This window comes from Lissotriton vulgaris, unplaced genomic scaffold, assembly GCF_964263255.1.
Source record: "Lissotriton vulgaris unplaced genomic scaffold, aLisVul1.2 SCAFFOLD_1160, whole genome shotgun sequence".
Classification (NCBI taxonomy): Eukaryota; Metazoa; Chordata; class Amphibia; order Caudata; family Salamandridae; genus Lissotriton; species Lissotriton vulgaris.
In genome coordinates, this window is record NW_028254497.1 from 6,514 (window position 1) to 150,692 (window position 144,179).

A 144,179-nucleotide genomic window follows, 5' to 3' on the forward strand; every position below is an offset into this window, starting at 1 on the left:
TTTTTGTTTTTCAAAAGCAAACTCCTAAAGGTAAAGTTTGTTATTAAAAAACAAAAAAATAATGACTCCCTACACCCAGCCATTGATTTTATCCTGGAAGCCAGGGTCCTTATGTGCCTTTTTCTGTCCCTCACAGCCAGATTGTGCCTCGTGGTGACTGACATCAGATCATCCACTCTTATTAAATTCTTTAATTAATTAATGCAGAATAGACGCACAGGCGCCATTGTTAAAGTTAAAGCACTGCATGGAGCAGTGTTGAAAAAATAAAAAATGTTTTAGATGAGCTGCCCAGCACAAAAGAAAGGCTCACGGATGCCATATTAAATGTGAAACAGGTGTGCTGGGGACGCCTTGCTTTTCTGCGGCTGCTGTGGACTACCTGTCCCAGAATCCTGTGCCTTCCTGTGCCCTCCCTGGAGGGAGGAGCATTGCCAGCTCAAACGCGCTAAAAAGTGCGGGTCACCACCGCGGCGTGGGACGTGCATGGGCTGTGAAGCCCGGGCCAAGGGCAGGCTCGTCCTTGCCCGTCACTGCCAGGAAGAGGCCGGGCAGGGCCACCCCCCTAACGTCGGCTGCAGACTTGGGCCGACCCGAAGGTACTGTTATTTGCTCTTCAGACACCTAAGGATTGCTGCCCATGTGATCTTTAAGAACCATTGTAGTATTTCCTCATAAAGTCTGCACAGGTTGTTATAAGTTTTCTCAAGTGTGTTTCTCCGGGTATATTGTGTATAGAAAAGTATGAGGACATAACAGGCTGGGAACTGAAGTTTTCAGTAGTGTACCGTAGTCGTTGTTAGTATATTTATTGGTACCTTTTGTCAACAATTGTGTATTTTAGCTTCTAGTATGGGTAAAAGAAAGGTGGTGGAGGCTACGGGGCGAGGAACAGCGGGGAAGGGCAGGAAACCAAACAGGATGGATAAACACCCCACGCGCTTGAATAGTAATTGTGTTATGTCACACATTGATAATATTATTAGCAACTGCGAGGAGATTTTATCTACCCCTGTGGGTACTAATTGTGGGTCATTGGTAGTCCACCCTGCTAGGCTCCCCCAATCCTCTGAGTCGGCTAAATCTATCCCAGAAATGTTTAAAAAGGTAATTCAGAAAGAAACCTCCCTACAAACCCAGGCAATGGAATCTTTGACAGAGCAGATAGCCTTATCACCATTACCATTACTACCTGTCAATTTCAATACTATTGATAACAACGTGGAATTTGTGATCAAGTGTAGTAATTGATTTGTGCCTTTGATGGGCGCAGTTGAGGCCACTCGGTCCACTGAACCTATAGTCCAAATTGACCATGCAGGTGTAGTTGAGGTTACCAAAATGGCGGCCTCAGCCAAAGGATGTAGCTGCTCACTTACAGACCAATCTTTAACATAGTCTGAGGGTTCATATAAACTTGCTTATGGAACTTGGTTGTTAGGCTAACTGATAAATTACAAACAACAGTGCACAATGCTGCTAACAAACCTATTACATTAGCCCAGTCTAGACGACATCCTGATAGAGCATCACCTTTGGTCCCCCCTGGCAGCATGGGTACAAAGAATGTTGTACCTGCAGCTTCTTCAGCAGGTATAAAATCAACTACTAACAAAATGTCCCAGCTTAATATAGATAGATTGCATTCTGAAAATCGATCAGAATTCCAGTCGCCCAGTTGAAGCCAGAATAGTCTTCAGCAGCATTTTCTACCCCTTAGCACACTAAGGAGCACAGATACTCCGTTGCACAAGGAACAGGGTTTTTTAAACTCACATTTGAGCCAATCCCCTAAAGCACAGATCTTCCTAATTAACGTTCCCAAAATAACATCGAACTATACACCCGAAAGTGAACATGAACTGGTTAATAAAAGCATCCATTGGTTACCGTATGTGAGGAAATGTAGATCAGTCATAAGAGAAGACAAATACTCAGCGAGAAGGTATGCCATCCACAGCGCTACCACAGATTATGTGTGTCTTAGGCTAAAAACCGTGGATCTCGCAGACAACTTAGTATCTTTTGACCTTAGAACATCTCACTTGGTCTCATCTAATATAAGAATAAAATATAGTCCTCCAGCACCACATAGTAGAATCAACCCTCAGGAAGTAGTTTCTACAACCAACGAGGGCTCCCCTTTGGACAAGGTAGATTGATGCTTAAAGAATGGCCCAACTACATTGCAGCATAGAGTAATGTCAGTTATAGGGAGTGAACCCAATGACCAGCTAAATGCTCAGGGTAATACCATAGAGGTTGACAGGATCATTAATTCCAAACCTATCAACCCGACGCTAGTAATAGCTTCCTGGAATATAGCTGGATTGAAATTTCAGATAATGTCAGTCAACTGACATTTGGACTTTTCATGAAACCTGGTCAACAAGTCTGATCTTTCGTCAGGGGTATTTCCTCTTTCATTTATTTATTTATTTATACCATTTATAGAGCGCACTAATACCAGCCGGTGTCCTGGCGCTAAAGTGGTAACTCCCTGGGTTTCTAATCTCTGATCTAAGTCGAGAATAGCCAAGTTTTCAGTTTTTTTCGAAATGCCAAAAGGTTGGCACTTTGCTTTAGGGCTAAAGGAAGGGTATTCCAGGCCATCGCTCACGAAGCTTCGCCCCCCCCCCCAGCGCGCCTTCCTAGTATGAACAGTCTTGATCAGCCCCAAGTTAGCCGACCTTAGTTGTCTTTCCGGCGTGTACCATTGGAAGAGCTGCTGGAGGAACTTTGGACCTATTCCGTGGAGCGCCTTGTAAACAATGCATAGGGACTTGAACCTGATCCGTTTCCGCACCGGGAGCCAATGCAACTTATCTTTCGGCAGGCCGACAATAAGACTGGCCGCCGCATTTTGTAATACCTGCAGCTTGTTAAGCAGCCCCTGTTGAGCTTCAAGTAATAGACTGTTACAGTAATCGAGACGGGAGAGCACAAGGGCTGACACCACCGTCTTTCTACTCCCTGCTGGTAGAAAAGGAAGGATTTTCCTGATAATTTTCAAGGTCCAATGGATGGATGATGAGAGCGCCATTACTTGGGGTTTATAGGACAGTTGGTCGTCAATAATCACTCCTAAATTCTTCACCTTTGTAGCAGGTGAGGGAGGGGGTCCCATGTCTTCCGGCCACCATTCAGGGCTCCAGAGATTGGTGTTATTCCCAAAAAGTAGCACCTCCGTTTTAGAGGAGTTCAACTTTAAGCAGCTTTTTTCCATCCAGATGCAACCCTGAAACCTGGCAGCAACGCCTAGATTTTTTCCCGAAAGCAATGATACCACGATCTGGGTATCATCGGCATAGGATGTTAACTCGAACCCGTTCATAAACCAGTTATCGATGGCCAAAAGGGTAGGCCTTCAGGTGGGCTTACCTTATGGGTTAGACAACATCCAGGTTACAGGGCCGAGGAGATCTTAACTGATAGCCCTGATATTTTGGCCATTATCATACATCCAAAGCAAGAACCTGGCCTACTAGTTATCAATATATATTCCAGAGGGATGGTCGGAGGGAAACTCTCTAGTACAGTTTCTCTTCTAGATGCCTTTATAGAAGAACAAAGAGGTGGTAACAATATGGTGATAGCGGGAGACTTTAACTGTACCTTTGAGCCCCTAGTCCATGAAGATGTTGGTCATGGTAATGATGAGGACTTACAGTGGGGCATTCCATCCTTAACCCTGCCGCCAATAAGGAAGTGGACTGAGGCAGTCCTCCAATTAAATAGTTTGTGTCTGGAGAGGGGCATCAGGCCACTAAACGGGAGGACATTATCTGATAGCAAGGGTTTTACATACATATTGCAATGGGTCAAGAAGCAGTCGGATTGACTATTTTTTTAACAACATGGAGATATGGTCATGTAAATGTAAATGTATGTAAATGTATAGGCATTTATATAGCGCACTACTTACCCGTAGGGTCCCAAGGCGCTTCGACCGCTGCGAAACCCTTCCTGGCTTCCCTGAGAGATGGTCCCTTAATGGGTATCTCCAGGGTGAGACCAGGCATCCCCGGCGGTCTGGTGGGGTCGTTAGTGAAGATGAGGCAAGCTAATGCCCAGAGTTGCCGAGTGTGATCGCTGATCAGAGTGGGCACCGAGGCGAGAGAATTATCGAGTTCGCTGACCCTGGTCCAGAAACCTGCCGCGCCGGGAATCGAACCCTGGTCCCGGGCCGTCCTCTGGTCTCGGGTCTGCCGCCTCTAGACATGAAGGTCCAAGACAGAAGTGAGAGTGAACATAATCATCTTTTGTTAAATCTACAGGTACAGGGGATAGGCCCACAGCCCTGGACGATCGAGAGGGTGACTGCAGATGTTCTCCACTCAAATGACATGAGAAGCGTTAAGTGGGCAACATTATTGGAGAACGACAAATCTCTAGAGCATATGAAGCAAACAGTGGAGAACACACTCATGACCCTTTCCGCATTTTATAACCACGCCGACATCAATGCAGCGATTACGTAGGCTCATGAAGATTTGTTTACAAAGCTCAAGAGCTTTTTTATCAAGACCTATAAACCCGGCAATAGAGATATTATTAAATCAGGCAATTGGTACAACAAGGATTGCAGAGTAGCATACATGACATTGTCCCAAGCTATAAAAACCAAATCGATGGAGGTTAAATATGTTCAGGAAAAGTATAAGAAAATTCAACTCACAGCTAAAACGGAGTCAGATGAAAAACGTTGGAAACAACTTCTGCATGCAAGTAGAGAAAAAAGCATGCAGAATTTTTGGCAGATAGTGAAATGGGGAAGTAGTGAGCCAAGACAAGTTCCTGTTAACTATGTAGCGCCAGATCAGTGGGTTTCTCACTACCAGGCCCAATTTGCTGCCGAAATTGTTAGTACTATCCAATGACCAATACTAAAGCATAGTAAAAGTGGGGGGTCGAAACAGCCCGGGATGCGATACCCAAAGGTAGAGCACCTGGCCTAGACTGCATTCCGGCCGATTTATTTTGGCATGATAGTGACAACTGGCTAAAAACATTCATATACTTGCTAATGCAATTGCCAGTGGGGCTTTCATCCCAGAATCCTGGCGAGGTGCGGAAATTTTACCAATTTATAAAAAAGGGGATTGCACGTGCCCAAGTAACTATAGGCCAATAAGTCTAATAGATTCAATGCAAAAGATCATGGCCAGGCTCGTGCTGAGTAGGATCCAATCTTGGATTAGTGAAAATGATGTTCTATCCCCACTACAGGCTGGCTTCCACGAAAAAGTCAGTACCATAGATCAGGTTTTTAGGTTTATGATGATCTATTGGCGTTATGTAGTTATTGTGGGGGGCACCATTTATGCGGCCTTTGTAGATCTCAAATCCGCGTTTGATCTGGTGCCGCGCTACAAACTATGGGAAGTATCAAAAGATCTTGGGATGCCAGTAGAACTCCTTGCATTAATTGTTAAACTTCATGAGTCCAACTTTGCGCATGTCATTGAGGGTAGCAGGGCAAGTTTACAGACAGGTTTGATATATCAAAAGGTGTCCGGCAAGGGTGTGTCCTGGCCCCTACACTTTTTTCATTGTTTATAAACAGGGCTGTACATTATTTTTCCTCATATCCAACGGATGCTCCCTCACTCGCCGGTGCAAAGGTACAGTTAATAATGTTTGCTGATTATACCCTTATCCTATCTAAGACACAGCAAGGGCTGCAGTGCGCTTTGAATAGATGTTAGACCTTTTGTAGTGACCATGAGTTGGTAGTAAATGTTGATAAAAACAAATTTATGGTTCTACATAAACATAAAATGGTGCAGGGGAGAGTATTCATGAACAATGTTCAATTGGAACAAACTGATGTTTTTACATACCTGGGAGTGACTCTGGGCAAGAAGATAAACTGGGAACCACAGATAAATGTAATGACCCTTAAGCACGTTCAACTTGCAGGTGCTTTATTAAAAGAACATAGGTTGTCCCAAACGAAGCCGATAGGCCTGGCTCTAACAATTTACAATGCCAAGGGAAGGGCCTCTATCCTTTATGGAGCCGAGCTCTGGGGCTACGAAAATGTATTATCATTAACTGTAGCCCAGAATATATTTTTCAGAACTCTAACAGGTCTTCCACAATCCACCCCACTCAAACCCATTTATTTAGACTTAGGTTGTTGCACTCTAGAGGAGTTAGCCCGGTTTAGACCAATAGCATACTGGAGAAGGCTCTGGACTATGTTAATGCACTGAAAGATATAAGAGAAGCTGACTCATCAAGTAGTGTTGTAGGGCTACAAAAAATCAAGCGCACACTGTTGGATATGGGGTATAGCCACTTGTGGGAGAATCCAGTAAGTAAATCATTTCCATCTAAAAAAGTTCTTAAAGAAGCCTATTGGAATATGGTTAAAATAAAGTGCATGTCACACATCAAGAATTCTTCTCTCTCTGGCATTTTTATGGAACATAAACAAGACATCCGGTTTGAGGCCTATTGGGATCTTATATTAAAACCCTTAGATAGAAAATTCTTTAATCAATTTAGGGTTGGCTTCCTCCCGATAAAATCATTTATGTTAAAATGGCAAAGCTCAATGGCCACCAGATGCGAATCTTGCCAAATGCATGATGAGACAATTCCCCCCATTTGTTTCGTGTGTCCAGCATACCAGCGCCCTAGGGGCAAATGGCTTAAGCCAATGTGTGCCAATATGGGCACAAGATCAAGCAATATTTCACTCCGTACACTGAAAACTAACACACACGAACCTATAGTAGTGGCAACTGCAACATTTTTAGTTGGATGAGGGGTGTCCAAGCAAACTGCCTGAAGAGGCAAGGAACATTGAGTGGCACACTAGGTGCTAAAGAGACGACAAGTATATAACAACGTTTGTATATTGGTACCCTTGCCTAACAGTATCTGCAGATTGCTATAACACTGTATGGACTAGAAAAGGATTTTCTGGCCAGGCGCCCTTGAGATAGTTAGAACATTTGATTCTGAGAAATCGATTGTTGTACACAATCGTTTTATTGCTTTTATGCTTATTTCATATTTTTAAAGGGATTATTTAATGGTTTATAGCTTTTATGAAATTGTAGGAATTCTGTATGAAGTTTTATTACTGTGCTGTGTTGTCATTTTTGTGTATTTATTGATTGAAAGAATCGAAATAAAGACTAAGGGGCAGATGTAGGTGACCAAATACCGAGCGGTAACGCAGAAATTCGCAGAATTTCTGCGTTACCGACTGTTATTTGGCTGAGAACAATGTAGGTGAGTTTAAACCTACTTGCAAAATAAGGAATCACAAAATTGCGATTCCTTATTTTGCTCTTGCATTTAAGGAATCGGAAATTGCGATTCCTTAAATGCAATGTAAATAGCACAAAAAAAGTGCACTTCAGCCTTAAGGAATCGCTAATTACCACCAACTTCAAATTGGTGGAAATTAGCGATTTCCTTTAAAAAAGTACTATTTTGCTTTTTTATAAGTGGCATGTGGCATGTGGCACACATCCATGCCCTTAGGGCATGTATGTGCACACATGCACATTTCAGGGGTGCAACAGGGTGTCCTTTTGACACTCTGTGGCACAAAAGGGGGTGGTGATGGACGGAGCATCTGAACCAATCAAACACTCACACCCAGTCAACAGATCTGGGTTTAATCCATCTCCGTTCTTTAGCCCACTCTGCCACTCCAGTTCAGAGATGGCCATATGCAAATCAGTCTGACCCTGTGCCTCATGGGAACAGTCCAGGCCGAACTGCCAAGCCATGCCTTCCCTGGACCGGAAACAAGCTTCAGAGGAACGGTTTCTGGCATTTCAGCCGTCTTCAGCCTGGCTTGCGTGAATACGGTGGCAAAGTGAGCAAGGGGCTCACGTCTGAGCATACCCTGCCAACTTATGGCGGACAAAGTGGTACAAAAGGGGGTGATGACGGACGGAGCATCTGAACCAATCAAACACTCACACCCAGTCAACAGATCTGGGTTTAATCCATCACCGTTCTTTAGCCCACTCTGACCAGTTTCTGGCATTTCAGCCATCTTCAGCCCGGCTTGCTTGAATCCAGTGGCAAAGTGAGCAAGGGACTTGGCTTGGCAGTTCGGGCTGGACTGTTCCCATGGGGCACAGGGTCAAGACTGATTTGCATATGGCTGGGTTCAAACTGGAATGGCATGGTGAGCAAAAAAACGATGGATTTAGGCCCAGATCTCTGTACTGGGGTGAATGTATGACATTGTTCTGCATTCTGTCCATCACCTGTTGTTTTTTGCATTTGTCACCCCGAGTGAGACGGGTATGCTCAGACGTGAGTCCCGTGCTCTCCATGCCACTGGAATCAAGGTATCCAGGCTGATGAGGGCTGAAAGCCCGAAACCGGTCCTTGGATGCTTGTTTCCAGTCCAGGGAGGACCTGGCTTGGCAGTTCGGGCTGGACTGTCCCCATGGGGCACAGGGTCAAGACTGATTTGCATATGGCTGGGTTCAAACTGGAATGGCACGGTGAGCAAAAAAACGATGGATTTAGGCCCAGATCTCTGTACTGGGGTGAATGTATGACATTGTTCTGCATTCTGTGCATTCCCTGTTATTTTTTGCATTTGTCACCCCCAGTGAGACGGGTATGCTCAGAAGTGAGTCCTGTGCTCTCCATACCACTGGAATCAAGCTATCCAGGCTGATGAGGGCTGAAAGCCCGAAACCGGTGCTTGGATGCTTGTTTCCAGTCCAGGGAGGACCTGGCTTGGCAGTTCGGGCTGGACTGTTCCCATGGGGCACAGGGTCAAGACTGATTTGCATATGGCTGGGTTCAAACTGGAATGGCATGGTGAGCAACAAAACGATGGATTTAGGCCCAGATCTCTGTACTGGGGTGCATGTATGACATTGTTCTGCATTCTGTCCATCACCTGTTGTTTTTTGCATTTGTCACCCCGAGTGAGACGGGTATGCTCAGACGTGAGTCCCGTGCTCTCCATGCCACTGGAATCAATGTATCCAGGCTGATGAGGGCTGAAAGCCCAAACCGGTCCTTGGATGCTTGTTTCCAGTCCAGGGAGGACCTGGCTTGGCATTTCGGGCTGGACTGTTCCCATGGGGCACAGGGTCAAGACTGATTTGCATATGGCTGGGTTCAAACTGGAATGGCATGGTGAGCAAAAAAACGATGGATTTAGGCCCAGATCTCTGTACTGGGGTGAATGTATGACATTGTTCTGCATTCTGTCCATCACCTGTTGTTTTTTGCATTTATCACCACGAGTGAGACGGGTATGCTCAGACGTGAGTCCCGTGCTCTCCATGCCACTGGAATCAAGCTATCCAGGCTGATGAGGGCTGAAAGCCCGAAACCGGTCCTTGGATGCTTGTTTCCAGTCCAGGGAGGACCTGGCTTGGCAGTTCGGGCTGGATTGTTCCCATGGGGCACAGGGTCAAGACTGATTTGCATATGGCTGGGTTCAAACTGGAATGGCATGGTGAGCAAAAAAACGATGGATTTAGGCCCAGATCTCTGTACTGGGGTGGCTGTATGACATTGTTTTGCATTCTGTCCATCACCTGTTATTTTTTGCATTTGACACCCTGGCACCCTTGAAATAGCTTCTGCTATTTGCGATTCTTTAATACCGAATCGCAAATAGTGAATATCTTCCCATTCATTCCTATGTGCTTCCTAGCCCATAGGAATGAATGGCTAGGTATTTCTTATTAACGAATCTCATTTAGTGATTCGTTATTAAGGAATATTAAGGAATCGCTAATATTTTAGCGATTCCTACCTATATTCAATTTAGCGAGTCCTTATTAGCGATTCGGTAAAAATCGCTATTAAGGACTCACAAAATTTAATTTACCTACATCTGCCCCTTAGTTTTTGCTGTTGAAACATGTGTGGCACTTTTAAAAAAACACAATTTCAGTTAAAATGTGATATCCCGGTGGGCCTGGGGTGCTTTTTGTAAATATAAAGCTGCCACAAAGGAGGTGCTGCCGCCATATTTTAAGTTAAAGCGTGGTGTTGCGGCATGAGGCAAGTGCTTTTTGTAAATATAAAGCATCAAATAAAATGTGACCACCAAAGCAGCTGTAGCCAAGGTGGGGGGGGGTGAACGTCAAACAAAAAAAAGCGCTCAGACACTAATAAATAACATGACAATTAACATCACATGCAAGAGGGCCAGTCGTCATGGGAGATTACAAACGTAAAAAAGGAGGACCTAGTGACCATATTAACCAATGAAATTTACAAAGGACAGTAAAATGAGCCAATTAGAAAGATGGGTGTTGTTTAATACCTATATCCTGAATACAGCATGTCTCGTAGAGACAGCGCAAACGCTGCGTAGGCCAGACATAAACAGTGGGATTAGATTCTGGGAAAGGAAATTTCAGTGTGTTAATGGCAGAAGCTTTGGAAAGGTATCCCTAACTGGATATGAAATATACAGAACAGCACCTAGAAACCATGTATGAACAAATGACCCTGTGGTATATGAAGTAAGGGTGGGCAGAGAACTCTGCTCATCCAGCAGAGTGTCAGGAGTATTGCCTACTCCGTGTTTCACTGAGAATGCTGAGTTTAGTCAAAACTCCAACTTTGCAGTGGAGCAGATTTAGCCAGCCCCCTTTGCTAAAATAGGCTCCCTGCCTCCAAACCCCTTAATAAAAAATATATAAAATGAATTTAAAAAGAAAAAAACACACTTACCGGTACTGTGGCGGATGAGAGCTGCGTTCCTCCTCCTCTTCCTCCTCCTCCTCCTCCTCAGGGTAGAGGCGGGGAGCGAAGCGGAGCGGAGTTTTTTCCCAACTACGTGAAACTCAGCATAGTGGCACTACACAAGCTCCGCCTGGGTTAATATAAAGTAAATAAACCCTAAGACCATTTACAATGGGAGGGATGGGCAAAGCTAGCAGGGATGTGTACTGGATGGGAATGAACTAAATATGTGGTGGTCTTGCCCAGTGCTAACTGTCTTCGGCAATGAGATACTCAGTCATAGAAAGTAGTCCCGGAATACCCTTTCCTTCCAGACTTGGCAGCACTGATTTTGGGAATAAGCTGGGGACATTGAAATAAATGTGTACTCCACACTGGTCAGCGGTAATGGATTGTCATTAGTAGCAAAGAAACTAATTACCTTGAAATGGAATGCAAAAACTTCAGCCAACATTCATGGGGCACCTGATTGCTATTGAAAGACTATCATGGGACCTGAGGGATCTGACGCACTGTGAAAAGCACAAAGTAAGGAGAGATCACCAACCTTGTGTCATCAGAGATTGCTTTGCTCTCTGAGTCTAGGAAGAGGATGATGGATGAAACTGAGGGAATGCTGAATCATAAGATATATGTTTGGGCCCAAATGGATGCAATGGGTTGTCCTCAATTATGCACGATTGTTCTCTCTGATTAATCTCATAAAGTATTTTTTAATCCATGAGGGGAAAGGGTTTAGTCCCTGTATGTAAATATCTTTCTTCTTTAGCCATCATACCACACACTGAAGTTACCATTTAAAGAGTTTTTCCTTTGCAATGACAGTAACTCAACTTGTTAAAATACTTTCCAAATCAATATGGCAGCTAGCATCATAATGAAGGAATAGCATGCATCTGAATTAGTCGACATGTTTCAGCCCTCTTTAATGCCTCTCCTTTACTTACACAGTGATCATCCCAAAACATCACATCAAGGACACATGATTAGGTAAATAACTTTTTTTCAAGTGCCATGGAGTGGATAAACCGCAATTAACCTCTTAGGTAGGCTTTGCTAAATGGCATACACTGCAATTACCGCTAGGGAATTGTCATTGTAGTGCTGGAAGACTCCAGAATGAGGTGTCTGTGTCATTGGTCTAGTGTGCACAAATAGGCCCCTTTGATAGGCACCCTTTTTATAGGCGAAATGAGCTCTTCAAATCTGAGAAATTCTGATGTTAAAATATGCCAGTGTTTATTGATAATTTTCTTTAAGGGGTTAATGTTGTGTTGTTGGTTGTGATGCAAACAGCCTGTACTGTTTATACCTGTGGTAAGTTTCTAGAAGAGCCTCTCTATTGTTATTATGGGATGTTGTCTTAGCTTTGTTAATAATACTTTACGGGTACTGCCAGTCCTACAATTTAGTGGACAGTATATCTGTTTGCTTTTAAAAATCCTGAATCGAGAACTAATTCCAGAGGAGTGACAGGAACCACAGGGTAGGTTTTCCATAAGAGAACGAGGGTGAAAACTATCAAATAGTAGGAGCCTGTTCTTGACTATTTCCTTGTGATGTTATCTGTCTAAAGGTGACCATTCATAGGAAAGATATGAAGGTTAAAAAAGACCAGTTATTTGTTGGAAAAATGTGTGTCAATTTTAGATAAGGATTCTGGTTGTTAATCCATTTGAAAAAAATACTCAGCCCTTTTTAAATTCCCTTGCCAAATCCAAAATATAGTTGATATATCAACTACAGACTTTTATGTTGTATTTAATGAGTTTATTGTCTGAGTAGAAAAACCTAAGATCAAATTTCTGGACATATACACATGCCAAACTGGGAGCAAGGGGCTCCCAATAAATAATACATCTATTTCCCTTCAAAATCAAATAGTTTTTCTGTTACTGTAATACTGAGTCGAAAACAAATTGTCTCAGTGTAGCAGAATCCCATTCAGTTTCACACACCACGTTCTTATTTCGGACAGCTAGAAGCATAAAGAAGGGGGCAGAAAAAAAATCAAAAAGTACAGTGGGAAGATGTGACTAAATGCATGTCACGGGAGAAACCAGCAGGGAAAAGCAATCAGACAATCTAGTCGTTAGTTTAACCCCAAACACATTCACACTGAGACAAATAAGATTACTTATCACAGGCATCAGTTATGACACCCCTACTATACTGGGCTAATGAACATTGAGATGTGAGATAGCTTAATTCTTTAGAAGGATCAAAGTAAAAGTGTTTTTGTCAATAGTGAGCTGGGAGCCTCAGAATTGAATATTGCTTGTTTAAAAAACAAATAATGCTTCTGACCACTTCAGAGCAGATGTTTTAGCCTATGAAAACAGGCAGTAGTAGACAAAGTTGAGCAATAGGACAATGACAATGATCCATCTTTCTCCAACCTTGTGAGAAGAGAAGAACAGGTTTTAAAAGAATTGAAATTTAACCAAGATATTATCATAATACCTACCGACAAGAGGGATGCAATATTGACTCAAACAAAGGATGCAAACACACAGGAATGCCTCAGACTGCTAAGAGATTTAGGAAACAATAATTTTTTAAAACAGGATCCAGCAACAAAACTGAAACCTGAAATGAAGAAGGAAGTACAGGTAAATTGTCAGTTGATCCTGTGTCGCACCATAGTGAGTGTCACAAACTGAAGAACAACCCCCTCTGGAGGCTGGAGCTGGTCCTGGGACTGGTCACATGTCAATCACTTCAGCAGCAATACTGTAACCTTCTCCCTCATGCCTTTCGCAGAACCTGCAACCAAGCCTTCCTGCCATGGAATGCAACTGACCATACTGCCTGCTTGTATGTGCTGTCGGCATGGCGCTCAGGACCAGTGGTGGAAGCAAGACAGTAAATTGTCCTTGCCCCTGTAATGGTATCCAAACAGGTTCTGCAGGAGCGTCAGGAATCCGATGAATATTCCTCAGCCTTCCCCTACGGCCTTCCGACTCTATCAAACTCTAGAGTACCGAGAGGCTCGCCAGGGGAAAACAGGGAGACAAAACAAGGAAAGGCGGGGAAGAACAAAAGAAGACTTGACTGTGAGCTTCTGTGACGATGGAACACCTTGTTGTACTGGATTCAGGAGGACATCGTGCTGAAAGACAGATATATATATTTCTAACAACAATTGTCCATTAGACATAAACCTCTATATTCAATATAGCAATCAAACATACCCCCAATGTTTTGTCTGATGCTCAGGAGTGATGTATAGGCTGTTGAGGTTTTTCGTCTTGAGCTACAACTAAGTAATGGAACAGGATTAAATGATACCACTCTGGTCTACCAGGAACAAACACTGAACACTCCAAAAAACACAAGGCTCTCTCACTTATTCTGAAGCACAAGGTTGTCCAACGTGAGTGGTGTTCCAAAATACCCTTGACGCACGTTCAATGTCAACACCAACACTTGGGCAATGAATATCTAAATAACAAAGAACACATATATGAGAACCAAAGCATTGCAAAAAAATCTGGAATAAATAAGTAGGCAGCGCACAGCGCTGTTACCGTGAGTCTTGGAGGGTTATGTTCTAACTTGCACCTCTACTGAAATCCACGCAAGTGTCCCCAAGCACGGAGGGTAGTTGACCCAGATAATGGTGGATGAGGGGCCAACGATACTGCAGTCAAGTGGAGGAATGGAAGGGGCAAAATGAAAGTGGGTTTTGCCAATGACCGAAATGAATACCTGGCCAAGGGGCGTACAAGGGGAAAATATAACCTAAATACCTAAATGAGGCTACTCTCTGACCACCCGGCCGGAAGGGGGGGAACAAACCCGGCTGCCAGGCGGAGTAGTCTATGCTTGGGTTAAGGAATGGGGTTGTATGAGGGCTGGTATGTAGCCCGGCCGGACGGCGGAGTACAAACCCGGCAGTCGGGCGGAGCAGTGCGGGAGGGAAGGCTGAAATGTAGCCCGGCCGGACGGCGGAGTACAAACCCGGCCGTCGGGCGGAGCAGTGCGGAGGAGAAGGCTGAAATGTAGCCCGGCCGGACGGCGGAGTACAAACCCGGCCGTCGGGCGGAGCAGTGCAGAAGAGGAAGCCGAACGCACAAGGGCCCGGCCGGACGGCGGAGTAAAAACCCGGCCGTCGGGCAGAGCAGTGTAGGCGGCTGACAGAATATGCGGCTTTCAGAAAGGGGTGAAAGCGGGAGCCGCTACAATTACAAAATCAAAAACGAGGGAAGACTATCTCGATAGATCTCCAAACGCTACGCAAGGAGAAACAGGAAGTCAGGCAACGGGAAAACAGGACAATCAGGAAACCGGAACAGGGAAAATCGGAGCTTCGACGCAAGAACGTAAAGTGTCGCTCCCTGGGCTCGTTTCAGATTTATAGGGCTTAACAGTTAAAGGGGCAGTACGTGTGGTTTACAGACCACGATTCTCGGGGCATGACAGCCCCCTCCTCCATGTTGCATTGCTGCCAGCATTAGGCAAAGAAACAGCAACTTGCCAATTGGCGCTACCCTCCCTGTAGCTCTGATGACCATGTTCGGGGGACTAACAATGTGCCAGGGTCCCCACAAGCCTTACCGTCTGCCTGTAGAGTTGTCTCACGAGGATGAGATGAATAACCTCCTCTGTCTCTTACCCACTCCCTTGTCCGACCTTATTAGTACCGGACCGGGGCGTGGTAACAGTCGGGGGAAGGAATCCTGGTAAGGAGGTGCCCGATGGGAAGGTAAGTTCTAAAGGGCCCTCCTGGGTGGATACGTCTTTCTGCCTCAGAACCTAAGGGAAGGACAACCCACAATGATTACTCTCTGTGATAATAGTATGCATATTATTTCTTAGACATACATTACAGCGGAAGATATATTGGGACCATAGTCACCTGAGGGGTGGAAAGAATTAGGTGGAGCACTTCTGATCCACACCAGGATATATGTCTAGGGCGAATGATGGTAACACACTCCTGTGCTACCGAAGGAACAGGATACGGAGTTGTGCTTCCTGCTTTCACCGTGGTGACATGTTGTAGAAAAAAGACAAAGTAACGGTAATGCGCCCCAGCGCTTACCGTGCTGTGATCCAAACAAGGGCAAGGTAAAAGGAACGCACTCCAGCGCTCACCGTGCCAGAATGCAAACGAGGGCAAGGTGATTGAAACGCGCTCCAGCGCTCACCGTGCCAGAAAGCAACCAAGGGCAAGGTGATTGAACCGCGCTCAAGCGCTCACAGTGCCAGAATGCAACCAAGGGCAAGGTGATTGAACACGCTCCAGCGCTCACCGTACAAAACTGCAGATGGAAGACAAGGTGATGAAACGCGCTCCAGCGCTCACCGTTCCATATATTGCAGTCAAGGAACAGTTGACCCGCTCCTGCGTTCGTCGAGGGAGTACACGACAAGGTAACGGTGACGCGCACCAGCGCTCACCGTGCCGAGGGAAAAAACAAGGAAATGAAGACACACCTCAGCGCTCCAGCGCAAGCCATGCCGGTGTAGAGAATCAGGAAACGATGACGCTCACCAGCGCTCACCACAAGTCTTGCAAGGACAAAGAACAGAGGTATGGTAAAACACTCCTATGCTTACTGTCAAGGAAGAGCACCTAGCTCAGTGCTACCCTCGGCATCCGAAAGGAATCAGAAGTGCCGGTAAATGCGTCCATGGGGTACTTGATGGCGCCACCCGGAAGTGGTTCCGTGGTGAACTGCGGTACTGCGCTGTAGCCTAGCGCTAGACTGCTAACTTGCCTGATGCTGCCTTCCTCATACTATCGGGGTCATGACACAATGGGAGTCCCAAAGACTTTTGGACCTGTTATTTAGACGTATTCACAAATAATATTACTCCAGCTGTGAGGAGGGACTGCCACGCCTCTTCGTAAACACATACTAAAATAGTACAATCGACAAATTAATCTCTCCCACACTGGAGATGTTGCATCTTCGCCAAACCACTCTTCCTCAGGGCCTGCAGGCACTGACTCCATCCTTCAAGTAATACAGCCATCCTGGTTTGCTGTTGAGACTAAAATCGAAGAAGTGGACCTGGATGTCGCTCTGCTACAGCAGGACCTGCGCAATATGGTAAACCAGGTCTCCAAGACAGTAGGCCGTATTGCAGCGCTAGATGATGAAGTTGTGGAGCTAAAGTCTACTGTCACTCAACTTACTGCGTCATCTAAAATGATAGCAGACTGTGCTGAAGATATGGAAAACAGAACACAGTGTAAAACCTGAGATGTTCTGGGTTCTCAGCAGGGGTGGAAAGATCCTTGAAAAGTTGCTTGAATCCTGGATTACAATCTGGCTGTCGGCTGACTAACCGACAACCTGCTTTGTTCTAGAACTGGGCCCTAAGGGCACTGACACAGCATCCAACATCAGGAACTCCCTCTCATCTCGCATCGCTAGGGTCTTGAAATATAAAGAAAGAGATGCCATCCCCACCAGCACAAGGGCACAGGGCAGCCTTCCCTTCCAGTCCACCCGCATCCTCATATTTCCTGAGTATACTTGTCTCCTCAAGAAGCAGAGGAAATCCTCTGAGGCAGTCAAGCAGATGCTATGAGCAATGAAATCACATACTTGCTGAAGTAGCGGGTTTTTAAGAACCCAGCGGTGCCAGGGAGAACACCCAAAGACTTCGAGTCCTTCCTGTTTCAGACTACAGAAACACAGAGTCTTCTTGGTGAAGTCAAAGATCGTATTTATTGGCTGCAGCCTTTTATCGACCAGTCCGCTCCTTGCGCTCGGAATCCCTTTACAAAGCGGTGGTCCCTCGGGTGAGGACGGCCCGCACGGGAGGGCGCTCTTTCAGCTGCAAAGCTCCACAGCTGTGGAACTCGCTTCCTCTTTCGCTGCGCAGCACTGCCAATTTGTTCCAGTTCAGGAAGAGCCTGAAGACCTGGCTTTTTAATCTTTAGGCTGTTCTTATTGTTTCAGTTTCAGTTCTTTTTCTCATTCTTTTTGCTGTGTTGTGTTATTTTTATTCTGAGCTGCAGGTGGAAAGCGCCGGGACACTCTTTTCGAGTAGCCGTGCGCTATACAAGAACGCTGTAACATAACATAACATAACATAACATAACATAACATAACAGGTATCCTAGAAGTACAACAGCATGAAGCGCATGTATGTTCTCAGGAGACTGCTCAAAATTACAAAGCCAGTCTTTTCCTTATATACAAAATAATATGCTTCAGGCAAACATTCCTTGTTTTACGGTAAACCATTCACATATTTTTGCTACAAAGGAAAAGCAGAGTCATGATGACAAGCCCACATTTCAGTTTGTCCAGTCCATAATCAATTACCCAGCAAGGCTCAGAACTTTCATCAGATATTGGCGGACCCCTAATAAAAACGCGCACCTCCTCCTCGTAAAACAGGTCATAAAGAAGAAACAGGGACAGGTGTTTGTGAGATTAGGCATGGGTTGGGTGCGGTGATCGGTTTATGATATGTTGTGCCTTGATTCTGATCTCGCTCGGCCACTGGGAAAGGAACTGCCGAACAGGTTTGGCTTCAGGCAGTGGAGTTAGCTTGCCCAGGTCACAGCGGAGTCAGCAAAGGTGTACGTGTCCTTCAGGTTGGTTTCGGCCTTAGTCATTGCCTTATGTGAGGGCAATCACAAAATGGCTGCCGAATCACAAAATGGAACCCGTGGGTTCCGGACGAAAAATCCGATTTCAGGGTGATTCCGTCACTCGAACATGACGGAAATGCTTGTGCATACTATTCAAACCATTACCGGTCTGCTGATACCAAAATCGTCATGATACGACGATGTTTTTGACACGGGTCCAGAATTTTCAGTACCACAGACCCTCCTTTTGCCCTTACATAGGCAATAACCTATACTCACGCTAATCTGAGTCCAGGTCTATATTCATAAAGTCATTGAGATGTTGCTGTAGCATCATCCTATTACTTAGCTCATTTCTTGATACAGGTTTCCTTACACACGATGTAACACAGAGGCCACATATTGCAGGAGCACATTGTATAAATAGACAGAGCAGGAAAAGAATGGCTAAGATCATCCCAATGACTATCAGAATATTCCATCCCCAGGCAGATATCAGTTCCCAGAACCACCCCATCTAAGACCAGTCTCCTTTATCCACGTGAATGGATTCGGAGATCTTCTGCAGTTTGGAAATGGCCTGGTATACTGTCGGAGCGTTGTCGGGGATGAAAATGCCGCAACTTGATTGGATCACTTTACATACCCCACCTCGGTCTGCAAGTATGACGTCTAATGCGACCCTGTTCTGAAGAGTCATAAGGCGATCCGACTGGAGCTCAGCAGTCAAATTACTAAGGGCACCGGCTGTTTCGATGACAGTGGATTCAACCACTCTTGTCAATTGCCTTATGTTCCTGCTGTTCACCATAGGCCCCCAAAACGGCAGAAAAGCTTTTACAAAATCACCAAATTCTTGTCCGACAGTGTCATCTTTACTGATGACACCTCTAACTATCCTTGTCCTATGGTAATCCGCCGTAGCCGTGTAGGTGGAGGGGCACCAAGAACGAGACCAAACATGTGCCCGAGAAGTCAGGGGTCAACCATGTATAGGCTCTATCATGGCAGATGAAATAGGTACCCTTAGCTGCTAGGAACGAAGGGGAATTTCAAAATGCAAAAACATATGTTTCAGTGCAGACGCTCTTCCCCAACTGAGCTCGTGGATTTTTGCCATTACCTTGCAGACACAGGTGACCCTGATGGGGTACAATCCAAATCGAGGAGGATCTCTTTGCTCGCTGGTTCTCACTCAAAGCAACTCCATATTTTGTTATGTTCCATCTAACATACGCTTGCAACTCATCCCTAGGAATCGTTCTGTACGAGTCAATTGTTCTGCTCATATTTGCAATTCCTACTACCAAAGCTTTGTTGCTTGAGTTACTCTTCATGGAACGTGGGGGGTATGGTTCGATGGCGAATATGAACATTGTCTGAAATGCCCATAAAGAACCATTGTAACTGAATGGTAAGACCAAGTATGGGATACCATTATCTGTCGTATGCGGCATGAGACCACACACCCAGCAGTTAGTTGTGTTTACTACTAATTGGTGTTGGTGTAACAGTTGAACGAAAGAGTTATTTAAAAACTCTAATCTTCTAGAGGACTCATGTTCAGGCAGAGGGTGAAAAGAATGTGAGGAAACAGTAGGAGGAGGTGCGGGCTGTGTAGTGGGTACAAATGTCACATGAAAAGTGAATAGAGCATATCCTATTAAAAACATCATGACACCAAGCAACATGAAAGTACAAATTATCAAAGATCCTTTCTTCGTCATATATATACACAATTCGTCTTTAAAGTTCGTTTGTTTGGCAGGTCTCTCCATCTTGAAAAACTCCATCCTCTCTAATTTGCTGCCCGCGGCGGTAGGGTGTTCTATGCTAAAGAGTGCTTCTGTCAGTCCAGGGCAACTCCCTTAGGCTGACCAGAACTGTCGACCTAACGTCTTCAGCTGCACTCCAAAGACTTGGGCAACCGCGACCCTAGCAGCAGAACCGGATGACGGTTCGAAAAACAAAAATAAGCACGTTTCTCAGACGAGAGAGCTGCACAATCAAAAAGTAAAAAGAATTTTTTTATTTGTCCATAGTCATAGTTCTCGGCCTCAAATTGTACTGGTTTCTTCCAGGTGCTGTCTGGTTTTGGAATAAGAGTTCAGGCTCTGTAGTGTTCAATCGAATTGAGGGAGGCACGGCTTCTTGCAAAATATTGTCGCTTTCCTGTTCAGAAATTGTTCCTTTTACACGTGCATCGCTAAAAGGTAGAAAGCGCGGCACAGTCTCAGTTTCAGAGTCAGCGATGCCCTCCTGGACCCTACGGTCGTACAGAAGAGGTAGTGGGACCCTCTTACAATGAATGCCGTGTATCCAATGTTTCTTTCCTTCCACTCGAACAGCTGATCTTGTCGAGAGAAGGACTAGATGAGGGCCGGTCCACCGGGGCTGGTCGTTCTTTGTTCGCTGAAAATTTTTCACCAGCACCCAGGATCCAGGATCGATCGGATGCCCTGGAGCTTCAGTGGCCTAAGGTAGAGTGTTGTGGACCTGTTGGTGTAAAACACGCAATTTAGCCGTCAATTCATACAGATAATCAAGCAACACGGGGTATTCAAGTTCGCTAAACTTTGTTGGTCTTGGCACGCCCCAAATATTCGCCGGGCGGCCAAACACAACCTCATACGGACTCAAACCCATTCGGGAATGTACAGTCATTCTTGTGGACAGGAGAGCTAGGGGCAAGGCATCTGGCCATTGTAAACCAGAGCTAGCTTGGATTTTGGCCAATTTCAATTTAAGGGTGCAGTTATAGCATTCTACTAAACCAGCTGATTGGGGGTGATTTGTAGCGTGGAACTTTTGTTGAATGCCTAGCCCTTCACACACTTTCTTCATCACTCGACCCACAAATTCACTCCCATTATCACTCCAGACCATTCTCGGCATTCCAAATCTGGGGAAGAATTCCTTGACAAGGGCTTTAGCTATGGATAATGCAGTATTATCCTTTAAGGGATATGCTTCCACCCATCTTGAAAAGGCACAAACAACAACGAGTACGTATTTCAAATTGTTGCACCTCTCCATGTGGATGAAATCTAGCTGCAAAACCTCGAACAGATACGTTGGAGGCGCAAAATGACCAGCTGGAGTTGGGGTTCCCTTACCAGGATTGTATCTCAGACAAACCATACAATTCTTGACCACATTCTCTGCACACTTGGGTATTCCAGCATTTTGCCATACCGGGGCCAACAACTTACAGATCCCTTTCACACTGATATAGGCCATTCCATGAGCCATTGTCACCACTGCAAGCACATACGCATCAGGTAGCAACCATCGCTGATGCTCTGACAATTCAACCCAACATCCATTTGCATCTAATTTACCCGTACTTTCTCTCCACACACTCAATTCTTTCTCTGTAGCTTCAGCTTGAATGGACTTCACACTCTCAATCGTATCTTCACACATACCAACGTCACCAACCCATCGTGCAGGGCCTGCAACATACATTCGACTCATTACGTCCCTTGCAGTTTCTTTCGCGACTTCATCCGCAAACGCATTTCCGCGACCAACATCATCAGTAACCTTGTTGTGAGCACTGCATTTCACAATCGCAACTTGTAGCGGCAAGGTCAGTGACTCGAGAAGCTCATTCACCAACTGACCATGCTGGATCTTAGCACCATGCGAAGTCAGGAACCCACGTTCTTTCCACAATCATCCAAAACTGTGAGCCACACCAAATGCATACTGGCTGTCCGTGTACACATTCACTCATTTTCCTTTCGCCAACACACACGCTCTTGTAAGTGCAATCAACTCTGCTGCTTGCGCTGAATTGTGTGGGATGCGTGCAGCTTCAACAATCGTATGCAAAGTCGTCACAGCGTATGCTGCAGTCGTATCACCATTCGGCAACTTGAAACACGAACCATCAACCCACAAAGTACCATTACATTCTGGAAGAGGAGTATCTCTAAGGTCTATCCTCCCTTTTGTTTCTTCTTCTGTCCTGAGACAGCAATCATGCTTTTCAACCTCATCTGTCTCTACTGGAATCGGCAATAACGTGGCTGGATTCAGGGTATTGCACCTCTTAATGTGCACATGACTCGCTAACAGTGTCAGCTCATAACCCGACAGTCGAGCACTAGTTAAGTGCTATGTCTTTGTTCTGTTTAACAGAGTGTCCACTGCATTCTGGACCACCACAATTAGCATGTTATTCATCACTAACCCAGCAGACTTTCGAATAGAAACAGCTGCTGCCGCAGTGGCTCTCAAGCAACTCGGCAACACCTTAGCAACCGGATCTAAAGTCGACGAAAAATACGCGCATGGACGTTGCTTGTCCCCAAAAGACTGTGTCAACACTGACAATGCACAACCTTCCTTCTCATGGACATACAAAGTAAAGGGCTTACTGTAGTCGGGGGTACCCAACACAGGAGCCGAACACAATGCATTACGCAATTCGGAAAAACTTTTCTGACACTCTTCAGACCATGGAATGGGATTAGGTGTATCTTTACAAGTTATTGCCACCAAAGGTTTGGCCAATAAGGAAAATTTCGGTATCCATTGCCTACAATATGATGAAATGCCCAAGAAAGCACGTACTTCTCTCTGTGTCCTTGGCGCACTCAATTTTGCAATTGCCTGAATTCTTTCTGGGGTCAGTTTCCTTCCCTCCTTCGATAAGAGGTGACCTAAATAGGTCACTTCTTGTCGACAATATTGCAACTTTGATAGAGACACTTTGTGATGTAGATCACACAAATGACGCAACAATGACAATGTGGCTTCCTTACAAATCTCCTCACTATCTGCAGCGATTAGCAAATCGTCGACGTACTGAATAAGAGTAGCGCCGTCAGGTAAAACAATCGTGTCAAGCTGTGTTTTCAATGCCTGACTGTATATCGATGGACTTTCACAGTAGCCTTGAGCGCGTTTGAAGCGGAAGCTTCGGCCTCCTAGACTGAAACCAAAAATATCCCTGCTCTCCTCGGCAATCGGGATGCTGAAGAAAGCATTCTTCAAGTCAATCACCGAGAACCAAGTCGCGGAAGCTGGAATCATAGTCAATAGGGCAGTGATATCAGGGACAACTGGAAATTGTGGCACGACTATTTTATTGACCTCCCTAAGATCAATCACAAACCTGTAAACAGGTGGCTGGGAAGGATCAGTACGCTTCAAAATAGGCAGAACAGGACTATTACAAACATTGCCCCTTGTCTCTTCAATTTCATCCTTTTCAATCAGATCGTAAATGATCGCTAACAACGCCTTTTCTCCTTCACTAGAGATCTTGTATTGGGGAATGCGCGGCATTCTAACATTGGCTTTCAATGTCACAACATATGGTGGTATTTCCAAGAGACCTACACCATTAGGACCAGTAGCTCAAAGAATATCCGGGAGAGAAGACAATTCTGTCGGAAGTTTATCTTTCGACAAATACATCGGAGAAACCACTTTCTTACCCAGTGTAAGTTGCACTCCCGAAGGAGAACAGTACAAAGTCGCATACAATCTTTTCAACAGATCCAATCCCAACAAGTTTTCACCACAACCTGATGTAAGAATAAGGGGTGCTTCGAATTCACAAGGTCCAACAGAAAGAGACATAGGACAAGAAATCGGGTTCCTAACCGGGGCGCCAGAAAAACCTACTGAAACATTCATTTCGCCAGACAAAGGTGCGCCAGGGAGTTTTGAGTGCATTATAGAACTCTTTGTAGCACCAGTATCCAACAGAAAAGGTTCTGACACACCTGATGTAATCACCTCAACATAAGGTCCACTCTGATCTACTGGAACTGAAACAACTCCCTCTCTTTGTCCAAGGCTGTCCTAGCAATCATTACCTCCCATATTGTCATCTTCAGCATAGTAGTCATCAGCATAGTACTGAGCCGTTCTACCAGACGCGGTATTCTGCTGGTCAAAACTATTCATTGAATTCTGAGGCTGGAAGGAACGTGTGTTCTGGGGGAAATTTCCACGCCCCCTACCTCTAGGAGCTTGTTGAACACCTCGACCTCTCGCACCAGAAGTACCATTCGTGCGCTGTAACAAAACCGGACAACTACTCTTGAAATGACCCTCTTCTTTACAATACGCACACTGATTGGGTCCATACAGTAAACGTTGTTGAGGAAATTCGTTTCTTTGCGAGTTCCTCGAATACTGCTGAGGTTGCTGATAATCGTGTTGACTATTAGTACGGGGTGGATAAGCTTGCTACAGGAGGACTTTAGTCTTCAATTCCTTATTTTTCTTATCCGCTTTCTCTAACTCATCCTTGCGCCTATTCTCATAGTACTGGGCCGTAGCTAAAATCTGCGCTGACGTGGAAACAGCCCAAGCACTCTCAGAATCCTTCAACTTATTGCACAATTCAGGAAGCAAATTATGCACAAATTTGTCGACAAACAATCTCTGGCCACCCTCGGTAGCCATATCCTGACCACTATGATCTACAAAAGTCTCTTCAAACCGTGTGAAGAAATCGGACACAGTCTCATCTTTCTTCTGCTTACATGCAGACAACTTGTCCCAATTGACACGCAATTCGGGCATCAAAGTCTTCATATACGTAATAATTCTACCAGGGAGTTCAGCAATCAAATCATCAGGCTTAGCACCGCCTACTTGCCCGTTGTCGGCATTTCTAAGATTAACCCATGTTTCACCCAATTCCTGCGCATGATCTGTGTGACGAATCTTACTCCAAATAGGTTGTGGAACAACATTTCCAAACAATATGTCGATGTCCGCCAAATTCATAATACACAAACCCACAGTCTGAGTCAACTCTTTATAGTACCCTGCTGGATTTTTGCGCGGGTCAGGCAAAGACTGCTTAATAGCTAAGACTTCAGCGCGTTTCCAGGGGACATGCACCCATAAACGCTGAAAATGAGCCTGTACAGCTGGCAGAACATTACCTGGACCAGCAGCAACTGCTTCCTTCCACACCGAAGGGACCTCTCTCATTGGATATTGTCGTGCTTTTCTCCTATCTGATGAGTCAGACTCAAACAAATGCTCAGAAGGAGTGTCACTACGGAACGACAAGATAGTCGCAACTGCTCTTCCAACATTCTGGGGACCCACAATGGACCCTTTCGCAAACTCCGAACGCACACGATACAACTCATCGGGAGCTTAACCCACTTCTGCATCCCACTGTTCATGGAGAAACCTACACATCATCTCAAAAACGTACCGTTGCTTCGGTTCTTCCCATTGAAGGAAGACATCCATAACACCCTCCAAATCATACTGAGAAGCATACGTAATCCACTTACGCGCCAAATGATCCAAAACTGTACGTTCATCTGTGTCAGGCAACTGACTACGCGATTGTCTACGCTCACTAACTGGAGACATACTTAAATGTCCCCATAAAGGAGAAAGAAGACCAGACAAGGCAGCAGTCATTTTCCGCCTTACAGAAGGAGAAGGTGAAAGAATAAGGGAAGACGGAACAATAGTAGGGTAGTCCAAGGTCGGAACAGAAGGAGTAGTGTAAATAGGCGTAGGAGTAGCAGACAAAGTAGGAGGCAAAGTTGGCGGCCCTTGAGAAGGCTGCGCCAAAGGAACAGTAGCCAACGGAAAAGGAGCTGGCTGTGGAGGACTCGCAGGTGGCACAACAACTGGATGTTGCGCAGCTAAGGGTGGCGGTGGTGCCGTAGCACTCTGTGCATAAGGGGGTGGCGAATTTAATAGATGTGACATTAAAGGATCTTTTTCAAGATCTTCATTTGCTTCTTGTTCTTTTTGCGGCAAAACTGGGTAGCATTTATCTATCGCTAATTTCCTAATCCTATGCATTTCTTCGCTCTCTTGGTCTTCCTCATTATCCCTAAACGCAACAGCAGCTTGTACCATTGACATACCTCGTTTATTTTTCTTCGCTAATTTCATTTCTTTCTGTTTGGCTTCCTTGCGCCATATGCAAAAAGAGTCAAACATTGCCGGCTGGGCTTTCTTCTTAAAAAGTTTAACCTCAAGATTATCCAAAATCTCTGTGTCAAAACTACCGTATTGGGGCCATTTTAAAACACCATCTTTTCTGGTGTAACGGGTCCATATTTCATTATATGCAATGGGGCCTACGCCGTGTTTCACATATAGTTCGTAGGTTGGAGTTCCAATCGGAGGAACCGGACACAAGTCCTCCAATCGGGAATCCCTATTACAACCAAGACAAAACAAATTTCCAAGTCTGCTAAGGCCAGGCATCTTCGCTCTCTAGTCTAGCTTCAAACTTCAAAGGATTATCGAATATGATAGTCTCGTGAATACACGAGTCCTTTGGTTTTGGCACTTGCAAGTTCCAAACAAAGCGATCCTCGAAGGGATACCAAACAAAACTAAGGACTGGGAGACGCTCAACTTATACTTAACTAAAGTATCGATGACGTCACCAGAAGACTCGTCTATCGTTTCGCTCTACCAATCATCAAGGGTCCAAAACAGGGCGATAGTCAGGGCAGCAGTCCTTCGTAGCCGTCGGGACGCGGGGAACCTCACAGCAAAGACTTTCGGACCACGTCGACATGCAGGGGTCAATGAAGTGGTTGGCCGTCCTCCAGAATTTTCACACAAAGCTCCTCACGAACCTCTGGCTTGGACCGGTACCGCTGATACCACCCAACGTTGGGCGCCAACTGAAGTACCGGGTTTTTAAGAACCCAGCGGTGCCAGGGAGAACACCCAAAGACTTTGAGTCCTTCCTGTTTCAGACTACAGAAACACAGAGTCTTCTTGGTGAAGTCAAAGATCGTATTTATTGGCTGCCGCCAGTAACAGGTATCCTAGAAGTACAACAGCATGAAGCGCATGTATGTTCTCAGGAGACTGCTCAAAATTACAAAGCCAGTCTTCTCCTTATATACAAAATAATATGCTTCAGGCAAACATTCCTTGTTTTACGGTAAACCATTCACATATTTTTGCTACAAAGGAAAAGCAGAGTCATGATGACAAGCCCACATTTCAGTTTGTCCAGTCCATAATCAATTACCCGGCAAGGCCCAGAACTTTCATCAGATATTGGCGGACCCTAATAAAAACGGGCACCTCCTCCTCGTAAAACAGGTCATAAAGAAGAAACAGGGGCAGGTGTGTGTGAGATTAGGCATGGTTTGGGTGCGGTGATCGGTTTATGATATGTTGTGCCTTGATTCTGATCTCGCTCGGCCACTGGGAAAGGAACTGCCCGAACAGGTTTGGCTTCAGGCAGTGGAGTTAGCTTGCCCAGGTCACAGCGGAGTCAGCAAAGGTGTACGTGTCCTTCAGGTTGGTTTTGGCCTTAGTCATTGCCTTATGTGAGGGCAATCACAAAATGGCTGCCGAATCACAAAATGGAACCCGTGGGTTCCGGACGAAAAATCCGATTTCAGGGTGATTCCGTCACTCGAACATGACGGAAATGCTTGTGCATGCTATTCGAACCATTACCGGTCTGCTGATACCAAAATCGTCATGATACGACAATTTTTTTGACACGGGTCCAGAATTTTCAGTACCACATTGCTCATGTTCTCTCTCAGACTTGAGGTGCTCCATAATTCCAGCTCCATCCTCTTAGACACCCCAAAAGCAGCATGAGACTGGGTCACCGAAAAGATAGATTTGAAGTGCAATCTCCTGCCTACATGTGCTAAAGACAATAACACAAAGCCGCAGGAGCTTAAACCCTACTTTGAGATAAACATGGGCTGGGTGACCTCTGCTGGGCATTATTGGCTGCAGGAAAAGCCACATGTGAGGAGACGTCAGAGCTTTTCTAAGGGAAAAACACATTGAGAGAAACCAACAAATGAAAGACCTGGGAGAAAGGATACTTGCCATTGAGCAGGAGTATATTGCTACCAAAGATGAGAAAATGCTGCACCAGCTGGCAGCAGTCAGGACATCTTTCCATCAAATCTGACTGAAAGAAGCTCGACAAGACTGGAATGCCTCCAATAGATGTTTTTATGAATGGGGGGACAAGTCTAGGAAGCTCCTCCACTGGCTGGCAATCATCACGGACGTTGGGCTAGAGTGATCCTGACTAAGAGGCCCGCTAGAGGGCATGTTTGCCAAGGCAATGGAGATTGACTCCAAGTTTGCCAGCTACTACGCCTGGCAGCAAAGGTTAGCTCATGAGTGCCCCATGCCCTTCTTGAAGACCTCGCACTTGAGGCGTTAAGTGAAGCAGACAAGGAGCTCTTGACCAGCCCATCACGGTAAGGGAAATTGAGGTGGCTATAGCTGGGAAAGATGCCGGGGTCATATGGGTTTCTACTGGAATACTACACTAAATGTAAGTTGATCCTTTCATGTTACTTACTAAATATTTGTCAGAAAACTATTAAAAAGGCCTGCTTTCCAACTGAACTTGATTTGGTCACCATCGTGGTCATTCATGAAGACCATTTTGCTCAGTCATAAAGAGGAACACCTCCTGAACTAGAATTCCTTCTATTTTCGATGTCCCCCATAAATGATGAGATTAAACACGAAGATCCTGGCCAACTGGATCTGCCATGGGGTAACCTCGCTGGTCCACCCTGATCTATGTGGCGTCATCCTCAGCCAAAGCACCTGTCACTGTCTCTGCAAGGTTCACATGGCTTTGGAACTGTGTAATAGACTGTTAGGCCCTATAGCCCCCATGAACATTGACTTCAAAAAATCCTTAATTCTCTTGTCTGGCCTTTCATTTTTAAAGTCCTTGGCTGCATTACATTTCGCCCCTGCTTCCTGTCCTTTATAAAAACACTACATGCTCAGCCTCATGACCAGGTAAGACTACATGGCATTACTTCACCCTCATTCCCGATACAAAGTGAAGACAGACGGGTTGTCCCCTATTGCCACTCCTCTTTTCATTGACGATAGAACTTTTGGTGACATGGGTAAGAGGTGACGCCCAGATATGGGGCTACAGATGGAATGATGTCCCAGAAGACCAGATAGTCCTATATGCTGATGAAATCCTCCTTTTCATGTGTTGCCCCCAATAGACAGACCCTCGCCTCATCCTCGTGCTAAAACCATACGGCAAGGCATCTAGCCCAAGAGTTAATTGGTCCAAATCATAACGGTACCCATCAGTGGAGATAGAGAAACGACAGACAGGTATTCCCGTCTTCCTGTTGACTTGGATTGCACATCACTTTAGAACCAGGACTCACATGTAGTCTCAACCTCACCCCGCTGTTATCTCAGACATGGAAAGACCTTTACAAACTGCCCAGTCTAACCCTCACTATACTGGGCAGGGTGGGATTTTAAAATGATCGTTCTCCCGATCTTTTTATATGTTCATCAAAACTTCCCCCTGGTGATACCCCAAAGCTGGCTCGCCACAAGAAGGCAAAGATACACACCTTCCTCTGGGCCAACCAAACTCTCCACATTGTGTTTAATAAGTGCACCCAATCCACTTGTGATGGAGACATGCGTGTGGCAGACTATAATAGTGGGCATCCCAGATTCAGGTGGTGAATGTCCGCCGGTTTGGCGGCTATTATGATCCGGTGTTTCAGGTTGAGTAGTTCTTGCTTCAATGATGCACCCCCCGAAGTCTACTGTCTGGTTATCCTCTCAATACTCTCTTCCAGAAATCATAAAGTTGGTTATCCTTTGTTCGCAATCTTCCCCCTGCAGGCAAGGCAGATGGCTGGAGCATAGTGCTCGCTTGGAGGGATTTGAACCATAGAACCTGATAGGTGTTTAGAAATTGGGGGATGTCTGGCATGGTGCACAGATGAAATCACTCCAGGCTCTTCTGGAAAAATCTCCATATAAGCCAATTCTATAAGTACTTGCAACTTTGCCATGCACTGGCAGCGCACCAGTCCCCCTGAGCGACTTACGGCAATACAGTCCACTAGAAACGGACATTTCAACAGGTCCTCTGGAGAAAGGTGGCATCTGGCACATCTACAAGTTCCTAATCATAAATTCACCAGCACGATTTCAGATGCTCGGGGCGTAATGGGGAGGCGGGCTAGGGTCTCTAGACGAGAGTGACTTGATGGATGCCTAATGGGCCCGGAGAACTGGTCATTCCTCAAACCAACATCTTTTACAATTGAAATATCTGAACATGGTCTACAGCATATGGGCGTAACCTGCATGCCCCAGATGCAATGCTAGCGACTTTGATTTCTTTCACATGACTTGGAGTTGCCCAGATATAGCACAATACTGGTCCGCTTTCCTTCCTACTCTCTTCAAAGTAAATAGGAGACCAGTTGACCACTCCCCCGTATCGCGCTTCTGGGAATCCTAGTGGGCATTGGTGGTTAGAGGGGGTAAACATGTCTTAGTTGGTATTGGGTCGATCATAGCTAAGCAAGACATTGCACAGCACTAGAAATGCCCCATCCTCCTCCATAACCAAATGACAGACAGCAATGGATTGGTTTGCAAAATTGGAGTAACCTATTTATAAGACGGGAGACTTCATGCGTAAGCACTTAAAAACCTGGAGAAAGTGCTGAGATTATTCTAACCTTATTAATGGCTGATGCAATCTCAAGTATATCACTGAACTCTAGGATGAATTAATTACTCTTGTGAATAGATTGTGATTTGTTCATTTGTTATGATTACATTAAAATAATACAAATGTTCTTATAAAAATAGATACGTTTCGCAAAGTGTTGTCAGAGTCAAAATGTATGGGCTATCGACACCTCTAAATTTGGTTACATGCGCAAAAGTTGGTTTTACACTCAAAAAATAATTCATTTGCAGGAAGACTTTTGTATCATAAAATATACTCACAAGTGCAAGTGGTGGTTCCGCAGGTGGATTATGTTTGTGAACAACCACAAACTTTCATGTTTGACAGTAATCAATTAACCCTTTCCAACCCATTCCCCATTAGAAAAGGGTGGAAATATATTCCTGGCAAAGGCAAAATAAAGGGTGGGTAGGACTTCTTAAAAGTAGTGGAGTGGGGAGACAGGGGTTTCTCCATGGGGGAAAAACAGAAAGAAAAGTTTAAAAGTGAATTTGCACTTGCTCATGTGTATATTTACTGCTGTGGAAATGGAATGGAATTCATAAAATGTTGTAAGGAGCATGCCCTGAAACCTGGAACTGTCATAAATTTCCAGGTCTACTTCTGTAAAGATATGTGAATTCCTGAAAGTCTTAGGGCCAGATGTATCAAGGCTTTTGCGACTCGCAAAGGCTGAAAATCGCAGATTTTCAGCCTTTGCGACTCGCAAACGGCCGTTTTGCGATATTTCACATGTATGAAATAATCGCAATTTATTTAATCGCAATTATTTGCGAATCCTTCTTTTGCATAGCATTTAAGGAATCGCAAATTTTGCGATTCCTTAAATGATATGTATGACACATTTTTGGTGTGCGAATTTGTGTAAAAAAATCGCATTTTACCATCAACTTGTAGTTGGTGGTAAATTGCGATTTTTTACAAAAAAGCCCTAATTGGCATTTGTAAGGGTGGCATGTGACACTCATACATGCCCATAGGGCATGTATGTGTGCCACATGCACACACATGTAGATTTGAGGGGTGCAGCAGGGTGTCTTTGAGACACCCCTGCACCCTTGAAATAATTCTCAAATTGCGATTAGCAAATTGCGAATTCGCAATTTGAGAATTACTGCACAATCATTCCTATGGGCCTCCTGGCCCATAGAAATGAATGGGAAAATTATTCCTTAATTGCGATTAGCAATTTGCTAATCGCAATTAAGGAATTTTAAGGAATCGCTAAAAAATAGCAAAATTCTACATACATACCATTTTGCACTTCTCAAATAGCGATTCCTTAACAATCGCTATTAGAGAAGTGCAAAATGGTTTCTTGATACATCTGCCCCTTAATTCTTCATCCATGCAAGTCATAAACCTGCTGGTGCACTTTTTTTGACTTCCTTTGACAATGGGGGTGATTATTATTTTTCAATGTGTTGCTCATATTGGTTTAACCACATCCACGCTCAGGATGGCTTCCAGTAGCTGTGTGCTCATGACGGAACGTTGCCGCTCTACCCACACACGATTAATTCCCCGCCTGTGCGGGAAAATTAATCAGTGGGCGGAGTTCAGACACTTCCCGGCCGTCATGAGCATATGCCCACCGTGATTCATGATGGCTGGGAGCCGTCCGTGTACCCAAGCACCACGCCCAACCCCACCCCCCCTCGCACCTCAGCAGAATTTGCCACGCGGCGAAGGGGTTAACCTGATTCTCCTTTGACGTGTTTTAGATAGTGGCATGCAACATACCCATTCTATTACATTATGCCTTAGAGTAATTGTGTTTCTTGCGGTCCTTAAACATTTAAACAGTAGTTTTGCAAAAATATCAATGGGCTGCCTCCATTTTTAGGTCGAGCCTAGCACAGCGCGCATGTGCTGCTCTAAGGGAAGGCCTCTTGGAATCACTCCAGACTTTCTCGAAACTTGTCCATGTGGTTTTTCAACTTCCACACATTGTATTGGCCTTTGTGTGTGACTTTCAAAAATGAAAGCACACAATTGGCCAAAGGCGGGTGCATGTCCCACCTTTTCTGTAAATGTCTACTCCCACGGCATCCAGCTGTCGGGAGCGAGCAGCGGCACGCAGGGTGCCAGCTGCATTCCTCTTCGTGGATCATTAAACACAGCGCTGTTGCTTTCAGTTTAGCAGCCACACTTGTTTTTTTCACCCCCCACCTCACTCCGACGGCATCCAGCTGTCAGGAACGAGCAGCAGCGCACAGGGTGCCAGCTGCATTCCTCGTCGTGGATCATTAAATACAGCGCAGTCACTTTCAGTTTAGCGGCTGTGCTTGTTCTTTTTACTCCCCACTTCTCCTCTCTGACCGTGCCCCTCTCCTCTCCTTACCCCCCGCAGCCTCTCGACCTTCTCCAGCAGTTTCACATCCGTATTCTCTCACTTCCACCTCTTTTCTCGGTTTGATTTTCCTTTACATCTTCAATTAAAGCCCCCATATGCCTTCCACTAACCCTCATTTCCCCTGCTCACTCATGTTAACTAAGTCTTTACTCCCGCTCACAAATTCCTACCTCGGCTCTGCCTTGCCCTCCTCGGCTTCCCTCTATCCCCCTAAGTTCTCTCTCACCCCCACAGCCATAGATGCCTTCCTTGCCCACTTCACAACCCCTAACTTCCCTTCCCACGTTGCTTCCACAAAACCACTCTGCACTACCCTTTTACCCCTCACCCTGAAAATGTATTCTAGCTCACTTCCACACATTCCCTCCTGCACTCCCTTTCGCGGCCCTCCCTTACTCATTTGCCCCGACACTCCGATTCTTTGCTTGAGTCCTATCTTGCCTCCACAGCTTTCACTGGGTCCCCATCTTATTTCCATGCCGCTCCCCTTGTGCATTTACCCACTCCTTTTACTATCCGCCCCATCCTCACCGCCCTACTTCGCCTCCTTCATTCCTCATCTCTTCCTTTATCACCCCTTATTGCCCACATTCATCCCCAGCTCTCTTCCACTAAGATCCATTCATCCCTTTCTCCCCCATCATACTAACTTACTCCACGCCCACTCATTCCTTCATCCTCGGTGTTGTACGTGTAGCACATGCTCCGCGTTTACCTTGTATTGTGTGCATAACTCTGTGTACTCTCTTTTCCTGGTACTTGATTTACGTGTACTCGGATGTTTCTATATCTTTTCACCCTTTTTAAACGCGCTACCACCACCTGAATGACTTCCATATCAACCTTGCATGCTGTACGTGTACTCTGTGCTGTGTGGCGGTCGTGTGCGCATGCTTTGTGCTAGGCATGTTTTCTGTGCAATATACTACTACCTTGTGTTTTGTGGCATGCCTTGTTCTGTGGTCTTGGTGCCGTACATCTACCACCCTCTTACCTGTCTTTTACATGCACCCTTTCTACCCCATGCTTTGCTTACACTAAGCTCTGAGTATGTATTGCCACAACACGGCACGATGTGAACTCTGATGTGCATATATTTTGAAACATATTGCCATGTGCTCCATGTGTGGTGTAAATTCTGTATTCTACACTTACTCGGTGCTATACACACATGCACTCTGCTCAACTTACACCATGTTTCCGAGGTTTTACATGTATTTGTGCTCTTTGCAGGGGAATGTGTTCGACCTCATGGTCACAGGTCCAAATCCCAGAAAATTCACTCTGCCTTTCATCCTTTCTGAGGTCAAGAACATGAGTACTATTGAGATCGGTAACCATTAGACGTTTGTTATTCAGCGCCAAGATGCCCCTTTGAGGGTGAAAGTGTGTATTACAAATACACGTTACGTTATGTTACTATGATGAACTGCCCCACCTAACAATAAAAAACTATAACAAAAAAGCAATAGAACAGGCAGGGAAAAATTGACAGCGTTGTATAAACAAAAAAACTAGAACACATTTTTGGTGTTAATTCTGGTTTTATTAGGGTCCTTCAGTTGTATATATTATGTTTTCTAGGTTATATATTAGGTGACAAAAATGGTTATAACACTTTTTTTATTATAACTTATAACTTTTAAACATGCTGCACAACATTCACAATGCTCTACAACACATATTAAAAACGTCAACAAAGCCAATAGCTCCGTCTAAACACTTATAAGGCCCCAAAGACGAGACCTATTGGCTATGCCAATGCTTGTTGTTAAAGTTGCAAATTATTTTTGGGGTATGTTTTATTTTGAAAGTAAACAAAGTAAATGATATTTTAGCAAAACTGTCTGCAAGTTTTGTTCATTCGTTGCAACAATTTTTTTAGGAAACCCAAAGTTGGCACATATGGAGTACTCCTGATAGTGGGTAGTGAGAGGGTCTACGTTTGACCTGTAAAGATGTTACCTTTTTTCAGCAGGAAATTAAACTACTGCACTAAACCTCTGTTACTGCCATACACTTTGTAAACACCTCAACTAGTTTTCCAGTTAGTGTTTATTACTTTAAGCACCAAGCTTTGGTAAAGCAAATAAGAGCTCCCATTTAAAAGACAAGTGCTGGCGTAATGGCTTGTTTTGTGCTCCAGTTTATATATCTGTATTTACATTTGCTGTTCTAAAATACTCATCTGACATATTGGAACAGTAAATTAAAAAAGGCAAAATGACCACCTGAATGGTATGACGTGTGCTTAAGCATTTGCAAATGGTAATGTTTTGAGAATGGTCTAAACCCCTTTTCATCATTCTGCGTGGGGTGACAGATGGGAAAGCGAGTGATTCAGCAGCAGTGAGTGAGTGAGTAGCTGGTGAGCTCTTTAACCAGAAGTGGGGGCGGGGCCATTTATATATAAAAAAATATTGAATCATGAGGTGGTTATCAGGGTAAAGGAGAGGAAGAGGGCAAAGTGATGTACTCACATTGAGTGCTTAAACAAAGCTAAAAAAGTACTTTCCTCATGTCAGGAGTGTAAGGATACATGTCTTTCAATTAAAATTGATGAAAAAAAGCTGTTGTACTCCAGGAGGTTATCGGCAAAGGCAACTAATCAGGAGATGTGGTAGACAGGAAAGCCACCTAATGATGAGCAGGAGCTCGACCCAAAACGCACTTTATATATTGCATTTTAAATAATAGGGGCCTCATTTATGAAAAGTGACGCATCGCTGCGTGAAAACAACGATGCGTCACTTTTCACTGCGCTCTCCCTGCAACACTAACGAGGCATCATATTTACAGTATGACGCATCATGTCGCAAGGAGTTACAGATACGTCAGTATTTCTGACGTATCTGTAGGCACAAAAGTGACGCATTGCTGGAGTGTGTCACAAAAGTGACGCAACTCCAGCAATGTGTACTTTCACATGGGCAAGTCCCATGTTGTTAGTGCCTTCGTCAGTCTTACGCCTGCTGTGAGGCAGGCGTGCGATTTTGAGCATTAGCGTCCAAGAAATAGCGCAGTGAAATCTTATAGATTTAACTGCGTCACTGCGTCTTTCTTGCGTCAAAACGCCCCCCTTGCATACATTAAACCTGGGGCAGGTATAATGTGGCGCAGGGGTTTACAAAGTGACGCTTCTACCTAGATGCGTCACTTTGTAAATATGGTGCAACATGGCACATTTTTTACTCCGCTGGTGTGTCACAAAAAGTGAAGCACCGGCGTCGTAAAAGTGACGCAAGGCCTCATAAATGAGACCCTTGGTTTCTGGTAACACACACATGCACCTGTCTGTAGGCAAGACCTAAAAACTGAGCAGTTTACTGAATGGAAGAAACAGCGGGATGCTGAGAGAGGAGGGTCTGAGAGCAGGCCGGGACTTACCGTTTCGGGCAATCCCCCGGTGCGCTGCAAGGGTGGGGGCTGGTTTTGGGGCCACTGGGGGCCGTTTTTGTGAAAGGGCCGTTTATGCAGCATAGCTGCAAAATCGGCCCTGCAACAAAATCAGCCGAAAACCGTCCCGACAAAGAGCACAGACGTCCCCCGGGGGGGCCGGCCGAGCACTTTGCCGGGGCCGGTTTTGGTTCCCAGTCCGGCCTTGTCTGAGAGTCCCGAGAGTTGCTAAGCACATTGACAGAAACAACTGGTGACATAAATTGGCTCCGTCCTCGAGATAAACAACACAAAACAGGTGCGTATGCAATGGCTAGCACCAACCATTTCGCTTGTGTAAATGCGTCTATATCTGGCCTGCTGTTTCTCAATGCACACTAAGAGGAACACCGGCATTCCTAGTTTTAAAACAACAGTACACCGGCTCAAAACATGTTTGTCTCTTCAGTGCTGAGAACCACGGAGCAGGAGGAACAGACATATTTCAAGCAGGAAGGACACGGGAAGCTAAAGAAAGACCACTGATTGGTGAGGACAGGCCTGACTGAGTTTGAAGAGGCGCCCATTTCAGAGCGATTTCTGGGACCCATTATCTGTACTTGTGAGGGGAGACGTGCAGTATGCTAGAGCGTCGACCTCAAAGCTGGGAACCGGATTCGAGTCTCAGCAGGGACACTCAACATCCCGTGATTCTGGGTAAACCACATAATCTTTCTGTTCCTAACAAAAATGAATGTTTCCGTCTGTAACACAACTGGTGCTCATGTAAAGCGCTTTGCTATCTTCGGGTCGAGTTCGCACTACATAAAACTCACAAAACAAATTACCTTACACTGTAAAAAAACAGAAAAACAAACCCTATTTCATACAAAGTGTGAGCACTCGGAGAGAGGGCAAAGCGTCATGTCAGTGGTGTCAGCCTGCTTGTAAATGAAATTATGAGCTCTAAACGATCACCATTGTGGCGTAGGAGGCCTCCAGGAGCTTGCCTCTCTTTCGGCCCTGACGCTAGCATTGGCTTGGACCTGTGAAATAGCTAAGAAGCTTTATTATAATAAAACAATGGCAAAGCCAATAGGACTGGCCTTGGAAAGAGTGTGACGGTTTCAGTATTAAGTTTTTTAAAATATATTCAATTTGCAAAATAAAATAGCTACAATATAATAAGCCTGGTAATAAAGTGTACTCCTTTTGAGGCGACAGTGCACATTTTGATCACTGTCACTCACAGTGCAAAACAGTCAATGGAGGAAGTGGGCTGACCCATTTCTCCATACTGTGGGGTGTAGGGGTGGAAGCATAATGTGAATGACACTTGAATAGACCACTGGATGAAGAGAGCTGGCTAATCAAAAGCACTTTTATGTATGTATGTATGGCTGTATTTTTATTATGAATTGTTTTGTAAAACACTAAGGGTGAGGTAGTTGGCTACACAAAATTCTGCAGACACTCCGCAACTCCATTCCATCTCACCACAATTAAGAAACCAGGAACTTCACATACCCTTGATAAAATGACAAGTATCACTTTTATTACATGCTAAAATGCACATAATCATCTCACAAAAGTGAAAATGAAAATACAGCAAGGAGTTAGAGAGGTGATGATTTTGATGTCCACACTAACCTAGGGAGCGAACCCAGCAGATGCCTCGAACACAATGAGGACATCATGCTGAATGATTGGTGGTGGTCCCATCCTCCGAGCACCACCCCAAGCACAGTTAAGGACAAAAAAAAATACAATCCCAAACAAAGGCCTTGCAAAGCATTATGGGACGATATTCTAGAGTGCAGTGAATATTATAGTATCCAATATCAAAACACTCCTCAAGGGGCAGGCTCTCCGGCTCAGCTGGGAGCTAATACTATAACATTCACAAAAATCTAGAATCTCGCCCTAAAATGCTTTGCTGGGCCTTTCGTTGGCATTGTATTTTTGCCTATAACTTTGCTTGGGGTGGTCCTAGGAGGAAGGGACCCCCACCGAAACGTTCAGCATGATATGCTCTTTGTGTTCAATGCATAAGCTTGCCCTCTCCCTAGGTAAGGGGTGACCCCAAAATCATCACCTCTCTCATTGCCTAATGTTTTTCAAAGTTCACTTTTGTGAAATGGTTATATGCTTTTTAGCATGTAAAAATAAAGTTGATTTACCAAAGGTTTGTGGGTACAGTAGGTAACTCCATTGTGTATGAAATGAGTAGTTACCAAATCTCAGCAACTTCTGCTAGTGGAGTTCATTGCCCGGGAACATGAGGCTTCAGACGCTACCTTTGGTCACGAGCGAGAAGGATTGTTCTTCTGTGGATGCAACTGAACAAGCCCAGAAATGTATTATATGAGAAAACACCTCACATAGTATGTTAAATGTCAAAATGAGAATATAATAAGAACAGTTTTACAGCTTGAGAGTGAGAGAAGCAAAATCACATCTGGCCAAAGGGAGAGAAGCAGTAGACGCCTGAAGCACAAAAGAGTTTGGTAACAGCTCAATTTTTACTTTGTGCTCTGATCTGCCTCAGTCTTTGTAGGGTGAGGAATGCTCAAAGCCCTCTCATGCAAAGGGTATTTTCGCAACAAGTTGCCATCTACCTGCCTCATGAATATTAATGAGAGTGAAATCATATTACGACACCTTTTGAAATGTGATGAATGCTAGATGGGTGCCAACATTCGCATTCGTAAAAGGCCTACATGTGACCACTACCCCTTAAAGAGGCAGAGGCCACCTATGGCATAAACAGTGGCATATAGTGAAGGCGAAACCAGGGAGTGCATGCACTGTCACTTCCCACCAGCCTATGCTAGCGACTGTGAAATGTCAACTTTTGACAGTTTGCACTTTACAAACCACCTTGTGACTGTGACAGAGCATTTGTGCATTAGAGCTTGTGGCAAGGAACACCCCTGGGTTGCCCCCTTTCCCATGCAACTTGCAAGGGGGGCACAATACAGTACTTGTATTCTGATTTGTATTTGCCCACTATGGATGGTAGTGCACTTTTATGATTTGAGAATTGGGACTTTGCTAAGGATGCTGGATGATGTGTCATGCCTGTACAACAAGTAATACATAAGAAACCAGATGGTATGCCTGAGATCAAGGGCCTTATAACAAAACATTCCCCGGGACTCAAATGGCACTTTACACCTGCTTATTGCGTCCCTGGTGCACATTGGTATTATGGAAAGGCCCATAGAAGCTTATGCAGCCTCGTCTATAAAATAAAACTTGCCGGCGCACATTGTGCGATGTTGCAGTGATGAGAGGGGTATTCCCTATTTTCCAGTGGGCATGACCCCATGCAAATGAGGGAACACGTTGTCTCCGCACCAGCACCGTATTACAGACACCTGAGCAACAGGAAAGGAGCTGTCGGAGGTGCACTGAGTGTTTGCCACATAGGCATGGTATGCTGTCAGGCCCCCCCACACCTGAGGGCTCTCCTATGGAGGTGAGCACGAAGGTCTCTGGAATCACCCATAGAGCCCCCTCTATGTGGGTGCAGTTAAGCAATGCACTTGCCTGTGGGGCAATCCCTGCCCACCTTTAACACCTTGGCTGCTAGGCGTTTTCCCCCTCCTGTGCTGGGAATTACCATTCAGCTCGTCATCAGCACATGACACCCGTGGGTGATGACGAGCTGAGCTCGTCATCAGCATCGAAAGGGTTAAACAGACACCCGCGCTCAGATTCGCAAAGGTTTAGCGTCAGGTGATCGTTCATTTTATTATGAAAACCTGATGCTCAACCTTTTTGGGATTAATAAAGCAACGCCAATTGGTATTAGCATTTTTTGGATAGTAAAGTAACGCAAACCAGCACAAAATGCTGCTTTTACATTAATTTACGTCAAGGTAGTGTTACATGGGTGGTACTTGGGCGTTCCTATGCACCCACTCTTGTTTTATGATGCCAAAACGTAATGCCACTGGATAGTAGGCATTACAAGGAGAAATATTGTCAAGGGCACCAAATGGTAAGGTAAAGCAATTAAACTCTTGGTAACGCAGTCCCTGTAAATAACAAGCACACATTGCCCTGGGCTCACCGGATGACAGGTCGCAGTGGCCCTGAAAGGAAGGAGAACCATTATACGCAAACTGGATTACCTGAAAGGCCCTTAATTATCCTTTCCATTAGGCACATGCAACATAATGACACATTGGCACACACCTCAGTGACATCACTGGGGCACTGAGACATGTAGAGCAGTAGAAGTTGTTCCTTGGCAGCCATACAGTTAACTTCTGAGAGTGCCACTGGGCAGCACACAATGTTAACAAGCAGTGTGAACGGATGGAATGCCCACTGGGCACAGTTGAGCTGGCAGGCGGTGAGTGCTGCCTCCAGACACTATTTCAGGACTGATATAAAAATAGCTATAAATAATTTCTGCAATTTGCCACATTGGTGACAGACATGTGTTCCCAAAGTCACCCAGTAGGAAGGTTGCAGCCAGAGGAATATTCCCTGCCTGGCCTCTAAGCCATTTATGTTGACTTAAGGGAAGTCACCTTGTCCAGGGACAGACATTTTTTCAAGAGGGGGCGTCACTTGGCGTTCTATCCACTGGAGTGGTCAGGGTGCAGCACAAAGGATGCAGTAATCTAGATGAGCATCAGTTTGTCTGTGGATTTATATAGCGCCAACCAAACCCATCTGAACATCAGAGAACAATGGGGTATATTACCAAGGCGGGCAATATGTGATTATCGACGCTTTAGCGGCCGTTTTCGGCCGCTAAGCGGCGATAATTCTATCGCCCTATTAGCAAGCTGTCGCTAACAGCAGTTAGCGACAGCTTGCAGGCGATAACGAGCGGTTTGGGGCCCGCTTTGCATGTCAGCGATATTTATCGCTAATGACATGCAAAGTGGGCGTACCCAACCTGTTAGCGACTGAAAGCAGTCGCTATCGCCTATTTGCAAGGCTGGCGTAGCGATGGAAATATTTGCCTGCTCAGACCAGTTCTTAGCCATTATATCCAAAGGGAGGTGGATATAATGGCTAAGACCCTGTTAGCGATAATGCATGAATATCGCTGTATTCTCAGATTTCGCCGCTATCGCCGGAAATATTATCGCTTTTGAGATAAACGTTGCTAATAGCACGTTATCTCAGCGATAATATCCAGCGATTTTTTAAAGACGATACAATTATTGGAATGGACATTCCACCAGTTCCGCTGATAACCTTCAGAAAGGCACGATCTCTCAGGGATAAGTTGGTTCATAGCCATTTAGATAACCCATTACCTAAAAAGAATACGCTGACTGAGATGAAAGGCTTCTTCCCCTGTGGAAGATGCAAGGCGTGTGCATTTAGTAAAAGAGTTCTAGGCTATGACATCCCAGGCTTGAAAGAACGAAAAACCATCAATAAATTTATATCATGTCAGACCACACATGTGGTCTACTGTTTAGTCTGTCCCTGTAAACTAAGGTATATAGGAAGCACGATAAATAGTGTCAAAATGAGGATTCTAGAGCACATGCGTGCGATTGTGAACAAAGATATGAGTTACCCAGTGGCGAGACATTTCGCCATCAAACATCAAAGCAATAGAGATTTACTCCAGTACTTTGGATTAGATCACGTACCCCTTCATGCTAGAGGAGGAGACAGGGTACTCAAACTAAGAAGGTTAGAATCTAGGTTCATCATCGATTTGCAAACTAAGACCCCTAGAGGTCTTAATAGTGGTGAGGAATTAATAGTTCACTTAGGGAGCTAGGTTGAGCCATTGATACACATAATTTTCTTACACATATAACAACTTGAGCAGGATAAATAATTTGTAACAGATGAAGGGTTAGCCAATACACGACAAGATGGTAGTGAGATGTGGCGGTTCCACAATCAGGAATCGCCGTAGGCCGATCCACGGCTAAATTCAAACAAATAGTGTGCCTTAAAATCAATTTGGGTAACCCACAGAAATACGCCAAAATAAGCGACTGTACAAAATGTAAATATATCGATGTAGATATTGTAAATAATAATGTAGATATGTATAGAAATGTTTTATATGTTTTTATATGTAGCTATTTTTGCGATTTTGCACACTACAAGATGGCGCCCATTAAATATTCGGGGCGAACAGTCCTACATTGCTTTTCATAACTGTTACGTATAGTTAAAATGCCGCCCCAGTTTGCATTATGTAAACACACTGAAGAAGGGAAAACCCCAAAACGCGTTTGTGAAGCGTTGAAATAAAACAGAAAACTGTGAGAGAACCCCGCGAGTGCTGCTTATTTTCTTCCCGGCTGGGAGAGAGTAACTTTGGAGCGTGCTATATATATATATATATATATATATATATATATAAGGTGTTGCTGGCTTGCTGCTATACGATGAAATAAACCTTACAAATCTGCGAAATAATTGTGGTGTAATTTGAGAAACCCGAGAGTGCACGAAGAAATAACTCCCCGAGGGGAAAATGGAATGAATATATATATATATATATATATATATATCATGCAGGAGGCTGGCTTAGTATATGGTACACACTTAAAGGAGTGACGCAACTTGCATTATTCCAGGCAACCCTTATGGTGACTTTAGTGGTCTTTCATAGCCTTAAAGCTCTCAAAGTGGTAGCTGTGGGGAGAAGCCTTCAGGCTTATCTTGAAGGATAAAATGGAACTTGGACCAAAGGACTCAAAGGAGCGGGGAGAGCCAGGAATCACCCAAGGCAAGTACCCAGGAACCCCACAGAGGCTGTGTGCAGAATGGAAACACAGCCACGTGCCCAAGGGAAGTCAATGGTGATGTCACATTTACAGTTTTAAGAAAAAGGACCCTTCCCAGAGGACCCTGAAGAAATCCTTTGAAGTAGCCACCCCAGCCGTGGGTCCCACAGTAATCAGGTTACCTGCACCAGAGAAGATGGGTGCATAATGGTGAAGTGACTTCAAAACATCCTATAGATAACAATAGAAGAAAGGCCTTTGAAAACGTCTCTGAAGATGTCTGGTGGAATCCAAAGGTGGATTCTTGCAAGCAGAAGGGAAAGAGACTAGAGTGACCTGTAGGCACGGAAGCACAATGCCCACCCTTGGCAGGGTGCTCAGGAGAGTTGACAAGGCCTTGCCACTGCAGCTGTTGGACCAGGCGATGCTGAGGAAGACCAGGAGCTAGCTGTCCCACGTCGGGTGACAGAGTCTAGATGGGCAACATGCCTTGGAAGCTGCAACTGGTGTGGAAGACGACAAGATGCAATTGTTGATTCTAGCAAAGTCCAAGGGACTTACCAAGTGCAGGAGAGTTAGAACAGGCCCGAGCAAGTAGAGTAGGCCACCAAAGTAAAAGAAGACCCTCAAGAGTACCCACAGGCTGAAGGCACAGTAGTGGCAAGAGGCCCTAAGGCAGCTCACCAAAGATGGAGGCCCATGGTGCAAGGGATGCAGTGAGGACGCTGATCTTCGAGGTATGAGGTGCTGGAAGCTGGAGCTTCTTCAAAACCAAAGATCTGTGGAGTGCAAAGGCAAAAAGCCTTGGTAACCGCAAGTTGACCCGGTGCACTGGGGTTTGGTCCCAGCAGCTTTGACAAGGGATACTGTCCTCACAATTACAGGGAAGACAGGTCAGGCCTCTGGAGAGCCACAGAAACACCACCTGTCTCAGTAAGTCAGTAGGACATCAGGAGCAGCAGACTGGTCAACTTAGTTGCAGTGCCTGTAGATGCAGGGGAGTGACTCCTTCACTCCAAGATGTTTCTTCTGATGTCCTTGATGCCCACAGGTCTTCTGGAGAACCTGCTTGAACTTCAAATACAGACAAGGCAGAAGACTTGCAAAACAGCGAGACCAGGAGCAGTAGAAGCCTTCCTTGCTGCACTCTCGGTTCCAGGCAAAGTCTAACAAAGTCCAAGTGTCCAGACAGTCAAAAAAAGTCTTGGTTTCAGAGCTGAGTCTTGTTTCACAACGAATCTAAGGACCCACCCACGGGGGGGCCTTAAAATACCCAAGGAACAGGGTTGGAATGACTCGAGTGGGCACCTCCCAGAGAAGGGGCTGGACAGAGGAGAGGATACTCCCCTTTCCTTTGTACAGTTTTGCGGCAGAGCGGGAACCAAGGGTTCCTGAACTGACTAAAACTGATGTATGCAAAGAGGGCACCAAATGTGCCCTTCAATGTAGTCTGGTGGCACTGGAAAGCGTCCCCACCCCAGTTCAATACAATAAGTCTTGTCTGGGAGATGGTCACACCACCCTGTGACAGGAAACCTATTGTTCTACCTTCCCCTGCTCAATCTCAGCTCAGGAGCAGGAGGGCAGTACAGTGTCTGTAGTCAGCAGCAGCACCAGCTTGCTGTCAGACCATGAAAGGCTGGTACTTGGAGTACGGGGGCTCCCCTAAGGGCTCCTCTGTGCATGGGATTATACCTCCAACACTAGAATCATACCTCCTACACTGGAATCAGTGTTGGGGTATGATTCCAACATGTTTGATACCAAACATCTGTATCCGGTATTTGTAAAGCATGAAATATTCAACCCTGGGGTCTCAAGGCGCAGGGGGACTTCAGGTTGATAAATTGAGCTACTGCCCAGAGTCACAGGGTGCTGAGCTGAGGAGCCGCTGGTGCCAGGGATCGAACCGTGAGCCCTGTGTTCCAGAGTCAGCTGCTCTGGCCGCTGCACCACACCTCTTCCTGTGCCACATGACCAGGTTCAGTGCCACCATTATATAGTTATGCATCTCGTAATGACTGATGTCCATTATATGTCTTAAAATGGCTGGCCACACTTACAAAGCCTGGAGAATCGACTCTGGGGTTGCTAGGGGTGTCCTGTTCAAGCAGGGGCACCCTCACACTTCTAGCCAAGCACCCTGCCCTCAGGACTGAAGGGCCTACCATAGGGGTGACATAGGTTTTAGGTGTAGTGACCTCAGATATTAGAAAACGTATATATAAGTCATGAGATGTGCAAGCACCACCTCACACAGGTTGCCAAGGCACGCCAGTAGTCTAAGTTTAGGTGGACTCCCATGGGTGGAAGAATATATGCTGCAGCCCATGGCAGACCCCTGGTGTATACCTATGCCCTGGGTACCTTAGTACCGTATACTAGGGACTTATAAGAGTACACCAGTAGCCAACAGTGGAGGTGCAATAGTGCTTACCAAAGCCATTTTGGGAGAGAGAGCACAGATGCTGGGGTCCAGGTTAGCAGGATCCCAGTAAACTACAGTCAAAACACACTGAAACCAGGCAAAAAGTGGGGGTATCCATGAAAGCAGATTCTACTTTCCTACATATATGCATATATTAACTACTGGCAGTCACAGTAGGAACTAGTTTCCATAGAAATACCTTTTTTTTACAATAACTTTGGCACACTTCTTCAAGAAGTTTTCAAAACTAGTACGCCACTAACTTCAGCTGCTGTCTTTAAAGTTTTGGGGTGATTTGTCAAGCAGGGGAAGATAAAAAGGGGGAGTCCCAAAATGTGTATTCCCCATGCAATTTCACAGCGGGATTTTGAACACAACTACAGCCCGAACCACTGGACGGAATTACACCACATTTGTCAGAAAGCTAGCTCTTGGTCGCGAAAGCGTGCTATTGTAATGTGATGTAAGTCCGTTCAGTAGTTTTAGAGATATTAACTGAAATCCAAATTTGCATAGCTAGAGACGCTGATCCTCCACGGATCCGACAGTCCCTGTGCTGAAATCAGATTGGCTGCCAACACTGCAACTAGGAAGTATTAGCAGCCATTTTGGGACTCGGACTAAGCCATGTCCCCCCAAAAAAATTTCAAAAAAGAAAAGGGGTCAGGCTAGGAATACCCTGACCCCCTGACCTTTGTGATGGAGGCCCCCTGGGATGCTGCCCGGGCAAAAAGCATTTTTCTTTATGTTTTGACAGAAATTGTGGGCAGAACCATGATTTCGGCTTCCTGCACTTGATTTTGTGGGTGGGCTTGGTCACTGGGGCATGCTTTTCTAAATGTAAATTAGAGGGGGGCACATGCAGTTTTACCCCTGGGACCACCACCTCCCCAGGGTTGTTTTTTTCAAAGGGCGGCCACCCTCCAAAGGCATTTAAAGGCCTTGGGGACCACCATCTCCCATTGGCTTATGAATTAAAAAAGAGGGTGGCCGCCTGTAAAAAGCTGCTGTGACTCCCAAGACTTTCGATGCCTCTTGGTGCAAACCACCTCTAATTTACCTTAATATTACTTATCAAAATAACGAGGCAGTCGCTGGAAAGTGGAACATGAAGAACAGGTTTATTACTCCAGGAGGAGAACACATCACTTCTGACACCGGGGCTATCATCAGGAGTTGCTCTAACTGCATCTCATTTTGGCTCTTCCTTTTATAGAGATTTTACACAATGCATTGTTGTCATGTCAGCCCACCTTTGTTATATCAACATGTTTATACAAGATTTGAGTCCCCGCTCCGAGCGTGTTGTCATACAAGCCCCACTGTTATTCTCCTCCCACCCGGGTCAAACAGACAATATTATGGTATAACAGGGCCTTGCTTCAGGGTCTAAAACATGTGAGACCGGCCAGATCTAAGAGTCTGTTCCGTTGATAAAACAGGTTCCATTGTTGGTGAAAACAAGTCTTGCTGTTTGTGGTGCAATAAATCATGTCTGCAAGGGTCATCTTAGTATCTGAAATCTTTGGTTAGTACACACGTGTGGGGAGGGGAGAAGAATGCAAAAGTTCATAAGTTCATTAGTTATCGAGGACAGGAAGAGGTGGTGGTTTAGCCAAAGGGCTCCAAGGGTTGTTGTGGCAATAGAATGTCTCTTTGAAGATACCATCAAAGGCATGCCTGTTAGTTATGGCCTACACATATCAGGTTTGGTCAGAGGGCCAGAAGGGTGCTAGTGAGGGCAGGGTGAGAAAGAGGTGACCATCAGAATACAAAATGGCTGCGGTTGATCAAAATGACTGCGGCTTATGTTAATGAAAGAACTTTCGCCAGACAAGATGGCGCAGATAATGTTCATGCTTGTTATTTTAATTCTAACACGCCTGGACCCCATCCTACTTATTAATTGCCCCAGGGACCGCCATCCCCCGTTTGCACAAAAGTACTGAAAAAATGGGAGGGGTACCGCATAGTCTCCCCCCTGGGCCATATTTGGCCCTGGGGACCACCACCTCCCTGAGGCATGGTCCAATGCAAAGTGGGAGGGGGGGGCTGTGTGGCCCACCTCTCAAGCCATATATTTCCCCAGGGACCACCACCTCCCTGGGGCCCACTTTTGGAAACTTAAGAAGGGGGTCCATGCGGCCCCTTCTCCTGGAGTAATAATGGACCTAGGAACCACCGCCCACCAGGGCCTGCTCCCTATGTCCCAGGGATCCCACTCACACCACATAGCTGTTTGCTGTTGATTGGCAGGCGCTTTGGAGGCTCCCACCAAGCAAGACCAAAAAGTAACTACTCCATGCGGGCAGGAGCAGGAAAACTGCTACTACTCACTGGGAGCACAGTTTTCTTCTGTTTTCCTGCCCACTGTCAAGTGGGTAGGAAAACTGATAAAAGGATAAAACCATTATGTTGGAATCTGGGAATTAGATCATGTTCTGACGCAACTAGAATCTTAAAAAATGGTAACACACAAAAAATGTATTTAGTGTTAGTAGATTTTTATTCTCTGTTAACCTAATACGAACAAAGAAAGGCCTAACATTTTAACATATTGCCATGTAATAAGACCCTAAACCTGGGAAGGACCGGGCCTTATGTGGTTCGTATCGACCCATCTCGCTTTTAAATGTCGACCTCAAGCTATATACGGGGATTCTAGCGTCCAGACTGGGCCAGCATCTCCCCGGACTGGTGGAGGCGGACCAGGCTGGCTTTGTACCCGGCAGACAGACGGTTGACAATACCAAGCGGGTGACGCATGTTCTGGAGAAGGCCTCGCGGATCCCGGGGGAGCGGATGCTGCTGTCAGTTGATGCGGAGAAGGCCTTCGACAGAGTTCATTGGCCGTATCTCGAACTGGTTCTCAGGAAACTGGGAATCGGCGATAAGTTCCGCACCATGGTATTCAACTGTTATAAGCATCCTTCAGCGTCGGTGCGGGTCAATGGGTGTAGCTCCAGTGGCTTTGCTATTGAACGCGGCACGAGGCAGGGCTGCCCCCTCTCGCCGCTTCTGTTTGCCCTCTACATGGAGCCGTTTGCTCAGAGGATTCGCAACAACCCGGACGCTATTGGGGTCAAAATGGGCCAGTATGTCCATACGGTTAGCCTCTATGCGGACGATGTCCTGTTGACCCTGGACGACCCTAGGAGGTCGTTACCTGCTTGTATCCAGGAGCTGGACACCTTTGCACATGTGGCTGGCTTCAAAATGAATATGAGCAAATCGGTGGCGTTGGATGTGTCCCTGGCTGCGGATACCAGGAGGGACCTTTGTGAAAAAGGTACAGGCAGAAGACCTTTTCCGAAGTTGCCCGGCATTAGCCGCCTCTATACCCACTTAAGTTTACCAAACAAAGAGGCAGGCGCTGGAGGTTTGGAAGGCAGGAAACAGAAGTTTTATTCTCTCCGGAGGAGAAACACATCAGTTCGGACAGCAAGTATCGTCACGAGGTGCTCTAACTGCATCTCCGAGGCCTGGCCTCTTATACACAGGTTTGTTACTTTATTGCATAAAACACATCTCTGTCAACCCTTTGTTGTACGGAAAGACATCCTCAGAATCCCCGCTTCAGGCCCGTTCCCACACACATTTACAGTTGAAGTCCCCACCCCGGTCACAATAGGTGATGATCGTCACGCAGCTGGACGTTCCGCCGATTCACGGAATGTGTGAGGTTGATCGGATCTCACGGGGTGGGGGGTTTGATCAACTCTTGGATCCTTTGATGAGGGAAACTTCCTACTGTACAGGAGAGGGGGGCAATAACAGTATCCGCAGGGCCAGGTGGTGGCCTGGGAACGAGGAAGACAAACGGGCACAAAGTAAAGGGGGGCGTTATCAAGGGATCCGGGACCATGAAAGGGATGGAGGGAAGTGTCGCGCTGGGAACAGGATGGGGTTTCGAGGCAGAGCTGCGTGGAAGAGGGGTTTATGACCCAAGGCATGTGAGAGCGGGGGCTGGCAGCATGCAGGGGGTGTGCTTGTGAGGGTGAAGAGCCGTGCTAGGGGTCAGCGGCGTGCAGAGTGTGGTTCTGACCAAGGCACCTAAAATGGCGGGTGTGCACGACAAAAAGTGTGGCATCGGGAGAGAAGGCAAGATAGCGCAGATAATGTTTACCAAATCGTATTAATTTTCCACAGTCCTCCCTTTAACATTACTGAGACATCTTGCTGGCCTATTTCCTACCATGTCGATTGTGGCAATCATAAGTAAAGAAGTAGGAACCCAGGTGACGGAGCTATGCATAAACATTACAGTTAAAATCTTTCATCTTAGGAGGCGGGCCCATCGCTGAGCCCGTTGCAGGAAAGTCATAGTAATGCAATATCGGACAAGAATGATTTTGTAGTGAAAGCGTTGGGTACATTTCATAGATGCTTATAGTCATTCGGAATATGAACTGATAGGCGATCACATATGTAAGGTCATTTTGTACTTGGTTGGAGCATAATCAATACAATGGTAGCTGGGAGAGAAATGAGACGTAGTAAAAACGATAATCAGGGGTGTCATTGTTCGAAGAGGAGGGGTGTTGCTTTTTCCAGTGTCTTATTGTCGTGGACCATTATCAGTGAGTTCTCAGCATTCTTTGTCGTCTTCTGTTGGCACTGTTGAGCACCAGCGGTGGAGCTATGCGTTCAGCTCTATTCTGGGTCCTGCGCTGCAGGGCGTGACCTTTTCCTCGTTTTTCTGGTCAAAAAAAGGTCCTTTTTCGCCCTGTGTTCTCACTGTTCTTTCAGGGGTACCTTAGACAGGGCACCCAAGTTTCATTTTAGTTTGCAACAAAAAACCCTAGTCAATCGGACTGCAGTTTTTGCTCTTTTTTTGAGTCAATTGTCAAAGAGTTCAGGTGGAAGAAGGGGGTGTGTGGGTAGTCCTTGGGGTAGGTCGGAGGAAGAGGGGATGGAGCAGGGCCAGATCGGGAACAGACCAAGGGGACGGAAAATTTCAGGTAGGTGGGCCCATGACCGGGCTCAGAGGGCGGGGACCCTTCGGCACATGTTGATCATCGAGCAGGGGCATTAGGTCAGCCCTTTCCTTTCATTTTGTCGGAAACAGTGCCTCGTCCTGCGACTCCTTACTGTTGCAGTCCCGCCTTGGTCGATGTCGCTGGTGTTCCGCGATCTGTAGTCAGGCCGCGTGCTCCCACATCCGGTCTCTCTCTCTCCTCCAACGGCGGTACCCTTAAATGAGTTTGAAAAGACAGTCTTTAGAGAATTGGCAGTAGAAGGTAATCACACAAGTCTATTTCTCTCCCAACTCCAAGCAACTGGGGAAACATCCGTTACATTGGGGATTGCAACCAACGTATAGATAATTGATGATAGGTTTGCTGGATTCTCTACAACTTTCCATCGTAACTATTTCTTTGGCATTTGTCAGTATTACATTCATTGTCGTGGTACGAGGTCTGACAATCTTTCATTGCATTCGTTTATCATTGTCACGTCAGCTCTACTGGCAGAGACCCACTTCTCTAGTACGAGTCTTACAAAGCTATACCGTTCTTCAGGGCTGTGTATTTTACGAAAAAGTGCAACGTGCTATCACCATAGCCTGATGGATATCTCTCCGAGGAATGAGCATGGGCTAAACAATTTTCCATTATATCGATGCGTCCTATCTTTCAGCTAAACATTTTACTCTCGACAGGGTTTACTGCAACAATTTCTTCACTTCAATCTAATCTTAACCTTGCAAACATCATTCTAATTTCTACATAGTCTCTTACAACCTGGCTACTTCATAAAAACGGGGGGGCGTTGCGACAACTATTCGACTCATCTTTGGGGTGACCGGGGTTTTATGAAAAACAACTAGGAACATAGCAAACTGAGGTGAGGGACTACCGTCTTGTTTTGAGTCGCAAGTGCGTTATCTAGCAGAGGGCTACAGTTCAGTTGGTAAGCGTTCAGGGACATTTCTTAACTTCTAAATTTTGTAGCTTGTTCAGCAAAAATCATTTCTAGGAACAACGGTTGGCCTGGGTCAGCCGTAAGTCAACCCATCTCTTACAGCCAGGGGTGAGCCACATTTTTCAAACTCTCGTTCGGGGCAGCTGATACAAAACTGGGGGCGTCCTGGGAAGACGGGGATGCTTCGATCACTTTTACTGTTTGGGCATTTGAGAAAATTCGGGACGGGGAAGGTCGCGTTACCTGAGGCATTTTATCATAGAGGCCACTGACATGCAGTTCCCTGATTACGGGTCAGATTAGGGAACCTTAGTCGTCTTACCTGTCCTTTCTCTTCTGGCCAATCTAGTTTTATCAATATTTAGCAGAAAGGAGAGGTAGTAACATGGCATCGATGTAATTTTATTAAGACAAATTTGTGCAAATACTTGCGGTATTTGGAGCCAATTGGGTGGTGCACCGAGGATGGTGGTTCGCCAGTTAGGTGCCAGTCGTTGAGGAGTGAGAGTGTGGAGGAGAGAGAGAGAGAGAGAGAGAGAGAGAGAGAGAGAGAGAGAGAGAGAGAGAGAGAGAGAGAGATGCAACAATAGGCTAAACAGTACACGTGAGACATGGAGAGTGGTCGTGTACTAGGATAGGCTATTCGGCGCATTACACGACATGAGACATTACGGGTCTGGGTTAGGATTTAGGAAGCATGCAGTTTGACAAAGAGACATGCATTGAGAAAAAGGGGGCACCATTGTGTCGCACTCCTCGCACTCTCAGTCTTTTGCCTAGTTAAGTCAATGCTTCAGTCGCATAGAAAACATTTTCTCAGTTTCAGACATACGTGGTCTGTGCTCATTCACGCAACACGGGTTAGGGGTGATCGCATCTCATCATATCATACAATGATTGGCTCTTTCGTTACAAGAGCAGTGGGTGGGTGTCTTTAGGTGCCACCTTGCTGTGTTCGTCTGTTTCATGTATCAGACACGGCGCGACTTCGGATCTTCACTATACCTCAGTCGGGATTCCAATGTAACCTGTAGAGGGAGGAGAAGAGGGGAAGGGAGGGGAACAACATTCGAGCATGTCACATGTACGGGCACGAAAGTCCTTTACTTACCACCTACTCGTCTTATCCTCTCGGGATATAATCTCTGAGGTCTTGGTTTCCGAGGCCAGGGGGGCGGGCAGTGAGGTAAGGATGGCAAGCGATAGGTTGTTCATGAGGGAGACGGTCCGAGTGTGGCATTATAGGTCGTGTGTAGGGAGACGTTAAAAAATCAGAGGCGCTTAGTGCGAGGTATCTAGTTTGTAGATGTATCCAGCTAACGGGGTCCTTAAATCATTCCCCATGCGGTGATGTCCTAAGGCATATCGGCTCTTCGGCCAACCCTGTTCCCTAGCACCCTTGAGTACCATGCCTTTATAACATTTTATCATTTACACCATGTCACTTTACCCGTTCTCGGAAGTCGATGTCCTTCTTCATGCGTTTGTTCCTGAGTCAGCCGCACATTTGGAGGCAACGTAACGTGTCTTAGATTCGATCATTAATCCGGGGCTGAGCAACCATCTTTTAATAACCTTAAAAAGAGAACAAAACAGGTCGTACAGAAAAACCTTCCCGCTGATCCCATATTTACAAAAGTATGTGATACCTGTTCATAGTTTGAAAAACCTTTATTAACACGATTTGATCAGCATGTAAAATATGAGAGTGCAATCGTATTTGGCCGGACACGGCGTTGGTTGAAGCACGTACAGTATGGGGCCATTTTGCCGCATTAATAAAACATTTAAAAAAGGGTCTGTTTTGTAATTTTGCAGGAGAATAAAACGTCTATCAATAGTTGAGGGATCAGGGGGCATTCGTTTCATAATTGGAAGCATAGTTAGACTAGTGGCAATCAAATTTCCTAGATGCATACTGTGGGCGCGTGTCATAAGCGACGTTATGTATCAGTTACAATAAATAATCGTACATTGAAACCAACATTTTAACGGGATCATTTTACATGTTCGCCAAGTGAACCCTCCCTCTTTTTCGTCAAGTGTACAAAGGATCATATACATATTTCAGAACATCGAGTCTTATTAGCTAAAAAAAACACCACGAGGTGTTCGTGAGTTCCTGTTGAAACCGGCGCCATTTTGGGCGAGGTCGGGTTAGTCCGGAAGCAGCATCAGGGACAAAATGTCTCCAACAACCGGCGGTTGGACCAGAGTTCCTTTCGGTAGTTCAAAAAGACTTGTGCTAACAGAAGGGGCAGGCAATGTGGAACATCAATCAAAGGAAAAGGGGGTGGGAAGGGAAGCAAAATTTCCCCTACCGGGTCACGTTGAGGTTCAGCCGGAACTTGCTCGAATTTGTTAGCCCACAATCTTTCTGGATGGTTCAGACTGAAGCTGGCGCTGACACGAGGGCACCACCATTTTGTGGCTACGTCGGTAGTGATCAAAGCAGTTGTTCCCCACCGGAAGCCTGTAGGGGCCGAGGGCTCCTGGGACTCTTGTAGAATCTTCAAGGTTGTGGAGATGCTGTCGGAGGTGGGGACTCGTGCCCGGGGGGGCAAGCGTCCTAGTTACAAAGACTTCTTAGGGCGAAAAAAACAGAACTGTGTTGTTGGAGCAAGACATTCGGCTTGGGGCGCTAGGGTGCAGCTGTGATGCCTCCACCAGTACACTTGAGGGCCATCGTATGTCTTGTGCTGCGCAAGTACGGTTTGCGGGCCATTCTGTGTCCGGTGCTGCGCAAGTAGGGTGGCCGGCCATTCCATGTTCTGTGCTGCGCAAATAGGGTGGCCGCCCGGCTGGAGGATTTCTGCGCCGGGCCGGGGCTGGGAAACCTCCACCTGGGGAGGCGAGGGAGGCTCGTCCGCGTCGCCTCCCTTCCCCAGCCCACCCTGCACCAGTTTTCAGCGGAGGTATTCGTGATGGCCGGACCAGAAGATACGAGGGAGGGGGTCATCTGCATCCGCCCCCTCCCTACTCGTGGCCCGGACCGTGGCGGTGAAAACCAGGAATCCTAACCGCTAGACCATATGGGAGAAGAGGATGGGACATGCCGGGCCCATGGTGCCTTCTGGGCATCCCACCGGCGACCTCCGTGATTGCTGGCTGTCGGCAGGACCCCGCCCCACACGTGCTGGGTGTTTCACCTTCCGGATGGGCGTGACCGGCGACCTGTTGCATTTTGGGAACTTCCGGAGTGGGCGTTATATGTATTGTATTGCTCTTTTTAGTATGGTTTTACTTTACTGGAATTAAATCTTAACTTATATTGACAGAGACTTGGCTTCCTTGAATCTTTTACTACAAGAACCTTACTGCAGTGGGGGTAGGTATTTATGTCTGGGTAACGGGAGGTGGTGTGTCCACAAGAACAGTTTTCCTGAACGGGGGGTTGTCCATGCAGGCCTGTAATTGCTTTTGTCCACAGAGTGGGGGCAGCAGAGAGTAATCAGTCCCATTGCGCTCAAAGTTTGAGTTCATTAATGGAATGTGTACTAATCTGTCCGAAGCTACTCTGCGTGTTGTTTCTGTATGTTATCCGAAAGGGTGGCTTTTGTGTTCGGGAATAGTAGCGGTAGTACGGGGTTCGTCACCGGGTAACCTAGAGCTCGACTGGGTTTCCCGTCCTAGCGCTGTTCGCTCTATGAGAACTCAAACATGTCACTGAAATCGGTCTGGCGAAATCTGTGCCATCGGGCGTAATCAAACGTGGTGGTTCTATCCGGCCTGTCTGTGTCAGTCTGATTCGTCTTTGTCTCTCGCTTTTTCCCTTTCTGTCGGCCCGTTATTTCTGTCGACTCTCTGTTCTTACCTGTGTTCAGTAGAGTCGGGCATTGGGCTTTCCAGTGCCCGGAATATTTACAAAAAGCACATTGATTTTGTCCTAAGTCTGTTCGCCCTGCGCGTAATGTCGGGGGGTTACGTTCGGGTCGTCGTGTCTTGGGGTTGTCCTGTCGGTACATCCCCTTACACTGTCCCCTTCCTGTGTTTACCCCTTGGAACCGGGTCGCCGCTATCCCTTCCTTTGGCCTATCAGGTGCTTGGAAAGCTGTCTGTCACACTTCTTTACTTACTCTGACTTCGTCTCTTTCTTTTCGTTGCGTTGCTTCTTTGCGCCACATACCGAGACTGTCGAGCATAATAGGCGTTGTCTTATTTCTACAAAGGGCTATTTCTAACGTTTCTATTTTATCTAGGTCGAAGGATCCTATCAGTGGCCACTGTTTCTCTTGATTTACTTTGGTATACTTGTGCCATAGCTTACTATAAGCTATGGTAACTAATCCATATTTTGTGTACATGTCTTTATTAGGGGTGCCTTCCAGCGGAGCTAGATGGTCCACCTCTAATAAACGGTCCGGGTTGAACCAGCTACCAATCAGTGAGGAGAAGATAGACATGACGGATCGCAATGGGGTCAAAAGCCAGTACTACCTATCTCATCACTGCGTGCAAAGACTAGACAGAATATTTCTATTCTACGTTGTTTGCAGGCAGTGAATACCTCATGAACAAATATCAAACGGTCAATGTTCGGTCAATCAAACAATCAATGGGGAGAATAAGTAGGCCCGCAAAGGTCTGCGTCACCTACCCTTTCACTATCTGCAAAGAGGGAATCTGTTCTTTCCTGTTTGTAGACAGAGAATCTCCAGAAAACAATCCGCGAACAGTAGTTCGGGTTCAATCAATTAATCAGTGTGGGAGAGGGAAATCTCCCGAAAACAATCCCCGAACCGTAGTTCGGGTTCAAACAATCAATCAGTGGGGGAGAAAGATAGGCGCGACGGTTGCGTTACCTATCCTTCACTGCTTGCAAAGAGAGAGCCGGTTGTTTTTCCGTTTGCAGACAGCGAACCTCCGAATCAAATCAACAAAGAGTAATACTAGTATTTTTCAAACAATCAAACAATCATTTCGCAATTTGTCGTGTTTACACGACCTTACCCGGACCGCATGGTCAGTTTCTTGTCTTCCAAATCCAGCGCCCGATCGTCCTCTTTTCTCCGTATTCCTCGTGGCACTCCTGATGGTTCCCAGTCAGGACCGTAGATCACTCGAGAGAGGTCTGTTCGGAACCAGTGAAGTTCGGATGATCGGCTGCCAGACGAGGGTCTATTGGGCAGGAGCTCTCCCGATCGTTGCAGTCGTTCACTCTGTCGTCAGGACCTCTCCCACTGGATCCACGTGTCGCTGATGGGCCCCACGTTTGGGCCGCCAATTGTGAAAAAGGTACAGGCAGAAGACCTTTTCCGAAGTTGCCCGGCATTAGCCGCCTCTATACCCACTTAAGTTTACCAAACAAAGAGGCAGGCGCTGGAGGTTTGGAAGGCAGGAAACAGAAGTTTTATTCTCTCCGGAGGAGAAACACATCAGTTCGGACAGCAAGTATCGTCACGAGGTGCTCTAACTGCATCTCCGAGGCCTGGCCTCTTATACACAGGTTTATTACTTTATTGCATAAAACACATCTCTGTCAACCCTTTGTTGTACGGAAAGACATCCTCAGAATCCCCGCTTCAGGCCCGTTCCCACACACATTTACAGTTGAAGTCCCCACCCCGGTCACAATAGGTGATGATCGTCGCGCAGCTGGACGTTCCGCCGATTCACGGAATGTGTGAGGTTGATCGGATCTCATGGGGTGGGGGGTTTGATCCACTCTTGGATCCTTTGATGAGGGAAACTTCCTACTGTACAGGAGAGGGGGGCAATAACAGTATCCGCAGGGCCAGGTGGCGGCCTGGGAACGAGGAAGACAAACGGGCACAAAGGAAAGGGGGGCGTTATCAAGGGATCCGGGACCATGAAAGGGATGGAGGGAAGTGTCGCGCTGGGAACAGGATGGGGTTTCGAGGCAGTACTGCGTGGAAGAGGGGTTTATGACCCAAGGCATGTGAGAGCGGGGGCTGGCAGCATGCAGGGGGTGTGCTTGTGAGGGTGAAGAGCCGTGCTAGGGGTCAGCGGCGTGCAGAGTGTGGTTCTGACCAAGGCACCTAAAATGGCGGGTGTGCACGACAAAAAGTGTGGCATCGGGAGAGAAGGCAAGATAGCGCAGATAATGTTTACCAAATCGTATTAATTTTCCACACCTTCAGCGACTATTCCCCATGCAGTGGTCCTCGTCTACGGTGCCATACCTGGGGATTCTGCTGGCTCCCACATTACCAGAGATGGTTGCGGCCAATTACGCTTCCCTTAGCAGGAAGATCAAGGAGGAGCTTGGCCGCTGGAGCAAGGGCCTGCTGTCCTGGCTGGGTCGAATCGCGGCGGTTAAGATGATGGTGTTGCCTCAGATACTGTATCTTTTCCGTGCCCTGCCTCTCCAACCCCCGGTGGGCTGGATCCGACAAACGCAGGCTGACATCTCCCGCTTTGTCTGGCAGGGCCGCAAGCCGCGGATGAAGAGGGTCCTCTCCACGCTTGCACCGGAGGCAGGGGGTCTTGGTATCCCCGACCTCCGTAAATACTTTCAGGCGGCACAGCTGCGATATCTGGTGGAGTGGAGCAGGTGGGAGTCCGACAAACACTGGCTTTTTCAAGACCAGGCGGTGGCGGGCCGCACCTTGCAAGAGGTTCCATTCTTGCGCCGTGCGAATCGCCCTCCCAACCTTTACGCCTCTTTTATTACGCGGGTCCCCCTGAGGGTGTGGGATGCAGTCTGCGAGGACCGGGGCCTTACCACCTTCCCTTCGCCGTTCACGCCTATAGTGGGTAATCCAGACTTCTCCCCGGGGATGGAGCCGGGAGCCTTTTCCCATTGGGTGACCGCGGGCTGCAGGGTGCTCTTCCAGATCTACGGGCCGGAGGGCGTGCTCCCTTTTCAGCAACTTCATCAGGACTTCGGCCTGACGGAGCTGGACAGGTTGCGTTACATGCAGGTTCGGCACTGGGCCCTCCAACCCCAGGTGCGCGACACTGCTGCTCGTCAAATTACGCCGTATGAGAGGTGGTTAGTGACCCGGACCTCCGATGCCAAGCTGATTACCGATTTGTATAAGTACCTACAACCCCCGCCGTTTCACTACTATAACCCGGGGAGGGAGCGCTGGCACAGGGAATTGGGCAGGACACTCAGCCACAAGGAATGGGACAAAATTGCATATCGGGCGCGGCACTCTGCATATCATACGGGCCTCACGGAGACCTTTACTAAGGTCTCCACTTATTGGTATTACACTCCGGAGAGACTGTATGAGATGCATAGACACACTGACAAGGGGTGCTGGCGGGGCTGCGGGCAGGAGGGTACCCTCTCACACATTCTTTGGGATTGCCCCGTGCTGACCGCTTACTGGAAGGAGGTTTTGGACGAGGTGGATAAGCACTTTGGGATAGAGCTGCCGCGCTTTCCGGCGTATGTCTTATTGGGCCTCCCCAACGACCTAATGTACCCATTGAAGTCCCGTAGGGGTAGGCAGATCGCGATTGCGCTGGGGTCTGCGGTCCAGAATATCCTTATTCACTGGCGCACCACCACTGTCCCCTCCATTACGGGTTGGCTGCATAGGCTCTGGCACGTGTTGGGTATGGAGAAGTTGTCGCTTACGGTGGCGGGGGAGATAGACCAATTTGAAGAGCTGTGGCAACCCTTCCTGGCGCTGCTGTCCACTGAGTTCCGGGAGCTCACATGCCCGAGGTACCTTAGACTGCTTAGGCTGACGCCACCGGTGACCCCGGCGGACTAGACTGACTGAGGGACGGGGTCCTGGGGGGGGGGTGCGGGCTTTTTGGGGGGGATAGTCTTAGTACGGGGCCATTGGACGGGGGAGTTGGGGTATTGTTTTCTTCCCTTTTTTTTTTTAGTGGGGGACGGGGGGGGACGGGTTATGCTTTGTCGGATTGCTACTGGCTTTCATTGCTTAGATTTGGGGTGTTGGATATGCGCACAGGGGTTACACAGATTGCATTCTTTTTTGCTTGCTTTTCATTTACTGTGCTTTCCCTCTGGACCAACAAACTGTTCTTTGCCATCGCTCCTGAGTTGCATCTTTTTTCTTTTATTGTACTGTATGTAACCCTAACCTCCTATCCCCTTCCCCCATGTTTTTTGTATTAATAAAAATGCTTTAAACCTAATAAGACCCTAGTATGAATGTAGTCACAACCTTTCTAATCCCATGTGTAGATGCTAACTTGTAACATCAAGGAAGCTCTGATACCCCTGGCACTCTACAATATCGATGTTTGGACTTGTTTCTTTGATAGAGAAAATGAGAAGTACATGGGATCAGCTTGTAGATTTTTTCACATTACAAATGCTTGCACTTTAACCAAGGCAAATTTGAATTTGAATTAATAATTTGCAAGCCACATATCATATGGTTACGTAGAGGCTGTCTGTAAAAACAAGGAATTGTAAACATCCTAGGCACCACTTGCACTTTAACTATTGTGGTAAATATTTGATTTACCGTCCTAATTTCTATGCAGGTAAGTACTTAAACAAAAATAACTCAATCGGAAAGAAAGACGCAGAGTCCGTGGTGTTAGAGTTCTTAGGGGTTTATTCCTTAAAAAGGAATGGTTCTCGAACCGGATATCGGGTTCCTGACACCACTGGGGTTCAGGAAGGGATAGAGCATACTTTATTGACAAGACATAACTTTTATACTTAAATCATACAATAGATACCAATACAGGAGGCGTAACAGCTGAGAGAAACAAGATAAAAGCATACACGTGTTAGCAATACGTAATCAAAAAGGCGTGGACTAGGCGTGAACATAGAGGTGTGTGCTAGAAACGTCACATGAAAGTGTCACAAGTAGGTGGGTACATAGCAGAATCTTGCAATGTCAGCAGAAATCTGAGATCTGGATGCGCGCGCAGCTGCATGACGTGTGATTGACGTGGAGCTGGAGGGTGCAGGGGACTTGACATTTACACTAGCGGAAAGAGACAGAAGTCTGGCATGTCAGATCAACTCGTACCTATATCATATCTGATATCTGATGTTTGGGAACCATATTATCTAGAGGGAAAGGTCTCTTGGGCAGAGGCTATTCTATACTGACCGTGAGTGCGTGTATAAGCGTCTACGTGTCTGCATGAGATGCGAGGGGCATGGGCCTACCATGGTAACAGGAGCTATGAATTACTTGCACGGAGACAGTGAGGCCGGGCCCTTTGCTCTGCAGCTGGAAAGATGTTTACTTGAACTAGTAGGCAGGAATGTATTTCTGAGGAGCGGAACAGATAAGTCGAAGGTTGAATACAGTCTTGGCAGGCAGCAGGCTGGGCTAAGCGCCGTTAGCCGCACAGGAAGTAAGGCAGGGGTCACGGGTACAGAGGCAGCCCAGGCTGAGGCGTTCAGAGTCAGAAGGCAGGAAAAGGCTTGATGGCAGAATTCAGGGCCTACTTCGCCAGAGCTGAAAAACGTGTAAAGTACACCACATAAAGACGTTGGCAAGGCATACTTAGGAACGGAATATTCAACCCATTCAGGGTGGATCTGAAAGAGGACATGTTAACGTTGGACGCAAATGTATTTGCATCTTCATAGCTGGCACAGGAGGGAAGTTACATGCACTTTAAGCTCGTACATGGAGACGGTGGGGTACACGTTAGGGAACATTTCTTGACCATAAAATTTATATTTCCTCATTCCCTCCTTGTTCCCTACGGACCCTTCATGATATATCGATCCTCATGAATCGATCAGTCTGTTCATGTAACATCATTTGCTCTTCTTTCTTCTTTTCGCGTTTTGAGTGGGAACTTGAATGCGGAATACATGATGTGGCACATAGACCACAAATAGCTGGCCCACATTGTAGGCACAAGCAGCAGCTGAATACTATGAGAAGGGCAATGCCTAGGAAGGATAGGATCTTCCATCCCCAAGTGGTCAACGTTGTCCAGAACCAACCAGACCAAGTCCAGGTGCCTGGATTCTGATGTATCAAACTTGCAATTTTATGAAGACGTGTGATGGCTTTATATACTGTTGGCGCGTTTTCTGGAATGAAAACACAGCAACTCGACCCGATGACCTTACAGGCTCCGCCCCTATCCACTAGGATGACGTCAATAACAAGACGATTTTGAAGAACAACAACCCGCATGGCAGATTGCTCCTCTGTTAAGTTGCCTAGAGCGGAAGTAGTTTCATTCACTACTGCTTCGAGGGTTCTAGTTAATTTTCGTATCAGTTTACTATTAAAAAAAGTACCTAAGTAGGGGAAGAAACCTTTATTGAAGTCTGTGTATTGCTCCCATGCCGTTTCAGTATAGTCGACAATCGGGAGATCTCTTCGGAGTCTATTGTTTACTAGATTTGTATTTCTGTGATAATCAGGAGGGGCTAGGAAAACAGGTGGCAGAAGGAATGCAATGTAACAGGTACCATCCCAATCTGGAGGTAAGCGTATGTATGCGGTATGGCCACAAACAAAGTAGGAATGGCGAGTAGCTCTAAATGTAGACCTGCCTTGATCACTGAATTCGACCACAGTAGTGCATTTACTATGACCTAAGTGTACTGAACCCTTCTTTCTGACACATAAATCACCCGTGACTGGTAATACTGCCATAGCAGGGAGAACTGGTGCAGCTTCGGATTCAACAGTAAGAATCATGAGGTTAATTGTATAATTACCTAATCCATATACTTCATTTTCTAGATCAGTTCCTATTCTAATGGGAAGTCCCTTCTTGTCGGGATAACAGGCGTTAAGCAGAACTAAGTTCAGATTTCCCCAAACCCAATTTCCTTCGAAAACAGCAATATCAGGATCTAAAGAATTAATTATTCCAAACCATGCTCCACATGAGCCATTGTGAGTGAACGGGTATGGGAAAAGAGGCAGAACTCCCTTGTATTTCTGATAGGGAGGGAGTCGGCCACATATCCAACAGTTTGTAGCATTATTAGTCTGATGGGAGTGATGTAACATACTAATGAATGTGTTGTTGCGCAGCGCAAGTCTGTAAGATAGCTCGTGAGGGGGTAATTCACTAAAAGAATGTTCGGCAGTGACATTGTAAGCAGATTGTTCACGCTTGAAGATAGGGTAATATATAGGCAGCAATATACTGGCCGTAATAATCAAGAGACTTAGAAAAAACATAACCAATAATGTTACTACACAGTGACTACGAAGTGATTTACAATATGCACGTTTCTTGAATTGTCTCTCTCTCTCTCTATCTCGGTCTAGGGGATACATGTCAGAAACTAATTTAACCGATTCACCTAGGGGAGGACTTAAACAATTAAACTGTCTGACTTGCTAGACCGCAATTTCGTTTTATACTCCTCTTGGGGAGTTTTCTCTCTCTTGGGAACTTTAAAGTTACTAGAATCGAGGCAGTCCTTTGAGGGGGTGGAAGAGTCAGTTTCTGGCAACAGTTCATTACATTTTTTAATATGACTCGTGTGGATCCACCCCTTTCGGCCCTCCACTTTAATTGCCGTCCTCGTGGTCAGAAGGACGATCTTCGGCTCCTTCCAGCGGGGCTCCAGCGGGCTTCTCCTGTCGAAGTTGCGGATCAGTACAGTGTCACCTGGACGGACATCGTGTGGCTTTACATCAGTGTTGTCGGGAAAGGCTGCGGCAACCTGTGAACGACATGATTGGAGTGCAGACATCAAGGAGGCAAGGTAATCTGTCAGCATATTACAATCAACATCGGTTATTTTCTTAGGCATGGGCGTCCCCCACATATTTGGTGGTCGGCCAAAGACCACCTCATACGGGGATAGTCCTGATCTCGAATGGGGGACCATTCTCATATAGAACAGTGCAACTGGCAGGGCGACTATCCAGTCGACCCCTTTCTCTTTACATATTTTCGCAAGGCGTGTTTTCAGTGTCTGGTTGTGTCTTTCTACAAGGCCAGCTGCCTCGGGATGTCGGACACAATGGAATTTCCACTGGTATCCTAACAGAAGTGAAACCTGCTTCATGAGCTCGGATGAGAATGGCTGTCCGTTATCTGAGTACACGATACGAGGCAAGCCGTACCGTGGGAAGAATTCACGAACCAGCTGCTTGGCAGTGGTCGGGGCAGTGTAATCTGGGACTGGATATGCTTCGGTCCAACGGGAAAGTGCACAAACAACTACGAGGACATACTTGAATCCTCGACAACGGTCCATCTGGATATAATCCATCTGGAGAACTTCAAAAGGGTGATCGGGAGGATGAAATCCACCTTGCTCTACAGGGACGCTTTTACCTGGATTGAACTGACAACAGATCATGCAAGTACGCACTTTCTGTTTTGCTGCTGCTCGTAAATGTTTGTTGTACCAGAGATTCTGTAAACTGTCTAACATAGCTTTTTCCCCTAGGTGTGCTGGACTATGTGCTGTATTTATTATGACTTGAACCATAGAATCGGGGAGAAACCATGTAGATTTTCCCTTCGTCATCCATCCCTGATCTGTCTGGATCCCTCCTAGTTCAGTCCATTTCTTGATTTCATCTGGAGTAGCATGTGTCTGAATATCGATTACATCTAGTGTGGGATCCCTAACTGTCATACAATGTGTCGGCACTATGATCTTTGTTACATCAGTTGTCTGAGTGTGAGTCAATGCTGTATGTTTTGCTGTTTGGTCTGCCAGGTCGTTACCCTGGGAAATGGAGTCTGTAACTTTAGTATGTGCTTTACACTTCATGATGGATATGCCTGAAGGCAAATGTATTGCTTCTAACAGTGCTTGAATAAGGGGACCGTGTTGAATCTTGGCACCGTGAGAGGTCAAGAAACCTCGTTCTTGCCATAACACTCAGAAGTCGTGTACGACTCCGAAAGCATAACGTGAATCTGTGTATATGTTAACGTTTCTGTTCTTGGCTAGTATACAGGCTCGGGTTAGAGCGATAAGCTCCGCTGCTTGAGCGGACAGTATATCAATACGATGTGTTTCTTTGACTTCAGTTTCAGTGGTCACTGCATATGCGGCTACTAATTCTCCTGTGTTTGTTCTCATACATGAACCGTCCACGTAAAGTGTCAGGTCCGGATTAGTCAATGGAACATCTGTTAGGTCTCGTCGGGGCTTTGTTACTGCATTAATGATCTCTATACAATCATGCTGGGCTGAATCTGTCGTAATCGAAGGTAACAATGTTGCAGGATTTAGAAGGTTACAGCGTCTGATTTCTATGTGTGGCTGGAATAACGTTAATTCATAACCTGTCAGTCGTGCTATAGTCAGGTGTTGAGTCTGTGTTCGGTTTAGAAGGACCTCTACAGAATGTGGAACTTGTACTGTCAATGGATGTCCTAATACTATTGAGTCGCTCTGTCTGATTGCTAGGGCTGTCGCTGCAACTGATTTTAAGCACGCAGGGAGTGCCTGGGCTACTGAATCCAATGTACTTGAAAAATAAGCACAAGGCTTATGTGAACCTGCTTGATCTTGAGTGAGGACAGACAATGCTGTACCATCACGTTCTGTAACAAAAAGTGTGAAAGGTTTGCTGTAACATGGTGTTGCTAAAACTGGTGCTTGACATAAAGCTGTCTTTAATTCCTCAAAGGCCTGTGTATGTTCCTGAGTCCAAGGGAGGGCAGTCGAAGTCGCTGCCTCCTGTGTTGTCAACTGAATGAGTGGTTTAGCTAGAAATGCATATTGAGGAATCCATTGTCTGCAGTACGAGGTGAGGCCTATAAAGGCCCGCACTTCCTTTTGTGTCTGGGGTTGTGGCATGTTTACAATTAACTGGATGCGATCAGGAGTGAGCTGTCTCCCCACTTTGGACAGCAAGTGACCCAAGTACACAACTTGCTGAACACAGAATTGTAGCTTCGAAGGGGACACCTTGTGTCCCTTGTCGGCCAGAAAATTTAAAACTGTCAGTGATGCTTGTTCACATTCGGGTTCACTTCGTGCGGTGATCAGCAGATCATCGACGTACTGTAGTAAGGCAGTGTTAACTGGCATTTGGATACAATCAAGTTGTCTTTTCAGTGCTTGGCTATAGATGCTGGGGCTTTCTGTGAATCCTTGAGGTGCGCGTGAAAATTTGAAACTTCGTCCATTTAAACTGAATCCGAAGAGGTATTGGCTCTCTGGATCAATGGGGACACTGAAGAAGGCGTTCTTGAGGTCAATTACAGTAAAGAACGTCGCTTCTGAATCAATAGCAGTCAATAAGGATGAGATGTCGGGAACCACAGGATACTGTGGGACAATGCATTTATTGAGTTCTCGTAAATCAATCACCAGCCGATATACTGGCGGTGCATTGGGATCAGTACGTTTAAGAATCGGAATGATAGGGGAATTACAGATATTGGAGTCGGTTTCTATGACCACTCCTTTGGCAATGAGCTCTTCAATGATTTCCAGTAAAGCCACTACAGCATCGGGTGGTAACTTGTATTGTCTGATTCGTGGTAAAACAATTCCTGGTTTGAGTGTAACACGGTATGGTGTAATGTGCATACAACCTACATCGGTTGGGCCTTGTGCCCACAGGTGTTTCGGTACATTTTTCAATCTGACATCTAACTCTCGTAATACATAGTGACCCTTAAAGTCACGTAGAAAAAGTCTAACTCCTTCCGGAGAACAACATATCACTGCTCCTAGAGCCTTCAACGTTTTGATACCTAGCAAGTTTTCTGGACATGATCTCGTGAGTAACAGGTCTGTAACGCGTGATAATGGACCTACTGCTAGGGGGACTGGTTTCAATACTTCATTTACAATAGGCTGTCCTGAAAAACCAAGGGAAACATTCTGTGAGCCTGAGAGGGGTGCCCCTGGGACTTCATCATGGCTGATTGTTGTGCGGCTTGCCCCTGTGTCAATTAAAAACTTTCTGTCTTTTCCCAATACTTGACTGTGTACATAAGGACCCTCTTGATCTACAGGAATCTCAATAAGAGGCAAGCCAACCTCCCTCTCTAGGCTGTTTCATGTGTATCGCTGATAATCGGGATAATCAGATTGGGCATACTGGTTCATCTGTCGTGAAACTTTCTGCGTCGCGGCAATGGGCTGCGGCAGTGGCTGTGATACCGCTGCGGTCTGTGCTGTATGTGGTGGAGCATGCATAGGCTGTGAATTCTGTGAAGTCTGTTGCTGGACCTGGTCTTGTCTAGGCGGATGCGGTCTTTCTTTAGTTTTACCTGTTGCTATATTGTGTTTCAGGACCGGACATTCATGTACGTAGTGACCTGGCTGTTTGCAATAGTTGCATGTCCCTTTAACGGGAGCTGCTGCATTACCTGTCTGGGTCGTACCCTTCCTCTGACCGTCGGCTGGAACCGACTGTGCCACTAACCTTTTCATTTTCGTGTCTTTCATACGTCTCTGTTCGTGATCCTGTTCTTCTCTAATTCTGTTCTGGTGGTATTGTAACATTTGTAACATCTGGGATGGCGTATTTGCTTGCCATGTACTTTCAACTTTATATACACGGTTCTTAACTTGTGTCAGGGAGTGCTCGACTAGTTTTGTTACAAAAAGATGTGGGTATGACTCGCTACCTGGTTTCAGGCCACTATTAATAATGAAACATTTCTCGAATCTTGAATAGAAGTCACTAGTATCTTCATCGTGTTTCTGTTTACAGGCTGAGATTGCGTCCCAGTCTTCCTTTTTAGTTGTCAATAATCTTGGCAAGACCTGTACTATTAAACTTGGTAATGCTTTAGCTTTGTCCCCAAGGCCTAGCCCTGGGGTACGACCTTTTTCCTCGTCTTCTATTTCAGTCCATATAATCTTTTTATCTCCCACCTCCCATTCTTTTTCCTTGAGTTTCTCGTAAATGCCGGTGGGCAGCAGTACTTTTAATAATTTCATAATATCCGTATACGTGTAATCTCCCATGAGTAACATGTCTTTAAGTTCTCGGTGAAAACCTGCAGGGTCTTTATCGTGACAGGGTACTAGTTTCTTCATTTCTAACAATTCTAACTTTGTTAAAGGTGTGTACACAAACACACGTTCCAAGGCGTTATTGGCATTCATAACTGGGTGTACTTCTCGTAAAGGATTCTGCCTGTCAAAATGAAACATTTTTCTTTCTGGGGGCGGAGCTGAAACATATTGTGGGCCTAAGAAAGCGTTATATTTGCGTCGTTGTTCTAGAATTATTTGAATTAATCTGGTACTTAGGCCTCTCCATCTATTCATAAGTAGCGCTTCTAATGTATCCGGTAAGGGACCTGGATCAGAATGTTGTTGTCTGTATAACGTGATGAGATGCTGAATCATGTATACACCGGCTAATTTCTGCTCGTCTGGGGAAAGGTTCAGAAATGTCTGTGCTACTGTATCATCATTGTATGTGCTAGGATTGTCAGCCCATAGTACTGCTGACCGGGCTAGTTCTTGTTCATCCATAGAATCGAGTACATGGTACCCCATTCGTTCTTGAAGAATTTTATCGGTGCCTTGAAACAGATATTCAGGAGAACTCGGTTTTGATATACCAGAGAGAAAAACTCTCTTGCTTTCTGGGCGAATGCCTTTCCTAAGGTAATTTCCCTTACCTACATACGCTATCATCTCTTTAGTCGTGTCTGGTTCTTCAGGTCCGTCCTCCTCGGGGGAGTCATTCCTGTCCCTTTCTTTTTCTTTTTCTTGTTCTTTTTCGTGTATTTCTATTACTGCTTTTCTGATTTTCTTGTACATGCTTGCTATACAATTCAGTTTATCATGTTTTCCCTCGGCTATATTTTGACCCCACTTGTTTAGTGTTTCCATCTCTTCCTGGTCTACTCCAGGCCTGTCTCGTTCTCTTATTAAGCAATTTATAAAGAAACGTAATATACAACCTTGAGTGTCAACTTTCTGGTGAGCCAGGGCCTCTTTAATACTTTCAGGATTTTCCCCAGTCTGGACAAAATGATATATTCTATCTAGGTGTTCAGTCATTCCTGGAAATAACACTAGGTAATCTGCAACTTTTCGTAAGCGTAGCGATGCTAACAACATTCTATCGTCTTTACCGGGTACTGGATCATATCTGCAAATTGGAAGGGGATCTTTAAGCATGTCGAAACGTGGAGTTTGGGGTGTACGTTGCCTCATTATGTCCCTTAGGTTCAATCTATGTGTTGGCGGCGGAGTCTGGAGACCTCCTGTCGCACCTCCTGAGGCGGAGACTTGAAGATTGTGTGTCTGTGGAGTCGGTATCTGTACCTGAACTTGTCTCCTACTAGGATCAGGCGCAAACGGATTTAGAATATTAATCTTAGATGTGGGAAGTGGTGGAGGTGGAGGAGCAGGTGGAGCAGACTGTCGAACGGGTGAACTTTGTTGCGGTGATGACTGGACATTGTCTTGGAGTAGGTTGCCACCTCCGTCACCGTCAGTAGGCGGTACGTGGGCACGTGGATTGGTGTAAGCGGGAGTCACATCGTCTAGATAGGAAGCAAGGAATATGTCTTTGGTGGTTCTGTGATTTACTTTAGTTGGAACCAATGGTGGCGGCAGATCTTTCGGTATTTCTGAAGTGGCTTTAGGCAGACCCTCGGCCACAAAATACATGCCATTTGCAAGAGTGTTTCGCATGCGGTCTACTTGTTCTGCTTTTACTCGGATCCCTTCATTAACTAATTCGTTTTCTCGGACTTTATCCGACTCTTCTCTATGTCTGTCTTCTTTTCGGAGTGCTTTTTCGGCACGTTTATGTGATTCTTTTCGCCAAAATTCTATGGCGTCTTTCTGAGATTGTCTGGCTTTCTTTTTCCATAGCGCTTCTTCTACCTTCATGATGCACTCGGCATCCCATGTTCCTGTAACGGGCCATCTGTGTCTCTCGTCTAGGTGCTTGGTATAATCGGCCCATAAATCTAGGTACAGTATGGCATCTAAGCCATGCTTATGGTACATAAAATTTCCAGGAGTGTCCCTAGGTGGGATAGGAATCTCTTCCTCTAGTATCCCTTTCCTAGTTCCGATCTGTCTTAATTTATTGAAAAACGGCATCTTGTTACTTGGTACTGGACACTCGATACTTGTTACTTACTCTGAACACAGCTAGTTACACAAAAAACACAGTAATGAACATCAAACAATCACTCATACCACGACATTAATTACATGAAAACATTTTGAACACATATGACTACCCACGATACTAGATGTACTGCTAAACAGCACAGATACACTGTTGGAGAACAGTGCAAGAACTTGAATAACTGATGTACTGCTAAACAGCACAGATACACTGTCTAAAACAGTGCAGACCGCGTTTGTGTACCCAAACCCGTCTTTACCGGATACATAATAATGCACCCGTCTAGATACGTCCCAGCAATGGTACTCACCGGGAAGCACGGAACAGAAGGCCTCGGAAAACTCGACTGGACTGGACCGGACTCGGCTCGACTCGACTCGACACGTGGATACTTCGGAAACTGGTGGGCCTCTTGACACCTCGGACCTTGCTTCTTTCGGCTAGGCTCTGGTCGGGATCCTCCGCACTCCTCACCGCCTCGTCTGGGTGCTGATCGCAGTCTCCGTCACCTCCGTGGGCCAGAGGGAGATACAGGAAATCCTGCGGGTACGCGTAATTGTCCGTCTTGACTTATGGCAGGGGGCAAAGGTTGCAACGCACCAACCGGCGCGTGAGGTGGGGGAGGGGTCCCTGTTCGGGCGCCAAAATAATGTGGTAAATATTTGATTTACCGTCCTAATTTCTATGCAGGTAAGTACTTAAACAAAAATAACTCAATCGGAAAGAAAGACGCAGAGTCCGTGGTGTTAGAGTTCTTAGGGGTTTATTCCTTAAAAAGGAATGGTTCTCGAACCGGATATCGGGTTCCTGACACCACTGGGGTTCAGGAAGGGATAGAGCATACTTTATTGACAAGACATAACTTTTATACTTAAATCATACAATAGATACCAATACAGGAGGCGTAACAGCTGAGAGAAACAAGATAAAAGCATACACGTGTTAGCAATACGTAATCAAAAAGGCGTGGACTAGGCGTGAACATAGAGGTGTGTGCTAGAAACGTCACATGAAAGTGTCACAAGTAGGTGGGTACATAGCAGAATCTTGCAATGTCAGCAGAAATCTGAGATCTGGATGCGCGCGCAGCTGCATGACGTGTGATTGACGTGGAGCTGGAGGGTGCAGGGGACTTGACATTTACACTAGCGGAAAGAGACAGAAGTCTGGCATGTCAGATCAACTCGTACCTATATCATATCTGATATCTGATGTTTGGGAACCATATTATCTAGAGGGAAAGGTCTCTTGGGCAGAGGCTATTCTATACTGACCGTGAGTGCGTGTATAAGCGTCTACGTGTCTGCATGAGATGCGAGGGGCATGGGCCTACCATGGTAACAGGAGCTATGAATTACTTGCACGGAGACAGTGAGGCCGGGCCCTTTGCTCTGCAGCTGGAAAGATGTTTACTTGAACTAGTAGGCAGGAATGTATTTCTGAGGAGCGGAACAGATAAGTCGAAGGTTGAATACAGTCTTGGCAGTCAGCAGGCTGGGCTAAGCGCCGTTAGCCGCACAGGAAGTAAGGCAGGGGTCACGGGTACAGAGGCAGCCCAGGCTGAGGCGTTCAGAGTCAGAAGGCAGGAAAAGGCTTGATGGCAGAATTCAGGGCCTACTTCGCCAGAGCTGAAAAACGTGTAAAGTACACCACATAAAGACGTTGGCAAGGCATACTTAGGAACGGAATATTCAACCCATTCAGGGTGGATCTGAAAGAGGACATGTTAACGTTGGACGCAAATGTATTTGCGTCTTCATAGCTGGCACAGGAGGGAAGTTACATGCACTTTAAGCTCGTACATGGAGACGGTGGGGTACACGTTAGGGAACATTTCTTGACCATAAAATTTATATTTCCTCACTATGTTAAGACCTTAATATTGAGTTTCTTTTTCTCCCTTGTCTTTGCCGGTATTTCGTACTCTAAGAACCTAGCCTGGAAGTCTAAAAGACTTTTTTAAATTTCCTTTTAATGTTTGAATCCGTAAATGACTTACTTGTTTTAGAAATTTTAATTGCTAAAGGTTCCATTCTGGCCCTAAAATTATGCCTCAATAAGAAGCACTAACAAATATAACCAAAGCTGGTGCCCCAGTAAAAACAATCTTAACTTCTTGGGCTTAGCAAAGGCAATGCAAATGTTTTTCCTCTCGTATTCCACATTGAAAAACTATATGAAACCTTTAATGGAGGTGAATGCTTCATTGATCCACTGGAGTGCAATCTGATTTGTAGTGACTGCGATGAGTGATTAGTTCTCCCTTTAAGTAGCATAAGTATGCAAATGCCCAAAATCCATAGCACCACTCACACATACACATAGATGCACACAGACCCACTCACAGACTCACATATGCACTCACACACGTACTGCCAGACCCACACAGGCACTCACAGACCGACTAACAGATCCACACAGGCATTCACACACCCATTCACAAACCCACACAGCCACTCACACATCCACTCATGCACCCATACAGTCACGCATACACCCACTCACACACCCACTTAACCCCTCACATTCCCACTTGCAGACTCACAGCCACTCACCCACTCACACATCCAGAAAACTACTCACACACCCACTTATAGATCCATACAGCTACTCACACACCCACTTACAGATCCATAGTCACTCACACTCACTTAACCCCACATACTCCCACTTGCAGACTCACAGCCACTCACACACCCACTCACACATCCAGAAAACTACTCACACACCCATACAGACACCCACTTATAGATCCATACAGCCAATCACACACCCACTCACTGACCAATTCAGCTACACAACCACTTACACACCAACTCCCACACCCACAAAACCACTCCCAGACGATGTCATGATTGATGTAATATGTGAGGTCATAAACAGTGCATTTTAGGACACGTAATTTAGAGTTAGTTCAGGTAACTATAACTGCTGAATTTCAATGGTTGTGTACGACTGAAATCTGAGCCTAGCTATAACATCCCTGTAACCTTTGGTTTTTCAGTGGGAAAAAAAAAATATATATATATATATCCTGAGCAACTCAAACCACTTCCTGATTTTCCGCAGCAGCAAACAGGTGAGGAAAGAGACACAGACCTCCGAGGTTTTTCCAGTGGGCAAGCGGACTACAACATCCATGATGCTGCGTTGACAGCCACGCCCACAGGGGCGGTTTGTTGGAACTTTAAAATGCCCGCATATCAACGCGACATTTCATTCATTTTGCAATGACACTGAAGAAAGGAGTGCTGTACTGAAACGCATCTGGCCGAATATGAAGCTGCCTGTTTTCAGATGTGGTACCTGCTGGCAGAGTGCTAACTAAAATAAAAGTTGGAACTTTACGAGCTTCCTGCGGTCTCCCTCTTAATTGGTGCTACCTGAATGATTTGGATTTACACAGCTCTTGCACAGCCGGTGAGTGAGGCCCACTGCTGGAGACGGGTCCGTTTTGGTTCCAGTGAGGAGCTAGAAGAATCGGGAGGAAGGGATGTCAGCGACAGAACAGGGCTGCCGCTTGCATTAAGTTCGAGCCAACACCCACAAAGCGAGGCAGGCACCGCGCTGAAGTTGTGCACTAACCCACTAGGGCTTAAATATTGCTACAAGATATGGAGGAATGCGCAACCACTGGGGAAAATAGAGATAGCAGACTACAACATCCATGATGCTGCGTTGACAGCCACGCCCACAGGGGCGGTTTGTTGGAACTTTAAAATGCCCGCACATCAACGCAACATTTCATTCATTTTGCAACGCCACTGAAAAAAGGAGTGATGTCCTGAAACACGTCTGGCCGAATATGAAGCTGCCTGTTTTCAGATGTGGTACCTGCTGGCAGGGTGCTGACTAAAATAAAAGTTGGAACTTTACGAGCTTCCTGCGGTCTCCCTCTTAATTGGTGCTACCTGAATGATTTGGATATATATATATATACATATATATATATATATATATATATATATATATATATTCACTAAAAAAACGTAGGTTTCAGGGACGTTAAAGTTAGTTGGACATTTAACTCCATAGAATTTTGCCTGCTGCCAGGCTGCAGTCTGTGAATTACACAGAGGATAGGGTTAACCAAGCGCTCTCCACAGCTCTGCCTCTGTTCTCCCTGCAAACGTGGTTGGGGCGTTGGGGACCCAAGGGACTTCTGACTTTTCAATTGGGAATGCTGCCTGCCACTACACGGCCCCCCCCTGACTCGGTATACCAGCCATTAACCCCGCTCTGAAACTTACCATGTTGTTGCATTCTGGGAATTGCAGTCTCGAATTTGACTACAGCTGTTCCAAATCAGGTGGGGTCAGCTGATCTCCTACTACCAGGAGCACCGGAGTATCTTCATGGAGGGAAACGGCACCATTCTGTTGTGAGCAAGCGTCCGATGAAGGCAGAGAAGCCGAAATGCATTACGCTGAGCAACTTATAAAGAATAAAGAAATCCCTTCTGTACCCCCACGGTGTCCTTGAAGTCTTTTCTATCCTTGGGCTTCCTCCGAGCATATTTTCCGCGTAAAGCCAGAAACGCGGCACAAGGACCCGCCCTACAAAGAGCCCTGGGAGTCACTGGCAACCAGCTTTTGCTGCTTCTCCTGTTCGAGGTATCGAATCACCCAGGACCGCCACGGGAACAGGTCAGAGATGGGGCTGCTGCCAGGCTGCAGTCTTGAATTACACAGAGGATAGGGTTAACCAAGCGCTCTCCACAGCTCTGCCTCTGTTCTCCCTGCAAACGTGGTTGGGGCGTTGGGGACCCAAGGGACTTCTGACTTTTCAATTGGGAATGCTGCCTGCCACTACACGGCCCCCCCTGACTCGGTATACCAGCCATTAACCCCGCTCTGAAACTTACCATGTTGTTGCATTCAGGGAATTGCAGTCTCGAATTTGACTACAGCTGTTCCAAATCAGGCGGGGTCAGCTGATCTCCTACTACCAGGAGCACCGGAGTATCTTCATGGAGGGAAACGGCACCATTCTGTTGTGAGCAAGCGTCCGATGAAGGCAGAGAAGCCGAAATGCATTACGCTGAGCAACTTATAAAGAATAAAGAAATCCCTTCTGTACCCCCACGGTGTCCTTGAAGTCTTTTCTATCCTTGGGCTTCCTCCGAGCATATTTTCCGCGTAAAGCCAGAAACGCGGCACAAGGACCCGCCCTACAAAGAGCCCTGGGAGTCACTGGCAACCAGTTTTTGCTGCTTCTCCTGTTCGAGGTATCGAATCACCCAGGACCGCCACAGGAACAGGTCAGAGATGGGGCTGCTGCCAGGCTGCAGTCTGTGAATTACACACAGGATAGGGTTAACCAAGCGCTCTCCACAGCTCTGCCTCTGTTCTCCCTGCAAACGTGGTTGGGGCGTTGGGGACCCAAGGGACTTCTGACGTTTCAATTGGGAATGCTGCCTGCCACTACACGGCCCCCCCTGACTCGGTATACCAGCCATTAACCCCGCTCTGAAACTTACCATGTTGTTGCATTCTGGGAATTGCAGTCTCGAATTTGACTACAGCTGTTCCAAATCAGGCGGGGTCAGCTGATCTACTACCAGGAGCACCGGAGTATCTTCATGGAGGGAAACGGCACCATTCTGTTGTGAGCAAGCGTCCGATGAAGGCAGAGAAGCCGAAATGCATTACGCTGAGCAACTTATAAAGAATAAAGAAATCCCTTCTGTACCCCCACGGTGTCCTTGAAGTCTTTTCTATCCTTGGGCTTCCTCCGAGCATATACATATATATATATATATATATATATATATATATATATATATATATATATATTCACTAAAAAAACGTAGGTTTCAGGGACGTTAAAGTTAGTTGGACATTTAACTCCATAGAATTTTGCCTGTTATAGTTAGTTGAGCTAACTATAACTCGTGCGCCCGCAATGCACTGCGGATGACGTCACATATTACATCACTCATGACATGATCAGTGACATCACTGATGACATCTCAAATGACATCACTGATGACATCCCTGATGACATCATCCAGTGAATGTGTGTTTCTGTAAAGCTTAAATATTTTTCATATATATCTATGCCAAGGTGTATTGAAGCATGAGTGGATTTACAAGTGCCTGAAGGGATTATTTAGTAGGTGCGTGACTGACTGTGTAAATGAGTGATTGAACGTGTCTTACTAAATGCATGGGTTAGTGACTAAACTGTGTGAAAGTCTGTATTAGTCTCTCAGTTGGTGTATAAGCGGCTGCATGAGTTGGTGAGTAGCTAAATGAGTGTCTATTGATTTGTTATTGATTTGTTGTCTGAGTATCTGTATGGGTGCCTGAGTGTCTGTGTGGGTGGGTGGGGAGGTGTGTGACTCTGTGCATAGATGTCTGAGTGGGTGATTCACCGATTGTATGGATTCAAAAGGGCATCTGGGAAGGGCTGTATGGGTGAGTTAGTGTGTATATGGGCGTGTTGGTGAGTGAATGAATGTCTCAGTGGTATATGTGTAAGTAACTACATATGTTTTAAGGCAGTATATGTGAGTGTTGGAGTATATAAATGACTAAACGTGAGAGTAAGTTATTTGAAGTCTGCTTGTATCAGTGATTGTATAAGACAGTAAGCATGTGTTAGTATCTGTATAAATAAGTGATGTGGTGTGTGTGTATAAATAACTGAGTTGGTGTGTATAACTGTATACATGAGTAAATGGGTATGCTGTGCCTTCTACGAGGCCGGGTCACCCCTCCTGCTGCCAAGCGCCTTCCTTCCTGTCTGCCAGCCTACCTACGCGACCCAGCCGCCGCTGAGCCGCACGCCGCCTCCGCCGATTCCCGCCGCTGCCTCCCTGCGGCCCCGCCCACCTCCAGCCCATTGGACAACCCGCTACCCGCCTCCCAGCTGACCCGCCCTCCTGGCTACGGACTTAAGGAGAGCGCTGCTGACATCGCTGGAGTGACCACTGTGCCTTCTACGAGGCCGGGTCACCCCTCCTGCTGCCAAGCGCCTTCCTTCCTGTCTGCCAGCCTACCTACGCGACCCAGCCGCCGCTGAGCCGCACGCCGCCTCCGCCGATTCCCGCCGCTGCCTCCCTGCGGCCCCGCCTACCTCCAGCCCACTGGACAACCCGCTACCCGCCTCCCAGCTGACCCGCCCTCCCGGCTACGGACTTAAGGAGAGCGCTGCTGACATCGCTGGAGTGACCACTGTGCCTTCTATGAGGCCGGGTCACCCCTCCTGCTGCCAAGCGCCTTCCTTCCTGTCCGCCAGCCTACCTACGCGACCCAGCCGCCGCTGAGCCGCACGCCGCCTCCGCCGATTCCCGCCGCTGCCTCCCTGCGGCCCGCCCACCTCCAGCCCATTGGACAACCCGCTACCCACCTCCCAGCTGACCCACCCTCCCGGCTACGGACTTAAGGAGAGCGCTGCTGACATCGCTGGAGTGACCACTGTGCCTTCTACGAGGCCGGGTCACCCCTCCTGCTGCCAAGCGCCTTCCTTCCTGTCTGCCAGCCTACCTACGCGACCCAGCCACCGCTGAGCCGCACGCCGCCTCCGCCGATTCCCGCCGCTGCCTCCCTGCGGCCCCGCCCACCTCCAGCCCATTGGACAACCCGCTACCCGCCTCCCAGCTGACCCGCCCTCCCGGCTACGGACTTATGACGCCCCCTCAGCGACCGCCTAGCGGACGCGCGCAGCGGGAGCACCGACTGAGCGCCGAAGGTGCGCCAAAGGTAAGCCCGTCTGCGCCCGTCCGCGCCTGGACCGCGCCCAGCGCCAGGACCCCTGGCCCTCGCAGACCCCAGCCCACCCGCCGGACGTACGACGCCGCCGCCGCCCTCAACGCACTCAACGCCGGTCGAGCCCCGGCCTGCTACCGAGCCACCCCGAGACGCACCCACGGACCCTTCTGCTGCAACTCCTTCAAGTTCACCTGCATCCCGACCCGCACCACTCCAGCAGTGCCCAAGACCTCGACGAACAACAGCAGCAGCCACCTGAGATGCATCCTGCTCAACACCCGCTCCCTCCACAGGCACGCCGTCGAGCTCTGGAACCTGCTTGACACCACAGCCCCAGACGTCGCCTTCCTCACGGAAACCTGGATGAACGCCTCTTCAGCGCCCGACATCGCCATCGCCATCCCAGACGGCTACAAGATCATCCGAAGGGACCGCATCAACAACACCGGAGGAGGCATCGCCATCGTCCACAGGAACACCATCCGCATCACGACCAACACCGATGACACCCTCGCTACCGCCAAGCACCTGCACTTCCAGGTCCACATCAACCCCAAGACCACCCTCAGAGGCACCCTCATCTACAGACCCCCTGGACTACGCACACAATTCAGCGAAGACATCGCCGACTTCATCAGCCCGCACGCCCTCTGCTCCGCTGACTACATCCTCCTCGGGGACCTCAACTTCCACCTGGAGAACAACAACGACCGCAACACCACCACCCTGCTGGACAACCTCGCCAACCTGGGACTCAAGCAACTGGTGACCACCCCCACCCACTACGCCGGACACACACTCGACCCCGTCTTCTCATCCAGCAAGGACATCGCCTTCAGCCACGCCACCGGACTCCACTGGACGGACCACAGCTGCGTCCACTTCAGCTTCGCAAGGACCACGATCCACCACCACCAGCAACAGGCTGCACGCAGAAGCTGGAACAAGATCACAGCCGACCAGCTCGCATCCTCCCTGAGCACGAACCCTCCCACCAGCACAACGAACCCTAGCCAGGCGGCCACCAACCTCACGACGTGGATCAGCGACTGCGCAGACGAGCTCGCCCCCCTGAGGACCCCGCCCAGCAGACCCGGCAGCAAGAAAGCCCCATGGTTCACCGACGAACTCAAGAGCTCCAAGAATAACTGCCGAGCCCTCGAGAGAACCTGGCGCAGAGACCCAACACCGGACAACATGACTGCCCTCAAGCTCGCCACCCGGAGACACCACCAACTCATCCACGCCACCAAGAAAACTGCTTTCAAGGAACGACTGGACAACAACGCACACAACAGCAAAGAACTCTTCAACATCGTCAAAGAGCTCTCCAACCCCAACGCCGGAAACAACGACATCACCCCTTCGCAAGACCTCTGCAACTCCCTTGCCTCCTACTTCCACAACAAGATCGCGGACATACACAACAGCTTCAGCACTCAACCGACGCACGCCACGACCGAACCACCGCCCCCCACCACCACCCTCCGCGCCTGGACTCCGATCAGCACCGAAGACACCATCCGCACGATGAACTCCATCCACTCCGGATCTCCGACCGACCCCTGCCCTCACCACGTCTTCAACAAGGCCGACGCTATCATCGCACCCCACCTACGGGACATCATCAACACCTCCTTCGACACCGCTACCTTCCCAGAGAGCTGGAAGCACGCCGAACTCAGCGCTCTACTCAAGAAGCCATCGGCTGACCCCACCGACCTCAAGAACTACCGCCCCATCTCGCTGCTCCCGTTTCCTGCAAAAGTCATCGAGAAGACCGTCAACAAGCAGCTGGCCGCCTTCCTCGAGACGAACGGATCCCTCGACCCCTCGCAGTCCGGCTTCCGGGCCAACCACAGCACCGAGACCGCCCTGATCGCAGCCACCGATGACATCCGAGCACTGCTCGACAATGGAGAAACAGCGGCCCTCATCCTCCTCGACCTCTCCGCGGCCTTCGACACTGTCTGCCATCGTACCCTAGTACAACGCCTCAGCAACGTCGGAGTCCAGGAGAAGGCACTGGAGTGGATCATCTCCTTCCTCGCCGGAAGAACACAGAGAGTCCGCCTCCCCCCGTTCAGATCTGAAGCCACCGAAGTCATCTGCGGCGTCCCTCAAGGCTCCTCGCTCAGTCCGACTCTCTTCAACATCTACATGAGCCCCCTCGCAGACATCGCACGCCAGCACAACCTCAACATCATCTCCTACGCCGACGACACCCAGCTGATCCTCTCCCTTACCAACGACCCCGCCACCGCCAGAGCCAACCTTCACGAAGGGATGAAAGAGGTAGCCGATTGGATGAAGAACAGCCGCCTGAAACTGAACTCGGACAAGACGGAAGTCCTCATCCTGGGATCCTCACCATCCGCCTGGGACAACTCCTGGTGGCCCCCCGCCCTAGGAAGCGCACCCAAACCAACAGACCACGCACGCAACCTGGGCTTCATCCTGGACTCCTCCCTCTCCATGACGAGACAAGTCAACGCCGTCTCCTCGTCATGCTTCAATATCCTGCGCATGCTACGTAAGATCTTCCGGTGGATCCCCACCCAGACCAGGAAGACGGTCACCCAGGCCCTCGTCACCAGCCGTCTGGACTACGGCAACACCCTCTACGCCGGAACCACCGCCAAACTCCAGAAGAGACTCCAGCGGATCCAGAACGCCTCAGCACGACTCATCCTGGACATCCCCCGTCGCAGCCACATCTCCGGACACCTGAGAGATCTGCATTGGCTCCCGGTCAACAAGAGAATCACCTTCCGTCTCCTCACCCACGCACACAAAGCCCTACACGGCCAAGGACCAGGATACCTCAACAGCCGCCTCAACTTCTACGCTCCCAAACGCCAGCTTCGTTCGACCAGCCACGCCCTCGCCGCTGTCCCCCGCATCCGCAGAGCCACCACAGGGGGACGATCCTTCTCCTACCTCGCCGCCAAGACATGGAACTCCCTCCCCACCCACCTCCGCCTGACCCAGGACCACCTCGCCTTCAGGAAGCAACTCAAGACCTGGTTGTTCGAGCAGTAGCAGATTCCCCCCCCCCAGCGCCTTGAGACCCTCCGGGTGTGTAGTGCGCTATATAAATACGATGATTGATTGATTGATTCTTTGCATGACTGACTAAGTGTGTGACTAACTCTATGGATGAGTGGCGGAGTGTGGCTGTATGTATAGGTGTATGAGTGCATATTATAGTACTGTATTGATGAGTAACTGCATGTATAAGTGACTGGATGTGTGTGTGTAGACCTAGGAAATAGTGGGTGGTATGTGGTATCTGGCATTGTTGTGTGTAGGGTTTCAAAAATAGTAGTCTGTATTTTAGAGTGGGTGTATCAAAGTTTATATTAGGGCATCAGTATGTGCATCCGATTATCACGTGGATGATGTCATCAGTGATATCATCAGCGATGTCATTTGAGATGTCATCAGTGATGTCACTGACCATGTCATGAGTTATGTAATATGTGACGTCATCAGCAGTACATTGCGGGTGCACGAGTTATAGTTAGCTCAACTAACTATAACGGGCGAATTTCTCTGGTTTTATATGAGTCAAATGTCCAACTAACTATAACGTCCCTGAAACCTATGGTTTTTTTTAAGAATTTCAAAGGTTTTTTAAATGCTAATTTCTAACTATAACATCTGTAAAACATATGGTTTTTTTCAGTGAATTTCGAAGGTTTTTTAAATGTTGATTTTGTATTTTAATATTTATAAAACCTATATTTTCTCTATTTTTTTGTAATATTTTGGAACTCTATTATCCTTTTTTTTAACTTTAAAAATGATGTCATGTTTCATATCTTCAAAAAAAATATGTAGATATTTTTTTTCTCTTGGGAGAAGACTAGAGTCCCGTACCGGTAGTGTACCACGCTCTATCAGCACGCGAATCCTATCCGCTATATTGCTTACCTCGTAAATGATGCACATTTTGTATCTGACGGGTTCGTGGCACCGCGTCCCGCGTAACATCATATATGTATGAGTTTGCGCCAGCTGCTACTTTGGTATGCGACGGGTATGCAGTACCAAGCTGCGCATTACGTCATGTACATATGGGGTCGCGTCTGCTGCGTGATGCGTGTGCAATGAGCGCACGCTGCCAGGCCCTGTGTTACATCATAGACGTATGGTGTCGCGCCGGGTACGCCATTCCCTCATTTTTTTTATGTCTCAAAACTATATCTAAATAAGTTTAAAGTGTATAAGAGAGCAAGTGATAATCTAAAATATTTTAAACATTTATATATTTCTAACTGTAAAAAACTTATATAATGGTAAATATATTTTCTGAAAATCAAGTGGGTGCGGCCTTCTTGCGCGATCGATGCGCGAATGCCATGTAAACTTAAAAAAAAGCATTTGATTGGTTTATAACATTTCCCATTGTAACAGTTGGAGGACCCCACCCCTTTTAGTCATTCTCTCTACAGCGTTTGATGAGAGACACCTCTTCTGCTTAAATAGCTTTTTAAAAAAGTTTTTTGCTGTGTACACATATCTTATACTACACACAACATGCAACGATCATATTGATCAATATTCATGGTCTGTATAGTAGCCTTCCACTTGTGATGGCCATGCATCTGAAACGTTACATCAAAAAACAAATGTTTGTTACACAAAGCCCCTGATGTGTGTGTGTGCGCATTATTGTGCTGCCTTTCAGCCTGGGTATTGGTGGCTCAAAGGGGCATCATCAGCCACGGGCAGAGTGCACATCCTAGATCACATGTGACAAACAGTAAAGAGTGATGTGTAGATTTGTGTTGCAGTATGCTCTGTTGTCAGGCTTTACCAGTATAGTACTGTGTCATATGTGAAACTTTCAGATTCACGTTTGACATGCATTGCTTGACTGTAATGAGCGTTATCACTGTGTATGACGCAGCCTCACTGCTGATCCTCCCTCCATCCAAGCACATTCACTTCTGTGTGCTTCGCGATAGCAACACTTTCAATAATACCGCACACCATTGACATGCATGTCTGTGCATATCCATAAGCTTGACAACGACATGTGATGTTGGCCAGTCAATGTTTTCGGACAGTATCTCATTAGCGATAGTTGCCGCCCTCCCGGTACATGCTACATTAATGTAAATTGCGGATTGTGCGACGTCAAAACTGCAACAGGAACACACACATAAGTACACTTCCTTATCAGGCAGGAACTGAACAATGCCCAGGTCCCTGGAATAATTATTCACACCCCTATGCTGGCCTGGCAAACGCAAGCCCAGCCCACTTTGCATACGTATAAATACGATAACGACGACGCCACATGTCCCAGTTCTTCCACACTGCCTTAGGTGATATGGCCGCATCCACCTCGCATATCACAATGCTCAATTAAAAAAAGGGATTCATGAGGTGTACACCATCTTGGCAATCAAAACTCGATGTGAATTGTGAACCCAGCTGGCCGTCATGTTTGGACACACAACAATGACAGCAGGTGAGCAGTGGGGCCTGGGTGCACAGGGGCTGCAATTGAGTGCGGTGCTGCGGGAGGGGTGGGGTGCATCAGCCTGGGTGCGCATGTGCGAACAAGCGATGTTGCAGTGCGTAATGATGTGATCTCTGATGACAGTGGGCAGCCCTTCCCTACATACACGTGGCGTTGGCTTTTGGGGCACTGTAGTGAGCTGATTACTAAGTGTACATGCACACAGGCTTGCGCCACTGCATTACACACACACATTTTGCTTCTACCATGCGCTCTGTTCCTTTGTATGTGAACGTTGGCATAACATATTATTATTTAACCTTGTGTATTCTCGTACACTTCAACTCCTCTTTGAACCACGATTACCACTAACAGTTGGTAGATCGTACTTCAAAAAGGAAGGATGCACTCAACTGTTGTTCTCTATTAAGCTTGAAATAAACCTTCATTTACCCCAAGACGTTTCCAGCATTATATTATTTCTCCCTCTTCAGACACTGAGTTAGTTGCACCAAAATGGGTGGAGCCGGTGCTCAGGCAGTGATGAGCACTGGGCATTCTGACGCCTTCCATCGTGGTATCAAGACACCGTCCCCGACCGGAGACCTGCTGTGCCACCCTGAGAGAGGCACCCCGGCGTCTGAGCTCGCACCGTCACGTCTTTGGACACACCGGTGGTGGCAGGTGAGCAGTGAAGCCTCGGTGCGCAGGAGCTGCAATTGAGCACAGTGTGGGGGAAGGGGCTGGGGTGCAGCAGTCTGGGTGCACTGGTGCAGGCTCGGCGTGGATGGCACTGTGCTAATCCTATGCTTAAAAACTTTGATATAAAAACAGACATTTGAGGTGAGCAGATCTAGAGTGGCGCTGGTGTTGAGAGTGCTCTAACAGGAGCTGCTTTCCACCTAAACTGGAGAACTACCCAGTGTTCTCTTCTTCTTTTTTGCATATATATATATATATATATATATATATATATATATATATATATACATATATATATATATATTGCTCTCGAGATTTCCTTTTCTTTCCTCAAGGAAAAAGATAGCAGCACTCAAGAGGATTCGGATGTCCAAATGTTTTATTTCGTGCAGGAGCCACACAGACGCGTTTCGGCGTGCTGCCTTTGTCAGTGTATAATGCACTCCATTTTCAGCATGTTAATAAAGTTTTTCTCTCTCTCTACATCATATTAGCATGGACATAGACATAGGACATTACCCCTCTACGACCTTATGGGCGCCATCTTGTAGTGATGTTATTACACAGTTTCTTTTGAATGCATTGATTGTACAACATTTCTCATGCCTACAAATGGGTGGCAATTCTGCGTCAGAGGGTATAATTATAATAAAATGCAATGCAAAAACATTGTTATTAAGCTGTGGATCGGCTTTTGTCCCATGTTCTACCATAGCCCATGTAATTATAGTTTCAAAGTACACTGAGACAAAATATCTTTTTCAAATCAGAAAGAAAACAGATCAAAAGATCAGAACCCACAGAACTTCAAATAATGATAATTCATGGCAATACATAATCTCATCAGAAAAAGACATAATATTTTTCAAAGAAGCTACCTATGGCTACAGAGGTCTCAATAAAACTTCCGAAAACCAATATAGCTAAGAACAGCCAGCAAAATTACATCAAATGTCTCCCAATCATGGTAGTCTATATGATGTTAAGTAATTCATGTCCAAAAAAGGCTTTCAAGATCTCCAGATACAGTCTCTCTTACTGTGCAAATTGCATCATACAGTATAGGCAAATTTTGCAGTTCACATAAATCACAGTCCAACATTATTTGCCCAGATGGAAAGCCATTTCTTCCCCGCTATTCAGACCTCGAAGGTGTTTAGTAGATAGGTCAATAATGTACCTAGACTCAAGTCTGCGTAGTCGTCTAAGTCTGTCTCCACCCCTTACACTCGGTTGAATGGTGTCTAAACCGAAGTACTGTAGCTGATTTCGGTCTCTATTGTGACTCTCTGCGAAATAACGGGCCACTGGATATGATGGATCTGCCTTGTCTATGGCCCTCAGATGTTCTAATATTCGCAGTTTCAGCTGGTTAATGGTACTGCCGATGTAGTGAAGGCCACATGGGCATACCAAGCAGTAAATTGCAAAGGGGGTGCTGCAGGTGATGAACTTTTTTATATGCATCGTTCTACCTGTGTCTGGTATGACATAGGATAGAACTTGTTTGCTACCTGAGCAGGCTTTACAACGCCCGCAGGGAAAGAAACTCCTCATTTCTTTCAATGTGTTGTTTCTAGGTGGCGGTTTCTCAAGATGGCTGGTAACTAGTAGATCCCCAAGTGATCTAGCTTTGCTAAATGTCACCAGTGGGTATGCGGGCAGGTCTTCACTGAGCACACTATCCGTTTGGAGAATGTGCCAGTTTTTCTGTAGCATGGCTCTCAGATCTTTTGCTCCTGAGGAGAAGGGAGTTATCATTCTGAATATATATATATCATTCTGAATATATATATATATATATATATATATATATATATATATATATATATAGATATATATATATATATTACCTACTGGCGGTCGCCAGTAGGTATATATAGTTAGGATTTTTTCTCTATGGAACTTTTGAAAATTCTATGTCTAATAACTTTGGCGTTTGTGGACGGAATCGGCTGAAATTTTCAGGAAAATGGCACATTTTGTTTCTGAGCAGCCCTTGAAAATTTGGGGGGGGTTCGGCAAGGGGGGGCCGAGAAAAAAGGGGGGTCCCAAAACACGTTTTTCCCATGTTAATTTCCATAGGGCGGTTGGCCTCACTTTTAGCTCGAACGGCTGAATGGATTTCCACGAAACTTGGCAAAATTGTAGGGACTGTTAGCCCGATGTGCCTTTGCTAGGTCTCAATATATGTGCTTCAGTGGATTTTGAGAAATTAACGTTTAAATCAAGATATATATCTGTAACAGCGCTCCGGGCAGCGATCCGGTTAGCGAACTTTTCGCGTATCGGAACTTTGCGATGCGAAGCTGATTGGCCCTCCGGTGTCTGTCAACATTCTAAACAGTCCGGAGCGGCCGCCATCTTATCTCTCGGTAGGATCGAGAGAGAAGAAGAGGTGAAAAACGAAGGGGGAATTTAATGAAAGGGGGCAAGGTATACCTCTCTTGACCCCCTAGGAATGATGTTGGGGTTATTAAAGGGTCTCGTGGGGAAAATAAAAAAAAATATATTTTTCACGGTAGAAGCGCTTCCCGAGCCGCGAACTGGGCCGCAAACTGGTAGCGAAACGGGAATTCGCCATTTTGTGTTTCGTTTTAATTAAATTACTAGGTATAAGGGGGTGCGGGAGACGTATCCTGACCCCTTATGTTTTCTGAATATGTTGATACATGTCTTCCAGCGGCTGTGCGTGAGCTTTTTTTTTTTTTTTTGCTGCGTGACGTCTGTTAACGTTCGATTCGATGGAAATCAGGAAGTGTTGACCACCATTTTGTCACTGCGAGTAAATATTTTGTTATAAATGAATCCTTATTGATAAACATTGTCTGCGCCATCTTGCCTTTTTGTCCAATGCCACAATTTTGTCGTGCACGGCAGCCATTTTAGATGCCTTGACCAGACCCACTCTCTGCACGCCGTCGATTCTCAGCACGGCTCCCCACCCTCGCAAGCATCTCCCCCACGCACTGGTCACCCCCGCTCTCTCTCTCATGCATGGGCCATATACTTCCCCCCATCTGCGCTGCTCTTCCCTGAGAATCACACCCTGTGCCCGCCCGACACCTCCCTTTCACCCTATTCACTACCGCACCCTCTGACACTCCTCTTCCTCTGTGTCCGATTGTCCAGGCCGGACCCAGGCTATCACCTAGCCCTGCGGATGTAGTTTATGGCCCCAGCTGTAGAGAATCCAGACATGCCAACCCTCCCGATTCAGGCGTGAGACTACTGATTTCAGTGCTAGTCTCCCGCCTCCCGATTCCTGCAAGCAAAAACCCGGGGGCATATTACCAACAACTAGCGATAATTTTTGTCTCTAACTTGTTTAGAGACAAAAATTATCGCCGCACATCGGCGATTTTTATCGCAGATAAACCTTGCTATTAGCAAGGTTTATCGCAAATGCGATAAAAAACGGCCGCAATGCATGAATATCGCTGAAAAGTCAGCGATATTCATGCTTTATCGAGCAAATGCTCTTAGCCATGTTATCCACCTCCCATTGGATAACATGGCTAAGAACTGCTCAGGGCAGGTGTTAGCTTTTTGAGATATTCGCGCTTAGCGCGAATATCTCCAAAAGTTGGTAATAGGAGATAGCGATGTTAGGGACTGTTTCCAGTCGCTAACATCTTGGCACGCCCACTTTGCATGTCATTAGTGATAAATATCACTGACATGCAAAGCGGGGCCCAAGATGGTCGCTATCTCCTTTTAGCTGTCACTAACTGGTGTTAGCGACAGCTTGGTAATAGGGAGATAATTTTATCTCCGCTTTCTTGGCTTTTAAAGCCAAAAAAGCGGAGATAAACCCCCTTGATAATATGCCCCACGATTCCTCGGGGGTTTCAGCTGACAAGGCTTGGTATTGTGTTACGTGGTAATTCTTTCAGGAAACGTCAGAGGGTCGATGCAGGGGTTCTAGAAGGGGTGATAAACCATTTAAGCCTCATGAACAAGCGCATGGTCTTTTAAAGATCTGTGAAGTACTCGGGGCGGCGGTGTGTGTGTGCCCTCTTTCAGGAGCGGGCAGGGGGGCACTGCCAGCAACTTGCCAGGCCAGGCAGTGTTGAACACGTGCATCACCCTTTCTCTGCCTGCTATTGCGCTCCATGCTTCGGAAAGGTAAGAAAAAGAACGTGCATTTGAGATTGAAATGTCGATCCTGTTGCAGTACACTTGCAAAGCCCACACATGACAATAACCCGATTCAAGGCCCCATTCACCCGATTTTTTAAAAATATATAGCACTCCAACAAAGTTGGATTTTAAAACTTTATTAACTTTTAAATATAAGGAACGCAACAAAAACTGTAAATATATTTAAAAAAAAATTGAAATTAACCAGAACTATAACGATAAGAACAACAACAACAATAATATAACTTTTATTCCTAAATTACGCAAACATTTAGCTAATCTGCTAAAGGGGGGAGTCGCCATTTCTTTACAATAATCAATAATGAAAAATCAACATCAATAGGGTTGTCCGTTTTCTCGATGCAGCACTATAGTGCAACATACACAGCACCTGGGGTGTCAAGAGTGAACAGGTCCTACCTGCTTAACCAATGACTGACAAATGCTATATTAAACACTTACTATGTATAATACTTGCGTTCACAATAGTTTTACTTTATAAAACAGAACAAAAGATGTCCCCTGTAAGTAAACCCATATTAGAACATTGGAATGTTGGGAGCTCCATTGAAAACAATGGAGTGCTCTGGGCTTATAATAGCTGGTATAAGCCTGGAGCTCCAACATTCCAATGTTTCTTTGTTCACAGCTCTGGCTGTGAACAAAGGCTTCAGGGAACCTGGGGGGATTCCAATCTCCTCACGCTCCCAAAAGGCTTTGTTTTTTTTGTTAGAACATTCTGTCCTCTAGTGACAGAATGTTCTAATAGCCTTATAGCCCTTCGTAGATGGGCTATACCGCTATTAAAGTCTCTCTCCCTTGTTAAAGGCCCTCGCCTTCGGCTCGGGGCCTTTAACGCTGGAGAGGGCCTTTAATAGCTGGTATAGCCCTCTACGGCAGGCTATAAGGCTATATTAGCTGTTTCAGTTATTGAACATCCTAAGGTTTTATGACATGGGGAACAGTGGTGATATCCTGGGTGGGTGATGGAAAAACATCTACAAAGAAAACTATTACTATAACGATAACAACAATAATAATATAACTTTATTAACTTTTAAATATAACGAACGCAACAAAAACTGTAAATATATTTAACCATTTTTTGAAATTAACCAGAACTATAACGATAACAACAACAACAACAATAATATAACTTTTATGCCTAAATTACGCAAACATTTAGCTAATCTGCTAAAGGGGGGAGTCGCCATTTCTTTACAATAATCAATAATGAAAAATGCACATCAATAGGGTTGTCCGTTTTGTCGATGCAGCACTATAGTGCAACATACACAGCACCTGGGGTGTCAAGAGTGAACAGGTCTTTCTTTGTTCCTTAAGATGTTATCTGTGTCAACCTCTTCCGAGAATGTTGATGCGTTAGGATTTCCTTGTGTTTCTTAATAGCATTGGTGTCTGCACACTTCTTTGTCAATTCTGTGAACATGATAACTGTTTCATAAACAGACGATATCTTTGTTTAGTCATTAGTGTTAAGTGTGTCTGAAACTACAGTGCCCTTCTGTTTTTTTTTCTTCAGGCTCTACAGAGTTTTGTGTGTTGTTCTTTTGAGCGACAATTATTCCAGAGGTTTCAGGTTTACTTGTTTTGTCCTGCAGTGAGTTAACAGCTTTAGAGACTTCATGTTTATTTGCTATGTCCTGCTGTTCGTCAACTGCTTCAGAGACGTCAGCCTCATTTGTTATGTTTGACTAGATCGTGGACCTGCCCGGCCGCGCCCAAAATGGTGCCGGTGTAAATGGGACTCGTAACTGCTTGTTGTGTACTGGTTGCCCAACCTTGATATCACGAGATACATATGCAGTTTTGAAGCACATGGCGGAGGCTTGTCTGCTGTAGTGGGGCGCCCCTTTATCGTTTCAGTCGCCATTCCGCCCGCTTTTGGTACACTGTGCCTTTTCCGCCATTCAGCTGTTTAGCGCCCGCTCTTACGGCTACAGCGTCTCGCTCACCATGTAGTTGAGTTGCTCCCACTCTTGCGGTGCAGCGATAGGCGGCTTCCACAGGACTCTTAAAATGGCGGCCGGCTTTTCGGATTTGGGCCTGGTCCAGTAAAATGGCCCTGGGACACCTTGGAACTCGGACGCTTGTCTGCCAGGGCTTGGGTTCCATTCTCGAAAGCGTCCCCTCAGCCTTGAAGATTGTACAAAAGTCTTGGGGGCCGTCGACTCCCGCAGGCTTCCGGTGGGGAGCGGCTGCCATGATTGCTTGCGGAATGGCCACGACGGAGCTACGAGATGGTGGTGCTCTCATGGTGACGCCAGCTTCAGTCTGAAACATCCAGAAACAAGGTGGGGCTTTCATCGTTTGGGAAAAAAAATGTTTTAATCCAATGAAAAGTGTTATTTCTAGGTCACATGACCTAGTCTTACATCATTAGGAAAACAAAAGTAAAATGAACCAATGAAAAGTTTTATTAACAAGTCACATGACCTATTATGCTTACGTTACGCGCTGCGCGGCGCGGCGCGCTCTGGATCGTTTCCGGGAAGCTGCGCCTTGCGCACCGGAGCACTTCCGGGTGCGCTAACGCGTCGCGTCATATGACGCATTACGCGACAATGCAGGTCCAGAATATAGTCAAAATGTCTCCACCAACCAGCGGTCGGAATACAACCGCTTTCAGCAGTCCAAAAAGTTCGGTTAAATCTTAAGAACGGGAGCAACTCAACTACATGGTGAGCGAGACGCTGTAGTCGCAAGAGCGGGCGGTAAACAGCTGAATGGCGGAAGAGGCACAGGGTACCAAATGCTGGCGGAATGGCAACTAAAACGGTAAAGAGGCGCCCCACGACAGCGTATCTTCAGGTCAAACGGATTGTGGGACAAGGTCCAGAACGGAAGAGTCATTAAAAGGGAAAAAATTCCGCCGGACCCCGGGAGCCGGCCGCCCATGTCGGGGGCGATCTCAGGCCACACCAGGGCAACACGACTTGGGGAGGGGGCAGGAGCCAAGCGCCCCCTCTCAGTCCGCGCCATCTCACCGCCCCTCGGGGGCCTCCGTCAAGCGGTTTAGGGAGGCACCGTATCACATTGTTTTCCAATGCAGTCAGGTCCACAAATGGACCCCACTTACTTTGAATAGTGAAGCTTCAGCAGGTGCAAATAAGGTTTAAACAGTGTTACAAGAGCTGCTTAGAACTCTGAAGTATGGCACTCAACAACCAGGACTTATGCCATTTGTGTAAGGCAGTGATATGGAAGCAACTCAGGGACAAAAAGCATGAACGAACATTCACGTATGAAAATCTTATTTGGGGAAGGTGTAGAATCCAAACGCCCCCTCCCAGTTCGCGCCACTACACCGTATGTGGAAAATCTGAAGCCATCGTTCTACAAACTCTCAACGCTTGCTATCAGTGTATGAGTTTCATGCTTGATCGATTGAGCTAGCCGGATCGGGCAATAAAAAGTATAAAATAGTTATGTAAATAGTTATTTAATAAAATGTTTTACCCTGTTTCTTTGCTGGTGTGTTGTCTATATTTATAATATTTGCATAGGGTTTGTCGTTATTTTGGGCGGGGTGGGTGGCGGAGTCGAGCTGTCTTGCAGCCCTCATGGTGTGGAGCTCAGTTCATTTCACTATTTTCGTATTTCTCATGAAGGGTTGTTCCTAATGTTTGTATTTTACCGAGGTCAAAAAGAGATCGAATTAGTGGTCTACTGATTTTGCTCGATTACTTTTATTTTTTTACACGATTTTTCACTATCTGCAAACACTAAACAGAGTATTGCGACTTTGTGCTTGTTTGTAAATAGAGAATGATCCAAAGAGAACCAATTCTAAAACAGTAAATGCTTGGATAACAATCAATCAAATGGAGAGATAAGCAGGTACGACGGATTACAACAGGGGTAAAGGTCTGCGTTAACTACCGTTCACTATCTGCAAAGAGAGAGTACTACTAAGAGAAAAGAGGGGAGGGGAGGGGGGGGGCAGCGTTCAAAGCACATCAGCGTGCATAAACACGAAAACGTTTTTACCTATCACGTACTTGACATTTGACAGCTTTTGATATTTGCTATTAAAAAAACATTGAAATTCACAGAAAAAACCATAGGTTATAGTCGATATATAGTTAGGAATTTGCATTTACAAAACCTTGAAAATTCAATGAAAAAAACCTTGGTTTTAGGCCATATATAGTTAGGGATTTGCATTTACAAAACCTTATTTTACTCGCATAAAACCATTGAAATTCCATATATAGTTAGATGCGCTAACTATATATCGCGCACCCGCAATCCACTGCTGATGATGTCACATATTACATCATTCATGACATGGTCAGTGACATCACTGATGACATCTCAAATGACATCACTGATGACATCTCAAATGACATCACTGATGACATCACTGATGACATCTCATTTGACATTACTGATCACATCACTGATGATATCATTCATGTGATAATACGATGAACCTCTTCAGACTCTAATATAACCTTAGATACAATCAGTGTAAACAGACACTCACAGACTGTCACTCATCCATGGAGTTACTCACACACCTAGTCAGTCATGCAAAGAATCAATCACACCTCCATTTCCTCAACTATACAGTTATACAAACTTTACTTATTCAAACATATACTAACACATATTTACTCTCTTATACAATCCCTGATACAAGTTCACAATGATCCATACAGCCACTCACACATTCACTGGCTCTTATGCACAGTTATTTATATATGTCAACTCTTACATGTACTGTGTTTTACATATGTACTTACTTTGACATGTAGCACTGAGATATCCATTCACTCACCAATACACTCATGCACACAGTCAACCGCCCATACAGCTGTTTCCACATGCACTTTTGAAACCATACATCTAGTGAATCAACTGCTCACACATCTATGCACAGAGTCATACACCTCCCAGTCACCCACACACACTCTCAGTCTCCCATACAAATACTTGGGCAACCAATCAATAACCCATAAACTTACTCATATAGCTACTTATCAACACATGCAGCAGTTTACAGAACAACAGACATAATGATGCACAAATTAAGACAGTTTAGTCACTAACCCATGCACTCAGTGAGACACATTTAATCACTCACTCATACAGTCAGTCATGCACCTACTATATCCTTCATCCAGACACTTATACATCCACTCATTCTTCAATATGTAAGACATATTTTAACTATACAGAAACATACAGTCACTGGATGTTGTCATCAGTGATGTCATCAGTGATGTCATTTGAGATGTCATCAGTGATGTCATCAGTGATGTCACTGACCATGTCATGAATGATGTAATATGTGACATCATCAGCAGTGGATTGCGGGTGCGCGATATATAGTTAGCGCATCTAACTATATATGGAATTTCAATGGTTTTATGCGAGTAAAATAAGGTTTTGTAAATGCAAATCCCTAACTATATATGGCCTAAAACCAATGGTTTTTTCATTGAATATATATATATATATAAACACAAAGATTGTGGCTGTTCCCGAGCCTCTGATTTCGGCGGGCTCACGGCCGGGGTAGCCACCCCCGAAGATCCGACACGTTCAAACCCAGCGCAATCCTTCCTTAGATAGCAGACAAGGAATCACACAGGAGCCGTGGCCTCTATTCAAGTGCAGGTTTATTCCAGACACAACGTCCTACGCGTTTCGGAGTAAGGTTACTCCTTCATCACGTGATGAAGGAGTAACCTTTCTCCGAAACGCGTAGGACGTTGTGTCTGGAATAAACCTGCACTTGAATAGAGGCCACGGCTCCTGTGTGATTCCTTGTCTGCTATCTAAGGAAGGATTGCGCTGGGTTTGAACGTGTCGGATATATATATATATATATATATATATATATATGAAAAGGATTTGCTGTGTTTCACTCCTCAGTCCATACCATCATACAGTCCCAGAAGATCACAGACAAGGCAGCACTCTTCCTCAGCAAAGAGTTTCAGGCAAGTTTAAGTTGTTGTGGCATTCACCATTTTTATTTTTCCAGGTATTTCTTCATTTGGTTTCAAAAGTGCAAAGTGCAAGATATCCAGTGCGTCAGGAAATAAACAAAACGACCTACGCTTTTCGGCCAGAGGCCTACGTCTGGGTCATGTGATCAAAGGTGCAGGGTGTTTAAAAAGAGGTTGGTTGACCCGCCCTCCCTTGCAAAAAAAGTCCCATCTTACTTTCAGCTTTTTAAAGTAACAGTAGTATAAGGCACATAACAGATTGCATATGCTGACAGAGATGTTTCACTGTGCTCAACGGTCAATAGTATACTACAGGGTAAATGATCTTATAACAAATTATAGGTGGATGTAATCAAAATGCTGGTAAAGTACCCGCACAATTATGTAATTCACCAAACAAAGGTGTCTCTTTTACCGTTTCCGCGATAAAGTATCAAGAAGAGTTAATCAACCAAGAGGTGTTGTAATACATAATTGTGTTTTTACATCCTACCAACTCATTCATGTCCTACCATGTACCGCACTGCAGATATCATAACTCCAAACAGTGTTTTTATAAAGGATATGTATATATATATATGTATGAGAATAATCAGCTGTCCCAAATCATGGTGAAGTACCTGATTCTGTGAAAATATTCTCCATATTACATAACTTACCAATTTCAGGTTCTAGTTGGAGTTTCATTTCGAGCTTCTCGGTCAGATTAAATGTGATCATTAAATGCAATCATTGGTTTTAAACGATATATCAAATGCAGAGATAATCAGAGAAACATATGTGATGAATAAGACTTGTTCTTGAAAAGTCACCATTAATGCTATGAAACACAACATTAAGGAGTATATTGTTAAACGAAAAATTATTGCAGAACAAGTACTCTTGTGATTAGGTTGTTCCCAATTAAAGAAATGTATGCAGTTCAGCATCTGCATTGAGCCCCCACGGCATCTCACTTCCCTTCAAGGTGATCCATTTCGATTCTGCCTGTCTCAATAGACGATTCCGATCACCTCCTCTGATAATAAAGGGAATGTGTTTTATTCCATAGAATCTAAGATTGTCATAGACACCTTCATGTGTGTTCCAAATATGTTTGGTGATGGCATATGCAAAGTCGTTATTTTTGATTGCCCTTAAATGTTGAAGGATGCAAAGCTTCAATTTGTTTGCTGTGCTTACTATATATTCTTTTCCACATTTGGATTTAAGGGCATATACAACATGGGTAGTTTCACATGGTATCCTCTCCTTGATGTTTTTATGTTCACCCAGCTGAATGTCAATCTTTTGTTGATTTAAACCATATTTACAGGCTTTGCATTTTGGACACTTAAAGAATCATTTTGCTTTCAGCCATTGCATGTTAATTCCACCTTGATCTGTTTTTTGGTAGTGGCTATGTGTTACAATATCTCCAAGAGATGGTGCCTTTTTGTATGTTATGTTGAGATGATCCGATGTTATTTCTTTCAGATCCTCATCTTTCCTCAGAATTTTCCAATGGTTCTGGAGAGCATTTCTTATGGTCTTACTGGCAAAATTCTATTGTGTGATGTATCTCACTTTGTTGGTTTCAGGATCATTATCTGATATTGTGGTTGTTTCTTTGGGGTGTAGTAAGGTCTCTCATTTCCTTTTCAATGTCCTAGATTTCACATTGTCTACTACTGCTATGGGATATCCTCTCTGCATGAATCAGGTCCAACTCCGTAAGGAATTCTGTTTCTTTTGAGCAGTTCCTAGGCACTCTTCAGAATTCACCGTATGGAACACTCCGTTCTAGGCATCTGGGATGCGCGACATTGGCCGACAAGATGCTGTTACATACTGTGGCTTTACAAAACAAAGTGGCACATAACTTTTGATCTTTTATATAGATATGTAGGTCGAAGTAGTCAATCTTTTTTTGTTAACATTGTAGGTGAACTGTAGCTGAAACCTGTTTTTATTAAGATTTTTGAGAAAGGAATTCAATTTCTCTGTATTTCCCTCCCAAATTAAAAACAGGTCGTGTATATGACGCACCCAAAGTGCAATATTCTCCACCACTTATTTGTTTTCGTCAGATCAGATCTGTTCTGCCTCCCACATGCCCATGGTGAGATTCGCATATGTGGGCGTGAATGAAGTCCCCATCGCTGTACCCCTACTTTGTTTGCAGAATTTTTTGTCAAAACTAAAAGTATTGTTTGTGAGGGAAAAGTGTAACGTTTCCAGTAACATGTTTGTTTGTTGTATATATATCTGTATATTAATGTCTTACGAAATTGGCTAAGTCTGAGAACATTTTTAGAAGATGGAAAAATGATAAGCATCAACTGAGACTACTTTTGAGCAGTACCATGGAGAGTGAAGCTAACCCTTGTTCGAGCAGACTTCAGAACAAACATTCAACTAATATTCCTATCTCACTTCAATGGTGGAGATGAGCTACTGACCAGCACCAAAGAAATACCTACTTCTAGAGATCTTGAAGGGTTCCAACTGCCTGACCGCATCCCTTTCAAGACCTGCTGAATCATCCATAAGGCAGTTAATGATAACAGACTACCATACCTAGAGGTCAAGACTCCTGTTAAAAGCAGAGCTAGATCTACTGGCAGGGAGAGCTTGCTCTCTACAGTGACAAGGTAATTCAGGAATAGTGACTTAGTGTACACAAGAGAGTACCTGAAAGCTTTGATGAAGGAAAAGACAGAATCTGAGGACCATCGGACTGGGATTAGGACACTGGATATAAACTTGGCAATGCCTGCAAATGTAAAAACTAGAAAGACCTATAATGTTCAACAAGAAAAGGGAAGGAAATAAGAAAGTACAAAGCAAAGAAGTACAAAGCAGAAGAACAATAGATAAGTGATAGTTTGTATTTTCCATGGAAAAACAATATTTTTGTAAAGGAAAAAGTTCTAACAATAAGGCAAGCAGAAGTCTTTGAAGACACTCATTAGGGAAGAAGAGCACAGAGTGAGTCTCTATTTAAGAGGCACCAAGTCTCGGAACTCACTGGCACTCTTGGTAACAATAACCAAGATTTCAATATAAACATAACAGAAGGTGGCATGGTCAGCCTGGAAAGATGGCTGATGTGGAATAATGCTTCTCCGTGTCGTTCCAGTTCATCCACAACCATCCAACACAGCAAACCGCTGATAGTGCCTGATTCCCGCTAGCAGGAGTTGCGCTAAGCACCTGGGTGACCTTTCACCTGCTGCTCATCGCCTGCTGGCCACAGAGAGCCATGACAGAAGCAGAGTGGGCCTGATTCCGCCTGATCGCGTGTGGGCGGCCATCTCCTGCTGACATTCCTCAGATGCGGAGAGTGGACAGAACCGCTGTGTGGTCCAGGAGGGGACGACTGATTGTGGGGGCACCCCCAGTGATTGAGTCTTGTCAATGTAGAAGAGACAATCAGGATGGGGGAGTAGACTGTGACTGGACTGGGCCTTTCTCTTGTGACTACTGGGGCTGCGACTTGGCCTTGCTGACCTGTGAGATAGACTTCCAGTCCCCATGGACTTCACAAATTTGGTGCCTCGTATGGAGCCTCCTCACTCCACTTCATTTCTCTTGGACATACAGCTACCATGGACGTACAGAGGTCCATGCCTGCCTACACTACATGGAATGATAGGTTGTGTCCTCATGGGCCCTCTCAGCTGCTGCAGTTGGATTCTGGTGTGCTGTATTGGGCATGCTAGGCCAGATCTCACCTGCTGGATCTGGGCCCTCCTCATGGTGGCTTGCAGCTGCTGAACTGGTGAGTCACAGGCCTGCTTTTCTTGTGGCATGTGCTGCCCCTACTTAGGGCCCGGGAACAGGCCTTGCTATCTGCTGATTGGTCCAGGCTTGGGGGGGAACTGCAGAGTGTTGACCAAACGGGGTACTCTCTCATCGGCCCTCCGACTGACTTTCTTCCTGGTCTAGATTGCCCCCGCTGGGATTGGCCTCCACCCTGTTGTTTGGACCCCTTCCTGGGGGACAGTTGCCTGTGGAGTGAATAGACTCACCTCTCAATTGGGCTGATGCGTATCCTTTCTTGGTCCTTAAGGAGGGCTGACTTGGCCTGGTTTGTTTTCGAGGCATCTTCATCCAGACCTGGACCTTGATTGAGCTACTCTTAGTGACCTGAGGCTGCATATGTCCACCATCCTCTTCTCCTCTTGGCTGGTAGAGGTGACAGGTTGGCAATGGACGAATGTGCCCTGGACTTAGTTGTCAGCTCTCCTCCGGGTCCCCTCTGCTTGGCCCATCAGCACTATTTAGAGGCTTGGCCCCTCATGCGTGGGCAAACTCTATGAATGCTGCCTCCACCTTTCTTTTCTTTTGTGTATTGGATTGCTCACTGATCTGCAATCTGGAGGGCTCTGGCCTAGTCTGCTTCAGTCCCCTCATATCGATTTCAGGGGGCATAAAACACCTAGAGTCTTAACCCAACCTGGCTGCAATAGAGAGGCCATCTGTCTTTGCTACTTTCTTGGTGTGACTCCAGCTCAAACTTACAATGGTGGTGATCACTCCACTATTTTCCAGGTTGAACTGTAGCCATGCGGGCTGAACAGCGGATGTTTGTTGGGCCTCATTCTTTCTGGTCCGCTATCTAATCAGAGTCTTAAATCTGACAAGAAGATGTCACTACTCATGGGTCCTCTCCTGAGAACACTGCATTGTGTCTTTTATCTCAGCCGGACCCATAATAGCCAGTCTCCTTTGATAAACTGGATTAGATTCTTGCAGCTGTTCACAACACTCGAGCCACGATGAAGGCTAAAATTGATGCGATCTCCATAGACATTAATCTTCTTCAAGAGTACTATCACAAAAGGATAAGGTAGCGACCCATGAGCAGACCATAAACAAACTATGGCCTCAATGTGCTGAAATGGCTACATATCATCCTGGAACCTACTGACAGAATTACATTTCTTGAAGCTGTGCTGAGGACGCGGAGGGCCAATCCAAACGTAATAATTTCCGAATCATTGGCATGGCCATAATGTTGAAAGACACTCATTCGGTAAGGTATTTCGTTTATTTAATTGTGTATATATTTGATGAGTTTCTTTTCTCTGTGTACATATTTCATATGTTTTCTTGCTTTGCGCACATGTTATCTACATTTAACTCCTTTCAGTTGATATTTGAGAATCTGCTTTCACCAATATATTTTGTCTTCCTTTTAAAAGTGTTGAATTAATAAATGCACGTTTTCATTTTAAATGCACCTGAATCAGTTTCCTTGCCTCCTCTTGAGAATGCTGAGTTCAATTTTCTATGTGTGCCATTTAAGGTGCAGCTGCACATTTGCCTTGTCTTGAGAGTGCTTAATCTAAGTGAGTCCTATTGTTTCAAGTCATAAGCAATCCAAATACCCACCTGGCGACTGTAAACATTATGACTAGAAGATGGCGCGTTCAAAGAGAAAGAGAGCAAGGCTACTGTGCAACATTCTCAGGATAGAGGGAATCGGTCTCCTCAAGAGCGCATGAATAGGAGGTGTCCAAAGTCATTATATGGGGAGACACTTTGACCACTTTGATTGACTGGTGCGTCTATATTAGAGGATCTGATGCGGACTGAATCTGCCCTGCGAAACCTTTAGAAAAGAGAAATTACAGCCCCATCAACTTTCTTAACATTTAATGCAGGTTAAAGATGAACATGCTGACCTCAATGATTAGCTGAGGTGTCTCAAATCCGCAATATATTCGTCCCAAAATCACACCGAAACAAATAGACGAGGTAGGCTGCTGGCGCACTTGATTCACCATCACAGCCCTCACTATTCCATACATTCCACACAGGAATACTCTGAGACATTGGTTTTTACAAAATTACAAAAAAATATATTAATTCTGCATTTACAGAGTACTACAAGAAATTCAGATTCAGTTCCCACTTGTTGAAGTGGGTCAAATTAACATATGCCTCCTCAACAGCAAGAGTCAAAAGCAGCCGTCACATTTCAGACAGTTATTCTATTGCTAGGGGGACTAGACAGGGATGTCCTCTCCCTCCCTTCCTGTTCATATTGGTGGTAGGGACCTTGGTGATTAAGCTGCGGGTGAGCTGGGCATGGACCATACCACTGGGATATTAAATGCTTCTCATATCCTTATATGCAGACGACATTCTGCTGTTTCTCTGCTCCTTTAGCCAGGACCCTATACCTATTGCTACTATCCTGAATGCTGAACATGACTTCTCTGGTCTTAAAGTTAATCCCACCAAAAATGTATTTTTTCCTCTGTGACAGGCGCAGTCCCCCAAGAGCTTAGCTTTGGAATGGACCTCATACAATTGGCAACTTAATCCTTTAGGTTCCTGGGTATTAAAATATTGCACTCCCAAAGATTTATTGAAGGGCAATCTTGGTGGCACCATACGTACACTTGAAGTCCAAATTGCGTTTATTAATATCCAATCATTACCCGTAATGGGTAGAAGAGCACTCTCCAAGATGGTGGTTCTCCTGTGCTTGCTTTACCTCTCTCTGAATCTCTGAGTAGTTATCTCCCTAAGATGTTCAGAGAATGTAATACTATACTGCTTGAGTGAATATGGGGTACTAGGTCAGCGTATTACTCTGACCAACCTCAGACTTTCCAATGAGCGAGGCAGCGAGGTCGAATTTCATGCCTACTACTATGCTGCCCAACTGCAGTGGCCCGCTTACTGGCTGTTAGGCAAAGTATATAAGCAAGCAACCCATGCAGTGTGGACTATCAGCTGGTTGCACTAGTATGAGTGACCTGGTACCCCAAATTGTATTGAGAGCGCTCTACTATGAAAGAACCCACTGCCAAAGTATCCGAAATTTGTAGCTTTAGAAAAACATATAAGAACAGGAGCGCTATATAACTTAAGCTTATCCATTTCAGTGTACCGCTATTCAAAACAGAACTTACAACATTATCTTTACATTCAAAATACGACAAAAGTTTTGAAGAACATCACTTAATGTAGTAGGTCGGGATTCAATCGTTCTGTGTATTCTTCTTTTTATTTCTTTTTTTAACGTTACAACATTTAGTCCAGCCAACGCGTTTCTTTGAATAAGTACTTCATCAGGGTTTAAGTCTATCTCTGAATGTAATTCAGCTATTTCCTCTGATATTATTCCTCTTTCAAGGTAACTCCAACATGTTTTTAATCAAAGGCTAAAAGTCAGACCTGGGCCAGTGCATAAGAGAGTGTCAGTCTGAATATATGTGCTCCTATTGATACCTTCAGTGTATACTGAGTAGTTTCCGACCGACGGTATAGCCTCTCAAGCCCCACATGAGAAACCGAGTGAGGCTGTCTAGGCACTCCCTGGATGAGACTGCCCTCACATCATCCCAAATTAAAACTGGCACTCTGCATGGTGCCCTTTTCTCTCATGCCAGAGAACCTGCGCATTAAGCCTTACAGCTTGAAGTGGCGCGTGCTTGCTCGTGCAACTCTTTAGGATACACCAAGGCCATACCTGCTTACGCCCCGGCGATCCCACTGTTGGGTGTCCCTGCTCTCCCTGACATTGTTATTCTATGGCATTTGACCCACTGGAAGCGCTCTGGGCTGGTCTTAGTTGGGGTCTTGGGGACTCTTTTGTAGACTTTCTGGGCTACCTACAAGTAAATTTCTTACCTATAGGCGGATATGTGATGCGATATAGCTGATTTGGCAGACTCCACATCAGAGACCACTGCACACACTGCATTGCAAGCACTACACACAATAGAAAGGGAGCAAATTGATCACTTGGTTATATAAGGGGTTCTGGGAACATCCTAGAGTATCTCAGCTGCCTGTTAAGATTGCCTGGGAAACTGCCTTCAATGATAAGGATTGGCAAGCCATACTGGAATACCCTTTTAAGATGACACGTAACGTCTGGTTTAAATTTATACAAACCTGCATACCTCACTCAATTGAAGATTCCAGAAGCTTTTCCCTTCGGCTTCCTTAGAATGCCCCAGCACCATACCTCACCAGCTCACCTGACTCATATACTATGGGGCTGTACGAAACTACGGTCTTTCTGAACTGGGATGCTTTCCACAACTTCTCAATTTATTGAAAGGCCAGTTCTGGCCTCCCTGGGGTCATCATTCTAGGACTGTAACTCTGGCCAATGGAAGACAAACACACCTCTAGATTCCTGGACCTTGGTCTTCTGCTCGCGATGAGTTATTACTTAGAGCTGGAAATCCTCTGTACCCCCTCTTGCGGCCCTGGCATAAGAACCTCCAACACTGGGCTCAGGCTGAATGCACCTCTCTCCACACGGAGGAGAAACGTCACCTCAGGGGTATTCCACATGTAAAGGTCAGGAGGGCCGCATGCAGCCCCCGGGCCATTCTTTGAGTATCAGTTAGTACTTGCGCATTAAAACCCTGTTTTATAAGGATGATCTCCCTCCTTGAACGGACACTCCGTCAAAGCATCTGTCCCCCACTTTTCAGGTGACAAGCATTGTATTCAGTCCCGTCTTTCTTCTATCCATGGACACATCTGTCCGCCCGTGCAGTTTTATAAGTGGATATCCCCAGGGGCGCCCGGCATGGCTCGTGGGTGGTGGGGTGGTTGCGGGAGGTTGCGGGATAATCTCGGGGGTGTCGCGGGGTGGGTTTGTGGGAGACGAATATAAAATTTCATTAAGCATTGTGATTGGTCTGAATGCCGTAACACAGTGCTTAGCCAGGGGCTGGAGAGGTGGGCATGTTCTCAATGCAGGCTGTAATGCAGCCTGCATGGAAAAGGGGAAAGTGCGCCTGACTGGTTTGGGTGGTCCAAAAGGGCCGACCAAAACAGTCATTGCGCACTTAGGAGTGGGCAAACCACTCCTCTCCTGCCCTGCTCCAAGAGCAGAGTAGCCCCGCCAACCCGCCCGCCCGCAAACAGCAGGAAGCATAAAATGATAATAACGCAAAGTTATTATCATTTAAGTTTCTACTATGTACGCCACGCACTGCATAAAAGCAGTAGGGCGATGCTCCTCTGCCATTGCGGAGGAGCCGCCACTGGATATCCCTATCCTATTGATACGCATTGCGCTGCTCGATGTCTCTTCTTTGCTGGATCGGCTCATTGACATGCTTTGATGTTCCATTGTAGACCTCCTCCCACTACGTTCTGATTTCACTAAAGTGTTATTGTTAGAACTACGTGTCTGTGCTCCCTTTGGATCATCATTTAGGTCTGGGCACCGTTTAGATAATCGTTTAGACTGACTTGCTGTAAATAGACATTTGTTCAATGATAACTTACATTAGAATCTTGTTTGAACCATTAATATGTACCAGTATGGTAATGCAAGCTTCTACTGAAAACAAACAATAAAAATGGCTTGAACAAAAATAGAACACAAGAGAGGACAAAGGACACAGAGCAAGTTGAACAGGGCTCGTGGAAAACCGGGACAGGATTCTAGGAAACAAGAACAGGACTGACTGGAACAATGCAGATCAAAGAAGACTGAAATAAAGGGTAAGGGATCTGCACACAAAAAAGGAGAAGACTGATGGTGTGCAGGCTGAACACGGAGAAAAAGACGAGGAATCTGAATTCAAACCAGGGCTGGACAGGAAGTATGCAGACTGAACTAGGAACACTGCACAAGGAATCTGCATACAAACAAAAACAGGACTGGAAGTGTGCACGCTGAACACTGACATACAACAGGGACACAGGAATTGTAAACAAAAGGAACAGAAACAAAAAGGCTAAAGTAGCAAAACAGGTCATGGGAAAAACAAGTAATACAGAATGCCAAGGCACAAAGAAACAAGGAGCAAGACTTTGGGCACGATTCACAGAACTAACTTAAGACAAAATCCTAAACTTACTACCATTTTGGTATTCACAGAAGGCACTTACTCATTTCGGTATTCACAGAAGTTAGGAGTCCAAACTTTAGGACTCCTAAATACCTTCTGTGAATACCGAAAGTCTTAAAGTTAGGATTTTTCTCAATTTAGTATTAGTAAAGTTAGGACTCCTAACTTTAGGACTCCTAAATGCCTTCTGTGAATACTGAAAGTCTTAAAATTAGGATTTTTCTCAATTTAGTAGTAGTAAAGTTAGGACTCCTAACTTTCGGACTCCTAAATGCCTTCTGTGAATACTGAAAGTCTTAAAATTAGGATTTTTCTCAATTTAGTAGTAGTAAAGTTAGGACTCCTAACTTTCGGACTCCTAAATGCCTTCTGTGAATGCCGAAAGTCTTAAAATTAGGATTTTTCTTAGTTTAGTAGTAGTAAAGTTAGGACTCCTAACTTGAGAACTCCTAAATGCCTTCTGTGGATACCGAAAGTCTTAAAAATAGGATTTTTCTCATTTTAGTAATAGTAAAGTTAGGACTCCTAACTTTCGGACTCCTAAATGCCTTCTGTGAATACTGAAAGTCTTAAAATTTGGATTTTTCCCAACTTTACAACTACTAAACTGAGAAAAATCCTAATTTTAAGACTTTCAGTATTCACAGAAGGCATTTAGGAGTCCAAAAGTTAGGAGTCCTAACTTTACTACTACTAAATTGAGAAGAATCCTAATTTTAAGACTTTCGGTATTCACAGAAGGCATTTAGGAGTCCTAAAGTTAGGACTCCTAACTTCTGTGAATACCGAAATGAGTAAGTGTCTTCTGTGAATACCAAAATGAGTAAGTGCCTTCTGTGAATACAAAAATGGTAGTAAGTTTAGGATTTTATCTTAAGTTATTTCTGTGAATCGGGCCCTTTTTATTTATTTATAAAGTTTTGTATAGCACAAACAAGATCCTAAAGGGTATCAGAGCACTTCACAATATAGGGTAGGTAGGATACAGTTCTAAGAAAAGACATTAGTTACATATATGAGAGTGGCAAGGTAACGCTGGAGTTCATGGTTGCACATCAATGTAGTGGTCAATCAGGGCAGTGGGATAGTGGGCAGGTAAGTGAATAGGGCCTGAAGTCACTTAGGGCAGAAGCGTATTTATTAGTATTGTTTTCACTTCTGAAAGACTGAAGGCAAAGCTTCAAGGTAGTGCCAGGGCGCACTGAGTCTCAGCTGTAAAGTTTGCTGCAAAAATACTGAGACTAAGCACACAGGGTGGAAACAGCTGAAGCAATATCTACCCCAAGTACTGACAACTGTCCTACTGCTTGCAACACAAGTCTGCATCAAAAATTGTAGGACTGCGAGTAATAGGCTGCAATGCAGGGAACAACGGAATATCTTCAACTGCTTCAAAAAATCTTTAGAGAGTCAAACTAATTGTAACATCTGAATGTCACCCGAACTCTTCCAACCAAGCTGCTTTTGACATAACTTGACAGCTACACAGATCAGATTCCCTGAACTCATACCCTCTGACTTGCTCCACTTTCAAGCAGTGGAGCTAGTTCCTAGTACATGCCTTATAAAGACAAGCAATAAATGAATAATGTTGAGACTGTGATACTAATGGTGAACTTATAATCTAATTATTATTTATCAATGACATATCAAGCCTCAAGCTACCTGAAGACAGCAGCAGAAAGAGGGCAACCAGTTCAATCCGGGAGGCAGACATGCACCCAGGACAGAGTCTGTCCCCTCCCCTTATTCCCTGGGGGCACCTTTGGGGTAACTCTTCAAACAATGTCCCATGGAATGCTGTCAGGTATATGCAATCCAGATCTGACAGATTGTGTAGCCCATGTATCTATTCAGATTGATTCAAACACCGAATTAAGTTCTATTAAGTACTCCCTTAGAGCTGTGCAACAGGAGGTTGGTGTCTTGTGGTCTGAAATTAAGCCCTGCATCACATATTGTTTGCAGGAGGTAATTGGTTTTTAATGGGAAAGACATAGTATTACATTAAACCCCCATCCACCCACTGACCAGAATCCATAGGCTTTACCGGTACCGGACTGGTGGTTCATCTATCTCCAATCTTAATCCAGTTGTTGGACCTGGCCTTTTTTGCAGGGTTATCCCCAAACTTTTTACATTCTTCCTCCTAGCATTTCTGACCTGTTTTTATTGGCTTTACGGCGGCTCTGGGCACTTTACCACTGCTAACCAGTGCTAAAGTACATATGCTCTCTGTCTAAAATGTATTGGTGATTGGTTTATCCATGACTGGTCTATTTGATTTACTAGTAAGTCCTTAGTAAAGTGCACCAGGTGTGCCCAGGGCCTGTAAATCAAATGCTAATAGTGGCCTGCAGCACTGATTGTGCCACCGACATGAGTAGCCCTGCAAACATATCTCAGAGGCATGCACCCACTTGCCAGGCCCAAACTTTCCCTTTTACTAAATGTATGTCACCCCTAAGGAAGGTCTAGGGCAGCCCCATGGGCAGGATGCAGTGCATTTAAAAGGCAGGACATGTACTGGTGTGTTTCACAAGTCCTAATAGTGAAATACTGCGAATTCTGTTTTTCACTATTGCATAGGCGAACATAGGGATTGCCTTGAAATATCTTTTAGGTGGAATTTCTCTCTGGGAACAGATTTAAATTTGGAGTTTGGGGTCTCTTACCTCACAGTTTGAAAATACATCTTTTTGTGAAGTTGTTTTTTAAATTGCATGTTTGAAAATGCCACTTTTAGAAAGTGGGCATTTGCTTGCTTAACCATTCTGTGCCTCTGCCTGTCTGTAGAATACACGTATGTGTTGGCTGACAGTTGGGCTCTTGTGCAGTAACTCTAGACAGTCACACAAAGGGAGCTGAATTGTACCTTGATTTCCTGATGGCCCATCACCAGGCTGATGGACCTTCCTGAGCTGGAGTGGTGGGTGGAATTGCCACTGACACCTGAATCTGGCTGCGCCTGTCCTCGCACAAAGCTGTCTCCACCCCCCTGTAGTGTGTTTAGAGCCAGGTCAGTGAAAGGCAGGGTCTTGTACACTACAAGGACGTTCCTTTGATGTTCGGCTACTCAAAAGTCATAAAAGGGTATAAGTATTGGACCTCTGAAGCTCTCAAATCAGAACACTTTTGGACTAGAGGACATTCTGCCAGGAGGAAAAGCTGGATGCAGTAGGAGGAACTGATATTCTATCTGTTGCTTTGTTGTGCTGGCCTGCTGCTTGCTGCTTCCTGTCCTGGGAGTGAAAGGACAGGACTTTGCTTTCTACATCCTGCTTCCAAGGTTCTCCAAGGGCTTGTGCGTGCTTGCCTCCTATTAAGACGTCCTAGGGCCGTCAAAGACTTCACCCGCCAGTATCTGGGCTCTTCTGCTGAGAGTCCTGACTTTCCAAGTGGTGCCAATCCAGTTCCTGGGCCTTTGGAAGTGTAACCTGGTGATCTTTAAGAGAAAATCCACACATCAACTCCCACCACAGGCCCCAGCTCATCGTTGCAGGCTATCATGAAAATCACCACAGCGGGAGTCCCAAGGACTGTGTCACCGATGTCCGTGGCACCCACTCCAACTTGAACACAGCACCTGCTCTTGGCTGAGGACTCAATGCAGCGTCTGTCTTTCGACTGCAAAATCATTGCAGCGCCGCCATTGCCGCTGCCGTATCAACACAGTGTGCCTGGATTTTTGATGCATCGTCCATCAATGCTGAATCTTCATCGATACCACACCACAGTAAGGAACCGAGGCCGTATGTCCGAAACTGATACATCACCTCCCCTGTCAGTAAGGAACCGATGCATCACCTCCACTGCCTAGCAGTAAGGAGCCAACGCATCACATTCCCTGACAGTAAGGGACTGACGCATCACCTCCCCTGTGTAGTAAGGAACTGATGCATCGCTTGGCTTTTTCAGCGCCTCACCTCCCTTTCGCCTTTCACTGTCTTTGATTTTTAAATATTCTAAGGTACTTTGTGCTTAAACAAACACATCCACTGATTTCCATGGACTAAACATACTTAAACTTTCAAAAGGGATATTTTGACTTGTGTATGTTGGATTCTTGTCATTTTGGTCTTGTTTAATTCAGATAAATATTAGCTATTTCTCTAAAGTGGAGTGGACTCCTGTTGAGGTGTTTCACTGTCACTGTGTGTGTGGATAAAAATGCTTTACATATTGCCTTTGAGATAAGCTGTCTGCTCGTGCCAAGCTACCAAGGGGGTGGGCAGGGGTTATCTTAGCTGTTGCTTCCCTTACCCTGATTAGAGTGAGGGTCCTTACTTGGGCAAGGTGTAATACACTGCCAACTAAAGACCCAATTTCTAACACTTTACCCCTGGTTCAGGGAAGCCTTCTGTTATTCACACTCCGAATACTGCCCCAGCCCCTTCTCAAATACAAATACTGCGTTTGCTAGTAATCCCGTCAGCACTCCGAAATGATTTTATGGCGACCAAAATAAATTTGATCTATTCCTTAAACACTTCTGTTTGCCTTTCCTGTGTATTGCAGCTGTGTTTGCCAATGACCAGACCAAGACTTAGGGCCTGATTACGATGGCGGACGTACTTAAGTCCGTTCACCATAATCCCGGGGATTGGGAACGGCCGCCTATATGGTGGCGGTCCCGCACATGACATTACAGTGCAACCGCCACTGTGGCGATTGCAATGAGTATGTTTACCATTGCGGCAGGTGCTGCTGGCTGCAGCACCCGCCGCAATGGTAAAATGCATGTTGTGCATTTCACTGCACTACGTGGCAGGCACCATGCGGTGCCACCCACCTGGTGCAGGGAACTGTGGGGGAGCCCAAGTGCAATTTCCACATGCCCCTGCATAAGGGGGGCCCCCGAGGTACATCCCCGCCAGCCTATCAATGGAGGTTGAACCGCAATAGACAGGCTGGAGGGGGTGCAGCATCCAAATCTGGCAGGCAGTGCCTGCTAGGCACCGCCACAGTTTTGTGGATGCTGGGTGGGTCCGACAGGCAATCGTAATGATTGCCTTTGTCGGACCCGTGGCGGACGGGCTTTCCGCCCACCAGGCACACCGCCCGCCATCCTGATGTAGCGGGTGGAAAAAGGCCTTACGATGTCGGTGAACCCGCCATCAGCAGCCTGCCTGTGGCGGGTTCACCACCATCGTAATCAGGCCCTTAATTCCTACCATTTTACTTGAACAGTAACACAGAAAATTGGTCAGTCGCACTCACAGAAAATAACAATCCTCTCAAGCATAATTTTGGGGTGCTTTGTGACAAAATGAAAACAAACTCTGATTGTAAATGACATGCCTTATCTCTTGACCCAGAGACATTGAAACAAGCGGCGCACAATTCATTATCACATATAACTACATTCAATTAATGAGTTATAGAAAGGGAATGGCCAGTGTATACAAGCCCTCTCTCTTTTATCAAGGGATGATGGGTGGACTAAAGGACATTCTGGCTCAAGTCGTAAACATTGCGAGTACCTGTGATGAATTAATCATAGTAGTGGTATAACTGGATCGTCGCTTAAATGGAGAAAAAAGAAATGTGTCAAAATACGACACAAAGATGCTAATGATACGGATGGAGAGAACTTGGAGAGAACATAATGACAAGAAAGATGAAGGGCCGAACAGATAAAATTGGGTGGGGTAAAGTGTACATTTTCTAGACATGAATGCAACAAAAGTCATAAGATAAATCTGTGTATGTATTGTGGTTGCTCAGGTCAATTTATAAAAGACTGCAAGGCTGAGTGGAAAGATCAGTGACATCAAGCATTTATTAAGACAGAGGCAGTGGTGGCCCTGGGCCCTGGGGACAATGAAGAGTTGTAAAACTAGAGTCCTCAATGATTTACAAGACCGATTCATTAGGAGAGACATCATGAAAGGTCTTAGTACTATTAGCCAACTCACAATAGACATCAGTGGTCCAAATAAACATGTTAATGCAATTGGACATATCCGAGGTTCGCACAAAGAAAATAGCTGCCCTACTTGAATCAGGTGCTACTGGAAACTTCATGGACCTACAATTTGCTCAGTTCACAACTGCTCTGCATTAAGAAGAAAACATAAAAGCCAGTTAATGCCGTGGATGACAACACTTTGTCTTAAAATCTCATGTGCTACCAAACCTGCCAGCTGATCATGAGTACACTCGGAACGCATGTGGAGGAAATCCAGTTTGACATAATAATTTTCCCACAGTTTAACCTCAACCTATTTATGCGATAGCTAACCCTCCTTGACCCTATGGTACTCTGGGCAGCCAGATGTGATCAAAAGGGGCTTCAGTATTATCAGACACATGGCTTCCAAATTATAACCGAAGAAATGGCTGAGAGTTCACCTAGGCATTTAACAATTGCCAGAAAAGGTCATATTGGAGGGGTGTGTGGGGGCGGGGGGTCAGCTTTATTTATTTATTTATTTATTTTTATATAGCGCTGGCTAGACCTGGAGGTGTCAGAGCGCTTTAAATAAGGAACAGCGAGTTGCAATTTTCAAAAATTTTACATAAGTAAAACAGTGATTACATTGTAACAACAAGAGTTACTAGCGAATAGCACATAAGGACACATGATGAAGCCACAATAGCACAGTAGTATCCAGTTCTAGTGCGTGGAGTAACAGAGAGATGGAAAGGAAAAGAAGGGAGGGGAATGCCGATAGAGTCAAGGCAGGCAGGAGGGGGAAAGTCCATCAGGGGGAACCAAGCAGTCAGTGTGAAAGACAGAGAAACCAAGAAGAACCGTGAAAAACAATGTCCGATGTCTGGCTGTGTTGGTTGACGGCCGCCGGGTGAACCAGAACCATACTCCTTTATAGCTGCATAGGGCAGCGCCACCGGGCAACAGCCAAGGATACTCGGTCTCCGAGGTAAGTACAAACAGTTTTGGTTTCCATCCATGGGGCATCGTCAGAGTTCCATCAACGGTAGCAGTCCCGGTGTTACTAGGAAGCGCCATCAGCCTCATCCTCCAGCTTGCCCCATGAGAGGAGAGGTGGTAGGGACAGCTCCGAAGGTAAGCAGATCGACCCCAATTCCCAGAAGCAGAATTGAGAGAAAGGCAATTGAGAGAAAGGCAATTGAGAGTAAGGCATTGAGGCAAAGGCTTTTCCTGAATACTACCATGAATATCGCAATATCTTCAGTAAGGAAAAGACAAGTGTCCTCAAACCACATTGCAGCTATGATTGTCATACAGACCTGCAACCAGAAGTACCATTCCAATTGGCAGAATGTATACCATCACATAACCAGAACTAGAACACCTGTGACAATACATCACGGAAAATCTGGGAACTGGATTAATCAGACAATAGCAGTCAACCACATCTTTGCCTCTTTTCTTTGTGCCCAACAAGGGAGGGGAGTTACGAACATGCAAGGGCAGCTTCAGGATTGGCCGCAGGGCATGCAGGAAGCCTGTGCCTTCCTGAAGAAGAGCAGAGGAGCACGACGCGGGACACAGCCGGCTGAAGGTCAGTTTTTTATTATTATTTTTATTTTATTTTTTCTCCCTCCCGTCTTGACCCCTATGCCCCCCTTAATCTCTCCCTCTCGCCAGCCTTGCCACTTGTAGCAAATACCGGCCACTACTGGATGCAGCGAGCAATGGAAAATCTTCAAGAAAGCTTCTAACAACCATTATGGGGTCAAGCTGTTTGCACCAAGTGTATCTCCATGGAACTCTTCCAACTGTTTGTGATGTAACAAGTCAACTACACAGATCTATGGTCAATCATATTCCTTTAACTCATACCCTCTTATTTACCTTGCTTTCACACAGTGGAGCTACCTCCTGGACTCTGCAAGAGAAGAACATGCATTATAAAGGTAGATAGTATACAAATAGTTTTGAGACTGTGATACCATTCAAAGGTGAACTTCTAATCAAATTATTGTTCACTGTGCTGCCCTAGACAAAGGTCCCCCTTCCTTCTGCAAATCAGTACTGACTCTGCTCCTCATGGGAACAGTCCATCTTAAACTGCCAGGCGAGGCCTTGTTCAGAAAGGACCGCAAGCAACCTCAGACTGATAATGGTCTATTAGGCCTTGTCAGTGAGGTATAGCTTGGATCCTATGGCACAGTGAGCAAAGGACTCACCTCCGGGCATACCATCACCACTTAGGACATTGCATAATACACACAAAAGATGATGGGAAGAATGCTTGCAGATAGTCTAACCACTGGCAATCGATTGGGGTAGCATTCCTACACAATGTTTTTCACCAACTGTGCACTCTAGACAAAGGCCCGCCTTATGCAAATCAGTGCTGATCCTGCATGGAACAGTCCATCTAGAACTGCTGCGAAGCACCCTTCTGAAGGGACCACAAGCAATACCAGACCAGTTTAGAGATTTCAAGCATCAAGGCTTTAGTGGTGCCTGAACACATGTGATCGTGTTTCAACAGCTTTCAGGATTTTATATATTTGCAGCAGATACCAGAAAAGGGTTGCACTGCTCTGAAATATAGCCTGATGAAGAGTATAGTCAGTGGTTTTTGGTCCACCTAGTAGGTAGGTTTACAATCTTTGCCAGGTAGGTGGTTGATAGTGTTGTAAGTTAGGGTTGAGATTAGAAAAGGTGTTTTATATGAAATGTTTTGCATTAACATTACATTAACACATATACACACTAGTGCAATTTGCAGAGAAAATGTATGTTTAATCATATTTAGATTGACTATATTTAATGTAGGCATACATTTTAATTTTAAAATGGCTAACGTTGGTTGCCATCTTTGCTTTGTGATACGTGAACATTTTGGGGCATATTTACTTTTATTTCACGCAATACGGCGTAGCGATGGATCTTGAAAGGGAGAGATCAGAAATGCTCCATATTTACAAATATATGGAGCAGTTCTGCTCTCGGTTTGCACTTGCGCACTGATTACCACCTTGCACTAAGGTAGGCACCCTTGCACAATAGTGCAAGGGCGTTTGTGTTACAGGCAGTGTTTGTGTGCAGGAAGCAATACCATCCTGTACAAAAACAATCTAAGAAGGCATTTTCCTTTTTCGATACATGATGCAGAATGCATCTCGCAAAGAAAGAAGACATATCGAGGAGAAAAAAATAATTTTCTCCTCGTTACACCATCCTCTGGGATTTACCAATTTGATGCAATTCCAGTTTTACAAACCTTTGTAAATAAAGAATTGCATCACATCCACATGTGGATGCACAGGTACACCCTTGAACAACCCTTAGGACGCATACCAGCTCAAAATGTAATGTAACGCAGCACGTGTTGCGTTGCGTTACCTTTCTTTTCAGAGCCACGTAAGGCAGCGCAAACTGTGCCTAGCGTGGCTTTGTAAACATTACTGAAGCCTTTGCATTGCCCTTGCGTCGCATTGCTATGGAACCGTAGGCAAAAAAAATGAATTAATTTAGTTCCGCTCATCACCTCTTGGAATGAACAAAACCTGTGGTCTTACTACCAGTCGCAATGTAGCAGGTTGATTGGCAGCATCAGGGCTTGCTTTCTTCCATTTCAGGCTATACAATTTTAACTACAGGCAAAAGTTGCCCCCTTATTTCGGCTCAACCAGCTTGGCAACAATGGCGGTGACATGCAAGGTTCCAGACATAGCAATACTACATACAGCGGTAATGTCATCCCATTACTTACATTTCCTAGGCTACAGGAACTATTTTTAGGCTCCCTTTTGAGTCACAGAGTGAGCAGATGTATTAGTCACGGTTAAGTTCAGCTTTTGTCTCATCTTCTTTTTCCATAGCAGGCTCTTCTTTGTGGGAGTTCAGCTCTGCTGTGGGGGTCAGAGCAGCAGCAACTGAGGACCCACAAAAGGACAGCAACGAAGATGGAAGCATCAGGCAGGACAAGTGCCCCATCACACCCACAGATCCTACTCTTGTTTCTACTCCTCTAATGATACCCTCAGCCAGCACCACAATGGCTGTGATAAAGGCCCATTTGAACTAGCTGGAGGCAAGCAATTAGTCCATACAGACAGGGGTCAAACCCAGGACCAAAGATTATACCTTTTCCTGTTCCTGATCAGATCAACAGGAGCCTGAAGGAGGTGTCAAAATGTGTTCCTAGATGGAAGAAACATGTGAAGGTGGAAGGAAGTCACATCGGCATCTCCTGGAGCGGTGTGTTGTCATTGGTTTCTCATCCTCGCGAGGTTGGTCAATGTTACCTTCCTCTGGCAAGACAACAAAATAAAAATAGGTCAGCCAGCTTGGTCTTTTCACTCTGACACATTTTAGAGGTTCTCTCATACTTACCTCTCTAACATCCCTCCCTCATTCCAATTGCCTGGAGATGCTGGTAAGCAGCAGCTGTCTGTGCTCCCCCCCCCCCCATTCCAAATATCTGAAGATTCTGGTAAGCAGTGCCCTTCTGTGCTCCCCTCCCCAGTCAAATATCTGTAGGGTGCTTGTAAGCAGCAGCGGTCTACCCGCCTCCCCCCTTCCGAATATCCGAAGATGCTGGTAAGCAGCAGCTGTCTCTGCTCCCCCACAATCTAAATGTCTGGAGATGCTGGTAAGCAGCTCCTACGTGTGCTCCCTCCCCTGACCCAATGACTGGGGATGCTGCGAGGAAGGGTAAGCAGCAGCTATCTCTGCTAGGGCGCAGTAACACTATTTCGGTAAGGCGCTCTATGCTGAGGCCTGGACAGACTGCTGTACAGTAAATCCTCTCTTTGTCAGCCGATGAGTCGCTTTGGAATACCATCTTCCAGACACACACGGCGGCTCTCTTCTCTAACACCGTTTCAGAAGTTTTCAATAACTTCTACTGAAGCGTTGCACTGAAAGGGGTGGTGCCCACCCCTCGACTCGTCATCACAGGGCCTCAGGCCCTTGCAATGCTGACTGATGCTTCCTTTTCCTGCTCAACCAGGCCCTAATCCTGCTGTATTGTAACTCTTGCGTCCAAGAACTCCACAGAGTGGGCCTGCCAAATACTATCCGTTTCCATGTGCTTTTCTCCTGTATGCTTTAAGTGCATTCGACAAGGTTAATAAAATTCCTCACATCTGTAACTACTCCATAACGCACTGGATAAAGAGAAACACTGATTATACACGCAGCTTAAAGGGCCATCTCTGACATATTATTGAGATTTACAAGGGTTTTCACCTTTCTGCACTACAGGGGCCCTGATGCTCAGTGCACTGCAGTATTGTAGAATGACTGCCCTTCACTACTGTCCTTTGCAATGCTTGTCGTCACCTGCACTGTACTTGCCGATCAGTCACTGAGCAGCATAATCCTTGTCCATAAATCAGTGTGCCACAGAACATTGTTCAATCAATCACTGTGCCACAGAACATTTTTCAATCAGTCACTGTGCCGCAGAATATTTGTCAGTCAATCATTGTGCCACAGAATGTTTTCTCATCAATCACTGTGCAATGGAATGTTTATCAATCAGTCACTATGCCACAGAGTGTGTGCTCGCCAATCATTGTGCTACAGATTATTTGTCAGTTACTGGGCCACAGAACATTTTTCAGTCACGGTGCCACATAATATCTGTCAATCAGTCACTGTGCCACAGAATATTTGTCTGCAATCACTGTGCTACAGAATATTTGTCAGTTACTGGGAGACAGAACGTTTGTCAATCATTTACTGTGCCACAGAATCTTTGTCAATTAGTTACTGTGTCATAGAATGTTTCCTTGTCAATCACTGTGCCACAGAATCTTTGTCAATTAGTCACTGTGTCATAAAATGTTTCCTTATCAATCACTGTGCCACAGAATATGTGTCAATTGATTATAGTCTCAAAGAATATTTGATAATCATTCACTGAACCACAGAATGTGTGTGGGTCAGTCACAGAATGCTGAGCCATCATTACTGCAATGCAGAATACTTGTGCATGAGTTACGCATGCAACACAAAACACGTGTCCATCAGTTACTCTCCCATGCAATCCTGGTCTATTCATTACAATGGAAAGGAAGAACCGCTGCACTCCGTTGTACTCAAAAGAGTAGACACTAGGTCATCAAGGTAAATCAAGTTTGGGGGAATTCGGGGTGTACACCTCCTGTCCTTAAGGTGCTGGGCAGCAATAGCAAATTGGGTAACCTTACGCAGTGTAAAGTATGACCTCGAGTCCACTGTGTGCGAGGACCTCGCAGTACTAAAGATAATCAGGTAGTTGCTGGGTAAGTTTCTTTGTACAAACGATTTTAATCATAGGCTGATATTCAGTTCATATTGTAGTCATATGTTGACTATATTCATAAGTGAAATATCATTCTTCAAAGTCAAAATGTATAACCATCACAATCATCCATAGCAAGTATCCGTTAACTCAGTAAATGCGTCCCCAATGCATTTCGAGCATATGCTCTTCATCAGGGGAAAAGTTCTATAAAGAAAACATAAGGATATCCTGGTGTAATGCGCAGTACAGGAATCAGTATTGCAGTAATTACAAAGTGGTGCCAGTAACAACTCAAATTAGTAATGCCCAAGAAAAACGCAGAAACAATGGCGCCTAGAGTCTAAAGTACGGACTAAACTACGCACACAACTACCATTGTTACATCGATTACATATTCCTCATTTGGGACGGTTCAGAATCACAACTTTTGACAGCTATCAACCACCTGAACAATGTTGACACCCGGATACAATTCACACACACAATCAGCCAAACTCACAAATCATTCCTGGATGTTGACATCAGGATCAGGAACAACAATTTGGAAACCTCTATCTTTACCAAACCTACTGACCGCAATAATTACTTACATCTCAATAGCTTTCACCAGCTGAGCCTCAAACAACATTTGCCATACTCCCAACTGCTCAGAGCCAAACGCATTGCGACTACTGACAACAAGTTTGATCACAACAAGTCTATCATAAATAAATTCCACCAAAGAGGCTATCCCACCAACATCACTCAACTCGCAGAGTCTCGAGTACTGCGAGGTCCTCGCACACGGTGAACTCGAGGTCATACTTTACACTGCGTAAGGTTACCCAATTTGGTATTCATTACAATCACACAGGATGTTTGTGAATTAGTTACTGTCATACAAGAATCCTGTCCATCGGTCCCCTCTACTGTCCTTCTCTATTGACCCCGCATCTTCCTTTGCTCAGCCTGTCTTCCCATCATCCCTCCCTCTATCTACCTTTCCTAGTCACTTGCCTATCCTTATCTTCTCTATCCCGGTTTCGTTTCTAAACATCCACAGGCAGATTTACTATTTTTTCACATAGTGCACTGCAGCAGCCGCAAATTCTGCACTGCGCTATGTGAAAAGGAGAGAAGAGGAGAGCGCCCTATTTGATATTTGCTAAAATCAGCTGCCATGCGCCACGCAGACACCTTTGCGTCATGGTAGACTAGCATAGGTTTTGTACTGGAAGAAACCCTTCCAGTACAAAATACTATGAACAGACGCACTTTAACCATTTTCTTACTTTGCATGTGTGCTGCACAATGCAGCACGCATTCAAAGTAGGAAAAGGAAGGAGAAATTAATGCAATTCTCCTTCCGTGCGCCTAATTGAAAAGGGCACCGTTTTCTCACGCTAAACCCAATCTACTTTATTTAGTGAATTGGGTTTAGCATGAGAAACCATGGGTGGTTGCATGGGAATGCCCATGCACCCTTGGTACGCCCCCATGGCGCAAAGTAATGCGCGCTGCTTCGCATTACTTTTCCATTATTTCCAGCGCTAAACAAGTTTAGGGCTGGAAAGTAAATTGGGAAAAAAGATGTTGCTTCGATTTGCATCACTTTCAGCTCAAAACCTTTGTAAATCTCCCACCCCCAGATTCTTCCTTCTTTCTCAGCATCTCTTTCTACTGAATCGACTTTTTTCTCTCTTCTCAGCATCAGTCTTTCTATGCCACACCATCTCTGGCTGTCTTTCTGTAGTTCTTTCTGTCACTCTGCCATTCCTGTGTGTCCTGTCGATCTGTTTCTCATCTCTGTGTCTCTTCTCTGTCTCTTTATTTGATTTTAAAGCACCTCAATGTCTCCTTTGGGCCAGTTTATTGTGCTACCCCACTAGACCGACAATGAGCATATGGGTATTTGGTCAAGCAAATGCCTGTTCCTGAACTAGTGGGGTTTGAGCCAGTCATTAGAGGGGACATTGCTCCAGGCCTGATTAGCTACAGATCACAGGCCCGTATATATTAACCAGAAGTACTTAGAAGAAGGCGAAAATGTCAGTATGAAGCACTATGTAGAATCTGTACATTGACTTTCTTTCAAAAGGCAGACTGTGGCAATGTTGGAGCTCAGCTACTCATGCCCTCTCTCTTGCTCCTCTGCAGGACTCTGATACGGTTACCATGTATTCAACCTCTGCGTCTAAAGTGGGGAACCAGACCTTCTTCCTCAGGCGTGCTTTGATTTTGATGGGTCTTTGGTGACCTGGGTACGCTAGGGCTAGCATTGTCACCCGTAGTGAGTAAGGGTTGACGATTCAATGGCTGTGCAGGAGGAGGCCTGGTGGTGAGGTGCTGAGCTTATGGCGGATATTCCATAGAGGGAATATTTCGCATTCAGTGATGTCATCATATCTCTCAATTTCTTGAAAAACGTCCTTCCATTTTCCGGATGTGGCAGCTTTCCAGGCTCTTTGGATGCCTTGGTCCAAGGCAGTGGCGATGTCCTGGAGGGTAATGGTCTTGTGGCAGTTGATTTACGCCATTCAGCAGACGTACTCATACGCGTCAGTGGGGGTGTCGTGGCCTGGTGTATTGTCTGAAGGTACTTCTGAAGCTGCAGGGCCCACTTCTCGATGTGGTGTGTTGGGTGTGGCTCAGTGCAGGCAAATTGTGGATCAGTGGTTTATGGTCTATTATGACTCAGACCGGATGACCATATAGATAATGGAGAAAGAGGTGTCAGCCCCACTTGATGGCAAGACCTTCCTTCTCGAGGTGGACATAGTACTTTTCAGTGTCAGTGAGGGCTTTGCTGGCAAAAGCAACAGGTGTCCTATGGTCGTTTTCACATGCTGCATCAGGACGGTTCTAAGGCCAATGGGGCTGGTGTTGACCACTAGCTCAGAGTCCTATGCAGGGTTGAAGTAGGCCATCACTGTGTCTTGGAGGAGTGCCTTTTTGATGACCTGGAAGGCGTCATCCTCAGTTATTCCCCTTGTTCATAGTGAGGATGCCTTGGTGAGGTGTCTAAGCGGTCCTGTGAGCATAACCAGGTTGTGCAGGAACCTTCTAAAGTATGTCACAAAGCTGAGGAAGATCCTGACTTCGGTTGTAGAAGTGGGTGTGGGCATGGCTGCTTCCTTGAGGTCAATGCATTTGGATGGATCAACTTTGATGCCTGGGTTGGAAAAGATGTATCCAAAGAACTTCATTTCATGACAGAAGAATTGTCATTTTGTGCAACGGAGGAATATGCCAGCTGTATCAATCCTTGTGAGTGTGGCATGCAGGCGGTGGCAATTGTTGTTGAGGGTGGGTGCATGGATGAGAATTTCGTCACTGACATTGATGACCCCTTTAGGCCTGCCAGGACTTCTTGGATTGCATTTTGGAATACTTCTGCCGCCAACGGTATTTCAAAGATGAGCCCTCTGTAGTGGCGGAGGCCAACGTGAGTGGATAAAATTGTAATGTACCAGTTGTTTTCGTGGAGCTTGAGTTGGTGTTAGCCTGAGTTCTGGTCTAGTTTTGAAAACCATGTGGAGCCATTGATGTAGACGATCAGATAATCAATGGTACTGGAAATATGCCATTCTCTCTTTATTGCCTTACTGGGAAGGCACATGTCCATACAGATTGGGATGCACCCTGGCTGGTTGGGTTGGTTTGCTACCACCATGGGGGACACCCATGGTGGTACTCTTTCAATGACTCAAGCATCCTCCAGTTTTTGCAGCTCTCCTTCCACTGCCTGACACAGATGAAATGGAACCTTCCGGTGTTGGAGCGCAACGGAGCAGACAGAGGGATCAGTGTGGGGAGGGATTGGAGGACCCTTCAGGTTGCCCAGGCTGGTGAGTAGACGAGGGAAGCCGAGAAGTAGGTGGCTGATGATGCCGTAGGGGTCTCTAATGTCTGTGGTAAAGTGAATGAGTTGTAGACGCTCAGGAGTGTTGTGTCTAAGGAGCGTCTCAAAGTCCGTGAGGTAACAAATAATTTCGTCAGGCGGGAGTGGGTGCCATGAGACAGGAATCAGCTGAAAGCTTCTGCCAACTGGATGGGTGTTGAACTCCCCTAGGCTAATATTCGGGCTGTTGTTGGCTGTTGTTTGTGTCATGGATCCAGGGCATTGAACAGTCCAAGGCTGGTGATGTTGATTAATGCACCTGTGTCGATGAGTGACGTGATCGGTGTGTTGTCAATGCTGATTTGGCAGATGGGGTGGATCGGTCATGTCAGTTGCCCCAGCTTCAAGGCACATGATTTGTGGAAGATTTCATCATCTTCCTCCATGACAGCAATGTGTCTTGGGAAGGGAGTGGTTGATCCATCCTCTGGGTCTGGTGGTTGGTCCTGCGTTATCACTCTTTCATCTTGTTGTCTGTGCACATTGCAGCCGGAGAATGTGGGCTGTCGATGTCTGCATCGGCAGACTTCGGAAAAGTGATTGGGATAAAGGTATGTGGATATGGTTTTGCCTCTGGTGGGCAATCAGGGAGTGGGTGTAGGGAGAACCTGCAGTAGCCACAATGGTCTTTCAGAGGCTCTCTTGCTGGGCTGGAACTGTGGGTGGTTTGGGACGGGCCCCCTTTGAGATTGCCACCTCCGTTCCTGTTTTGATAGACCTGTGTGCCTGGGCCTAGAATGGTGTCCCGTGGTGGAGGCTTGATGTGTGCATCATGCACCAGTGGCTTTAGCGGATTGTTGGGAGGCTGCAGGGAGGCTATGGGGTCAACTCCTCCTTATCGCCACTGTGGTGCAGTGCACGGGCAGGCCTAGTCAGGGATGGGGCGGCCGCTGTCAATAACAACAATGAGGAAGAGCGTGCTTGTAATGCTCCGTGCGAATGCCACGTCAGTGGGGTCAGCCCCTCTTTATTAACTCATCCTTGACCACCAATGTGGGGTCAGGGAATGAATGCGTGTGTGCGTCATGTGACCCTGCGCCGTACTACACCCCATAACCATAGGCACGGTCTTTTGTTGTCTTTGTGCCCCATTTGTATGACACATTCCGGTGTCTTTGCTCTTATATGTCATATTCCTTTTTTTCCTTTTTCCTGTCTCTTCTATCTTCCCTTATAATGGAAAGAATATAGAAAAATCACTAGGGAATGCATGAGCAAAAGCAGAAGCTTGATGGTTCAGCTGCTTAGGATACAATCACATAGTGGTGTAATGCAAAATTATTGGGCCTCCTTCCAAAATGTCTCCCATATCTCACAGATATTAATTTGCCATGAACTTAATGGGGCCCCCTGCACCCTAGCGGCAGCAGGAACCTGTGTTACACCCCTGCATTCTCAGAAATAAAAGGCAAAGTGTGTTCTCACAGCCAATGCTTAATTTGAGCCAGTGGGGGCCAGCAGCACTTATTTGTGGGTCCGGCAGGGCCCACCGGCACTCATTTTTTGGGTCTGCCATTTATCTTTCCGCATTGCAACATTTCCAGGGAACAAGGTAGGGAAAATGCACAATGGAGAAAGAACGAGAAAGACGAAAAAAAGTCATAAAGGAAGAAAGTTCCAGGGGGATCCACACATGGGAATACTTGAGAGCTGGGATTGGTCCAGGGCTGTCTAGATTTATATATCTACAGTGAGTGTCATGGTATGATGCAGAAAAAGGGGAAGTAAGAGGGAACGGGGAGATTGAAAGGTTGTGTCAATCCACCCTCGCAATAAAGAAGGAAATCTCAGTGTGGTATAACCATTTAATGGAAGTTGAAGATCTTGAGATTCCTTCCTTAGAGGTGGTGTGGAATCAAACCCCCCTTGCACCCGCAATAGAGTTTTACGAGCCCTCATTAAAGGTTTTATACAAATATGTCAAACCCGCTTGTTTGAAAAAGAATACATATTTTGTTATAAATAGACTTTCTTATACTCCCGTCAAGATAGCTTAGTTTTCTCCAGTGCCATCCCCCAAATTCCCAAGATGTTTGTTACTCCTAACCAATGATCTACATGTCTTCTTTGAGTGACCGGAACTGGAAATTTTTTGGAAAGAGGTGGGTGACTCTCTTCGAGATATTTTTAAAACCACTATTGATGTCAAATTGTCATTGGTCTTTTCTGGGGACAATGGTCTATTTTGTCAGATGGCTTCACAGAAAAACAAAGGTTTATTAATCTATTTGGTATTATTAGCTCGAAGAGAGATTTGCAAGAAATGGAAAGACCTCCTGCCACCAAAAAGGGAGGACTGGCCTCAAAGCTTCACTTGCTATGGCTCGATTGGAATATGAGGGTGTAGAAGATAAGCCATTAAACATCTGCCATCCTTTTTTGAGTTGGGGCCACAATTTAAGATTAATACAATTGGTCTGATGATACACCAAGTTCCATCACAAAAGGGATCGGTCGGGTGACCCAAGGGAGTGCTGTAAGCCGAGAGGACCACAGATTGTAACAGCGGCTTTGTAAGACACGCAGAGGCTTGAAAGGTGAGATGAGGACTAAAATAATTAATTAAATAAATAAATAAAGGGATAAAGCAGCAACCTGCAAAAGAGAGATGCAGGGGGTGTCTGGAAGTCAATTAAAGAGGCCTGACGCTGATTCCAGACTATGCAGCTTTGGTACTCTGTGCACCAGTGCCGGCCGCGGGCTTCTGAGCAAATCTTTGAGCACCGGCAATTATTCTTCATCATATTAAGCACAGCTCACAGCCGTAGCAATAAGATCTTAACCAACATGCACCGACAGCTGAACGTTACTCACCAACTTGTACAAAATGTCATGTTACCTTGAAAGAACGAAAAAAGAGGGGAAGAGGCGTTTTCCTAGTTCTTGCAATGATTACATTCTGGGCCTGAGAGAGTGATGCAGGCAGTGCTTAGTAAAATAATAAGTGCTTGTGCCCAAAATTGTATTGCTCAGAAGATGCCGCAAGCCCTGCAGGAGACCATGATTCCAAATACCATGGCTGTGCAGCTTTATTCTATGAACAGACTCTCCCTGCCCTCAAACTCACTCCTGCACATTCTTTTTCGTCTCTGCTTTCTCCATTAATCACTGTTTTTCGGTCTATGCCTTCTTCCCTCTTTTTTTATTTCTCTCTCCTCTGCTCTGGATCACAGTCTGTTGGGGAAAAATAAGTTAATTAAGTTAAATAAGTTAAGGGAAAAATTAATTTGCGAAGGAACAAACTTAATGCCACCTCAAACTTCCCTCCTCCTCTTACCAGGGCTCATTTCTCCTCTCCTCCCCCCCGGCAACACCCAAAAACAAAGCTCACTGGTCCAACTTCAAACTATATGATGACTATTCCATCTTGAAAATTCTATCCTCCTTAACACCAAATTTCCACTTCAACGACCCTCTCCCCACCAACTGCTTGGCAGCGACCTCCCTACTCATCTTTCTTATTTGGACAACAATTATCAACGCTTCCCTTCTCCAAGGGTCCATACCTGACTCCCTGAAAACCGGGCAAGTCATCCCTATCCTAAAAAAAAACACTCTGAATCCAGCAATTCCAGACAGCTTTAGACAAATTTCTAATATTCCTCTTCTTGCAAAAGTGCTGGAGAAATGTGTGCAGCTACAACTAAGCCAACATATCGCTAATTTCAAATTGCTTGACGATTTCCAATCTCGGTTCAGGCCTGGGCACAGCACTGAAACTACTATTCATCACATCTTTGATAATGCCTTCCCAGCCCTTGACCAAGGCACAACCTGTCTCTTGATCCTTCTGGATCTTTCTTCGGCATTCGGCACAGTCAACCACGAGAACTTCTTGAACGCCTCGAACACAGGATGGGTCTAGGAGGTACTGTCATCAAATGGTTTGGTTCCTTCCTCCAGAACCCCACCCAGAGATTCTTAGTCAACAGTAACCCATTTGCTCCTTCTCCGATATCAATTGGTGTCCCTCAAGGCTCTACTTGTCCCCTACCCTCTTCAATCTCTACCTTGAACCTTTAGCTCAAATTCTTTGCATGGCCAACATCTCCTTCCACATGTACACCGATGATACTCGGATATATATCAAAATCTCTTCTCTTGAGGAGATTACCCATCAAAATGACACCCTGAAACTGACTGTTCAATGGCTCGCCAATACCCAGCTCAAACTGAATGCCCAAAAACAGAGCTCCTGCTCATCTCCTCCCCTAATAACTCCAAAGACATCCTGGAATGGATTAACTCGATCACTGCACTCAACTGCACACCGAACATAGTGGATTCTGCCAAATCTCTCGATATAACCTTGGACAGCAACCTGAATATGCGTGAACACATCAAATCGATGGCAAAAATGGCCAGGTTCCATCTGAGCTACTTGAGAAAACTAAAACCCTTCCTTGAAACTGCCGGCCTAAAAACTGCAGTTCAAGCGTTAGTTATCTCCCGAATTGCATACAGCTGCTCTACCCTATCTGGCCTGCCAAAGACTTCCACGGCCCCTCTAAAAGCTTGCCTCAACACAGCTGCTAGACTCTTATCCAGCTCAAAAGAAATTGACCACATTTCACCACATCTGAAGGCCTTGAACTGGCTTCAAAAAGGAAGCTTAAACTTCCTAATGAGCAAATTCCTCCAATAACTCTCTTTTGTCACGCATACCACCAGTTAGTATGGCTTTTGTTTCTGTGCATAATCTCCTGTACTGCTCAGCACTCTCTTTGTACCAATTCTCACTCCTTCAAATGTTCTGCAGGTTCTCTCTGCCTTTTGTTATCATTTGTCCCCTCATATACAATTGCCGGTTTTCCCTTTTTATCGCTGACATGTCGCTTGCTGATTTTGATACTGCACTGAATATTGTATATATCTGTGCTCTTGTCCTATTGTGTTCAATTCCCTAACCCCCATTTCTTGTATTTTGCCTATGCCTAACCTGTATGTAACGTGTTTATCCCTGTAACCCGCTCTGATACCCTAACGGGTCACGTTTGTGCTCTATAAAACCTCAAATAAATAAATAAGTGCCTGTACACAAAAATAAGTGCTGGTGGGCCCCCACCTGCTCAAATTAAGCCCTTGATGCAGGACTACTCTTGCTTCCTTTACTCTTTTTACCATTCGTTCCAAAACATGGCAGTCTCCTCACGTCTCTCTCATGCAGAAACATATCCTTGCAAAGACCTGACTCCAATCTCTGTTCCTCTGAGTCTCCTGAGTGTAGAGGTACCAAACAAGCATAGGTTTTCTACGGGTTCAGGTGTCCACAGGTGATAAACTGGGTGCATTCCATTTAGTATATCTGGAAAGCAACTGAAAGCAAAATGTCAGTATAGGGGACTGGTCTTGTGGTCGTATGTGTCACCCATGTGCTGTATGGAAACATACTACCACCATACCTTTCTAATATCTACACATCTTAAGGTTTCTATCATTGAATGCCAAACCTCCTTTGCCCTGAAACGCCAACCGGAGTATTAAAATAGAGGCAGAGGCTTATGGATTTTTCTTAGCCTAACAAAAATCTAAACAGCATCTCGCTTCTTGCTGTAGCACAGACATGAAAAGAGCAAGATGCTTATTGATTTTTTTCAAACTGCCTCTGGCTCCTTGCTGGTGCCCAGTCCTGTGCCATAGAAAGTAGCCAGATTGTGCTTGGATTTTTTCTTAGGGTAAGAAAAAAATTCAATGAAATTGATATTTTTACGTTGTGATCTCCCTAACAATCTAAGTACTCCAACTTCCCCATGTGTTTAGACGCACATATAGGAATACTTTGAACGCAGATACATTCTCCAGAAATTGTTCACATGACCCAATGTGTTTTTTTTGGTTGCCATTAATGCTGAACAGTAAATCAAATTGCCCAGTTTATAGAGCAACCTAAAACACCAACCCCTAAAACAACTTGAGAGCTCTCAAGCACGTTTTGTAGGATGTCAAGGGAGTTTCTTTCATCAGGTATTGTAAAAGAGGATCCCAGACCAATTAGAAGTCTTTATTGATATTCGATTGCATGGTTTGACTAAGATTGCATGTCAATTTTTCCATTGCCATAATATTCAAAAGTCTTGCACACCTGTGGGCAATATCTGGGGATTATTTTTTCTCCCAAAATGATGCCAATGTGGTTTTTGCTGCTCCCGGGTAATTCCATAAAATACTGTAGTCTTTCTTAGTTTGGTACTGCATGTCTTAGGAATGAGAAAAACTCCAGAAGGGGTAGCCGAGCACTATTCCAAAAAATTCCCTGCTCCAAAAGGGTTTACAATCACTCCAGCATTTCAGGCTGACTGGGGGGTCGGATTTGTTAAATTTAGCCAGATACAGGTACCAGTCAATCATAAGTTTATAATGAAGCTCGCTTCCCAACACATTTTGTGTTGGCTTCTCCAGATCTATTCCCATTCAGTCAGTAGTCTAACCGCCTATCAGGATATCCCATTTATACTTGTAAGGGGGGTTTTATCTAATGTTGCATCTATCCGACACTGGTATAGTGCAGAACTATTCCCCTCGCCCCAGTGACTTTGCGTGTATATTTCTCTATAGGAGTGAGTTCTCTAGTACTTCCTGTCTTGATAGAGAGTTGTGTACCCTGTGCCGGATCTGTGCATAATGTAATGTCTCCCTTTACTTCAGATGAACTCCTTTCTTCCAGCTTTTAAAGAATTTAAAGTTGTCTTTACTAAACATATCACTCACCTTACCAAAGTCGTCCTCCCGCCAGATGTCTAATGGGCCCAGCAACACAACAGGAGTAAAAGAAGAATGAAAGTGGATGAGAATATGGGGGGGGGATGTGGGGCTAGTCCCAGTTGTTTGTTGACCTCATCCCAGACAGTTAGGGTCATATTTTCAAGCCCCTTTCACCACCAGGGCATCACTTTTTATGACTGGGTGTCATTTTATTCTCTTCAGACATCGCACAGCCCCTTTTACCATTGCATATTCTTAAGTGTCTTGGAGAGGCCCTCTGTATGTGGCCCTGTGTCTATTATATCAAGTGTAGGGTTCTGAACCATGCTAAAATCCACCATCAAAAGAATGTCTCCCTTTGCAAATTCCACCAAGGTATCTAGTACCCTATATAGGAAGGCCTGACCGGTATTCAGGTCATATATCTTTCTTATCATGATATCCTGAATTTAATCACACAGCTGAATGACTCATATTGCACGATCACCAACGCTGAAGTAGTCTTGCTAAAGTTATAATTAGTTTTCAGGATCAAAATCCATTTCAATGCTGGTCCTGCAACAGGCAAATACTAACTTTTAAAATCTGGGAGCCACCATCTTCCCACTGGCAATGTTGCCAGGGGGTGAGAACTGGACATGCTTATCTGTTCCACAGTTGTGGGGGTCCATAATGCAGACATTGGCCACAGTGAGTATAAGAGAGATGTAGGGAGCTGGTGATAGCATGCTTGGACAATGGGTGTAGTAGAAAGGGATGGAAAATGCTTGACATCTGCCTTGTTTCCAATTCAAAATTGCGGCCTCAATAAAAGATGGTGGTCCTAGTCCAAGACGGTGTCTCCTATAGGGAAACAATGAAGGTTTTCTAATCCAATATCCCACTCCCCAATTTATAATCCAGGTTAGGTAAAGTGAATTTCCCAATTTTTCATTAAAAAAGACAATCTTGATTACAGTTGTCTCACAATCCTTGATGCTGCTATTGCTGGTTCTTCTGGACTTCTGGATTTACAAATCCTGTTATTCTGCTTCCCCAGGTACAAACTCCTTTTGTTTTGGGAACATTTTTCCTGCTATCACTTTATGAAATACAGTTGATATTACAAGTCTAACTAAGGCCCTGTTCTAGGACAAAAAATATGTATTTCATAGTGCCTGAACTATCCCTCACATATGGGCGTTTTCTGAGGTTAGGTGTTTAAACATCTATTCCTGTCTTGCACTCTGAGACGTACACCTTACTTCGGTATCATTTAGCCATTGTGTATCCCACTGATGTTATCTTTTTGAATATCCTGCTTGTCCCAGGTGCCCCTACCCAGGAAATGGTCACTACACCCAGATGTACTGACCTGCGAGTGCTAGCATGAGCTGCGACTTATATAGATCATGCCACTGTGACATCAGATGCTGTTCTTCAGCTGTCTATCTCCTGCCTGATCAGATACCCATCAGAAGTAGCACATAACCTCTGACAGCTAACCTGGTGTGAGTTACTTGACTAAACAGAAGAAAAAAAATCCAGATCTTAAAGTGCTAGGGAGAGTCTGGTATAAAAGCAAGCACTATGAATAGTGGACCATCTTCATTATATTTGTGTGGTCTACTAGCAAGATCTCAAGATTATGCCAAAGATGAAAATTATTTTTGATATTTTTAAGTAAAGTTTTAAAATGTATGGTATAGTGGCGCACACTGCTCTCCCAGCAACAAACAGGAATGAAACATAACAAGATCGCCAAGGGAGCAGTCTAGGCTAGGTCCTCCACGATGAAACCAGATACCACATAATAATAATAATAATAATAATAATAATAATAATAATAATAAAGCTTATAAAGCGCCTGGTTAGACTTAGAACAGTGTGTACCCGCGCTGTGATACAGACCAAGAAAGCCACCATAACTGTCCGAGAGAGAGCACAAAAGGGCCGGGAGAGAGTGGAACCTAAACTACTTGGGAAATAGGTGAGTCTTCAATTTCTGACGAAACCTCATCTCAGATGGTTCCATACGGAGCACGATCAGAAGTGCCTTCCACTGTTTACTAGCCAGGTATCTAAAAGAGTGACCGCCCATCCGTGCTCTATAAATACGCGAAACCCTGAAGAGCATACTACCTAGGGATCTCAGTAGCCGCATCGGGCGATACATGGTCAACAAATTTTGTAGATAGATAGGCCCCTTTCCCTGTGCGTTGCGCTGTGCCATGCACATCGTTTTGAACACAACACGACAGGGAGCCAATGCAAGGTGGCTAAAGCACGACTCCCAGATGACTTCCGGGGAAGATTCAGTGCCAACACAAAGAAGTGAATGCAATGGAGAATAAGATGTGGCGGAACAAGAGGACAAACGTGCTGGGAGCTTGACTTCCTGTATATTGCTTCAAGATTGACATGTCCCACTGGGCTTTCTGGAGACTGCTAGGTCTTATGGACTCCTTTGTAATTACGGTGTGTGCAGGGCCCATTGTAAGTGGATGAGAAGGTTCCCAACCTGAGCTAGGTGTTCTGGAACCCAGCACAACTTGCCTCCCTCCCCGAGATGGGTATTTTATTTTGTATGCTCCTGGTGAAATGGTGGCTGTAGGAAGGCGAGAGCGAGGGCGAAGTGGCGGCCTGGCTGAGAGAGAGTAACTTAATTACATCTCTACACTAGTTACTCCACGGTGTAGAGTAAGTAAGTCCTGGTTTTACATTAAAAGGGTTTTGTTGAGGTGTTACTCATGCATAGTATTGTGATCGCGAATGATTTTTAAACCTACAGACACTTGCTCTGGTGTCCTGGCAATCCTCTCCTTCCTACTCTCTCCCTCCTGTCTCCTTTCTCTCTCACCCCACTTCTCCCTGCTCTCTCCCTTCTCTCTTGGCACTCTCCCTCCTCCATCCCTCATCTCTCTCCTCTATCCCTACGCTCTCCCTCCTCTCTTCTTCCTCTCTCCCTCCTCTTTTCTTCCTCTCTCCTTTCTCCTTGCTTTCTCCCTCCTCTCTTCTTCCTCTCTTCCTCCTCTCTCCCTCCTCTTTTCTTCCTCTCTCCTTTCTCCATGCTTTCTTCCTCCTCTCTTCTTCCTCTCTCCCTCCTTCAGCGTAGCATAGACTGTTCCTACCTCTCTTTCATCAGGTGCGGATGAGTCATTCATAGCGCCAGTCTCGCCCTCTAGGCGCTAATACCTCTCACTCGACCGGTATAGGGCAGTTGACTCATCCATAGTGCCAAACTCCAACCCAGCCTTCCTATGGCTCCCGCTCTTTCAGCCTTCGACTTATGTGCAGTGCATTGGACATGCCCACTCCCGCGCTGCCTCACTCAGGAAAAGGCTCGATCGGCCTACTCATGTCTTTCGAGCCGGTCCATATGCTGTTTCCATGCTGTTTAAATTCGAAAACAGCATGAATACAGCACCAGGGTTGACTGGAGCAGGCAAAACTAGCGCTCCTTAGGAGACCGGTGAGGCTGTGACCAAAATCCCCCGCTCGCTAGTAGTGCGGAGATAGAAGAGGCCTCATGTGCGCATGTCGGGTTGGTCATAGAAAGGCATCCGCCCAACCTGACATGCGCACTAACACTGCAGTTGAGTGCAGACTCAGGCAACCTGTCTATAATAAATTAATAAATATGAGCATTGTTCAAGTGTCTGAAATTACTTTATTTCATACTCAACAAATATAGAAAAAAATGGTGAACCTGATACTCTTATTTCCACGCTCAGCTCGAAATATCTCTTGGATCCAAGGCCCACATGCATCATTGTTACATTTTGCACTTCCTAATTTGCGAAAAATAAGGAATCGCAAATTAAGAAGTGCAAAATGCTATGCATCATTGTTTTCGGTATTCATTTGGGATTCGGTAAAAATCGCAATTTTTACCGAATCCCAAATGAATACCGAATTCTTAAGTGCATTTTCGCAATTCCTATTGATTCCTATGGGCCAAAAGGCCCATAGGAGTCAATGGGAAGGCATCAGCAAATTGCGAGTGGCACTTTGAAAATTTCATGGGTGCAGGGGGGGGTCCAAAGGACCCCCCCATGCACCCCTGAAATGTATTTTTCGCATCATGTTTCACACACACATGTCCTAAGGACATGTGTGTGTGAAACATGAATGTAGAAAAAAAAACATTTGCAGCATTTTAAACACTTTTTCCAAATTTACCGAGTGGTTCAACCACTCGGTAAATTTGGCACCCTAATTGCGACTTTGCACTTGTGAAAGTAATGATGCATTGCTTTTAAGAAATCGCACATCTGCGACTTCTTAAAAGCACCCGCAATTTTAGAACTCGCAACAATGTTACGAATTCTAAAATTGCTTCATGCATCCCAAAAAGCACTTTTGCATTCGCAAACGGCCGATTTTAAGTAATCGCACCGTTTGCGACTACAAAAATGCTTGATGCATGTGGGCCCAAGTGTCTCTCCTCAGCATCTCAAGAGCAGGATCACAGCTACAGCCACTCCATCACCTTTTATTCAGTCCATAAAAAAATATTCTTTCTTAACTACTTGTCCTGTCGGAACTTCACAATAAGAATGCGAGTTCTACTTTTGTTTTCGGTTTGCGACAAGAAGCTTTTATTTTTAATTCAATTAATGATAAGAGCTTATGACCTAACACATTTTAATGATATCCCATCCGCCCCCATGAGCTGGAAACCGAGCAACGCCTCCAGATTGGGATGAAGGCATCCTACAGTCAAACCACTGCAACTATTTAGAATGCCCCAAGCGTTAAAACCCATCCTCTGATACAACCAAACAGCAAATGTAGCAGAATCTCCTAAAACAAAACTTGGCAAACTGACTACGCTGCTAAAAATGCAAGGCAGATGTCACACATGAATTAAACAAACGAAATGAGAAGAGAAGAAATGCAGCTACAACAACAACTAGCATCAGTGGAAGGTTAGAATAAACCTTTGCACAAGGCTGGTCCATGACTGAGCAATAGATTACTAATGAACTGTAATAAAAACATTTGAAAGGGAAGCGAGTTTGCCCAAATAGGAAGATGACATTTTGAGATTAACATGCGTGAATAATTAAAATTAAAAATGGAAAAAAACAGGACGCAGGACTTTCCTCCATTTTCTACACCTAAAAGCATAAACTACATCACAACTAAACATGGCAATGAGCTGTAACTTTTAAAACTTAAGCTGTAAACTTTGTGTGAATGAACACCTTGTGATAAAGTAAAAAAAATATGACTGTACATTTAGTTTATGCACCAATGTCTGAATTAAAATTATAAGCACTGCAAATATAAACTTAAAATGCTAAACATTTTTATGGATGAGAAAAAAAGTTAAACTCTTCTACTATTCTGTATATTGCCGCACCACTGACAGCAGGCTGAAGCACAAAGACGAAACTTCTAATGGTCAGCTCATGAGTCATCACTGGCTGCACTTTGAGGGCTGCTGTGGTGACGAGGCTCTCAAGATGTTTTTACCCATTTTGAAATAGCATGGCACATATGTCAAGTTAAACCTCCTATCGCCATCTGAGAACATATTGAGCGTATCCACAAGTACAAGTACAGCATCTATGGGGAGAGTCCGCTGGGGTTTTACTGTTCACAGGAATGTCATGAAGAAGTTTGTGGGAAAGTCGATAGGAGACTGACTAAGAACTTCAAAGGGTAAGATATCATGCAATAACAGATAAAGGAGAGAATGGAAAAAAACACGAATGCAAGGGGGCCAGATCAAAATGGTCATGGAAATGTCTTTGGAAATTGGCTACATCCACTGTCTAAACTTTTTTCATAAGAGTTAGATCGCAGCTTTACCACAGGCAGGAAAATCTACAAACTCGGAGGGCCAAATGTATCATAAGTAACTGGTTACTAAAAGTGGTTGTAAATTGTGCACTGACATGTTGCAACCAGACTTTAATTTTGTGATGTGACCTATGTACTATTAGGTCGCGTCGCTAAATCTACAGCTGCAGGGATCACACAACTAACTGTCTAATGAATATTTATTAGGCAGGGAGCAGTTTGTGTTCCCAAATAGGTAAGTCTTTTTTTTAAGCAGCCTGTGTTTCGTAAAGGAACAGTTGCTGCTTTAAAAGCCATAAAACGAAAATATTCCTGCTTAGGGAAATATCGGGGGGGGGGGGGGAGTGGCGTACACGCCCGATCCAGCCAGCCCAAATTCGAAATTAGGGTCAGATGCCACTGATAAATAGCAAACTGAACGGCAGTTAGTAAGGACCCCCCACCCTTTTCATGCCACTGCCTAATTGCGAGACTGTATGGGTTCCAAACACATTTTGAGAGTCAGAAGTGGATTTCTGACTCGCAAAATGGGGCCATTAGACTGTAAAAAAACATTTTGGGCCATATGTATCAAGGAACCAATTTGCGATTCTGTAATAGCGATTTTTAAGAAATCGCTATTTCAGAATCGCAAAATGGTATGTATCAAGAAAAACGCATTTTTTTAGCAATTTCTTGACATTCCTTAATTGCGAATTCGCAAATAGCGAATTCGCAACTAAGGAATACTTTCCCATTCATTTCTATGGGCCTGGAGGCCCATAGGAATGAATGGGAATTTTTTCTCAATTTGCGAATTCGCAATTTGCTAATCGCAAATTGAGAATAATTTCAAGGGTGCAGGGGTGTCCAAAGGACACCCTTTTGCACCCCTGAAATAAGCATAGGTGCACATGTGGTGCACATACACGCCCTAAGGGTATGTATGTGCGTCACATGGCATTTTGAAAAATGCAAAAATGTGCATTTTTCAAGAAATTCGCAACATACCACCAACTAGAAGTTGGTGGTAATTTGCGATTCCTTAAGGCCATTTAGCAAATTTTTTTGCCTTCTTACATTGCATTTGAGGAATCGCAAAATTTCTTATTCCTTAAATGCAATCGCAAAATAAGGAATCGCAAATTTTGCAATTCCTTATTTTGCATTGGATTTTCCTTCATACATATCATTTTGCGAATTCCCATTCGCAAAGGCTGAAATTCTGCGAATTTCGGCCTTTGCGAATGCGAATTTCAATGATACATATGGCCCTTTGTGTTCACAAACCCTGTGAGTTTAGGAATATCAGTTTTTTTCAAATTAAAAATGGTTTGGTACATCTGGTTCATAGTCTCTATGGTATTTGGGGCCTGATGTAAAAAAATATCCTATTCACAAATTGTACACCGAATTTTTGCACATGTAATAGTATTTTGCAAACCAAACTATATAATAATAAGTCGGTTCACAAAACACCAAATTGCAGGGGATGTCAGAATGACCTCCAAAATTATTATTTAGGCAGGTCACAATCTGCAATCATCATCAATTCTACTCTTTATTTACCTGCTACTCTCTGAGGTACCTACTACTGCTGTGTAATTCCCCATCCTCAATTTCAGTGCCAAACAACATTGAATGTTTTTTCCTCTTTCTTATTTCTAACACTTCACAAAACCTGGAATCATTTTAAGCCACAACTCCTAGTGTACCGTAGGATTACTGCAACTAAGCATACATGAATCTCTCAAACGCTCCTTGACATCATTCAAACTTACAAGCACATGCTAATTTCCTTTGTGTTATAACAATCATCGTCACTGTCCATCACATGAGGCAGTTTTCAAAAAGCAACATAATGTCTTTCTAAAACAACACTTTATTTGGGCAATTAATGTGTACCTGAAAATTCCAGACATAAGAAAATTTATATCTGAGATTTACTTATTCGCCACATAGTTTCACAAAGGAACTCACAAAAAAGTATCCTCCAAACCCTTTAAATATATTCCTCCTGAAGTTGACCAAAAGAGGAAGGTATTAGCCTCTGACCATAGTGCATCAGTCGCAGACTGACCAAAATGGAGAGACTAATGTGGAGTACACATAGAGCACTGCTGCATTTCAATGTCAAGACAACAACAAAGTGAGGCACCTTCAGTTCTGTAATGATAGAATGACATGAATGGAGAACTTCCTATTTTAGGCACATGGTGAGTGTGGCTTCCCACTGTTCTCCAGTGACAGTGTTGTGTGAAACATGAAGTTCCAACCGTACATACAAGTATGCGCTATAGTTATTTGCAATGGGGTTTGATCAGTCTGAGTTCTTCCGTGTACCAAGAGGCCTGGGATCTGGATCTTGTTGTATTGTTGTGTTTGAGAAAGGCAAGGGAGTCTGTAGAGGAAGTGATTGTTGAAATTCTCAATGGCTCTGAGGAGGCTGTTGTTGTGTTCAGGTTGGTGGGTGTTGAGAGCAGTGTTCCAGCTACGTTGGAGTTGGACGGGGATGCCGAAATTGATCCCACCAGGTAGGTCGCTTCCCCTTCGCACAGCACAGCCTGTGCCTCCCTGCCCCAGCTGCGCTGCTGAGGAGGTTCGAGGCCCTCCACCACCCGCAGGCTACCACCTGCGCCTCATCCCTGGTGGCCAGTGGTAGGCCGTAGGTAGGTGTGTTCATCCTCCACTTTATTGCTTTTATTGCATTGCCTGTATTTTCATTGTTGTGTCTGTGACTGCTGTTGTCTGTCTTCCCCCTCTGCCTGTACGGGGGTCCGTGCCCCTTTTTCCTCCCTCTCTTCCCTCGCTGTCCCCGTGCTCTCTCTGCCCGGTCTTTCCTACTGTACCCCTCGCTGCCCCCGTGTCTCTGCCCGGTTTTCCCTTCTGTTCCCCTCGCTGCCCCCGTGACTCTCTGCCCGTTCTGCCTTCTGTTCTTAGCTGCCCCTGTATTTCTGAATTCTGTATTCTGTATTTTGTCTCTGTGCCACTCATTTTTTTTCTGGTATTTCTGTGCCCGTTTTGCCTTCTGTGCCACTCGTTTTTCCCTCGTTTTTGTGCCCCTTTTGCCTTCTGTTCCACTCTTTTTTTGTGCCCGTCTGCCTTCTGTGTCACTTGTTTTTCCATCTTTTTTGCGCCCCTTTTGCCTTCTGTTCCACTCGTTTTTTGTGCCTTTCTGCCCTTTGTTCCACTTGTTTTTTGAGCCCTTCTGCCCTCTGTGCCACTCGTTTTCCCCTCGTTTTTGTGTCCCTTTTTCCCTCTGTTCCACTCGTTTTTTTGTGCCCCTTTTTCCCTCTGTTCCACTCGTTTTTTTTTCCCTTCTGCCTTCTGTGCCACTCGTTTTTCTCTTGTTTTTGTGCCCCTTTTGCCTTCTGGTCCACTCGTTTTTTGTGCCCTTCTGCAACTCTGTTCCACTCGTTTTTGTGCCCTTCTGCCCTCTGTGCCACTCATTTTCCCCTCATTTGTGTGCCACTTTTTCCCTCTGTTCCACTCGTTTTTGTGCCCTTCTGCCCTCTGTTCCACTCATTTTTTGTGCCCTTCTGCCCTCTGTGCCACTCGTTTGTCCCTCGTTTCTGTGCCCCTTTTGCCTTCTGTTCCACTTGTTTTTTGTGCCCTTTTGCCTTCTGTGCCACTCGTTTTTTCCTCGATTTTGTGCCCTTTTTCCTAAAGCAAGCCCGTCCGTGCCTGGACCGTGCCAGAACCCCTGGCCCCGCACCCGCCACGATGACCGCCGCCACTACGTCGCCAGCACTCTGCACGCTCTCAACTCCGGAAGGAGCCACACCTGCTTCAAGGCCACCCTAAAACGCACACACAGCCCCTTCACCTGCTGGAACTGCAGCTACACCAGCCTTAGAGCCGACGAACCACCCACCAAGAAAGACCCCAACCACCTCCGATGCATACTACTGAACACCCATTCCGCACCCAAGCTTGTCGTCGAGCTCTGGGACCTGCTCAACACAACATACCCGGATGTCCCCTTCCTGACAGAAACCTGGTTTAATGACTCCTCTGCACCGGACATCGCCATAGCCATCCCAGAATGCTACAAATCACCCGCAGAGACCGCACCAACGGAGTCGGAGGAGGAATCGCCATTGTCCACAAGAACAGCATCAGGGTCTCGACTAGCACCGACGATGTGCTCAGCACCACCGAACACATGCATTTCCAGATCCACACAGACCCTAACTCCACCCTCAGAGGCACCCTCGTCTACCGACCCCCCGGACCCTGCCCCCAGTTCAGCGACTCCATCGCTAACTTGATCAGCATGCACGCCCCGACCTCCACCGACTACATCCTCTTCGGAGACCTGAACTTTCACCTTGAGAACAACAACAACAACTCCACAACCCTGATCGATAACCTTGCCAACCACGGACTGAAGCAACTCATCACAACGCCCACCCACTCCACCGGCCACATGCTCGACCCCGTCTTCTCCTCAAGCCGCACGTCTCTGTCAACCACACCACCGAACTCCTCTGGACCGACCACTGCTGCATCCACTTCGCCTTCCTGAAATCCATCACACACCATCGCACCCAACAGATCCCCCGCTGCTACTGGAGCAAAATCACCGAAGACCTACTACACGCAAACCTCGCTCTCGGACCACCCACCGAACCATCCAACACTGACGACGCTGCCCACAGCCTCAGACCCTGGACTGAGGACTGCGCCAACACCCTCGCCCGCTGAAGAAACCCCCCCACAGAGACACCAGCAAGAGGGCCAGCTGGTTCACCCCAGAACTCCTAGCCTCCAAGCAAGCCTGCCGGGAACTAGAGAAGAAATGGCACAGTGAACAAACTCCGAACAGCCACGCAGCACACAAGGACACCATCTGCAACCACCACCACCTCATCAGGGCGGCCAAGAGGACCTCCTTCAAAGACTGCCTCAACAACATTGCACACAATACCAAGGAGCTCTTCAACATCGTGAAGGAACTCTCCAACCCCAGCTCCAAGACTAACGACATCCCGCTGTCGCAAGCCCTGTGAAACTCCCTCGCCACCTTCTTACACCGCAAGATAGAAGACATCCACGACAGCTTCAACACCCAGACAGCCCCAACAGACAGCAACACAACAGACCCTCCGCACACCATCGACCACGACCCCCTGCTAGCATGGGCCAGCATGAGCATCGATGACATAATCAAGACCATGCGCACAATCCACTCCGGCTCTCCGTCAGACACATTCCCGCACCACGTCTTCAACAGAGCAAGCAGCTCCATCGCACCCCACTTGCGCAACGTCATCAATCTCTCCCTCGAGACCACGACCTTCCCAGAGATCTGGAAACACGCCGAGATCAACGCCCTACTCAGAAAACCTAAGGCAGACCTCAAGAACTTCCGGCCCATCTCTCTGCTCCCCTTCCCGGCCAAGGTCATTGAGAAAACCGTCAACAGACAGCTAACCCGATACCTCGAAGAAAACAGAATCCTGGACCCTTCCCAGTCAGGGTTCCGCAGCAACCACAGCACAGAGACTGCCCTCACCGCCACCACCGACGACATCAGGACCCTGCTGGACAACGGCGAGACGGCAGCACTCATCCTCCTAGACCTCTCTGCCGCCTTCGACACCGTCTGCCACCACACACTATGCGCACGCCTACACACTGCAGGGATCTGAGACAAGGCTCTGGATTGGACCACCTACTTCCTTTCTGGCAGAACCCAGAGCGTCCACCTCCCCCATTCTATTCCAAAGCCTCCGAGATCATCTGCGGTGTACCCCAGGAATCCTCCCTCAGCCCGACGCTGTTCAACATTTACATGGCCCAGCTCGCACATGTAGCCCGACAGCACAACCTCAACATAATCTCCTACGCCAAGGACCCCATCACCGCCAAAGCCAACTTCCACGAAAGAATGAAGTCCGTCGCCGACTGGATGAAGACCAGCTGTCTGAAGCTGAACTTGGACAAGACGGAGGTCCTCATCCTCGGCTCCAACCCTTCAGCCTGGGACGACTCCTGGTGGCCGATGGCACTGGGGGCAGCCCGACACCCACCGACCATGCACGCAACCTGGGAATCATCCTTGACTCAACGCTCTCAATGACCAAGCAAGTCAACGGCATCTCTTCCTCCTGCTTCAACACCCTCCGCATGCTCCGCAAGATCTACAGATGGATCCCGACAGATACAAGAAAGACAGTCACCCAGGTCCTCGTCAGCAGCAGACTCGACTACAGAAACGCCCTCTACGCGGGAGCCCCAACCAAGCTCATCAAACGACTACAATGCATCCAAAACGCCTCAGCACGACTGATCCTCGACATACCACTCAAAGGCCACATCACCCCCCACCTGAGAAACCTGCACTGCGCTTTACAAATGATTGATTGATTGATTGATTGATTGATTGATTGATTGTCCGGGGAACTGGTGTGGGCTCATCGACTCGGATGTGGCTAAAGTTGGTGAAAACAGGGTCCAGGAGGTGTCCAACGACATCGGTAGGTCCTTTTAATCATTGGGTGAGACCCAGGCTTCAAAGGTCTTCAAGGAGTGCTCCTAAAATGGGGTTGGTGTGGTCTTCCAAGTTGAAGTTCAGGTATCCCAGTTGGATGTAAGTGCTAGCATTGATGGCGAACGATGAGACAAAATCCGTGATGGTGTTGGTGAAGTTGGTGCCCGTCCCGGTGGTCTGTAAATGAGAGTGCCGCCTAGGGTAAAGTTGGCTGCGACGTAAAGCTGGAATGACAGGTATTACATGTTGGAGGATGATGTGTCCATGGACATGGTGCAGCTGATGGAGTTTTTGTAGATGATGGTGATTCTGTCTCCGTGCTTGTGAAGTCCGTCTTCCCTGGCAATCTTGTAGCCAGGGAATGGCTGTGGCAGTCAGGTGCTGAAGCAGGGTTCAACCAGTTTCTGTGAGAAAAGTAGGTTAGGGGCATTGTCGTGGAACATGTCCCAGATCTCTGTGGCGTGTTTGGTGAGTGAGTGGGTGTTGAGGAGCATGCAAGTGTGGATTGTTGTGTGGGTGGTTGCAGGACTGTATGTGTCAGAGACTGGAGTACTGGGTACCGTTGGTACAGTGAGAGTTGGGTGTGGGTAAGTGCATAAAAACTTGCAGGAAATGCAGGAGAAGGCTCCCTCAGTGCTGTGTGGTGGGGCGAGGCTCCAGCATATGGAGCAGTGGCCAGAATTAAAGGTGCAGAGGGTCACAGCGTGGTAGCCACGGGTGGGTGGAGGACCAGGGTTGGAAGGGCGCACACGGGCTTGCCTTGAGCATGCCAGCCGTGCGCCTCTACTACGCAGCCATCCTGTGGAAGCCATTAACTTGGCCCTGGTGGGGAGGGGAAGATGTATAGGTAGAGGTGATAGGAAGGTACAAAAAAGGAGATGTGGCTTTATTATATATTTGATTTGAATGCTAAGGGGTTGAGAGCAGTTACAGTTTTAGTTTAAGGAGCAGGTGGCCCTTTAGAGTAAGTGTTTTTGGGGCTATAAGCATTCAGCACATGAGATGGAATGTAAAATGTCATTTACAAGCAGTAGCAGCAATACTGAAGGAGTTTTTGTTATGCTTTGCTGACTTATTAGTTCCAACTGTGCCTATCTAGATGGGTTTAGGACCTCTTTAGGACTTTATAACAGGAAGCAGTAATGGTGGAGATGGATTATTGCGGGAAGATAATCAATAACGGGAAGATAAAACTTTACTGACTAGGATGAAGAGGCCAAAAATGGACCAAGTAGGAGTCTGAAAAGAGTCTGTGGTGTTTGAATATACAAAAAGTGACTTCAAGTCAGAGTTCAGTTGTGTTCACTATAGTTCATAAAATTGAACTGAGAGGGGGGAAAGCACCTTTCAAGTCTTCAGCATCTGCTGCGTCAGCGCAATCTTGAAGAGCTTTTTAAGTGATATGGTCATTTGTGACTATGAAGCGGATTGGGAAAGATGTGTGCTGTCCACAAAAAAGAGGTCTACTATTATAAATCATGCATGGTATTAGAGGTTACTTTCTGAATTGCCCTAATGAAGACCGTTTTCCAATAAAATATATGGATCGAAACGTTGACATACTACCTTGCTGACTGTTATAAACTATAGTGAACAAAATTGAACTTTAACTTTCAGTCACGTTTTGTATATACAAACACTACCTAGTCCGCATTGTTGTTGATATATTTCTTTTGTATATAACACTAGTGCACTTTGCAATTCAATCTTGTCAATTATCACTTTTATTGTGCCGTTGGGGGCACCTACTATTTGGATTCTGTCTATATGATGTGTAAATGCATAAATTAAAAATCTTTTTAATTGTGGAAGTTTACACATTTTTTTCCTAGGAAGCTTAAGCTATAAGCCATATCCAACATAACCACTACTGATGTTTTTGATTATGTTCCCAGGAATACCAGATTGCCCCATACTATTAGTTCAGTTGCCTGGTGTTCCCTGCATGGTAAACACAGGTACATCTCACTGCCAATAATTTAAGCATGGGCGAATTTTGCGAATCTCGCGTTTGCGAATTTTGCGGATTTGCGAATTTGCAATCCGCAAAATCCGCGAATTCTTGCGAATTTGCGGATTTTTTTTTGTGTGTTCGCAAGAATTTCTGCCAGTTCGCGAGGGTTTCGTACCAGTTCGCAATTGCGAACTTACATTTCGGCGCGCAACGGTCGCAAATTATGTTGTTTCTACGTCTGGTTCATCATCACAGGTTCCCAGCACCCTCTATTTCTCCACTGCAACCCTCTGTTACATCAATGCCACCCTCTGGTTCATTATTACTGTAGATTATGGGGGGGAAAAGCAAGCACACCAGCCCTGCTTCAACTGAGATGAATTAATTTGGGGTTAGTTTATTAATGTGTCACTGTTTTAAAATTCCAGTCTGGCACCTGCTTCCTTATCTGTAATTTTGCTTTCTGTTGCAGTGCATTTTTTTTCCCCAGGACCTTTGTGGCCTACTTGTAGCTATTCTATGAGCCTGCTGTGAGGGTCAGAGCAGGGTCATACAATTGTTGCAACTAGCAACTGAATTCTGGAGGGGCCCCAGTCAGGAAGCACTACCGGGAATTGTTACTAATGATGTGTTTGAACTCTTGCCCCTGCCGAGTGCTTTCAGTTTTGAAAAACTCGTTTTTCTGCAATTTCGCTGGGTTCGCGGGGCGCGAACACGCGCGAGATCGGATTCGGAAGCCGCAAATTCGTGCGAATATGCAATTTGTTATTTTTGCGGCGTGTTAGTTGGCAAGGTTTTGTGCGTTTTTGCGAGCCGCTCGTAGCGCAAGGCGCGAAGTTACCCTTGCGGTCGTTCAAGGGCGCAGCCATCTTGTTTGCCTGACGTATTTCCGTTTCCGGGCGCGAAGTGTAATCTCGCAAAGTCCGCGGCTTGCCAGTACAGTTTTGCGCGTGTTCGCAAGGAAAATCTCGCGCGAACTTACCCGCGCGGTCGTGAACGGGCGTGGCCATCTTGTTTCTCATTCATTGCTATGGTTCTGGGCATGGTCTTTGTATCCTCTGTCAATCTCTGCCATCCTTTGCTTGTTTGAAGTTTTTTTTGATCTATTTTACTTATTATCTATCCCTCTATTTTTCTAGCCCTATATTTTTGTGTTTACTGCTACTTTTGGTTAATTTTAAACTACTTTTGTAAACTCTTTTCTTTTCTTCTCTTCCCTATTCTATTTTCTTTATTCCTTTCCGCCCAGACCATGGTGAAGGGAGCCGGGAAGCATCCCGAGAAGGGGAAGGGTCCCGCACCCCGTGTCCGGCTCCCGTGCGGGCGTTTGAGGGGGGACCTAGTGATGCCACAGGAGATCTTTAGCCCGGAGGAGGTGGGCCAACTCGTTTTTTATGTTCAGCGCCGCCTCCCCAGGACCATCATGGGAGGCGGCAAGATCAGTGCCGGGTACGGGGCCCGGGAGCGCCGGAAGCGGTGGGAGAAGGTGTGACAGGCCATTTACCACCACTCTCGGGTCTGGCGCACCTACAACCAGGCCACCCACCGCTGGACGGATGTCCTGACCCGTGAGCGAGATCTGCTCGACCTCCTGCTGTGTTATTATATTGCAAATTTTTGTTTTTTACCAAGAGCAATAATGCTGCTCATTACATTGTAGGTAAATTATATTTCAAAATCTTCTGTGCGTTTCAGGTACACTGCTCTCCTTCTTCTCAGTAGTGTTGCTACTATGCTTATTTGTTTTAGATTTTGTGTTCATTTCATTGGCCTGTGAAATTATGTATGAGTGTAGTTGAAAGAACTGCGTAATTTTACACACTAAGGTTCAGATTTTTAATTACCGGCGCATCCCTGCAAAGTAGCAGGGATGCGCCAGTAATTGAGCGTCACGCCACCATCACCCATGGTGCGCCGTATTTACAATGCGGCGCACCATGGGCCCAAAACGTCACCAAAGCGTTACGCATCTGTGCCGTAAAGGCGGCGCATTGCTGGAGTTGCGTCGCAACGATGGTGCAACTCCATCAATGCTCTGGGGTGCCCTATCTCCCCAATGCTGCGTCAAGCCGTACATCTGCTTCAAGCAGGCGCAGGGTTTGAGTCATGCATCATTGTCCTCAAAGTGACTGATTGAAATCTTGTAGATTTCCCTCAGCCACTTTTAGGATGCGTTCCTGCGCAGGAACGCCCTCCCTTGCGCCGGAACGCCCCCTATTGGCGCAGGGCTTTACAACGTGATACATCTCCCATATGCGTCACGTTGTTAATATACGCCGCACCATTGCGCCTCTTTTGTGCTGTCGCTGCGTCACAAAAGTCATGCAACAATGGAGCAAAAGAGCTGCAAGGGCCTTCTAAATCAGCCCCTACAGACTCAAGTCCAGTCCTTCCTTTGTACACATGGCGATAAGAATAGTGGTGGTGGATTATGTTATGTTAATTATGTTATGTTAATTTCGATTTATATAGCGCCAAATCACCGACAGGTCTCTTAGCGCTTGCTTTGGGAACCCGTCCTGCCTTTCCCTGCGAGATAACCCCTACTGGGCATCCCCAAGGTGAAGACCAGGCATCCCATCACGGTGGGCCGTAGTGGAGATTAAGCAAGCTATTGCCCAGAGTTGCAGAGTGTGAACCCATGATTCGAGTAGGCACCGAGGCGAGAATTATCGAGTCCGTGGACATTTTTGAGCTCAAGACCCTGCCGCGTCGGGAATTGAACCCTGGTCCCGGGTCTGACCTCTGCATCAGGGTCTGCCTCCTCTAACCAGTGAGCCACACAGCCACACAGTTTGAGTATTTTAATGACTGGTTAATGTAGTAGGAAACTTTAGTGTTGTCGCTGATCTTCAATCACGATGGACTTTGGCTGTCACTTTGCGTGCTGCGGACTGCTGCCTGCCAATCCTAGGCAAACCTTTTTAGTACTTTGTTTAGTGAGTTACATAGGGTAGTTTCCAATTCGACGGTCCGCAAATCAAGCAATACTAAAGTAATGACGTAGTTGACCACATGAGATTGGTCAATAATATATCCCGTGGAGTCGTTCCCTATTTGCTATTTCGCAAAAATATTTTGTTACTTTGTTAGTTCTTTTGAAATGTTTGATTTGGTTGAGAAATATCATCCATGTTTTCTGTTTTTCTTTCTTTCATGTTGTACATCAGCTTCCCCCAGGGGCAAGAGGAGGACACAGGAGGAGGAGGAGGAGGGTGCTGTTGACGATGCAGGCCAGGACCGGGCAGGCGAGGGCTCCTTTGCTGGCCCCAGTAAGCTTTAATTTTAATATAGAGTACTTATTTTTTCCTAGCGTTCCTCATTCGATTTTTTCTAAATCGTCTTTGATCTTCTTGTAGACAGGATCTAAATTCTTATCCTGCCTCGACTATGACTCCGTGTGGTATTACTAGATTATTCTTATTAGTCTGTCTGTGTAGCTAACTAAGATTGCACATTTGGCATTTCCATTGGACTCCCATTCTAGTCAGCAATAGCTCTATGCACTGAGTGCAGTCCTCTGGGATTGTCCATAATGTCTTTTCAAGTATTCTAAATGTTTATGCTTTGACCATTGCCAACAATAAAAAGGTGAATGACCACCACCAAGAAAGAATAAGATACTACTTTACTTTTGGTTTGGATAGGAGGACAATCCATTCTACTACTGTTGCAGGGACAAATCTGCACAAACAGAACTATGGACACTAAATAATGCATCGCTTAGCTTATCAATTATAATAGGTGCTGTAACTGTTAGACTTTCCACATACCTCAGTGATAACAGACTTTGTAGTTGAACCCCCAATCTCCTTACTGACTAGATAGTGTGGCAGAGTCATTTAG